At 40.6% G+C, this 144,179-nt stretch overlaps 3 protein-coding genes across 6 annotated transcripts; 2 read left to right on the forward strand and 1 right to left on the reverse strand.

Moving 5' to 3' along the window:
- The first annotated feature begins 22,592 nt into the window (after nucleotides 1–22,592).
- LOC139931824 (T-box transcription factor TBX2b-like) lies at nucleotides 22,593–30,314 on the forward strand. Its single transcript, XM_078286756.1, has 7 exons — nucleotides 22,593–22,948; nucleotides 24,074–24,341; nucleotides 24,790–24,936; nucleotides 25,264–25,340; nucleotides 25,440–25,594; nucleotides 26,679–27,232; nucleotides 29,898–30,314. Exons 1-7 carry the CDS (start codon nucleotides 22,593–22,595, stop codon nucleotides 30,312–30,314), a joined length of 1,974 nt encoding a protein of 657 aa, XP_078142882.1.
- An 11,638-nt stretch (nucleotides 30,315–41,952) lies between these two features.
- On the forward strand, nucleotides 41,953–81,999 carry acaca (acetyl-CoA carboxylase alpha). 4 transcript variants are annotated; one of them, XM_071925432.2, is made up of 56 exons: nucleotides 41,953–42,088; nucleotides 43,742–44,000; nucleotides 46,224–46,250; nucleotides 46,656–46,788; nucleotides 47,438–47,576; nucleotides 48,089–48,198; nucleotides 48,298–48,379; nucleotides 48,488–48,586; nucleotides 48,919–49,025; nucleotides 49,130–49,240; nucleotides 49,373–49,582; nucleotides 49,771–49,941; nucleotides 50,648–50,809; nucleotides 51,681–51,844; nucleotides 51,993–52,143; nucleotides 52,409–52,512; nucleotides 52,612–52,839; nucleotides 53,073–53,223; nucleotides 53,338–53,472; nucleotides 54,023–54,169; nucleotides 54,255–54,443; nucleotides 55,506–55,606; nucleotides 55,874–55,962; nucleotides 56,233–56,357; nucleotides 56,471–56,584; nucleotides 56,977–57,090; nucleotides 57,181–57,270; nucleotides 57,404–57,522; nucleotides 58,760–58,783; nucleotides 59,245–59,373; nucleotides 59,899–60,042; nucleotides 60,210–60,312; nucleotides 60,453–60,560; nucleotides 60,664–60,720; nucleotides 61,051–61,095; nucleotides 62,182–62,223; nucleotides 62,929–63,144; nucleotides 63,393–63,548; nucleotides 63,666–63,890; nucleotides 66,099–66,254; nucleotides 66,367–66,513; nucleotides 67,088–67,357; nucleotides 68,080–68,177; nucleotides 68,386–68,506; nucleotides 68,702–68,812; nucleotides 71,483–71,626; nucleotides 71,841–71,961; nucleotides 73,202–73,298; nucleotides 73,451–73,547; nucleotides 73,662–73,797; nucleotides 74,285–74,462; nucleotides 74,556–74,668; nucleotides 75,614–75,768; nucleotides 76,888–77,058; nucleotides 80,037–80,173; nucleotides 80,341–81,999. In XM_071925432.2, the coding sequence occupies exons 2-56, from the start codon at nucleotides 43,771–43,773 to the stop codon at nucleotides 80,465–80,467; spliced, it is 7,230 nt and encodes a 2,409-aa protein (XP_071781533.2). In that variant the 5' UTR covers nucleotides 41,953–42,088; nucleotides 43,742–43,770; the 3' UTR covers nucleotides 80,468–81,999. The 4 variants fall into 4 exon arrangements, with proteins under 4 accessions (XP_071781533.2, XP_078142989.1, XP_071781534.2 ...); XM_078286863.1 differs by lacking the exon at nucleotides 59,245–59,373; XM_071925433.2 differs by lacking the exon at nucleotides 46,224–46,250.
- A 17,837-nt stretch (nucleotides 82,000–99,836) lies between these two features.
- On the reverse strand, nucleotides 99,837–104,390 carry LOC139931826 (LIM/homeobox protein Lhx1-like). Its single transcript, XM_071925435.1, has 5 exons — nucleotides 104,221–104,390; nucleotides 103,001–103,221; nucleotides 102,005–102,279; nucleotides 100,885–101,038; nucleotides 99,837–100,213 (listed from the first exon to the last, which is right to left on the reverse strand). Exons 1-5 carry the CDS (start codon nucleotides 104,388–104,390, stop codon nucleotides 99,837–99,839), a joined length of 1,197 nt encoding a protein of 398 aa, XP_071781536.1.
- Nucleotides 104,391–144,179: the final 39,789 nt, after the last annotated feature.

The raw sequence follows: 144,179 nt of genomic DNA on the forward strand, positions 1-144,179 counted from the left end.
TATAGATCCACCACCATGTTTAACAGCTGTCAACAGACATTGTGGGTTGAAGTCATCCTCTGGCTTTCTCCAAATGTAACCCGTTCAGATGTAAGAAATCTTTGTTGAGACTGTGTCACAGAGATGTCGATTAAATCTGTGGTAATTCTGAAGCTGTCATGTGGTGTTTAGCAACTATCCTGTTAAGTGTCCGTCTATCTCTGTTGGTGAGTTTCTACTATTGTTCCTCTTTGCCACTGCAGTTTGCATCTGCTATTCAGGCACCAACTATTTGGACTCTTAGGTGGCTCATGTTGCTTTGAAAACTCACATGTAAAAGTGATGATTGTCAGACCTCAGACACATACTGCTAATTGGCCTTCAACTTAATGTGACTCACCTGTATACCTGCCTTTGTAATTGTCATTTAGTTATTTCAAATGTAAAGTTTTTTTTTGTTTTTATGTGTTGTTTCTGTTATTTTGTCCACCTCCTGTTTATTTCAGGATTTGGATTAGGTACGCCCAGTAAGCATGCACAGGGCTGTGAGAAATTGAGTTTGACAGGGGGCTTCAAGTGTGGGCTTCAAGGAATAGAGTTTTCTTCTACCCATACCAGTATTATGATGTATTTCCGCACAGAGAGAAAGCAGATAACACATCTTTAGCTTGTGTAACATAACATAAACCTGAGATATGAAGATATATTTGTTTGATTTATTGTTCATGCAGCCTATAGATTAGGGTGACATTGTGATATTGGGCACTAAAAGATAAGGAAGAAAAATGTGTTATCTTGAGTGGGACAGGCGCGATGAAGGGTGAAAATGGGGTAACTGCACTCTTGCCGATTCTTCAGTCTGTTTATGATAAAAGCATGTTGTTTCGGTCTGTAATGCCATATTTATTCATGTACTTTATGAATGATGCAACTGTCCTCTAATGTTACAAATTCATACGTCTCAGTTAAAATGATGAGAATCCCTTTGGAACCTCAAATATTCTTCCCTTCTTTCTTCGGCAGCCTCCCAGCCAGCCAGTCTGCTGTTCAGACATCGAGGCGAGAGAGCCAGCCAGCAGATCTCTCACATGCTTTTTATTCACAGCATCACGCATTGTATTATCCCGACCTCTGCACTCATGGTTTACGACCTGCTCATTAACTCCCTGAGTTTTAGCGGAGAAAATTATGAGATTTCACAGATTAAGCATTTTTTTTGGTAAGCGAGATGATGATAAGCCTTTTTACAGGATTACTGTAAAACTTACTGTGTTGTCTCCGTTTGTTGTAATTCCTGGAGGTGTTAACGGTGCTGTCAGTGACAGAATAACAAAACTTCAACTGCTGTTTTTAACGTGTATTCTTTAACATGTGACATTTCTCTGCATACTTGTTCTTCTGTAGGATTGTGCAGGCCAAAACAGGGATATCTAGAATGGGTGCTCTTGATGAAAGTGTTTCACCTATATTTTGTCCACTAACATTTTATGTCTCTTATGTACATTATTTACAAAGTAGCAAAAAATTCATGTAATTTAAAAATAGAATAATTAAAACAGGGAACCCTGAATGCTAGATAGTTAAAATAGCACCATCTGCCTGATTTTATTATGTTTTTTTTCTCATTATATAATGACATTCTGTAAATAAATAAATAAAAATTATTAAATAAATCACCAAACATGAAACAACAATACTAATGTGAACTTATTGCAGATTCCAAAGGTAGCCAAACATCATAGTTTAAAAATGAATCAATTTTTTCACCTCCTTGCCCCTTGAAGGCAGACATGCAGTCGGTCCTGTGATTCCATCATGTGTGTGTTGGTAGGTAACAGGGTCCTGAGTAGGTGGCAGGGTCCTGAGCAAATCAGATTAGATGACATGCTTGTGTGCTAATCATAACTCCCTACACACTGCTGCACTGCAGTCAAACAAAGGGTCATTATAAGAGTGCCAAGTTGGAATGCCTGCATAATTAACACAGTATTTAGGACTTGTCGCATTAGGGGAGACGAAAAGGGCATTTGGGTGGCACCTCTGTGTCTCGGCATTGTTTATCAAATAAGCTGACTACTATGCAGGGAATTTTCCCTTTTCTTGCAGTACAAAACAAACAAAAAAACCCACAGAGGATGACACACTTTCTATGTGTGTGGATTGAAAAAAAGGATCATTATGCTCCTTTGACCCTTTTTTAAATCCTCTTGTGCTTTTTACACATCTCTTAGGTAACTGTCTGCATGGTGTGAGTGCTGTCAAGTCGTCTGTCCAGTGTTTGAATGTAGAGGTGTGCACAGCCTGAGCATGCCTGTGTACAGTATTCCTATAGTGAATATGGTTGTTTCGATAACTCAGTTACATCTGTATGTTAGCTGACTAATGTATGTCAGCCATATTCCCCACACAGGCCTTCAAAGTGAAGGTTGTTTGCCTCATTTGAAGTGAGAAATCAGTCCCTGATGGCCAAAGAGTACCAAATCAGGACAATACCAAGAGCAGCGCTCCATAGACATTTGTCTATATACTGAGCACACTTTTGTACAACTATAACTGCCTCTTGGCACCCTCCTCTACATATCACTTTATCTCATTTAATTCATCCTGTTGCATCCTGAACTCTCCTTGTGTCACACCTGGAATATTTGTGGTTGGCTCAACAGATGAACCCATGTGTCACTTTGCTTCAAGTTACATGAACATTTACTTGCCAGAGCTTAGACCATTTTAAGTGTTTTGGTTAACAGTCAATTGAACAGCTCTTGTTGAGTATGTATATATTACATGAGCAAGGGTGGAAGTAACTAATTCTTCTCAGTACTGCCACACTGGATTTGTTTTCGCCTTGCTTCTCACTTGTGCATGGGGCTGTGTGCTACTTCCTGCAGCCCTATTGTTTCTTCCTTGTACTGAAGGTCTAAAAGTTTAAAGGTCTTACTCTGAGAAATCATCAAATTAGTTTATTTGCTGTGATTTTTGCAGTAAGCATTGCTGCACAGATTCGGACAGTTTCTCCTTTTGTATTTGTAGGAGTGAAGATGTGCCTCCCACTACCTTGAGCTATAAAACACAATATACTGATAATTGGACTGGTTAAAAGGCAATACATGAATTGTGTTTTATTAATAGACACCCACAAGCACACACAATCCACCAACACCTGTGGGTAATTTAGATTTAAGATTAATGTAATAGGTTAATTGCACTAGTACTGTGGATGGGATTATTCTCATTAAGCCATTCCACTGGCTGAGAATCAATCTTGTTAAAAATGCCAATAAAACCTGTTGTATAATGTTATCAGTTTTGTTGTGAAATAAGCCAGTGAAATACTTTTTTTTCTTATATCAATAGTTATCAATAGTTTAGTATTTGTGTTGTCTTGTGTTTACCTTTCATCTCTCCTAATACAGTTCAAAGCTGCATCTTAATCATGGTCCAGTTTGTCCAGAGTCTTCAGTTTGTGTCTGCATGATTATCCCACATTTGCAAAAACCGTTCGTATTACCAGATTACCAGCTGTTCAGAGCGACTTGGGATCAGCTTCTACTGGCATGCATTGCCTATACATGAAGATGTCAAAATTGACCTTACATGATCTGCATTTGGAGTATTTTTGAAGGGATGATGATATTGTTTTCTGTATACATGGACATAGTTAATATTGCCATGTAGATGGTGACTACAGATCCCGCATGGCAGCTAAGGTTGACTGTTTGCTGCTCTTCAGCAAGACACTTGAAGAATGCAGTGTGTATGGCTTCATATGGCATAGCTCTCTTCTGTCTTCCCAGGTTTGTTCCCTGTGCCAGGAACAAACTGTTTGAGCAAAGAAGTTTTGTCAGCTGATCGCTAAATCCATTTAAATCTGAGCCAGGTGTCAACGTGCTCCAGTGCCCCTGTGCCATAATGCCAATTTAATGCCCTCAGCACATAATGGGTGGACAGGCTTTGGCTGAACTGTAAGAAATGGATTAGTCCAGTGAGCAGTGGGTACTAGCCTATTTAATACAGGATAAGAGTACTTTATGACACGCTAGCATCCCATGCTCAATTGGATTACCATTTCAGAGGTGAAGTGGACTAGTTAGCTAAAGTGCCATTCTCTGAAATTCCCCTCAGTCATTTCTTGTCAGTTCTTAATATAATGATTTAGATCTCCTATCCCATCACACAGTCAGACTTCAAGTCTGCATACATTGTTTTGGAATGAAGTCTGAGTTATTGATTCGAGGGCTGGTGCTTTATGTTGTTTGGCAGTAAATATTGATGGAGACTCCTAAATGACCTTGGCATGGAGACAGTGTCTAGACACACTCTCAGACCCTCATATGAAGAGACAACATCAGCTACCGGGGTCCTTAATCTAGGGCTTGTCTATCATTATCTGACACGACACAGACCAATTCTCCAATGTAGGAGGTCTTGCATGTGCAAACATGATCAGTCCTACACAGCTGTTAACTGCACTTGACCAGCAGATTGGACACTGGGAATTGTTGTACAAACTCCATTAAGTTAATGGACCATTAGAGCTATTATGGTGCATTAATATGTCAACATTGTGTTTGTGGAGTGGTGAAGTTAGAGAAGCAGAACCAGTTAGCAACAAGTCTCAGTTGCAGCCAAATTGATGTGCTTCCTCTACTCATACAATCACACATCACATCAGTATGTGTTGTGTGGTCAGAAAATCTGTTTGGCCACATAATATCATTTGATTGAGTAAATGCCAGATATTTAAAGGCATACTAAGTAGGACTTTGGCTTTCACCCGTTGGCAAGTATTAAGGAGAGGATGGGGATGAAGAGCGATGCAGAGTTGGCCTGTTTTCTGTTGGACAGGTAGGTGCCGGTTAGCTTAGCTATCGGCTATCATTTTTTGATGAGCTTATGCTATTTCAAGGGGGAAAATCCTTCTCAGTTTTGCTTGTAATGACTATCTGTTCAGAATAAGATGCTGTACTAGACTGCAATATTGCTTATTTAGAGTGCTGTTCTATGAGTCTGCTGTGTTGGACAGTTTTAGATCATTGTTGTTACAATCTCTTGACTCTTACAGATAGAGTGAGAAGTGTGACCCAAGATTGGATGTTCTCATTTTGGAGCTGGATTTAGAGGTTGTTGAGGTTAAGATTCTTAACTGTCTTTAAGTCCTGTGGGTGTTTCCTGGTAAAATCTATTTCACCTCCAAAGACTTTAGGGATGGGTTTAAGGCAGATTTACGTGTCTAGATACAAGGACACTTGGCAATCTACCAGCATCTGGGAGAGCATGTGACTGAACAATATATTGAGGTACTAATTCAGCATGTAGGTGTAAATACAGCTTTCTTTGCAGGCTTTCTACATATTCTCATTGTTTTGGTAGAAGTTTCATGAAAATGTACATACATTTTGTAATCCAATATTAACAAAAGACTACAAACAAGCAGTTCAGCTAATGACATGTTTTATATATGGCATTTTCACTCAATTTTTAATACATGGTCATTTACAGAGAAGAACGAAAACTGTAATTAAGGCTAGGATTATGGTTGGCTACAGATTTACCTTGCTTGGTTGGGCAACAAAAACCTAACAAGTATACAGTTAGAAAAGACACAAAAACAACTTTGGTAAACGTTAGGAAAAAATTTGGGTCATGGTTAGACATGGGTTGTTAGAAAACAACTTTGTTCTAAATACACTTTTGGTTGTTGAACATTTTTTTAATTTATTTTATTTCTTAGCTTTCAATGAGTTAATTTCAATTTTCTTTCTTTCTCTGAAAACCAGGGCTCACTGCTATAAATTACTGTGTAATCAGGATGTCTTGTAAAACATTTGGTCTATTCATAAATACCATTAATGTTTACCTCTGACGGATCAATAGGCCAAAACCAGAAACATGCTAAAGAACAATTGAGTTTTGTTTATTTCATTTACTAGTCATAACACTAGCCAACACTAGGTTTGGGGAAAATGTATAAAATGCATGTATGCAAGAGCGTGACCATAACTGAGATTAGGGCAGAGATGTCAGCTGTCTGACCTCAAGAGCTGCCACGGAGAAGTGGGTGACACAATCATTAATCATCTCAAGGTGACCTGTTGAGAAGTATGTTGTGTGAGTGGAATACTGTTTTGTCACCCTCTCTAACCATGGCAGAAGATTGTGTGTAATCCTCTGCTAATTTGTCCCCATCTACCCTACTAATCTGGATACATGCCAGATTATGTATTTTCAGGGGTGTGCAGGCCCTCAGTCCCTTCAGACTGACACCTCACCTCCTGTGCCACATGTAAGCTTACTCTGATCAAACCCCTAGAAGCCTGGATTATAACGCCATAGAGGGTCATCGCTGTGAGCCAGATCAGCCAGAGGTGAGAAGTGTGTTAGTTTACCGGACACCTAGAGCGTGAGGATACACTGCGTGTGTGTCTGTGTGTGTGTGTGTTTGTATTAGTTGGGGATGCAGGTAGAGGTGTTCTTAATTACATGGGAATTTCTTTCTTTAGTGTAGAGGTGGCTGAGAGATTGGCCAGGTTGACACTGGTGACTTGTTGGCAGTGTTTATGGTGTCTTAATCTGTTGCCAGTGGCAGTGACCTGTTATAACGAGAACCTCCCTGTGGTCCCATGTGTAATTGGGCAAATTTCTGCCACTGGGAGGAGTTCACAGAGAGGCAAAAGGTTTGATTTATGACTACAGGAGTGGTTTTGTATGACTGCTGCTGGTGAAGTTTCCCTGGTTGTTGTGGTCCCAAATGCTTAGCCTACTTTCTGTTCTAAGAGCAAAGCACTGAAACATTCTTCAGTCGAGACCATAGGCTTACTTTGTCAATAATTGCACACCCTATGCACTTGGACAGAAAAAGTCGCACACATCACATATGCAAATATTCAAATGTTCAAAACGAACCATAAAATTACAATTAGAGATATGGCATATGGAGTCATTGCCAAGAAACAGACTCTTCCACATCTTGGTGCTCTCTGGAATAGCCAGGTCCTGCCGTTCCCTCATAATTTCCTCAAGATTCCCTCACAGCCATTCCTCACTTTTCAATCAAACTGAGTCAATAGACATTTTCTCTGGAGGTCTCAGACATTCTGTGAAAATATGGTACAAGAATGCCCATTAGAGCAAACTAGGCCCTTGTGGGACTCGGTGGTATTGATTCTTTCACTGTTTTGTCCATCCAACCGTATTCTTATCATCGCCTGAAGTACCTGACTCATTTCGACACGTGTGGCGTAAAAAAATAAAAATGCCCAATCCCCCACTTTCACTGCAAGACTGCTTGGACAGTAACCCATGCTGGGTTTTCTCTAAATATACCATGGACATTCATGTCACTTCAACAGCAATTGTTCCTAATAAACAAGCAAAGACAGACTTTTCCAATTACCTGCATGTAACACTGGAAATCCTCAATACCATACCTTAGCATTTTTATAGGTGGTTATGGTAATTTCATAATTGGGCGTGTGACTTGTGCACTTTCATGCTAACACACACAAACACACACACACACATACACACACACACACACAAACCATTGGTCTTGTCATTGAATATTATCTATCAGTGTGCTGAGATCTTGTGTGAAGCTCACACACACTAGCACACAGTGGCACCAGACCGCAGTCCCCTCCAGTCACACCCTGTCACCGACTCATGTTTTTTTGGCTACTCAGCAAAAGGCTGTGTCAATGTCAATAGTCCAAATAGCCTTTACAGGTTAGTTGGGGTTGTGTGTCTGTGTGTGTGTGTGTGTGTGTGTGTGTGTGTGTGTTTGGCTCCGTGATGTGCACGCGTGTACAGCTGGACACTGCTTTCGTTTCCAGCGGTGTTTGTGTGAGTGTGTGTATGTGTGATAGAGTGTTAGCGTTAAAAGCAGCGGACACGCTGGCAGTGACAGAGGAGGTGTTGGACAGTTCCCAGAGCTGCAGCATGTCCTCCTGCCTTCACTCTCACCTTAATCCAAACTGAAAAGAGGACACATCCGACCGATACGAAATCAGTGACTTGTGAGCTGCCTCCATCGCCGGCAGGGAATTAGGAATGAGATGAGTCAACTGTTTCTTCTCACTTCTCCCTTCTGTTTGGTTGCATCTGTGAGTGTGTCAGTGTGTGTGTGTGTGTGTGTGTGTGTGTGTGTGTGTGTGTGCGTGTGAGTGTGTGTGCAAGTACCCAGATATGGTATGAAAACAACAACAACGGAAACAACAAATAAACAACAAAAGTAACAGGGAAGAGCAGACACACAGAGTTGATTCCTTATCACATCCTCTAGAAGGGGCTTTTAAGAATTACAATACAATATACTATTATATAATATTACTGTTATACTATATATCATACTCATATTAATATGAATACACAATTATTAGGCTACTGTCATGTAAGTACATAATAAACATACATAATACATAATACAAACATTAATCATATCACCACAATCCTCAGCTTTAATATGCAGGCATTTGAGCCATTGTATCAGCTAACTATGATGTGCAAAAGCATGTGACCGTTGCAGCTGCACCTGGTTTGGAGTGTGCTTCTAAGGGTCACTTTTTATCATGCCATAAAGGAAGCATTATATAGCTGACATGATCTAAAAAGGCACAATAACACCTACTGTGCCTTCTTAAATAATGAATACAACTCAATTTGTCTAAATGGGACATTTATGGTTAATATCCCATGTCACACGTTATCATTTACACCATGAAATTTGAATTGGATGATGGTCAGCCCTTAAGTCCACTTGATCCCGACCCCTGCCCTCATAAAAGAGTGATTGATTGTGTGACAACAACAGCGACCAAGTGCTAAAAGAGGGAGTGAGTCCTTCCACATCTCACTTCAGCCACACTGCATGTAGGACAGGAGAGTCAAACTCAATCAGCACGGGGGACGCATTGAAAAATCCAGGTCATGTCACAGGCCAGATACATATATAATGCTCAAAGTACATTCATGCACAGGTTACAGTTTAACAAGCATAACACTAGCTTTTTATCTTTTTTTAATTTGTGCCTGCAAATGAATGAGTCCAAGATACAAAAGCGAAAAAAGAAAAAAGGACAAATGAAAGTTGAGACAGTTAAATAATGAGCAGCACCTCATAGTAACAAAGTAAGCATGGGAATTAAACTATTGCTATTAACTGCACAAATGTCTGGATATTGTCTCTCCATCTGTCTCTTCTCCTTGCATGCATGAAGGTAAATAGCTGAGCCCTTGCAGACATGCACAGTCACAAAATAAGATTAAACATCATGAGCCTGATGCCGTGGAACTTACCTCACAAACACAGTGTGTATCCAGGTGCCTGGGTAATATACAGAAATCCTGTATGAAAATTACAATAAAGATCTTGACAGTTAACATGTTGAGTCAGAGTTTGTTTCTCTGAAGGTTACATGTGCTGCAAGATCAGATTAACAGTGAACTTTGGATGGGGTCTAGACTCAAGCTGAACATGTTTAAGATGTGCTGGTGTGTTACATTCTACAAAGTACAGTAACTAGTCACTTTACTGGACCAGAGTAGGAAAAGACTTGTTCAGCTCTCTACTGCTTATCACATAGTAGTAATGTACAGTTGTGTGAACTTCTGTGGCGTGAACATAGGGAGGTCAGGGGACTGGAGGGGAAGTCATCGTCAGCTGCTTCAGACAGTTTGAACCAGATCAAAGGGGGACAGTCTGATTTATTTTGCTAGGGTCATATAATTTCACACTCAGCAGGATAATATGGCTAATTTAGCCAAGAACAGGCTAAGAGACTGTGATTAATCTCATTTCAGACAGTTGGGATCTACAGTCATCATCAGATCATCCTATAGTGTAAAAGCATTTAAGGACTTAAACCGCTTACCTCCCAATCCAGTTTAGGCCAACAGCAGGATTCTCATCTCATTTTCACCTTTCATCTACTAAAGAGGATTTATGATTTATGAACAATTGAAGATTTATGAACAAAATATACTGTATATATATACTGTATATAACATATGATAAAAGGTGATAACAGTGTTGTGTAGGCTTGTGCGGCATCAAATCATCTCCACTAGCCTACATAGTTAGCTTCAAACTCGGTTTTGCCTTGTTGGTGGAGAGACATAAACACAAAGCAACTTAATTCCGCTCCAGTGTTCACAAACAAGTTGAATGCTATGATGCAGTCATTTGATATGAGAAACATGGTCCATGACCTTTCACCTATGGTGAGAAACCTCTGACAGCATGACAACACATTCAATTAGGCCCTTCATTTAATGAGAAATGTTATTCATTTTCATAGTCAGGTTAGCTTAGGTTTTTTGAAATGTCAGTAACCACTACCAAAACTGAGGGCTGATAAATGAAACCAAAATAAAGCTAAATACTAATACTAATAATAATAATACTAGTGACACCATCAACTCCATAGCTGCCTGCTCTACTAATTCATCATTACTAAATGAGCCAATAACCAACTACATAACAGTTATTTAAATGTTTTTGTGTTTGAGTGATTTGAGTGATGCTGTAGGCTTTAAAACCCACTTGAAATTAAAATCTACAAACAAATTATTGGCCTTATTGAGTGCTGGAATCATCTCTGCCCATGCAGCAGCATACATACATTAGTAACTCAGCATAACTCAGCATTGCTTTGTTTATTTCCATGAATTACAAGTGTGTTTGGAATCGATGAGGCCTGCTGACAGGCAGGTGGACCGCCATCTTGTTTCCAGTTGGGAGGTTGGGGCTTAAGCTGGGCTTTAGACAGAGGAATTATATTCCCTGAGTGTGAGCTCCAGCAGGAGACTGATATGAACATGCATTTAGTACAGGGACTACATTCATGTCAGCGGCATATCAGTTAGTCAATCCAGTTGTAACCCAGTGACCATAGTGACTCTACCACTTCATAGTAATTTGCATCTTGTATGCCCTTCCTCGTTGGAATCAGGTAAATCAACAGGGGACAGGAAAACACCACTGGCTTACCTTGCTGCCGGTGCTGATTTAAATATTACATCAGAGCAGACGTTTCTTTGCTCATACTTTCTGGTATCATTGCTTGTTGTAGAAACGGAGACTGTAACATCATAGCTTTTTTCTGTAAAGGGAGTTAGAGCGCCGGCTACATCTGAGTGTCATGTAATATTGAAAATGTCTGCGCTCCCTCTCCCTCCCAAGTCCCATCCACTACTGTAAGATGCCCTCAGGCATGGAAGCAGGCTTATCTGGTTGTGAAAGCTCCCTTCTGCTCTCAGGAAAAACACACAGAGCAGCAGTGTGGAAAGTGCCATGCACAGTAGACACTTAAGGCGCTCTTTCTGCCATTAAGAGTTTAAACAGAATTGAGAGATTATCTCTTTCCCCTTTGGTTGCTATATGGCTTTTAGGGGAGGCAGAATGGAGAAGAGCTAAAAGGCAGCTCTGTTGTGTGTGAGAGTGTAGGAGTAAAAAGCCCTCTGCTGGCTGCCATTGATGGGATTACTGACACCCCTGGATCCCTGGGAATGCACAGGAGTGGCAGGCTGAGAGAGAAGAAGAGTAAATGATTTAACAGCAAATCTAATGCAACGAGGCAGTTGGAGAGCTGCAGCATCCCACAGGACAACGCCTAAGCCCTTGTAACTAATAATGCCCTCTGTCAGCCATGACCTGTTTTTTTCTCAGCGTTCATTTATTTTGTCCCAAAGCCCCACTGACTATTCTGGTTTTTGTTTCATGGCTCTATCTTGAACTGTTGTGTTGCCATGGGTAGCAGATCCAGAGTTTGAGCCAATATTTAAATATTTAAGGTTTAAAACTGTCAGGTATCCATCCAATGACTGTATTTGTAACAGGGGCTGTCAAATCAGGACATTATGGTCCTGTGCACAAGTGCTAGCAGCCTTCCAAGTACCGAGAGGCACACAAAGTCATCATAACAGATGCTAGCTATATTGTCAGTCCTTGTATCAAAAGCTCAGTAAATCAATTTGAAAAAGAACACGTCTTCCCGTAAATCCAATAAATCAAAACAAACAAAGTCAGTGGTGGCGTGACAGTGGCTCAACAGCGGGTGCAAATTTGGATTGAGTAATGAATTTCCAGCTAAATAGGAAGTATGTCTGCAATGCTGATGAGTCATATGTTTAACTTGTTTAAGAGGCAACAATATTTCTTCTTTCCCTTAAGTGAACAAAAGATCTTTTGATTTTTTTCTTCAAAGGTCAATGCTAGTTTTGTAGCCAATGCCACTTTGCGCTGGGAGTTCACGAGGCTCTAAGATGGTTAGGATTGACTGGCCTCTCTTACAGCGTGTCTATTAGGCCCTGATTTAATTTCAGCCTATTTATTTGCAGTCCTGCAGCAGGAGCAGCGACTTGGCCCTCTCTTTATAATTGGTTGTGTCTCTGCCTCTGTGTCATTAGATTAGGTCTGACTCCCAGGCCCAGCTTGGAGTCTGTGATTGAAACACCATTGTAAATGGCTTAATGTAACCCAAAATTCATTACTACAACATTAGGTACATTTCTCAGACGAACAATCCCTCTCTCACACAGATTAGTTGAACTTTCCATAAATGGAGAGACTGGGGAACAAGTGGAAAAGATAGAGCAAAGAATAAAAAAATATCACTAGAAAAGTCTCCCATGGCTGTTTGAGGTTTTGATGATCTGATAGCAACTATATTCTGTCTAATCTAATCTGAAACCTCAACACTAACTGGCTTGGAGTTGATTGCAAGGCATCTCGCCAGCTTCAGGATTCCTCTAACTGTATTTTCCAAACCAAAGGGGAGACGTCTGCTCGCGTCCTGGCGTCAAACTAACTGTCCGGGGCTGGCTGACACTGAGGGCAGGTGACTAAGATTCAGCTATATTAGATTCACACAGAGCTACTCCGCCAACTCATTGAATTCTCTGTAACAAAACAATGTGAATTGGATTACTCTTGACAAAGTGCTAGCTGAGCACAAATTCCTTCTGAAAAGTCCAGAGAAGTGGAGACAGGCACTAGCCATTCACACTAAATTCCACACAACCATTAGCACTGTACGAGCCATTTCTCCCTCTCTCTCCCTCTCTCTCTCTCTCTCTCCCTCTCTCTCTCTCTCCCTCTCTCTCAGATGCAAATGCTTCCTAGTCTCTATTTTCCAGACTCCCCTGTGAACTCACCTGAACCAATTAGGGGCTACCATGGTGTTCATGGTCAGTGTTTCTGGGATCACATTATTCACCTTCTATCCAAATTGGACCATTTTACATATGTATAAACTATTAGAAAATTACTAGTTTATTGAAGGTATCAGTCATTTAATGTTGCACCACTAATATGACTCCCCATTAAAAGTGACATATACTCCTTGATCCAACAATTTTCACCAAAATGTTTGTCTACTCCATTGTCTGTTGGGATATCTGCTTATGGTAACAGAGTGATGCTGTATTAATAAAAGAAAAACAAATAGTAGAGAAGACTCTAAAATAAGCACAGGAGATGACCTTAGCACATTGGTGTGTACAGAACTGTGAAAATTGAATGCGTGTGAAAGGAAAAACCATCCATGATTTTTTCCCCCACAGCGCTAACCCATTCATTCCAGGATCGCTCTCCCTTGCCAAGCTAAGAGCTTCAGTATAATGCACAGAGAGCATGTAAGACAATAAAGAATAACGTCCATATGAAGATCTGACACTTCCCTTAGCCCTCGCTCTACACATCAATCCTGGATGTCATTGTATCATTTATCCCCCACTTCCATTCTGCCATTGAGCTCAAACGCACGGCCAAAGTGGTGCTTGTATGGGTGGAGGTCGAGCGAGAGTAATAACCTCCCACCAGTCCGCTTCTGTGTGAATGACTTTAGACAGTGCTCATAATAGCATGCTTCAAGCAGACTGGTGGCTTTCAGTACAGCACAAAGGGTAAGTGTGTGTGTGTGTGTGTGTGTGTGTGTGTGGTGTATCTGTGTGTGTCCTGGCTAAATGTTGACCCCTCAATCTGCTTGTGGATGTCAGACTTTCTGACAGTAAGAAGGCAGTTTGCGTGGTTGGGACCGTACCTGTCAGACTCCCCCCCCTCCCCTCCCCTCCCCTCCCCTCTGCTCTGCTTCCTTTACACCAGCAATTGAACATCCAGTTAACTCTGAAGTAAGCTGCCTGCTCATCTGCCCTTGGAGATTTCAATTGTAAACCACGCTGAGTCATTCAAGTTCCTGGGAACTCCCTCATACGAGAGTGCTTAATCAAGTAAGCCTGACTGTCTGAGATCCTTGGCCTCAGCATCTCTATTTGTCCATCCAACTCATCAAAATTTGGAAACATTTGTGAAGAGTTCATTTTTAAAATGCTATATATCCGTTCTTGAAAAAAACAAATCGATACCATGGGGTTCATCATTCGGTATCTCTCTTAATTTCATCAGCCAATGACCTACTACCCTTTAAAAAGTACCATAAGTTCTTTTAGTTTTGTGAGAGTGCATTTTTTTTCAAATAGTGCATATTTCATTTTAGAGCTAAACTCTTCACAAATAAAACATGCTGAAGGTATTCAGAACTGTATGCCCTGCACTGCCTCTTTGCACTGTATGTGAGGTCCTGCAGTCCTTGTATCATTTGTGTCAGTATGCATCACTGCATGAAAAGATGTAGACTAGGACACTCTAGAAGTTGTCACTATGTTTTTGCACCCATGCTACCAAGACAAATTCTTCAATATTTATTGTACTTTGCAACTAAAGTGATTCTGATTCTGCCAACACTATCTGGAAGTAGGTCAAAAATACAGTCAAACAATATTCCACCACCAAAGTTGTGTTTACATGCCCAAATAGTTGCTTCTCAGTGCAGTTTGACATGTCTCACAGGTTAGGCAGCTTTTTCGTCCGAAGGAGCTCAACATTTCATCTGAACACATTGTTGACTACTGACTCATGTAAGCTGAACAGCATGTGCTACTATCTGTGTCGACATACACACGTTTAACCAAGTGCAAATGAGTTTGCTGTGCTCATCCTTTTAAGAACAGAAATAATGGATATTATTGTACAACTATATAAATAATAAATAATAAGAAACATATATGTATGCTGATCTAGACTGCAATTGCTTTGACTGGGCACTATTGATATAGTATTATGGCAGAAGTATTTGCTGTGTTTTATTGGGGTTGAATAGCCTTGAATAGCCATATAGTCGAAATACTGCGGTATAAAAGCCCTTCAGACTGGTTATACACCCCTTTTAGCTTATAGCTCCTCAGGTAATCAGTGATAGCTATGCCCCTTTAGAAATTCTATTTTGGTGTTTCAATCAAGCATGTAGGACAAAAACAGCAGGCGCAATCCCCCCCTCCACACTGTGCACGCCAATGCAACACTGCATCACTTGCCCCAAACAAAATCATTTGCTATCATGTGTAAGCACTGTGTTTATATCTCACCCTAAATTAAGAAGAGACAACATAGGATTAGTGTCAGTAAAGCGCCAAATCTGCTCTTACCGGAATAAACTGAAAAGTATTTCAAATTGTTTCATTTGTTTTATTTGCAGAAAATATAGACAAAATATTTAATACAGCATTTAGTCAAATACAATGAAATGAGATGCTGGGAAATTCTTTCCCCTGTAGAATGAATGAAATAATCCATAAGCATGAAACACTGTTATGTATGTACAGTATATTCCTACTTAGTGTGTATGGCAAAGAAAAACATTTTGAATCTTGCATAGAAGTGCAATGGTGTGGAAACAGAAGTGGAACAAAACACATGTGGGTGTTCTAAGCTGCAGAAGAAAGCTTTTAGGTCTTTAGTGGAGTTCATCATCTTAAGCCCTTTATAATAATGAGCCACATTCGCATTCCACTCGGCTGGAGCTCGGAAAGTGCACCGGGGTCTGAGCTTCGGCTGGGAAAGTGATATCATTATGAATCACTCCAGATAAGCATGAGCAGACCTTTGCATGTAACAGCACATGTATCTGTAGCTATATGTGCACATGTTTCATATGTTGTAATGAGAAATAAAAGGAGCCAGGGGGGCCTGTGAATTAGAGGAAAGATATAGCCTACTTGTGATTAAATACGCAGAAATATGAGTCTTCTTTGTGGTAACGCAGCTCCCTGCATTCAGAGCTGTCCTAATCCCAGCATCCAGATCTTTCTCAGTCAGGATAAACAGATCCATGTGTTCTATCTGTTATGTTACTGGCATGATGTCATGATTAAAACAAGATCCTGCAGAGCCGAGGCTACGCTTGGACCCCGCCGCTCAGCCGCAAGTCCCCACTTAAGTTATCTCTCTCTCTTCTTGTTCCCGTTTGTCACTGAAGAGAGCTCCCCGGCCTTCACATGTGATATCTGCTTTACAGGCTTGCCCTCTGGATGACTCGCCGGGAGCCCTCGGTGACCTTACATTCTTCTGAATTTGTCCCAGGTGTGGACTGTGACCAGAGAGGTGAAATCCACGCACCATCACTCAGATTGATTGCCTCCTCCTTCCTGTGCTGGCGCTCCTCTCATGTGCCGTCGGCTGCGGAGCGCACCGGAGAAATACGGCGGTGTATCATCGACCATCCCTCTCCGTGGCAGTGAGTGAGGGAAAGCAGGCCTACAACCACTGTCCCTCCCCTTCTTCACCCCCCAACTCAACGCACAAGTGTTGTTGATGGTTGTGTCGGACAGGAAAACGCCACTTAGGGTTAGTTCTATCTTGAGAAAATGGACAAACAACCTCATGCATGCCACTGAGTGTTTTTTAGAGAGGAGTGGAGAATTGCTATTGTCCAACCCCTCCTCTCTCTGCCGTGCTTCTCTGTACCCGTCTCATGGCTTTGATTACAAGTTATTACCCTTTGCTATCGGGGGAGCCATTCATCTTGTGTGGGACCACTGAGATCACTTCCTATCCTGAGCCCTTTCCTGCCTTGTAACTGTCAGGCAGCACTCCAGTTCACCCTGCACTCACTGTAGTCCGGCCCTTGGTGCAGCATGGGGGAAAACAGCAGACCTTCTTTAGTTCTAATCTATCCAGGGAAGAAAAGACAAAAATGTAAAAGTTTATCTCTTATTAGGCCCTGATTTCAAACCCTGTACAGATATATGCTCGATTTCAAGTGAAAGTATATAGATTCCTAGACTTGATATGATATTTAATGTCATGCTACCGGGAAATATGAATAAAATATAAACTTCTCTTAACTTCTGTTGTAACTCTTCACCTGAACTCTAGTTTGTAACACATTATAATAACTCCTTCATAACTCCTATACAGCTAGCTTATGAGCTGACAATAACAAGTAATTATCAGCTAACCAACCAGCAGGATAATAAGTGAGGAGCAGCTGGTCAGATGAATGTAGACTAAGCACAAGTCCAGAGTGCAGGATAAAAAACACATGGAAAGGTGGGTTAATACAAAGGGGCAGTGCCTTTAACAAACAGCATACAAAGTCTGAGAAAAACCTATACAGTACATATTCTCAATGTTAATTCAAAGGCTTGTTTTTCAATGAAAATCAGCCATTGCCAGGAGGAGTTTTATTTTCCAAATTCTGTTCAATAAATTGAGACACTCCTCCACAGCTATGCCACACATTTAAGTAGACAAGGATTGAATTAGCATACATTAAAATTTCAAATTTAAAAAAAGAAAAGTTTGTTAAAGTGTGTTATCCCATGGTTTCAACTGGGTTATATTGTCTGGAGAGCAAGATTTTTATTTCATAATAGCTAGTGCTTCATCTTTTGACCAAAGTAAATCTATCTATCTATCTATCTATCTATCTATCTATCTATCTATCTATCTATCTATCTATCTATCTATCTATCTATCTATATTGTTGACTGATCAAGTTAAAGAATAAAATTATGTTATTGCATAATCCAGAGATGAACACTTCTTCACTTGTTCCCTATGACTCTGTGTGTGTGTGTGTGTGTGTGTGTGTGTGTGTGTGTGTGTGTGTGTGTTTGTGTGTATGTGTGCGTGTGTATGTGTGCGTGTGTGTGTGTGTGTGTGTGTGTGTGTGTGTGTGTGTGTGTGTGTGTGTGTGTGTGTGTGTGTCTACGTGTTTGAGCTACATTACTAGATACCATATTAACTAGTTACCATATTAATTTGTTCTACAAAAATAAGCTCTCAGAAATTCCACTGATAACAGAAATGAAAATAAAACTAAAAAATACTTATGTTTGAATAAAATGAGTCCAAACCATCTAGTGGGCCTATTCAAGTTGATTTTATTATCAAACTTAATTAATTTGCGGTCAAACCTCTAATTTTTAGGACTGATTTAGGTAATAACAGCTTGAATTTGGGTATTGAAGCTGTTATTACATTATAAGGACCGGAGACTTTGAGGGTGGGTAGGACCTAATTTACGGAAAATTTACATTTAATGAAGAAGATTTGCAGCCTGTATCCAGCAACTGCTGCTGTGAGGAGAAATGTCAGAAAACCAGGCGGTTCCTGCACAAACTAACTTCTCCCACAGATTATGTGCAACAGTTTGCAATAATGTGACTTCAAAGCGTCAGTAAGCAATCTGTCACTGAAGAAACAGTAATCCGATTAGATTACATAGAGAAGAAGAAGAAAAGAAAATTGAAAAAAAAAGATGTTCGTTGGATTAGTCAGAATGGACAAGAGGCATTGTGACTGCGAGATTATCAGCACAAACATGATTTTACATAGAGACAGGCTAATGGTTTTGTTTAATCATAATTGCAAGTCACCATGAGGCTATGCTGAAATTATGCCAACGGTATGCAGCCTACAATGGAAATCATTGCAAAATCATTAGAACCCAAATTTTGGATCCAAAATTAATCCAAACATTAAAAAAGCTGTATTTTATTTTACTGAGTTATAGTTGCCCAGTGGAGCTGAGTACAAACTCAGAAATTGGTTCCAGAAAAGGACACATGTTGAGAGTATAGCTTCAGGCCCGCCAACAAGGAACTGATCTCGGTGCAATAGTTCAAAACAATTATTAACAAACAAATTAACAAATTATATTAACTATTTTTTTTCTTCTATTGTCTTACCATTTTAGAATTTCCATTAGCCTATTTAATAATTTAGATTGGTATGTCTCCATAGGTCTTGCCTGTGTGTGTGTGTGTGTGTGTGTGTGTGTGTGTGTGTGTGTGTGTGTGTGTATGATAGGTTACTTCTGTGTCCATTATAAAACATCATCATACATCATAGACATTCTATATTACCTCAAGCCTCTTATTTCCATTCATTTTCTTGCTGAAAACTCATTTTCCACACCTCGATAAACAACGAACAACGTCCACATCACAGGTTAACATTTAGGAAGAGATTCTTTGATTGAAGAAATTCCCTGCTTCAGCTCTGACCAGGAACAAAAAACACCCGATTTCTATCAAAAAAATGCATATACTCAAACTGCCAATAGAAGTCTTGTTTTTATGCTCGATCTATTAATTTTGAGTGCAAGTTTCTTCGTCATCGTGTTAAATGTGATTGGGGATTTAGCCAGGGACATAAGACATGAGAGCCACATGCCTACATCTTTGTTCAAAGTTTTAAAAAGGGTAATTTAATCAACCATATTTTCTGTATAGACCTATTGCTTATATTAATATTTAATTACAACAATTGCAGGCATCTGAGGAATAGGTTTGGCATACACACTGAACGTACTAAACAGCCTTTAGGACCACCTGCTCTTCCAGGAAATGCGGCCCCTCACTGATCAACTCACTAATTAAATCAAGCGCAATTATGGAGAGAAGATAGAGTCGAGGAGATTTAAAGGGATTTTAAGCCTTGACAGTTGAGACACACTGAGCAGAAGGCGAGCAAAAAGTTTTACTCTCCAAGTTGTGATGATGATGATGATGATGATGATGATGATGATGATGATGACGATTTTCATTTAAGCAACCTTTTCTGCTTTTCTGCAATATTTCAAATGATCAAAATCATATTTATTTTGAATCATTTATATAACATCTGAAGATAGGCTAGTTTAATGAATGAAAAATGGGTTTTCCAGACAACACAGGTAATCACTTCATAAAATAATATCGGCCTATATCTGCTCTTTTTAGCCCGAGACACTTTCAGTCAAACGAGCACAGCTGGACAACATCAGGTTTTTGAACTTTTACCATGCAGAGTATCAAAGCATCAAGCCATGGCATTAATATTTATGTTAACAATTTGCAAACCTCTGTCACCACTCGCCTTTTACCCTCCACATTCCTTTTGTTCATACAGTTATTAGTAAATCCACCACTCATCATTTAGCGAGAAAATGAAATCCTTCGTTAAGGACGCAGACCTATTATATGATTTTAACAGATTCATTATTGAAAGGCAAACAATAGGCTGACATCATTTCTATATAGACGCCTTTCTGTTAAATAAGGTACAGTATTTTAGATTTTGCTGTTTTTTATGTTGACACACTGGTTTTTGGTGTAAAACTAAAAGTAATTTGTATAATACAGCAATGTGAGTGCCATCATATCATATACAAGCATTAATTTGGGTATATGTTTGGTAGCCTAAAATAGGCTAGTAATTTGGTATTACTACCTGTTGAATCTCACACGAGACATTTTAACTCTTCAACTGGGTTTCATCCTGTGCAATGATACAATAAGGATGTCAGTTAACATGAAACACGGCAAAAAAAAATAAATAAATAAATAAAGATATTTAATCTCACATTCAGTCTCAAAATCTTATTTTTCTTTTCTCATTGAAAATTCTGCCAATGTTGTGAGATAATCACTTGTTTCCAATAGTTTAACTTGCTTCAGGATTTTGTGTCAATACTTGAAACAAGACAGTATGAGACAGATCAGTCCACTGCTCTTGATTCAAGAAAACTCTTGAGACAAGTTGATGCTCATTGGCAATAAATTAAATTCTCTCACCCCACTGGTAGATTTTCCGTTGTTTTAAGAAAATATGATTTTAAGACTCAATACATTAAATGACTTATTTTTGCAGTGTAGCCTAATGATGCGGCCTACAACCGATTCAGCTGGATGTCAACACTGATGGTGAGTGCACAGCGATAGATTAGAGGTGAATTAATGAAACTACTCACTGCAGGTCTCTGATCATGATGCGTCATTTTTAAAGTGGTCTATAAGTAACAATCCTTATGACTTTTAACGCAGACTGAAAAACTTGAAAAATCAACTGACAAGAAAAACTAAACAAAATCAGTCCAACTCATCGTCATAATATTTACTCAGTTAAAGTCTCACCATCGTCGAAGTCCTGTGTTTGCGGATCAGGTTTGAATTGACTGCAGTTTCATCTTGCAGCTACAGGCCTATGCCTCTCCAGACAAGCGCTGTTTTCATTTAGATCCTTTAGATTGAAACAAATCATTCAGGTTTCTCCTGGTTCACAGGATAAAGGAGAAATAGCAGCCTGCAGGCTGCAGTGAGAGAGAGAGGAGTGCAGCAGGCGACTTGAGGATTTGGGGGGTAAATATGAAGTGACAGCAGAGAGCTCTTAGGCCCTTTGTGGGACGCCAGCAGACTGGCGCCAAGTCCTCCTTAATTAACAGACCTAGTCCACTTAATCAAGGCCCTGTGGTTTCTTCAAAAGGTAGGCAGACTAATGTAGGCTAAAATGACATAATGGAGTCGAGATGAGATGAGATTGCCCCGGTGCAGCAGCAGCAGAATCAAAGTCAAAAATAAGTGGTTACTTTTGATATCGCCCTCTGTAAATACCAGACTGAAGTTGAATCATGCTTATAAGTCAGGAGATAACGATTTCCAGAAGACAGGGTTCAAACGCAGTCCGGCAGCGGTCGTCAATAACAATAATGTTGACTGTCATTAGGAGAGAAAAAAAAAACATAGGCTAATCATTGGTTTTAAGTTTTAAGTTTACAGACAGAACAATTTCGCCTGTGAAAAAAAATAAAGAAAAAATACAGTGAGTAGGTCATGTCATCACTCTCTCACTCACTATATTAATAATAGGCCTAATAGGAATAGCGCGTAATAGGAATAGGAATAATAAACAAACAACCAAATAAATAAATAAAATGACTAATAAATAGGCTACGTAATACTTAATTCTGTTGACACGTTTTTTTTTTCTTTCTTCAGCTATAGTGTCACTGCCACCTCCACCCATCTCCTTCAGATCTTGTCGAAGCCACGCCCATAGCGCTCTGCAATTGGTAGGCTGCAGGAACACTAGAGTGGACGGTCGGAGAAATTTGGCTCATTAGTGTAGCTACCATGCGCTAGGACGGAGGGACATGGTTAAAGACAGGACCGCTTTGGATCTCTTTCCGCACTGTAAAGTTGTTTTGTAGTTTCTGAGTATTTCCAATATAGACTATCAGCTGAGAAGAGTGAGAGGAGCGTGTTGGCACATGTTCCCAAAGTGCGCTGCCATCTCCTCGGTGGATGTAACGGCAGTGCGCGGAGACACCGAGGACCATCCCTCCCTGCCTCCGCCTGGACATTTTCAGTCCCTCTTGTGATCTCTTGGGTATGCCACAAAACTCATCCGCTCCTCTAAAGGTTGCTGCAGTTTGGATGTACGCCTGTGCGCCTGCAAGCAGGTGGCCACGGGGGTGCGTGGGAGTTCATATCGACTTGTGGGAGCGGATGCACTGATGAGAGATCCAGTCGACACGGCGGCTGCCATGGCTTATCACCATCCTTTCCAAGCTCACCGACCGGCCGCGTTCCCCATGTCAGCCTTCATCGCCACCGCTCATCCGCCGTTTTTCCCCGCGCTGACGTTTCCCGAGATCGCGTCCCTCTCCAAGCCTCCGCCGGAGCGGGCTGCCTCCGAGGCGGCGGACGCTCTGGCACACCGGCATCACCCGGCCCATCACCACCGCTCCCTGAAGAGCCTGCAGCCGGAGGAAGGGCACGAGGACGACCCGAAAGTCACTCTGGAAGCGCAGAATTTATGGGATGAATTTCACAAAATGGGAACTGAGATGGTCATCACGAAATCAGGAAGGTAAACAAATAAAGTACAATGGACTTCTTGGTTGCTCGAAAATAGCCTATAGTCTGACAGGCTATTTGTATAAGTGTGCCTGTGGTACTAAATGACGAGTTTATAGTGACGTTATTTTTCTTTTTCTTTTTTTACTGTTTTATTATTTTATTTTTTTAAATCTGCTAAGTATAATGTTCCCTAGTGACTTATAGTTTTGTCGTGACACTTGTATACCGTCCTAAATGGCAATATGAGCAAGCTAATGATACTGTGTAAAGTGCTGTGATATTATTTGTCTCTGAAAATAAATATTCACATATCTGATCAATATGTTGTCGTATAGGCTACTGCTATAGGCTATTGAATCGTAATTTTCAAAGGGCAACATTTATCTCCGATGTCTATTTACACTGTCAGTTCACAAGCTGCACTATACAAAGATGAGATAGGTGCAATATGATTGAACGAATGAATATTATCTAAAATCCAAATTAAAAAATAAAATAAATAAGTAGGCTTACAAAATGTTCACTGTCCTCATTAAGTAGTTTTCAAATGTCAAAGCTTTTAAGTCAGTAAGGCATCTGGATTTTTGGTTATCTTCTCTTCAAAAGAAGCCTAGTGATTCCCAAAATGGAGGTCGAAATGGAGTTAAATTTCATCATAATTTAATTTACTAGAAGTTAGCTCAGTGACAGATAACAGAATATGAGAGTGACTATAAATGATCAGATATTCTGATCAGAGGTTTAACTCCCCCAACTGGTATCCCCCTAATCATATCAAACGATAAAATGCTCTCAGATGGGGATCCATGAGACAAAACCTTACCAAACAGAGGTCCATCATGTCTGTGGGTTTCTTGTCATGGCGCATAAATGGGTCTAGGCCATATCTTAAATACAAAAAACAGAAGGGAAGGAGCGCTGCTTAGGGAGCTCAGTGTGTAGTTTCCAGCAGATAAGTTGTCCAAGGCACTCTTTCTCATCGCAAAAAAAATAAAATAAAATGCCTTTATTTCACATGGCAAAAACAGATTAAAAACACTGCACCTCTAGTCTAGGCTATATCTCATTTTGTCTGTGCATTAAACCACTGTCCTACTATTTGAAGCAGTCTGATGGTTGTTTTACTCTGTTACAGGAGGATGTTTCCCCCGTTCAAAGTTCGCGTGGATGGGCTGGATGAAAAGGCAAAGTACATCCTGCTGATGGATATTGTCGCTGCCGACGACTGTCGCTACAAGTTCCACAACTCCCACTGGATGGTGGCTGGAAAAGCAGATCCGGAGATGCCAAAGCGCATGTACATCCACCCGGACAGCCCGTCCAAAGGAGAGCAGTGGATGACCAAGCCCGTCGCTTTTCATAAACTCAAACTGACCAATAATATTTCGGATAAGCATGGATTTGTAAGTAGCAAGTTGAGCTGTTAAGGGTTTTGTCTTCTAAGTTGGCTGAGCTAGGCCTTCATGTTTCTTCCCCAAAGACAAGCCTAACGAAAAATCACTGTGTTATTATTTCAGTATCTATAATACTGGCTTATAATGTGTTTATGTTTCGTTTAACTTTATTTGTTATTGAACTCACAATTCAAATGTATTGCAAAGACAGCTATTGATATGATGATATTATGGGGTAGATCAAAGTAGGCTTGTCAGGTTGCTTTGAATCCAATTGTATTCAAGCGTTTATGTCATAACATTATGTAGCTTACCTAGTCATATCATCATAGCATTGAATAGCCTATTATCCTATAGGCCTACTTATTAGCCCACTTTGCAGTCCTAGGACACAATGAGAAATATGCACTTGCTGAAAAACAAATAGGTTGCATTGTCTATTTCCTTGATTTTCCAGACAATTTTGAATTCCATGCATAAATACCAACCCAGATTTCATATTGTGAGAGCCAACGACATAATGAAGCTTCCTTACAGCACCTTCCGGACTTATGTTTTCCCGGAGACGGAGTTCATCGCAGTCACTGCATATCAGAATGAGAGGGTAAGCAATCTCTCTCTCTCTCTCTCTCTCTCTCTCTCTCTCTCTCGCACCTAATCTAGTTGCGTGACTGCATGGAAATGCACGGAATGTAACTGAAAGGTGGATTTTACATCTTGAGCAAAAGAGAAAAACTTCTGAAAGTGAAATGACACCAGCTGACAGTCTAACATCTGTCTGATTTTACAAGCCACAAAGGGGCTTCACTTTGTATCCTACAGCTCAGGCTATTGGATATCGATTTCACCACTGTACTGATAACTCTAATAAAGTGAGGGCCTATAGATCTTTTTTTAGAATGACTGACTTGCATCTTTTTTCCTCCTCAAGATCACGCAGCTAAAAATCGACAATAATCCATTTGCCAAAGGATTCAGAGACACGGGAAATGGGAGACGAGAAAAGAGGTATGAGATGTGGTCCATTTGTTTTGCCATTAGAATACACTTAATGGAAATACCGGTAGGCCTGTAGATATGTCCTAGTAATCAAAGGCCGGTCTGCAGGAAACAGTTAACCCTTCCCTCGTTGCGCATGAGTGAGAGCCAGAGCAAAGTGGACCGGGACTGCGCAGAATCCGATGACTCCTGGTGTGAACAACCCAGTACCAGTGATCCGGTGCAGTCTCCGCTGGGACTGGTGTCCAACCCGGCCGGGCAAGGTGGGCTATGTTTTTCTATTTGATCTCATTCATTTTCTAATTGTTGTTCATACACGTCATACATGTTCATTTATGCTTTGCAAACCACGTATTAATCATTTAGCAGTAAACAAAACATAATTTTCAACTTTATATAATATAACTTTATCTAACTTTATGTAATGCTTATTTAAAAAATAACAAATAGCAAATAACAAATTACTAACAAACTGTTAAACAAAGGCAATCAAAAATCATTGATTTCATTTAACAGCTATGATACAATATATTTAACTTTAAGTAATTAGTATTTAAGTAATTAACTGATTTATTAACATGTCACTAAGTAATGATTAAATAATGCACATACTATCATTTACTATTAATTCTCAATGTGGGAAAATTAAGTTGGTAGTTAACCATAAAATTAGAATTAATATATAGCCTATAATGATCAACTTACCATTTATCAGTAATGGTTATTATAGTGTTCCCAGGTTTTCTTTTTTCAAGTCCTCTTTTCCAACATTATGCTGCAGAATTTAACAATGTTATTTGTGTTTTCTATAGTGTTAACTCATGTTAATGGGCCAAGGTGTTCTGTGGGTATGAGAAGTTCATCATAGGTCTGTTTTAGGTACATTTTTATATTGTAGCCTACACATGAAATGGTTAAGCAACAGGACATGTATTTTAAGAGTGTGGAAAAAACAATTTAAAATGTCATGAGCCAGCAGCTTGAGTAGTGGAGGGAAGTGGTTTGGAAGTGGATGTGAGATCAAATTTATGACTCGATTTGAGAAAACAAAAACAGCTTGTTTGTACTGAACTTTTAATTTTCTGGACCCTGGGGGTTACTCACAATGTCTTGGGTTCGACTTTGGCTCATGACATTTGTTGAATGTAATGTCTCTCTCGTCTATCATTCATATCTCTCCACATACTAATATAGTACTAATGAGGCAGAAATGTCAAATTAATCTTTAAAAAACTTGATTCTCTAAGTGCTCTAGGCTAAAGTGGACCTCAAGAGTAAAGACCTGCACTTTTCCACTGTTAATATCAAATTTCAGACATTTAATGAAAATAATGTTTTGTCCCTCAGATGAGATCAACTTTGGAAGTGATCAGGATGTTGATCCACAAGATGAGCAGTCCACTGGAGCCAGCTGTTCCAGGCCTGAACATGCATCTCCTTTGAGCCCAAAGAGCGAGGAAAGACCGGGGAACAGTTCTGGTCTCACTAAGCGAAATGACAGTCAGGACTCAACAAACGAAAACCCAGCGTTCAGTGTATCCGATAATACACACTCCAGGGAGACGGATTCTCCAAAGAGGGATGTAGATATTGGTGACTTGAGTGAAATCAACGATGGGTTTTCTCCTCTGAGCCCGTCTTCCCTCAGCGCCGGTCACCTTCACACCTTGGCTTTGTCAAACTTGCAGAGTCAGCAGTTTTTTAAGCTTGGACAGCCCTTGTTGTTTCACCCCGGACAGTTTTCAGTGAACCCAGAGGCTTTTTCCACTATGGGTATGGGGCATCTGTTTTCCTCTTTGCCTGGGGTGAATGGCCTTGAGAGTGGAGGCGTATCTTCTCAAAGCATCAGCTGCCCGACTCCCTTCATGTTCCACCTGTCACAGCAGATGTTGGCATCTCAGGTAGGCTACAGCAGGAGGACCTTTAACATATCCGTACTTCCAGTCCTAGCATAAGGACTACATGTCGACTCATTACACGTTACACGTTTAATATATATGGAGTGGGGCTATCAGCTTCCAGCCCAAGCCATAGGGTCTTCTTCTTAATGAGATCTAAATACTTCAAATTCAAGTCTATGTATGTACAAAATGTATGAAAAGCAATTTGTTTATATATCTGAGTAGACTAGAGGGTACCATAACAAATGAGGTATTAACACTAGTGATGGAACCTACATTTACATTACATTTAATACATGTAATAATCCATGACTTTTCCATATAAATAAATGTCCGTTTTGTTACTTTCTATTGCCAATTTCAATACAATAGTGATTAAACCTCTACCCAGTTCATGAAAGCTTTTACATTTGCTGCCCTAAACACCCACTATTGGGTAGGTCTTTCCCAGGAAAAATCCTCTGGCACACAGTATGTGTTTCATGTTACAGCAGTTTGTTTGGAATAAAAAGAAGAACTCAATAGTTAGCATGAGCAGCGATAGCCACCATGGCTGAACAGACAAAGAGAAGATCAGCGCATAGAGAAACTCAAACTTCAACAACAGAAAAGCCAAGGAAAAAGATGTCACAGTACTGGTATAGTGACTGATTGCCAAGTGATCTCTGGGAAGTGTAATGACCGAAGAGTAGAGTAAAATAAAATTCCTCAATCTGCAAAATGACCATAGCCTGGAGGTACGGGGAGCAGACATGGGTATCCAGTAGAGGGAGTGTATAGAGTGACATGGGAGAGTTTGGAGAAGACGTGGCGGGCTGCAGGATGCTGGGTGACATGTAGGGGCAGAGGGGAGTGTTTTGGGAGGCTGACTTGAAGGGAGTTGCAGTATAGTCCAGATGGGAAATGACTAAAGCTTGAATAAGGAGCTGGGCTGTGTCCCTGGTGAGGAAGGCTCTGAATCGACAGATGTTGCAGTGTGCTCGTCTGCAGGATCAGGTTGTGGCTGCAGTGGGAGCCTCGCACGACAGTCATCTGTGCAGAGCCACACCGAGGTTCTTGGCAGTCTGGGCAGGAGTCACCGTGGTCTTGTCATTAGTGATGGAGCGGGCTTGCAGGATTTCAGCTCCTTGGTTCTGTGTACTTAAAGGAGCCATTCAGTTGGTTCCCAAACATTTCTTCATGGAGTTGCATCTCCACTTTCCCTCAATTACTCCAAAGACTGAAAATTTGCCTTTTGATTGCTTATTATTTGATCTTTCACTTCGATCTTTCGCTATCTTTGAATTTAGAATATATAATGCAAGCTCAAAATTAGCTGTCATGAAACTTTGATGCATTGAGAGCATATGTCTTCTTTGCTTATTAGTCTTACAAGTCTCGTCTTGTGTCTAGGAGTTTTCAGACTGTCAGGTTTAACATGCTACTGTTGTTACTTGAGAAGGTTAGATGAATTACTCCTAGATCTTCAACTTTGCCGTTGGGACTGCCCATGTCAGCCATCTTCATTTTCTGCCATTTTGTATTTTATGCAGAACAGTCCAATAAGCTATTTCAATTTTTGTCCTATTTGCGCCAAAATCAAAATGTCCAGCTGCAAATAGTTTGATAAATTGACAATGTGAAATGTTCAAGATAGTTTGAACAATCTCCATCAAACTCAAGATGATGTTTGTAAAGTCATGATGAAATTGATTCATGGGGAGCTATAGGCTGCAGTATCACAATACTTCTCCCTTTATTTTCTCCTGAAGAAAGCGTTCGGAGGTGACTCAATAGGTAAAGCATCTGTCTCTCAAGCTGAAGATTGTGGATTGAAATCCAGGACTGTCTTTTTCAAAGTCATAAACTGCCAAGAGTAATAGCCGTATTTTCCACTAGAATGTTTAACCATCGTGAATAACTTGAAAATGATTTACGTCACACGTTACCAGGCCAGGCCAGAATTCCCACACCATAGGTCACACTGTCATAAAATCTCCTTACTTTTTTTTATCCTGTCTGCCTACCAATACAAGTCAATTGTTCAAAGCCTAGTTAGTACAGTTTATCCACCAAACTTCATGCATGCACTAAATGTATTCAGTTTGTCCACCGGTGTCCTGTTTGGAATTAAATAGGTTGTCAATGGAAATAATTTCTTGAATCTGTATTCAGATTGTGTGCCATTAGACTTTGACTACTTTTTACATTTTTATTTAAAGATGTTAAATTCATATTTTTAGATGCTGAACCAAATATCACAAATGCCAACTACATTTTATCTTCAGCTTCTGTTTCTTCTACTTGCTCTATGCGCTTGACACCAATCATACAATCACAGCAATATTATCCATCTGAATCTGCTGAAGTCATTTGTCAAGTCAAGTCACATTCTTTCCATCCTGGTTTGTGACCCATACATGGGGTTCACCTGCTCTTGGTGTAAAAATGTATTCTGTTTTTTTTTTTTTTTTCTATCATCACAATCACTGCTTACGGCTATATTTCTAAATGCTGTATAGCTTCATTCAGCTTCAACCTGCAGTGCAAATTTCACCTTAGCATATTCCAAAAACTAAAATCTTCTTTTAATTTTGCAAGGCAGTAGATGACTTAGAAATTGGAGATCAGACAATCCATTGTGTATTATTGGGGGAAATTAATAATTTTCTTTTTTTTCATACAGGGAATTTCAATGTCACCCTTTGGAGGACTGTTCTCATATCCGTATCACTACATGGCAGCACCAGCTGCAGTGGCCCCGGCTCTGCCCACCTGCTCTGCAACCTCTACGCTGGCCACAAACCATTGTTTCAGCAGCTCTCGTCCTTGGTTGCGATTCAGCCCTTATCAGATCCCCACCTCTGTTGCCTCAAGCCAAAACCTGCTCACCACCAGATTGCCTGGCAGTTTAAATGCAGGATCTGACTTGTCCAAATCAGGCAGCAGAGAGTCGAGTCCGGTGTCCGAGAGCCGCAGCTGCAAGGCTGGAGCCAAACAGAAGACTGTTTCACCCAAAACCATTGTTAAGGATTCCACTAATGAACTGCAAAGTATACAGAAACTGGTTGGAGGACTTGAGAAACCATGTCCCCCACAATAGACTCTCCTAGATGATATTATTCTGTCCTGATGCAGTGGATATGGGGTGATGGGTGTGGATAAAATGAAAAATAGGGTGCACAGACAAGTTCATAAAGGTGCACACATTTTAGGTGCAAGTCACCTAAAATGAATATATTCTCTTGTCGTAAAATGTATGAAGTTGCAATTAATGTCCTCATTATATTATCCTTGGTTAAAGCTAGAAATGCTGTCAATGAGGTAAGAGCTACATCTATGTAGATGAATGAAGTTTGAAAGTTTTTAAAAGGGACAAACTGCAAGATGCTCATCTGAATTCTTTTGGGATACATGTTGTGCAACACTCGAAAAGCTATTTTGTATGTTCTATAGATGAATTACAATATGCTTTAAATATGAATAATACACAGCTTTTTACTAATTTATTCTGTGCAATCATGTAAATATTTAGTTCTTTTTTCTTTTTTCTTTTTACATGAAAAAAATACATGACTAGTACAAAAGCCTTCAAAGCCTTTTGAGACTGAATAAGTTTCAAATATTTGTAATTTGGTCACTGTTTAACCTGCCAGCAACATATGAAGGATATGGATTGCATACCACCTGTAAACAATTGCACATTCTGTTGATTAAACAATGCAGCAATGTGGAGTTGGAGGGAAAACTCAGGATTTTTTTTTCACCAGCACTAAAGAAAAATTCCTTTTACGATGAAGTGATTTGGCAGGTTTTCTGCCAGTTTATTCAGGTAAATTGATTAGCTTTTGTTGCGTTCCTCACAATTTGAATAAAGATGCTGTTCACATTTAGTGTGGTTGTTTTAATATGTTTTAATATGCAGCTCTTGAATTGGACAAATAGTATTTCTGTCAGAACCAAATTGCTCAACTCCATTTCCCATGCATGCAGGAGTGGGGAAGATTTTCGGTCACATTTACTCTTTTAGTCAAATGTTGTCAGGGAGTGCAGTATTCCTAGCATAATAATATGACAACAAATTGATAATATAAAACAGATTGACCTATTACTGAATTTGATCAGTGATTGCTTGGTGTTCACAATGCGTAAATGAAGCACACTGCTGAGCAGACTCAAAAGAGAACTAGACGCTTGAGGAGTTCAACTATGTGAATGCACTGATTCATAGGCTTTGGGCTCCAAGTTCACACCAGCAGGCTAATCTTTGGGATTTGGCAGTGCACAGACTGTCTATATATGCTACAACACCCCACATTAAAAGAAGCAGAGGAAAGAATTCCCTCTGTTCTCTGTTATTGCACTGTAAACTCATATTATGTCAAGAATGAGAGACTGCCTACATGTAAATTAAACTTTGTTGGTCTGTATTTACCATGGATGGAATGTGTCTGAACATAGACAGCAAGTTTAAATATGAGCCCATGTGTCTGGAGGCTGAGAGCTGTCCCTGCCCATCCCTGCCATGTGCAATGAGCATCATAGAGGAAGACCAGCAGGGCAGGTGGAGGGGTCAACCTCAGGTCAGACTCCACAGAGTGGTGACTTGGCAGGAGGGATATAATGAAAGACAAAGGGGAGGTGGTGACCTCAAGTGCCCATGATGTGTGTCTGGTCCACTGCTTAAGATCTGGGGATAATGTTCTCATTACGCCTAGAAGGGCAGCGTCCAAATAGCTAAGCCAAATCTTTTCTCTCCAGTGAGCAGTGAGAGATCTGGATCTTCAGTTTTGATATGTTGTTCCTTGCATTTTGGATTCCTTTGTATGATGATGTGACAGATCAAACGTGCGATGGCTGGATGAAAACACTATCCTTTGGTGGAAGTTAATTTAACTAAATCAAGCACTTCTGTTTCTTTGTTTGTTTCCTTGATTGTTTGTATCTGACATAATATACTGAATTCTGTTTTGTCCAGGTCCGCTGTGTAGCTATTCTTTTAGATCTGTCCTTGCTTCTTGGTGTTGGCAGCTACTGCAGAAGCACTGTGTGAGGAGGCCTCGCTGCCCTTCTGCCCCCATTACTCACCCTTGTCATCTTTCAGCTACTCCAAAGGAGTTGACAATCAAGTGCGTAGTAGGGCAGCGAGCGCTATGAAGCTAATGAGCTTGATCCTGATGTGATGGTTTCGGACAGCAATCTTAGGATACCTCTTGGCACTGCTGCCCCCTCTCTTCTGGGAACCTAATGACCATGTAAACAGCAGGAGAATTAATAAAAGTGATGCTATTTTTTATGCTACATTCTTCAGTTTCAGTAAATTGTGATATGGAGATTGCAGCCTCATTGTATTGTTTGTGTAACTGCTATATGTCTCAGTCATAACAGCTAGTTCAACAATCTTTACCTCTTTTTCCATTTGCCGTTTGCAAAGCTTTTGGGACATTCAGCATATCGACATAAAGGACTGGATCGACAATATGAAACCAATTGTCTGGACTGGCATTAATTAATACTGAAGAACTCCAGCAGCACTGGTTAGGACCTCATACACCACCATTCCCCAAACAAGACTGAAATTCATGCTGGATTGGACAATTTTTCACATGTATTTATCCAGGAAATGTTTGCCAAGTATGCATGACCCTTTCAGCTCTTTTTCAGCAACACCCTACTAGACAGTTACACATGCTTACACATGGGAGCAGCCAAGTGCAAACAGTCATCCTCCATCAGCCATGGAGGTGAGTGCGTTACTCATTCACTTCCCCCGCATAAATATTTCCAGCTGTTCTGGGGATTCAATTCATTGTTCACCGCTGCACAACTACAACAGAATTATGGCACCTAGGGGCATGGGGTGGGTCATTGTCGGCCACGGTGATACACAAATGAGCAGCATCTCAGTAAATGAGATTAGAGTGTAACCTCAGCGATGCAAGCATAATGAAGAAGACGCTACAGCCCTCAGGTAGTGCAGTTTAGAAAAGAAAACTGAGGGAGAGGGGGAGCAACGGAAAGACACATTGGAGGTTGAGGTATGCTATGAACAGTTTTGTGTCAAACATTTTTGAACTGGAAAAATGTATGGCAACATATCTGCATGGACCAAACACTACTCCTCAGGTATGCTTCTTTGCTGTGCCCTAAGGTGAAGGTAAAAGGGAGCCCAGGGAATTTTACTGTAGAGACTTATGGGGGAGACATTCAGCATTCATCCTGTTTCTGTTAAGCATCAAAATGGGCCTGGCTGTCCAAGTACTTTGCTGGGGTCAATGACCTGCATATATCCTTTGTAGCTCCACCAAAATAAGCTAAAGTTGGTGCTGTACAACAACTTCTGCTGCCATGCCCTTGGCCAGAGCAATGGTGGCTGAGCAATAAAGGTGAACGACAAAGTCTGCAGTCTTGTGCACTTCATCCAGTATGCATGAGTGCAGCCCACTGCTTGCTAGAGCACTGCCCAATTCCCAAAGCATCTCTGCTCGCAACGCTGTGGCTACACTTGAGTTGCTAGTCCGTCTGCCCAGTACATCTTCTCAAGCAGCAGTGTTAAAAAACACTGTTTTGAGACACATAAATTACATACTGACTCAATATATTCATTCGATATAAAATGTAATTGAAATATTTTTTTATATTGAGTGCTTATATTGAATGGGTTGTTTTTCAGATGTTCAGAAGTCTTAGCAACAGCTCCATAAATAATAAATACGTTTTCATCCTGTGGTTATCTGGCTCTGTGAATCTGTTTCATTGCACTAATTGCCATTGCGTATATGGTGTATGTCCTCTCCTCACATTACAGGTTTCACACAGAATTCCTTAATATGTAGATGTATAAAGGCCTAATGAAGAAGAGCTGAGAACATCACATCTGAATCAGCAGGCATTCAGTAAACCTATATGGAAGAAAACACAGGGAAATATTGTCTATTTTAGCTGCCCTTTATCAGAGTTTTGGTACCGTTTACTATCTGTAAACAGACAGCTGATAGGTTCACACATATAAGAACTGACATTTTGTTAATGACAAGGAGAGAAATGATCTTCTGAACGGTTACATAGGACAGGGAATGAAACCCTGCTCCAGACTTCAGGGCATAGCAGGTAGTGGTTCATTATGACAGGAGGTCATGCCACTTCGGATATAGGAACCACTCTTTAATTAATTTTCCAAAAGCCTATACTCATGCTAACCAATGTGGACAGTTACACATGCTGAATGAGATTATGGACACAGAGACTGCTATATTAATGTCATCTTGTTTCACAATATAGTTATTGTTTGACAGAGGATGAAATTCACCATGGCGCATTTTCATTGTGAATACAGTAGGGTGAATTATGTTTTTTGCCTGGAGTGGAGGTGGTCGACATTCAGTTGTCACAAAGCAAGTCACAAAAGGCCAATAGTTTTCCTGATGATATCTTATGTGTCTGCCTGACACCAGCAGGGATGTTGCACAGAGTGTGGGGGGAAAGAGCTGTCAAAGGGAAAGGCCAGTAGCCTGAGGGCTTGGTGTCATTTTGAGCCAATCACAATTCAACATTCAATCTAATCTGACAGGATGCATATGTTAAAAAGCAAATTTTTTGCCACTGGCAAGTTCCTGTAAAATATGCAAAACCACAGGCTGCTATGGGGTTTAAGGAGGGATGTGCAAAAGTCTATTTTTCGAGTAGCCTAACCATTCAGTGTCACCTCCCGGAGGAAACTTGACGATGCCGATAGAACAAAGACAATAATGCGTTTACTAATAATTGTAAATAGGCAAAAAAATAAGTAAGAGACTCGTTTTTTATATATTGGCATCAGTTTCCTCTGACAAAGGGGATTCAGAGGGGATGCAGGTCACCACCTAAGGGATTCAAGTCTGAATGGCTGAAAGTATAGATATGGAATTGTAAAGGAGCAAATCCCTGTGGAGTTCTTGGATCATGTAACATCACATCAATGCAAGTGACCTCAACCTTCTCACCCTCAGTTTGACTTGATACCATTACTGTGAAAGGTTGCCATCGTCTTCTATCTGGGGACAGGTTACATTGAGCTTGATGCACACATCACTGAGTATAACCATATAGGACATATGGACCAAGGGGGTTGACATTGGTCAAGCAGGCCCACATGTCCATTTGCGGTCCTCTCAAGCATGCTATAGTCTATGTTATCTTCTCACCTCCTCTCCTGGGCGCTCTGAGGGCCAATGAACAAGCTATATAATTCAAATCTATCGTGCATAACAAGCCCCCTGGTCCCATAACCAGCTGAGTGGAATGGAAGAAAAGCAAAGCCTTTCCTCCAGAGGACAGAGACCTGCAACTGTGGACATCTCAGGACATTGAGGTGAACACCTGGAGACAGTTAATCATCTGCACATCCCCACTTTGGCAGAGCCATTGAGGAGAGGCATTGAAACACTATGTGTCAGCACTATCATCAAAGTTACCTTCAGCCCCACAAGACAGTAATCCCGGCCCAGTAACACACAGTGTCTATCGTATGTTTGTAGTGAACTATCCAATGAGTTCAGTTTGATGGCTGTCAGGTGCTGATGTATCCCCAAGTCCAGTTGAGTATGACTGATACTGAATAAAAACACCAAGTCCCAATAAAATGAAATTTTTTCAAAGTTTTTTCAAAGAAAGAAGGAGGACAATCAGGTGCAGATTTATGTAATTATGCAGTCTGTATGAAACAAGAGTCATAGTATAAAGAGAAATGTGAGGCATCTGTGATGGCAGAGATTATCACTACACACAAGCCTAGAGCGTGAATTTTGATTTTGAGATTGTTGTGTGACATAATTTACACATCCAGAAATACTGGTTTAACCTCACTTTCTACAAATTATGGAGAAAAAGTGATGTAAATGTAATTTTACACATTTATATTACATTACTGAGCTTCAATCCTCCAGTGGACTACATTATTGAATACAATTTTAAGTAGGTAGTCTAATCAGTAATCTGTAAGGAAACACATTTTGAAAGTATCCCCTCTCAATATAGACCAAAACTATTATTGTTTTCAGCCTGTGGGCAGCACTTTTCATTCCTAGTAGTTTTTATAGGAACTATAAAGAAGGGCATCATCTTTATAAATCCGCTCTCTGTTCTCTTTATTTTACCAATCATGACCAAAAAACTGCCATGGCAATTGTCTCCATAATAAAATCACTCTTTTTTTCACTGTAGCTGGTACAAAAAGTCAGGTGGTCTCCCAGGAGGAAAATTGATCTAAAAGCCCTCTCCTTGTGCTGGGCTCCACTCATGTCTCCACTGTGTGCATTTTCTCCTTGGCTGAGCGTAGCTTCACAGTGAAAGAGCATCTCCACTGGCTCAGAAATGTGGCAAAGAGGTCAACTGCAAAAGTTCTTGCAGTCAGCAGAAAACTTCTCCCCGCAGTGCTGGAAAGTTCTGGTGTTTGGGAGGGATGGAGGGAGGCCTTCGGCATTAAAAGAACCAGGAGTGAGGCCAGAAGTGCTCCTCTCCTGTCGCCAAGATCCTGCCTCAACACACATCCCTCTTCTCCAGGCCTAGGTGACTGGGGGAAAAAACAAACCTGACAGTACTGTTATCTCACACTCCACAGTCGGCAGAATACTCAATGTTAAAGAGAGTAAGTTAAAGATACCAAAGACAGACCTCTGTGTAGCTTAGCTGGATTGTGATATCAAGCAAGGAAATACATTTTCTCAGGTCTGTAATGGCGTGGCCTGGAAGTTAAGATGGGACTCATTAATGAATCATCATCATCCTTAGCATGAACTGGTGTCAACAAAACAAGGTGCATCTTGGTTAACATTTTCCTGAATGCTAGAAAACCTACTGGTGCGCTCTGACTCCTCTTTAGGAAAGTGTTGAGATAGATAGTCGTTGTCGGCATAGAGTATGAATAATTCACGTTACAGGGATATCATAAAAAAGGCTATGTTATCATAAATAAAGCACTAGAGTGTATCTGCAGGGGCTTTGTTAGAGTGGAAGAGGGAAGGTGTTTAGATACTTATGGTATGGCATGAATGCACTGCACAAACCATATTAAATGTATGCAAGACTGTATGCCTATATACATTACCTATATACATTATATGTATATATATTATATTATATGCATCTATTCTAGCATTAGACACGATTCACAAAAACATACTAAAGTGGTGGAGTGATGTATAAAATTTTATGTTAAATGCTATAACGCACAAATGGGGAAGCGTTTCAGTTTTATAAAACACTACACACTGTACATCACTTAATATAATTCATGACTATTGGGCCATAATGAGCATGTGAACATACTTAATGTTCACACCCCGTCAACTCACACACATCAACTCACACAATTTGCCATAAGTGACTGCTGAAACATCCCATATTCACTTGATTAACATTTAATTTCTCATTCATCTATTAGACTATATTCTTGATAAGGGAGTGGTAAAAGCAAATAGCAGCAAGCCCTAGCAAGCACTGACTATGTTGATCATTGTGGATCAGGCTGACTCTGAGAAAGTGCATATTATTTGGAGACATCAGAAGTGACGTCACTAATAAAAGAAAATATGACAAGTGGTGAGAAGTGATGGATGTAGAGATTCAGTAGTGTGCACTTCAGTGTTATCCTGAATTTATATTTGGAATCTAAAAAGGGATTTCCAACACTCTGATTGTTTATCAGGGTTTCAGCACCAAGGACAGCACCCATTCTTCCAGTATAAGCCTTTGGTGAGGATAATCGATGGCAGGTATTTCCCCAGTGATTGGCTCTGCATGCGGAATCCAGGCCCAAGTGTACTGCATTCCCTACTTGTAGCTGTTTTAAAGTACAAGGAACCAGAAACAGATTCAACAGGTCAGTACTCTCAACCCCACAGTGCAGTAAGCAGTTTGATGCCAGTCAGTGAGAGCGTTCTCTGATTGTTGTGCAAATGGTATATTATTGTGGATTTTATAGAAACTGTTGGATTGAAATTTATCTTGGACAGAACCCGTGGCTTGACAAGGACAGCCGTTTTAGATCACGACTTAGAAAGTGGATGTAGACATAATTTCTCAGAGTTACTTGGCCGAGTCTCAACACCGCTCCTCTGTATTTTCCTCCCCAGGTGAAGCCAGTGTCTGCCTGAATCCTCATGAAGATATGCCAACCAGGATGAAGCTTAGTTTCAGTGTACACATTTAATAAAAGTGGCTTTGTGTTAGCTATCTTATTTCTTGTACTTTGCAGAAAGCCATCCCATGATACTCATACAAATGCTGTAGAATAGACCTGTTTGTAGAGATGTGAATATCCTCATGTCATGTTTGCGTTTTGTGCAGACTTTGCATGGAAAGATAGATTTGCATAATTTTTTTGTATATGCACGTGCCTTTACATATTTTTTTTTTTTACCTTGTGCCACATATATATCCAGGTGTCTCTCATATCTCAACTGTCTGTTAACATACATTCCACTGCTGTTAGCACCAAGGGCCGCATAAATGAAATATAGAAAACCCTTTCAGAGGAATACGGACACACATGGAAATGTGAATTATGCAAGGTTTGGATATCGCACAGCAGTGAACACAAAGGGTAGAACACACCGCTGATGCTAAAGGACTGATGGATGTCAGGCCACAAACATCAAATGAATGGTTAATGTGAAGTTTCATAGCTGATGTGGGATGATGTCGTTCTGGAAAAGTTGACAACAACACAATGAAGAGCATAAAGGGAGTTCACAGCCTGACGACAGAAACTGGGTTGATGTTGGACACTGGAGGATCGAGATGTAATCACTGCTAAATATCTCTGAAAACACCTCTTTGGCACAGAAAAGTGAAAGACGCCTCAGAGAAAATGGAGACAAAAGCGAATTATTTCATTGTCTAACAATAATAATAAAACCTCCAACCATAAAATCAAGAAGGCAAATCAAGGCAAATTTCACAGTTGGTGTGGAAGGATAAGCAGACAAACCGATACAAGCTTTGAATACATAAAAAACTCATGCGGCAACATGACAAAAGGAAAGCTCAGTTGTTGGTCTAGAATGACATTTTCATCTACATATATTATTGCAGTTTACTCTCCTTGGGTTGAAACATATAACTATATGTGGCAGCCTATATGAGGTCAAAATTTACTCTACACTACTGAGATAGCAAACTAATGGCCTATGAAGCCATCTAGTGGATCAGAATGGCACTGACACTGCATTTTCTACTGTATTGTATTCACAAATCTTAACTGGTGTTAAGTAGACTTTCTGTTTAGATGGACAATATTGACATTGAAATGTTGAAGAAAACTGAACTAAATACTTCACTATTGGGCTGAATTAAACTTTTCAGTGTTATTGATGAGGTTCTGGCATCATTCTTGCATTGACATAACTTGATATCTGAGTGGAATAAAGTAGGCTATTGATGACACAATTTACTAAAATATGACAAACTGTAGCTATTAGGCCAGTGCAAATTATCTCATTGTTAATCAAAATATACTACCAAATTCCATTTTTTTTTCCTCAGGCCACCCCACACTGTAATTCTGGTAAGACTAAAAGCCTGTCGTGGTTGGATGGCAGGGTGGCCTAGTGGTTAGAGAGTCCATTCTTCAATCAGAGGACCTGAGTTCAAGACCCCCTGTCAGCAAGCATCTGCCCTGCTGAAGTGTCCTTGAGCAACACACTGAACCTCTACAATTTCCAAGGGTGATGCTCTGTAGCTGACCCTGACCTCTAAGTTATCAATAGAAGAATCAATAAAGTATCACATATTAATTATGAAAATATTTTTTAAATAGTGGTACTTTATTCTTAACCTTATTCTTATTATATAGTTACAGGATTTATGAGCTGCTGAGCAGGTCGTTTCAAGCCAGGAGGATCAGATATCCCATCAGCCTGTTGAGTAAGATGTTTTGGGCTAGATGACATGTAAGTATAAGTGTAGGTGCAATGCCAAGTGTGTAGGTGTAGATAGTAGAGGTCTGGTCTGTGCTGATAGGTCTAATTTTGCATCCTGGTGCGGCAAGTCTTGCCTGGAACTAAATGCCCTAAAAATGATAGGCTAGACTATACACTAAAATGAGTGAAAATAGCAAGCAGAGTCATTACATTGGGCCCACTATGGCAAGAGACAAGATTTCAGATTTTAGGACACTACGGTAAATGAAGACGAAAAATGATGAGTCTCTTTATGCTCAGAAATCTTCAGCTACAGGTGCATGGGCAATATGCATTCTACTCATAGCCTCATACTGCTCTAAACTTCTGCATCAGCTGCCAGAAGGTTGCCAAAGCTGTCCCAGTTGCAGGGCTTTCCAGTTAAATGGCTTAATTCCCTTACTCCCGTTACTTGCAGAGCACTTGCCCTTGCCCTGGCACAGAAGAGCAGACGTGCTTAGGCTAACTCACACATCGAATAGCGAAATTCAGAGGTCATAGCCTACTGGTCGTAAATTAAAAACTTATTTTCTGCAATATATGACTGTCATTTTATTATCACTTACCCTCGCAGCATAGCGTCGACGCCATCTTTGGCGTTACTGTGTACCATCATTTACCGGTAGTGACATATCTCTTCGTATCTAAATTGTCTCTAGTGTTGACAGCAGAGGAGCAATTGAGATGCTGATTGGTAGCGCAGCAAAATATGCGAATTAAGGATGCAGACTCTGATTTCATATTTGTGTTTTTGACAGTTTGACACACCTGATGCGATGTATAGTGTATAGCAGGGTTAGGGTTACAGCCCTGCTATTTTGCACGATGCAGTCATGATTCGTGATTCTGAGTCATGATAATATAACAAGGACGTGGTTTTATAATGCTAAAACGGTCTTGTAGTTATTTGTCATGTAGGCTATTTGTTTTCATAATTGGCCTCAAACATATGCCCCCATCGGAATAACAAAGATTTGACTTGGCTTCAAAACCTTTAGGTTTCTCCCTTAGCGCACATGTACTATCCCGTGCCGGGGCACGCAGCAGATAGGAAGAACCACCTCTTCCGGGACCCGCCCACATAAATCGTTGTAGAATCCGATTGGTCCTCTGCAGGATGGAGCGCATAGAATTAGGGTAAATAGAGAATGATAGCATATTCTAGTGAACATCGAAAGGTTTTGGCCGGTACATGCAAAATGTGTACCAAGGAACGTTAGATGATGTTGTCATGGATATGCTCCAATGATTTAGTAATCCTAGTCTCATGCACTGTAAAACACAGTGAACCTGTTCTATTTCCATGATAATATTATCATCATCTAATGGTTTCATGTTTCTATTTATTTATTTATTTTAACTATTCTACTTCTACCCCCAGTTAGGGGGAAATGGCAGTTGTTGGTAGCATAATTTACCATCATGCCAGAATTTACTGCTTTACTGATGGAAATTAAAACAATCCATGATCACTTCATTAGGCTAGTATGTTTTTGACTCAGCTCTGACTGCAGGCATTGTACATTTAGTTCAGTTTTAGTTTTTTAACTTAATTTTGTTTTCATTTTTGTTTCAGATTACGCAAATGTTTATTTATTTATTTTTTTACCACACTCGCTTTTAGTATGATTTTCAGTTTACCATACCTTGCAGCCATCTTGGGTGTACCGGTGTACCGGCAGATGAGGAAGCGCTTCTCTATCCAATCTACTTCTATGGCGGAAAGCGAGGTCAGAGGTCAACGTCCAGGAGTAACCCGTTTGCGCATCATCACATCACCCCACTCTCTGCTGTTAAAGCGTCTGTTGTAGTTGCCATGAGCTCATCATGATGTGATTTTTTTCATCATCAATGGGAAAGACATGTCTGATAGACACAATTGAGTAACCAATCTCTTGGAATCAACTTTTCAGGATTGCGTGTCGGCTCCTCTCCCACGGTGAGTCGTTACCTTGACATTTACCTCAGGTCGGCAGCTTATTAACCTGTCCAACTGACACCAGCCCGGTTCAGGAGATTCAGACCACGCTGTAACACACAGCCGGTCAGTGCAGCTAGCAGACCAGTATTACTAGCTACCATTACTTAGTAGCATTATAATTGTATTACTGTATTACTGTCAGTAAGCTAGCACCTACGTTATTAGCGCCGGTGCTTCAGCTGTGGCTGCCGTTGAGTAGACAGCTAGCTTGGCTTGGCTGGTAACGTAGTCAACTTAGCAAGCGCTTCACTGTATAATTAATTAAGCTGGCTTGAAGCCGAGGTTTCGATTAGTTAAATGCAGTTCTCGGTATCATTTTGGGATGTTCAGCTGGCTCACATTGGCGGTGTGTCTGGCTGCACTGCTCGGCTTGTTTTTCTGGTCCCGCAAGCAGCTATCGATAGGTAAGGTGTGCCTTGCCCAACATGAGTCCACTCTTTCCACTTGCAGGAGGACGGCTAGTGTAAATAAGAAACCCACCGGCTTTTGGTAAGGTTTAGAGGGGACGATGACAGGTCGATGAAATCCCTTTTTTGTCACAGTGTTAATGCAAAATGTAAGCTAATGCATCATCCTTGCTAACTAAATTTGTTATTTACGGGGGGAGTGAAGGAAAACACCACCTTTCCCCTTTGTTAAATATGAATAAAATAATAAAAAATGAATAGATGAATGGCCTACTGTGTCATACCTATGAGACCTAGTCAAGGTGCTCTCAGAGAGGTGTTATGCTAATATTGGATCCACATTGAAAGTCTCAAAGTTTCCCAAGTTCTCATGAACTCCATTTCTGTTGTAGATACGTGCTGCTGAAACATGGGATGTTAATGGAAGTTTCTATCTCATTCAATGGATGGTTCTAGGATTTCTGTTCCTGGGTCATTCATGGCATTTTTGTGAGATTTTTGCATTTAGGCTATTCTCTAATACCCACCAGTCTGCATACAATTGGTAGCAGTACTTCAGAACCACTATAGTATGTGCCATTAGTTCAGAGAGTTAGACCCACCCTCTGAGACCTGTTTCTGTATTTGTACACAATTGTCTTAATCGAGAAACACTGGCTGAAAATTGTTATTTTGCAGCAATGGTTTTTAACTGGCATGCACATACAAAGTGCACCTCCTATAGAGAGTATGCCAGCTGACAGCAGCTCTCCTGATTGGTTGTTTTATAGGGTTGAAGTATTGTGCGGTCTTGCCAAAATATTTTTGCAAATAGGCATGCAAATAGGCATGCAAATAGCGTCTTTGGCTCAAATTATTGTTAATTCAGTATGCTGCCAGGTAATACCAGATTTTGCTTCTGGTTCCATGGCTGTCAGTAAGGACACATCCAGCATCACCTGCTGCCATGTTGTCTATCCTTCTTGAATTGTGCTATAGAAGTGTTTACAGTAATGGTAATTTTCAGAACCTGTACATCATGTACTGGTACTCTTGGCATCGGTCCTGGTTTTGCAATATCTGTTGCATTATCAATATAGTTTATGCAACCCACTGATGCAATATGACAAACACCAGCTATGGCAATCGTGTCACAGTGTTCCCTGATTTTTGGACTCGGTGTCTCCTTTATAACTGTTGCTGTCACTGTCCTCTCCCTCCGCAGTATTTGCAGCCTGTTCGTGTCGTCCAGCCATGGCACAACAGGACGGTGCTGCCAAGAAGAACCCCGCTGTTGCGGCGCTGCATTCCCACTTCATTGTGGGATCAGTGTCGGAAGAGAACTCAGAGGATGAGATCCCGGGGAAACCAGACATGCAGCTGGAGGAGAAGGACACGCGCTCCCTGTCACCATCGTCCGTTAGCTCAGACAGCACCTATGAGATGGGCTTCGACCACATTGATGGCCCCTTGCACAACCTAAGGTTAGAATCTGAGCCTGTTCCGTGTGCATCGCTTCTAGTCTGACAATTTTTATTGATAATAAGGCTGCACAGTACTAATAAAATAATCTTGTTGCATTTTTTTGCTGAATTTTGTGATTGTGATATGAATTGTCATATATGTGGACACAGGTTTCTCTATATAATGTCTTGTCTGGTTCTGATATGCTGATGCTCAGTTTTAATAAAATGGAAGATTTTCTTTGACATGCACACTTATTTGCAGGCCAGAGTTTCTATACAGCACCATAATACCTTGTTTGGGAAGCTGTTTGAAACATTTTTCTAGGGATGCACCGATGCCACTTTTTCAATGCCGATACCGATTACGAGTATGAAAGTTTAAGTATCGGCCGATACTGAGTACCGATCCGATCCATTACTTTTACTGAACAGTGCAGGCTTACTTCCTTAGTTTGGGGTCAATGGACAAAATTATTGACATAAAAACCTTGTTTTTTCCACTGTTTGAGAAATACAGGCTTCTATGTGCCACAAATGCATAAAATCAAGACAGTTTGCTTTTATTTCTTACATGTTACTCATGGCTTTCGGTATCAGATTTTAGTCTTGGGTAAAATCTCCGATACCGATATTCCATTTTAGCCTGGTATCGGCACCGATACCGATACTGGTATCGGTATCGGTGCATCCCTACATTTTTCCCTTCAAGAAAACATTGCAGGCTCTTTGGGTTTTGAAATTTAGGTAGTCAATATTGAAATTTCAGTATGTTTTGGGTTAATTGTGCAGCCCTATTGAACCGCTATGAATAGGTGTTTGTTTGTCTGGTTCATGTTTCTGTCTCACCAAATTGATGCATTACATTTGCATATCAGGAACATGTCGCATTACATTTGACATAGTGGAATTGGATGAGTTTCAGTGGATATGAAGCATGTACAAATAAGATATAAATAGCCAACCTGCCACTTTGAATGATGTCTTTATAAGACTCGTCTGTAGGAGTTGGCCTGCGATCTGAAATGGCCTGGCACAGTACACTGTGTTCACTTTAATGCACTCCCCCTTGGCGGGTTGGCTCCTTTTTTACAGCACGTGTGAAAAATGTGGTCTCACCAGCTACACACTGCTACAGAGTTTCTGTGTTGCGAGTCTGGGAGGTCGGCCTGCTCTAGTCCCTTAGCCAACCGCAGCTCTCTCACTGCGCTCCCCGGCCTTCTTAGTTCACTGTCCCTTTCACAGACAAGGGGCCGCCTTGTGAATTTATTTTTTTTCTCCAAAGCCTCACAGAAGATTTGAATCTCAAGATTTGCGTGTGGGGAATCGCTTAGAGTTAATATGCATTTTTGTTTTGATGTTGTTATTCTGTGTTGGTTGCAGTCTGCATGTTGAAGTGATGCTGTGAACCATCCTTACAAGCTTCTCCCTTGGCTGGATTGGATTTAAACAACTACTATTTATAATGTTAGGTGTATGTGTGAGACCATTTTTTAAAAATGTAACCAGGTTATGTAGACAGCAATGTAGACAGTGATGTTTTGTGTATATGTATGTATGTATGTATGTATGTATGTATGTATGTATGAGAATCTCACAGATCTCAACAATAGTCTTGTCCTGTCTGGTTTTGTGTGGTCAGTTTCACAAGGAAGGGGAGGAGGGGAGTCGTGGGGGTTGACTGAAATCAGTCAGGACTACAGTGTCAAAACTGGAAATGCTGGACAGGGGTATCTGCCTCCCCTCCCCCCATCCTTTTCTTTCCCATAGTACCAGACAAACTCATTCAGCCCTGTAGCTGGATTCAAATCAGAGCTCCCACTTGTGTCTCGTTTGCCTCATGCCAGTACCCCTACTGTGATGCAATAGTGCAGTGTCAGGCCAGAGGAGCCAGCCAGCCAAACTAGCTCAGGCGCTGCCACACCCTCCGGTTGAATGTAATAACCCTCCCCCTGTACTCCCTGCTCCTCTTATGGCTCCCTTGGAGGGTGGAGCTTGACTCGGAGAGCTCTGTATGTCCTATTGGAGACTTGCTCAAGCCTGTAAACACATTTCAGGAATGAGCCCAAGCTGCTTGTTAGTTTGTTATAAGTGTTGTCGACAGGTAGACTTTCCTGGACTAAAGGTGTCCTGTCTTGTTCTACACATTATACTCTGCTTTGTCAATGGATACACAAGCAGATGATTTCTCTTAAAGATGATCGATATTGACTCTTTACTTTTGCTGTTCTAACCCTGATGCAGCACTGAGTATCATCATTCACATCATAGGTCAGTTTTCAGGTCCTTCTTCCCATTGTTTTTTTTACCTCAGCTGCAAGCTATATCATTTTAGATAAGAGACAGTAGTCAAATCCTCTGTTCCTCACACCAGTAGTTCTCTTATCAATATGTGGTGATATCGGTGTCCTTTTATCTACTGGACTGTAAATGTAAACTGTTGTGAAAGTGCAGCTGCTATTGAAAGGATCTTATGTGATGTTTTGCATGTGGCAATTTAATTTCTAAATTCTTATACCTGTAAGATACAGATTATTGCATGTTTTGTACAATTGAAAATGAAAGATTATGAATTATCTGTTTGTTATTAGCATAGTTCCATAATACCCTTTTCCTCCTGATACTGGGAGTATTCTGAAGGCCCACTATGTGCATTCTCCATGTTTATTAAAACAGGCCAAGCATGTCAGGGCTGCACCTGGTGAAGCAGGGCAGAGACCGCCGTCGAATCGACCTGCAGAGGGACTTCACTGTGGCCTCACCTGCTGAATTTGTCACCCGCTTTGGCGGCAACAAGGTCATCGAGAAGGTAATGATGATTTTTATGTAGCACTTTTCAAAAGCATGCTGTGCTAAAAGCTCATACAGTATTCATAAAACCTCAATTAATCATGTACTGAACTCGTATAAAAAAACAAATGCAAACCAGCGAATAATTACAAAACTAAATCATTTGTGTGTTTGCATTGGATAGTCATATAATTTTATGACTAGCAAAACATACTACTTTGGAATATCCCAATCCAGTGCAAGAAGTTGTCATATCTCACAGCTCAAATCGAGGTGAACATGTCTTACATTAATCAAACAAAGCAATAGATGATGAAATCCTAATATGTGTATGTATATATGTTTTAGAAATTAGGTGGAAAAAGTCATGGGTACAATATTGAGTACTTCAAAAAGGTATAACGTGCCCTTGATTGTGGTGGTGGCACTAGCTAGATAATGATTTTTCATGCTCTAGTACATTTACTAGCATGGCTCGATTTATAGTGATTTTTACTTTAAATCAAACTAGTGCCATCACCACAAAAATCAAGTTGCCCCTGTCCTATGAGTGTGACATAATTAGACCAGGTTGGAATTATTTAAATAAGTCATTAACACTTAAGTCTTTTAATTAACCTGAAAGTAAACAAATCAACAGTGGTAAATCATCTATTTTGCTCTTCCAGGTCCTCATAGCCAACAATGGCATCGCAGCGGTCAAATGCATGCGCTCCATCCGCCGCTGGGCCTATGAGATGTTCCGCAATGAAAGGGCAATCCGCTTTGTTGTCATGGTGACCCCAGAGGACCTGAAGGCCAACGCAGGTGAGCTTTGCTATGATATCTCTGCGGAGGTAAAACCCATAGTGAGTGCTCCAACTGTGTGATGCCTAATGACACAGCAAAACATCTGACACAGCTAAGCGGTAGACTTAATGAGTTGGAACAAACACACAAGGCTCCCAGGGAGGGACTGGCCAGTTCAGACTCTGCAGCTCTACTGTACAGCATCCTGACAAATTAGCTAATTGAGAAGACAATGAGCTGGTAGCCCCTTTTTTTTTAGGCATAGATGTGATTGCAGTTGAAGCTGAATCAATCAGTAGCTCTCAATCCAAAGCCCTGCTGGCTTTCATTCTAATCAGGGACTGATTTCCACCAAGGGATATAGAGTGAATGCAATTAACTAGTAACTGGTAGAAAGCTAGCAGTGCTCATGCCAGGATTGCCTCATTGACCAGGATTGAGAACCAGTGACATAGATGACTAAATGCTTTGCTGAAATCATTCACCTCACAAATGTGTACTCTAATTTTCCACGGGTCTGTCCTCCGCAGAGTACATCAAAATGGCAGATCATTACGTGCCTGTGCCAGGAGGGACCAATAACAACAACTATGCCAATGTCGAGCTCATTCTGGACATTGCTAAACGTATACCTGTACAGGTACCACAATATACTGTGTTTTCATTTTATCTATAGTTTTATCTATGGTAAATAATGACTTTGTAATTGATTACCTCTTATTATTGTAATGCTTTACAGGCAGTGTGGGCTGGGTGGGGTCATGCCTCAGAGAACCCCAAACTCCCCGAGCTGCTTCACAAGCATGGCATTGCTTTCATGGGTAAGAGATTCTTTTCTGTTTTGTTGACCTTCTAACTGATCTTCACATTATCTGGACTATGGAAAAGTTGAGTTGAGTTGTTTTTTTAATGGAGTTTTCCTTTCCCAGGTCCCCCAAGTCAGGCCATGTGGGCTCTTGGAGACAAGATTGCCTCCTCTATTGTGGCTCAGACAGCTGGCATTCCAACCCTGCCCTGGAGTGGTGCAGGTAGGTCAGATTAGGGATGGGGTCCCAAGACCTGCTCCTGCTTTGGTACTGTCTCCAAATGGCCAAAATGGGTTTTTCAAGGGTTTTCTTATTTTATTTTCTTATTCAAAAACCCATCATTGCAACCTACATTTTCCTCAGACATCAACTATATTTAGTTGGGGGGTATGAACAATATTCAGTACTCACAAAACTATTCTAATATGTCTTTACTGCTAACATCTGATGTTTCAAGTTTAATTCCTGAGGTTTCAAAGACAAAAAGTAGCCATCACCCTCATGTAATTTCATGTGAAAATACAAAGGCCCAATATGAACTGTTTGTGTCTCAGGCCTGACAGTAGAATGGACAGAGAACGACCAAAAGAAGAAAATCATCAATGTTCCTCCTGATCTGTATGAGCTGGGCTGCATCCAGGATGTAGAGGCTGGCCTGAAGGTAAATATGTCTCCTGTCAGGTTGATAGTGCGTAATTAATGTCCCGTTTGCTTTTGCATACATCTCCGTATGCTTTCTGAGAAGCAGAATGTGTTTGTTGCCAGGCTGCAGAGACGGTGGGCTACCCTGTAATGGTGAAGGCCTCAGAGGGAGGTGGAGGAAAGGGCATCCGCAAGGTCAACTGTGCAGATGATTTCCCTAACCTCTTCAGGCAGGTGAGTGGAAACCCTCAGCCTAAATCCAGTATTTAATTTATGTCACTGTGCGTGACTTAATACAATGTATAATAGTTGTTTTTGTGCATCTGTGAGGATGACTTGCATTCCCTTTTCTCCTTGGTTCTCCAGGTCCAGGCGGAGGTTCCAGGGTCGCCCATCTTCGTCATGCAGCTAGCCAAGCACGCTCGCCACTTGGAGGTGCAGATCTTGGCTGACCAGTATGGCAATGCCATCTCCTTGTTTGGCAGAGACTGTTCTGTGCAGCGACGCCACCAGAAAATCATAGAGGAGGCTCCTGCGACCATCGCCACTTCAGACGTGTTTGAGGACATGGAAAGGGTATAACCCATCTAGCATTGCTTGTTCTTACAATAGAGCTGATAATTAACCTCCTGGTGCTAGCTAAGTAAATTTGACAACTTGATTAATTTAATTTAGGGCTTTTTCATTGTTGATGTCATCTTCTCTTCCCAGAAGGGTTGTTTGAACCTTGATATGCATAATGACAGCGTGTTTTCCCTCCTCAGTGTGCAGTGAAGCTGGCTAAGATGGTGGGCTATGTCAGTGCTGGCACAGTGGAGTACCTCTACAGCCAAGACAGCAGCTTCTACTTCCTCGAGCTTAACCCTCGTCTGCAGGTGGAACACCCCTGCACTGAGATGGTGGCTGATGTCAACCTGCCTGCCGCCCAGCTGCAGGTCAGTCTCGCACGCAGCTGCACCACTAGAGAGAGCATGTGTTTACATCACACACCATGTACTTGAGTCCTGTGTCTGTCCAGTAGCAGACAAAGTTAGCACGCTTCACCGCTCAGCACTAGACTGGCCCCCTGTCTCCATGGCAACCAACTGCGAAAGAAGGAGCCGATATGCAGAAACATTGTAGTAGGCTCTGGTGTTTGTAGCAGCAGTTTGTCACGTGGTCTGTTCTGCAGTATTTAGGATTGTGTGTATATAGGTCAGTGGCACTCAAGCTGAAGGGCAGTGTCGCTGGGGAAGCCACACAGCCAAGCTCATTGGGTGTTCGTGTGGGAGGGATACACTCTGTCCGCTAGACAGGAAGTCAGCCACCCGCTATCATTTCCAACGCAACAACAGCACTCCCTATCTGCATAATGCTCTGTTTATCAGTAGCCCAGAAAACTGATAATATGAAATCTACTGGTGTTCACAACACTCAAATAAGCGTGGTTGGGGAAAAGTATGTGGTTCATTCAAAGAAAATAAATCCACAATACACATTAATCCCATGGAGGAAGGAATTTTATGTAATTTGATACAAGCAAAGGCTATTCATTATGTCAGTAGTTTAAGAGTGATCAGTGTCCGTCAGCCTGTTCTCCTATATTTTACGTAAGTTTAAGAGCATGAGCTCGATCTTACTAAATCCACTATCTGCTGTCAGATTGCTATGGGTATCCCTCTTCACCGGATCAAAGACATCAGGATGCTGTATGGGGTCCAGCCCTGGGGAGACTCTCCCATCGACTTTGAGGGTCTGTCGACGGCCCCCTCCCCACGGGGCCATGTCATCGCAGCCCGCATCACCAGTGAAAACCCTGATGAGGTATGCTCCACTCTCTCCTGGTACACAACGCAAAGTATTTACAGTTACATGGAGACTAATGTTCTTTTCTCTAGTGGCATACTCTACTTGTGTTGTGGTTCTGTTCCTTGTGTTTTGTCTGTGTTTTTATGTTGTCATGGTGGCGTCTGGCTGTCTGTGTGTAGACACATTCTTGTGAGCACAATACCTCAAGAACAATGCATGATAGAAACTTAATACTTACATCACATGCTCCCCCTGTAGAGTAGGTCTGAATAGATATTGGAGCACCTTGCTGCATAAATTTACATATTAAAGAGTAACTAAATCCCTAACCCAAATTTGTGGTGAAGCCTGACACCTAATGGTGAAAAGTATGGTACTGAACTGGCAATCTGCTATTGGCTGGTCTTTGGTGCCAGGTGAACAACAACGAGAACAACAGGTGATGACATCGCCTGGCACCAAAGACCAGCCGATAGCAGGTTGGCTTAGGGTTTAGTTAGTTTAATGAGGAAAACTGATTTTTCTTGAAACTACTATTATTCCTTAATTTTTTTAAGCTACAGAGTCCATATTTACATCATCCATGTAGACAAGTATTTTGACATAAAAATATTTGCTAATTAGTGCATGAATTACCTTAATTGTTGAACCCATTAGCATAACTGGTTATGTTTAATATATCATGGTGTTTATGGTGGGACATTAGGCAGCTTAAGTGCCTTTGTTTTGGTTGTTTTTTTTATCTATCTTGTTTACCACTTTGTAACTCTATTATTATTATGTTAGAAATTTTACACTTGTCTAAATATCAAATTAGCTGTTTCCCCAGGATTCAGATTGTGGGAAGTGCTCAAACGAAATGTTTGTATGCATGTGCTTGTTTCAGGGTTTCAAGCCAAGCTCGGGGACGGTGCAGGAGCTGAATTTCCGCAGCAATAAGAACGTGTGGGGATACTTCAGTGTTGCGGCGGCTGGAGGCCTGCATGAGTTTGCAGACTCACAGTTTGGACACTGTTTCTCCTGGGGAGAGAATCGTGAAGAAGCAATCTCGTGAGTACACATCTTGAAATCACTATGAGCTTTGTACTGTCGACAAGGTCAAAATCTTTATGAAAAAATCAAAACATTTTTAAGGTTAATGTTTACTTATAAGGTCATTTTACAGTCAATACATCTGGTTATGTCTTTGTCTCTGTAGCAACATGGTTGTGGCTCTGAAGGAGCTGTCAATCAGAGGAGACTTCAGGACCACGGTGGAATACCTCATCAAGCTGCTGGAGACGGAAAGCTTCCAGCACAACAGCATTGACACAGGCTGGCTGGACAGGCTTATCTCAGAGAAGATGCAGGTATGCAGAGATGTTCCTGCTGTGGCCATCAGATGCTCCCCTAGAAAGTTATAATGGGACAAGACTTCTATGCGTTGTGTTGAGATGATCATAACACACTTCTGAATTTTGCCATTCTGCGTTATTAAAAAGAACAGCTTGTTCATCTTCCCACAAAGCTTACACACACTTTTAAACTAGTTATTACATTAATTTTACAATTAAATGGGTTTCTGCTCTCAATCAATAAACAAGGACCATTACAAAAATTGTATGTTGTGTGCAGGCGGAGCGTCCAGACACCATGCTGGGAATTGTGAGCGGGGCTCTTCATGTGGCAGATGTCAATCTGAGGAACAGTGTGTCCAACTTCCTGCACTCTCTGGAAAGGTAAAAATATGGTGTTTCACAGTAATCCATTTCATGCAATTCCTGTACAGGATACAACATACTTGCCTACAACATATATACTGTCTACCTTGTCTCCAGGGGCCAGGTGCTGCCGGCACACACACTCCTCAACACTGTGGATGTGGAACTGATCTACGAAGGTACTAAGTACGTCTTGACGGTGACGCGCCAGTCTCCCAACTCCTACGTGGTTATCATGAACAGCTCCTCAGCCGAGGTGGACGTCCATCGGCTCAGTGATGGAGGCCTTCTGCTCTCCTATGACGGCAGCAGCTACACCACCTACATGAAGGAGGAGGTGGACAGGTAAGGCAGAAAACATGAGACACACACAACACAAGATTAAGAATGAGATAAACTTCACTGATCCAAAAGGGGAATTTTGGCCATTGCAGTACCAGAGAATAGGATATTTACCGATGTTCAATATTGACAGAGTTAAAGATTTACAAATGTTTGAAGTTTACAGTTTGTCAAAATTAGTTGATGGTTCTGGCTCTGAAACTTTATTAAGACTAAGAATTTTTTTTCCCCTGCAGGTACCGCATCACGATTGGGAACAAGACTTGTGTTTTTGAAAAGGAGAATGATCCTTCGCTGCTACGTTCTCCGTCGGCCGGAAAAATCATCCAGTACACAGTAGAGGACGGTGGGCATGTGTTTGCTGGCCAGTGCTACGCTGAGATAGAGGTGTGTTTAGGCTCATGTGTATGACACACACATGAAAAATGCATTCAGTTCAGGTTCACTTTGTTTTCATGTGATGGGTTGTATAGATGTGAACTGTATGCTTCTGTACTCCAGGTGATGAAGATGGTGATGACTCTGACAGCTGTGGAGTCTGGTTGTATTCACTATGTGAAGAGGACTGGAGCTGCGCTGGAGCCTGGCTGTGTTATTGCCAAGCTGCAACTGGATGATCCTAGCAGAGTGCAACAGGTATGTCTCACTAACACACTACGCCTGTATATGAAACACTGAAGTATGTACAACGGCTTAGTATTTAGACTGAAATCCTTTTTCATTTCAACCCCCCATTCAGGCCACCAAGTCTATTCCAGGTTTTTCCTAGAACATCCTTATTCAGATACACCAACCAAATCCATGTTACTTTAGTTACACCAGACCACTTCTGTCCTATGATCACTTCCGTTACGTCACTTCCTTGTTTACATTGAGCTTGTAAAAATGGCGGGTGAACTACATTATTTCAATCTGATGCTATTTTTATATTTTTCCAGTATTTTATGCAATTGCTCTATGTGCCACTGTTATTTCATTGACTGCAGCTATTCAGTGATTCCTTTCTGTGAGACCTATTCAGAGTGACACAATTCCAGGAAATTATTGTGCCAATGCCTAGGAAGATAACTGTGCCGTACCCTGGACCGATATTTCAGGGTTCAAAAGGCAATTCCTGTAAAAACCCAGGATTTCATTGGGGTACAAGTTGCCAAAATGTATGCATGCTTGTGTGTTTGTCTTGTAGGCAGAGCTGCACACGGGGGCCCTGCCCACCATCCAGGCAGTAGCATTACGAGGAGAGAAGTTACATAGAGTTTTCCACAACACACTGGACCACCTGGTTCACATCATGAACGGTTACTGTCTTCCTGAGCCTTTCTTCAGCGGCAAGGTAAGAATTCATACACAGGTTCAAACACCAGCTCTACTAACTCTAAGCAGTTTCTAATATGCTTGTTGTATTTGTACTCTTCCAGTTGAAGGAGTGGGTGGAGAGGCTGATGAAGACCATGCGAGATCCCTCCTTGCCCCTGTTGGAGCTGCAAGACATCATGACCAGTGTGTCCGGTCGCATTCCCCCTGCTGTGGAGAAGGCTATCAAGAAGGAGATGGCTCAGTATGCCAGTAATATCACCTCTGTGCTCTGCCAGTTCCCCAGCCAGCAGGTAGTCCCCTGCTCCCACACACACCACACCTAACCACACCTATTATATAGAATTATCATAAACCGTGTCAAGTAAAACTTGTTGTGCACACCACAGTTTCTGTGCTTTGCTATTCTTCTCTGCTTTGCTATTCTTGTGTGCTCTAAAATGTTCAGGATGTCCTGTGGGAATATAAAAGAACAGATCATCTGTGAAATAATATTGTAAGCCTATTGAAATAATTCTGTAAAGTGTGATCTTACAATGTCTTTCAAAAGATATTTTGGCATTAGTTTGGCAGTACGATTTCTCAACTGCAATGTCCTGTTTTAGTGTCATAGGTCTTACAGTGGCTGGAAAAATCCTCCTCCCCCTTGACTTTTAGTACAATTTGTTGTGCAAACAGATTATTTCAAAGGACATCCAAGTGACTGCGTGTTTGTCTGAGTTAAAGGATAAGCAGAAATCAGGCAGCCAGTCTCAGGCTACAGAAAACATCTGTGTGTGTGTGTGTGTGTGTGTGTGTGTGTGTGTGTGTGTGTGTGTGTGTGTGTGTGTGTGTGTGTGTGTGTGTGTGTGTGTGTGTGTGCATTTGTATGTACACATACAACAGCCAGTTTACAGTGAGTTTCTAATATTTAGTCTTACATTTTAGTTAATAAATGCAAATTTAGTTAGATAATGAGAGCAGATGTCTCTCCTCAGAAGTTGCAAGATTCTTTTTAACATCACACAGGATCTGATGTAGCTATCACTTCACTATCATAAATTTATATGATTTGATATTCATGCATATCTGATGAATAGCCATGAGTAACCAGTAAACAAAGAGTAGTAGTCGTACAGTATAATCACACGACTCTAACGATATGCAGCTCTATTTCTAATTCTAATTTAAAATGTTAGGATCATCTTGGATATCCACTAGAATATTCCACCTAATCCTGAGAGTACCTGTACACTAGTTTGGATATAACAGGAACAGATTAATAGATGGGTCTTTACTGCCATGGGGCTTAAATGCTTTACTGCCATTGGGATTAAATGCTTAAATCGTGAACAGTTTATCTCCCTTGTTTCCAGATTGCGAACATCCTGGACAGCCATGCTGCTACTCTTAACAGGAAGTCAGAGAGAGAGGTCTTCTTTATGAACACACAGAGCATTGTCCAGCTGGTGCAGAAGTGAGTATATCCCAACATAAAGCCAAGATACATCCTATAACCCAAAATGAGTGTGCAGACCTGGTGCTCAGTGTGTTTTAAGTTAGGGGACAGGAATCTCATTGGCCTGCAGAACACTTCATTCTCACATCTTTTCCTCATCAGTACATCCCCCGGTTCACAGATTTACAAATCTACTCTCTGTCCATATGTGTTTTTAATAAGATAACCGCACACCACACTACACATTTTCTTTTCCCCAGAGCTGACTGTTATTGTCTCTGACAGGTATCGCAGTGGCATCCGTGGTCACATGAAGGCCGTGGTGATGGACCTGCTTAGACAGTACCTGAAAGTAGAGATCCAGTTCCAGAACGGTGAGGAACAACAGCTACACACTGTTTTCTTTGCTTTAAGAGTTTACTGTGGTGACATGTTGTTATATGTAAGGGGGATATTTAGTGTATTGGCTTTAGCTTTGCTGTCTTCAAGGGGTCTCTCTGAAGAGTTGCAGTTACTCTGTTTCTCCACTTGAGGGAACTGTTTCACAATAAACATCTCAGCATCTTTGAGGCTGCAGTTGACTTCAGATATTTACTAAAGCTCTTATCTTATACTAATGACCTTATTTGCTTGCTTGTTTACAGGACACTATGACAAGTGTGTGTTCGCACTGCGTGAGGAAAACAAAGGCGACATGGCCAATGTGCTCAACTACATCTTCTCTCACGCCCAAGTCACCAAGAAGAACCTACTGGTTACTATGCTGATTGTAGGTGTCCTCCTTACTGGATTACTAACCATGCCTTAACCGTGTGAAGGATCCCTTTGTAACTGATAAAGACAGATTTACAAGTTTGGTATGTTATCATTATGTGCGTCTAGGACCAGCTGTGTGGCCGTGATCCCACACTGACAGATGAGCTGATGGCCATCCTGACTGAACTCACCCAGCTCAGCAAGACCACCAATGCCAAGGTGGCACTGCGTGCCCGACAGGTCAGATGTTAACCCTTAATTTTTGTCGACAGATTTGTTTTGCATTCTGTAAAGATTCATGGTGCTATATCACATCTTATCCATCTTACAATATTCAATATTAACTATAAATGTACATTAAATGAAAATAATGTATTAGTTGGCTGAAAGCAAATGGAAGACTTCAGCTTGAAAGGTGAAAAACTTGAATTTTTAAAAACAGCTAAATCCACATGATGCAGGATTTTTATATATAAGTGGTCACAGTTCAAAAGTCTATTTCAATTCAAAGAGAATAATAAGGAAATCGTGGGAATAGCATGATTGTGCTTGCTTTCACCTAGCCCACTAATTATGACTGAATGAAAACAGTTGAGAGTAAAGGACTTTCCACATTGGTCGTCTTTACCCAGGTGTTGATAGCTTCCCACCTCCCGTCTTATGAGCTCCGACACAACCAGGTGGAGTCCATCTTCCTCTCTGCCATTGACATGTACGGACACCAGTTCTGCATCGAGAACCTGCAGGTAGGGATTGAGAGACGGGACTAGCAGCTGTGGCTTTATCTAATGCTCTGAGGAAGTATTCAAGGTGGTTAATTGTCCCCCTCTTTGTAGAAACTGATCCTTTCAGAGACGTCCATCTTTGATGTTCTGCCCAACTTCTTCTACCACAGTAATCAGGTGGTCAGGATGGCGGCCCTGGAGGTGAGAGGAATACAGATCTCAGTGCTGAAAGGCACTTTGTTTTCACTGCATTTCAATGAATGTCAAAAAGGAAATGGTCCACATACTGTATCTAACTTGTATTTTCTGTGTCCTTTCTCCCTCATAACCTCAGGTGTATGTTCGCAGAGCGTACATTGCCTATGAGCTCAACAGTGTTCAGCATCGGCAGCTGAAGGACAACACTTGTATCGTAGAGTTCCAGTTTATGCTTCCCACCTCGCACCCCAACAGGTATCACACGCCCCAACACACACCAACACTCACTCGCTGTGCATCACCTTCCCTGCTTCTACCCCTTTTGTGGCTCTGTAGAGATGTGGTTTGTGTACACAAAGCATACGTCTGTATTGACTCGCTTTGACACAGTTTGTTGCCATATCAGAATGATCTATTATTAGATGAAAATGTAAAGTGCTGATCTGAAATCAGTTTATTCAAAGTCACTGCCAAGGTGACTTAAGTTATTGTAAAGCATGTACTATCTCCAGTTCTTCCATGGTGCCATGGTTCTTTTACACCCTTTCCCACCTTCCCAGCTATGCTGCATTGTACATTGTTTTACTCCATGTAAATGCTCCTCATGTGCAAAAGAAGGTATTTTACAAGACCAAAAATACTTTTCCTGGTTTGTCAAAAGTGTGTGAGTGCCATGGGTAACAAGGCCTCCAGCCTCAAGACTCCCATGTGAGTTGCTCTCCCTTGTTAGTCCTGGAAAAAAGTAGCTGCCTCTATGCCAGATAAAACTCAGAATACAGAGCGAAACTACAGACAAACTCAGAGTTTGTCTTGTACATGCTCAGCATTTGAGAAAGCGGCTTGTGACAGACCCTGTCGTTTCTGTTGTCCTTATGTTCTGCATCCTGCTAATGTGATGTATTCGGTGTGTGTATGTAGTGAGTGTATGTGTATATGTTTTGATGCTTCCTGGTGCTTTGCAGTGCCTGTTTGTTTCTTTGCTGACTATGTTGGATTGAGTTTGTTCATGCGATTAGTTATAGAAATCCTTTGAATGCCATCGTACGCTCATTTTATTGCATGCATATGATTTCATATATCTGAATTAACCTCCATGTTTGGCTCTTCATAATCCACAATTACTGTATGAACTAAAGACGGCATGAGAGTGTGAAATGATCCTCTTCCTCTGCTCGGACTATTCCTCAGTGCAAGGAGGGCTTAGGATGTCATGTTGCATGTTGTGGAGGGAGCAGTCAGGAAGTGAAATGTGTGTTCAATGATCAGAAAGAGATGATAATTTCCTTATTGGTTACTTATTTTTAATTTATTTATTTTTACATTCAGTTAATTAATTTGGATATTGCTCAATACAACTGAGATCTGAATTATTCAGCAAAATCATTGCGGTTTCAAAATTATAAAGTGCGCACACACATTACTACACCTTGACTGTCTTCCTTTCCTGATGCCTGCCACTAACCACTTAGTAATCAATGTTGTTTGATTGCAGAGGGAACATCCCCACTCTAAACAGGTATAGTAAACATTCTTCTTATTGCAACCAATACTGAAATGTAGACTAGCTAGCTGCATGGTCAAACAAATAATTCTCCACAATTTGAATTAATCTTATGGTTGAGTCAACAAGTTGTTTGACTATACAACGGTTTTGGGCTTTGAATGTTACCGAAATGAATCTGATTTAGTAACCGGAGTGTTGTCTGTAGTTTTACTGACAACAGCATGGCCTTTGGCATTTAGCCTCTGTCATTTTTGAGTGTGTGTGTGTGTGTGTGTGTGTGTGTGTGTGTGTGTGTGTCTTTGTGTAAGTGTTGTACACATGCCTAACCATTGTATGTATGTGCTTCAACATTGTGGAGTGTTGGATAATATCCAGTGAATTAAATTCACGTTATATACTGTAAGAAAATTAAAATTACATTTTGGGAAATGTTTTCCTACTGTATGCACTGAAACCTGTGACTGTCCTACCAGGAAAATGTCTGCTCCACTGGACAATAAATTACGAGAATCTAAGACCCAGGACCTTAAAGCACAGGATAGTAAATCTAAGGATGCTAATACAGAGAAGAATAATGCCTCAAATTTGGAATCTGTGGACAGGTTTGACACATAAAACCTCTCTAGTACTTTCAGTGGGAGTAATTTCTGGGATAACTCTCTTCCAATTAAAGGACTAACACCCAACAGTGGACCCGGTGAATAGTTAAAGCTGCTGGGGGAACTGGTGTCTTGCTGGTGGCTTTCTGTTTTTCATTATACCTGATGTGTGGGCTCAGTATTTCCAGTGTTTCAATTTGACTAACAAGCGGTCTGTCACGGATCCATTACATACACCTTTTGTAATCTTTTGTTTTCACTGAACTCGGATCTAAAAGTGGAATTTTTTTAACGATATACTTGATATATTCTGACCCTCATTCACAATACATGATTTTCTATGCTGTAGAGGCCCCTACATGTGTGTTCTAAGTCAGGAAATGGCACCAAGTGAATGGGGCGTCAGAATGCTTTATATCCCAGCATCTCTAAACTGACACTGTAGAGGGCTGCGGGATCAAAACAGCTGTGAGGGTCTAGTTTTATGGTAGACTCCCATTGTAACTGCTGTCTTTGTCGACACCCCAGGATGTCGTTCTCGTCCAACCTAAACCACTACGGCATGGTGCACGTGGCCAGCGTGAGCGATGTTCTGCTCGACACCTCCTTTACTCCACCTTGTCAGCGTATGGGAGCCATGGTCTCTTTCCGCTCCTTCCAAGAGTTCACCAGGTCAGTCCTTTTTTAAAAAATTGTCATAAACTTGGATATATTTGTTAGGTTGGTTAATTGTTTTGATAGCCCCACGCCTACAAATGGTTGCAATTTACAACTGCGATTAAATTGTGTAAATATTGCACGTGTAATGCAAGCCTAACTATGATTTGCCACCTCTACAGGAACATTACGGACGTGTTGAGCTGCTTCTCTGACTCTCCTCCCCCAAGCCCCACCTTCCCAGAGGGAGGTAATCCTGTCCTGTACGGAGAAGAGGACAACAAGGTGAAAATAGGAACAGAGACTTGTATTCAGATATTTAATGCAAACTACACTCTCTAAAAGTAATAATTATACACAGGATTGTCATTTACCCGTATGGCTGTGTTCCTTGGAATGACGTGTGGGTTTGTTTTGTCACCCAGAGTATCCTGGATGAGCCTATCCATATCCTGAACGTGGCTATAAAGACTGACAGTGACATCGATGATGATGGTCTGGCAGCCTTGTTTCGGGAGTTCACTCAGTCAAAGGTTAGAGTGGTCCACAACATAGCGTCCATTTCTCTTACTTAGATTTTGAGAGGACTCAGACAGATATTCTCATCCTGACATTTTTGTTTCTTTTCAATCCCAGAAATCCCTGCTGTTTGAACATGGCATCCGCAGGCTGACTTTCCTAGTGGCTCAGAAGGTGAGGATCCCGTTTCATGTTTTCCAAGTTAACGACCTGTTTCGTCACTAGCTGCTGCCCTGCCTGTTACCAGTTATCTTAATCTGAGTAACATGTATCAAAGATTTCTCAAATTATATACCAAAGCTCTGTTTTTTGTGTAATTGTGTTTGGTAATTTGTTTTGTATGGAATGGCATTATTGTGGTAATTTCCATAATTTAAGATAATTTACATCTCAAATCTGGCTGTTTTTTCCTTTTTCAAACCTTTATTCCCTGCGCTCCTCATCCTATCTTTCTCTCTATATCCCTTTCTGTATGTCTTGCTTTTGCTGTGTTTTTGATGACAGGATTTCAGGAAGCAGGTCAACTGTGAGGTGGACCAAAGGTTTCATGTAAGTAGAGGAAGACTATGGGAATGAGGACAGATGGCTTGTTTTTCTGTTTGTCATCTTGCAGTACCATGAGTGCGTGTATTTTTAGCATGGCTAGCCCCAGTAGGTATCAAACCCCTAATCCTGGCATTGTTGAGCTGTACAGGACCACGTTTATCTACCCAGGTTTGACCCATTATCAAAAGTGCACCCACTAGCTTTCAGATGAGGATGATAATGACAGGATTAGATTTGGGGAAATATCCAGTTCTGTCCCCTTTGCCATCATGTTGACAATAGGCCTTTGATTTTCTTTTGACAGGACAACAGCGTCTGATGAGAGCTAATCACCCTCATTGGTGTCACCGTCATTATGCGGCCCTTGTTACATAGACAGGTTTTCAGTAGCTCTGGAATTGGCCCGCTCACATTGTAAACCATTCCGCATGCTCACACTAAAATACGTTTCTCAGTTCACTATAGAGTGGAGTGTGAATACGATGCACAATCAAAGCATCAAATCATGGCTGTGGAGGTTTGCAGTGTGTGTGTACAATTGCCATTCTCTTGTTATCATGTAGGCTTTGAGTTGATGAGCGCATCTACAATCGGTCTGGCATTGTTTTGGCAAGTGGGACACTTCATCTGATAACATCAAACAAGACTACCAGGCTGTATTCAGAGAATCAAATGTCTCTGTGAAAAGGAGAAATGTTTTATTCATTAGTGTGGCGAGTGGTGCTATATATATTGCCTGTTACCATTATTATGTGCGCACGCTGTTTGAGTGAATACACCGTGATTCCCTGATAGATAAACTACAGCAGTAAAGGAGCACAGGGGCCACTGAATATACAACGAGGTCCTGATGATCGCAGCATCATGCTCCATACTTACTGGTGCAGCAATTCAACCAGAGCCCATCACAGCTCATTTTCATCTGCAGTGATTAGGGTTCAAGAATACAATCTGTGTGTGTCCAGCTGACTTGGTATTTTTAACCCTGAACTGGTATGTTCACAACAAAAGGTGTTTGTTGTGGAGCAGTTATTGATTTCTCTCTCTGTCTTTGTTCTTTCTGTCTCTGTCTCTTTACCTTTCACACAGAGAGAATTCCCCAAGTTCTTCACATTCCGTGCCCGAGACAAAGTGAGTTTCTACATGCCATGTAACGCCTGTCGATCCTTACTCTTACTTTCAGATATTACTGAATGGTGAACTCTGTGTTGGTCCATGTAGAAATGAACAGGTCTATTGAAAGATAAAGAAATGCCTCTCTGAGGTATATACAGTGTATACAGAGTATTGTGACAGTATTGAAGATCACCCAAAGACCACATCTCAAGTTGTAACTCAAGATTGGAGCAAGCATTCTTTTGGCTGTGAGACCATTCAAAACCATGGTATGGTTATACGAAACAACTTTGTCTTCCCCCTGGCGGTACTGAAAATCACTCTATCACGATCAGTGATGGCTCTTCCTCTCCGTTACCCCTGATAGTTTCACTACAATGGCACCACCAAAACTCATTAAAGTAATGAACTATTTAATTATGTCTCCCATTTAAGAGAAATGACACCCATTAGCAACCTTCTGAGATTGAGATTGCCTTTGATTTCATTTACTTAATACAGTGTATGGCTCACAGGCATCTTTCTGCTCTTATATCAACTCAATGCTCCTGAAATTGCCAATCTACACTCCTTTAGCTTCTGTTAATGGATGAGATGATGGCAGGAGAGCCTAACTTGTAAAAGTCTAATGTCTTTTAGGAAAGTTTTTTGTGCCACCTCATTGTAGATGTTGCGATGTTGTGTTGCTTGTGTGTGACTGTGTCCTGCCTGTGTCCCTAGTTTGAGGAGGACAGGATCTACCGGCACTTGGAGCCTGCACTGGCCTTCCAGTTGGAGCTCAACCGCATGCGCAATTTTGCTCTGACTGCCATCCCCTGCGCCAACCACAAGATGCACCTGTACCTTGGCGCTGCCCGTGTGGAGGTGGGCACGGAGGTTACCGACTACCGGTTCTTTGTGCGAGCCATTATCCGCCACTCTGATCTGGTTACTAAGGTGAGAACAGGGTGCTTAAAGGTGTGATTGTGAGAGGGGTAGTGAGCATTATTTTTGTCTTGAGTTGTTTTCAGGGGGAGTCACCTTTTTAATTAGCTACTGACATCTGAATTCTCCTGCACAGTTCTTTGTGCCTTTTCCTTTTGAGTACATTTTTTTGCAGTTTTATGTACAAATGAAGCAAATAAATCATAAGTAGTACACCTTCCCCCTACTGACCATTTGTTTTGTCCCTGTCCCTTCACTAGGAGGCCTCCTTTGAGTACCTTCACAATGAGGCAGAGCGTCTGCTGCTGGAAGCCATGGATGAGCTGGAGGTGGCCTTCAACAACACCACCGTACGAACCGACTGTAATCACATCTTCCTCAATTTTGTCCCCACAGTCATCATGGACCCATCAAAGGTTTGTGAAATAATTACACACACTTCTTTGATACACTGTTGCACAACTGTTCATAGTATTAGTGAATGAGTTGAACATGTGCTTGTCTTCATTAATCTCTCTCCACACACTGTTCAGATTGAGGAGTCGGTGCGCTCGATGGTGATGCGTTATGGCAGCCGCCTGTGGAAGCTGCGTGTGCTGCAGGCCGAACTGAAAATTAACATCCGCCTGACACCCACGGGAAAGCAGATCCCCATCCGCCTCTTCCTTACCAATGAGTCGGGCTACTACCTGGACATCAGCCTTTACAAGGAGGTCACCGATTCCCGGACGGGACAGGTGGGGCCCAAAGACCGACAGGTGGGGCACTCACACATCTTTCATCACATCCTCTTACCACCCAGTCACAGGCGGGGGGCTGCAGCTTCACCCTGGAAACCTCAGCTCCTAGAATGCAATTCACCAGGCACTCTTGTAGTGAAACAACAGAGCCTGCCATTTTTTTTAAAACAGAATATAAGTATAATGTATTGAGTTGGAGCTGAGGTCCTGTATGTTGTCTGCATTGCCTCTAGTCTGGTGGACAAGTCTGTTAGTAATAATAATTTCTTCATACAGCTGATCAGGTAAGTTCATCCATGTTCCATCCCATTCGATTGTAAGTGAATGTTGAATCACTCTAATGGGCTTTGGTAGAATCCATATGTAGAAATGAAGAAAGAATAGCTCTGAAAAGATTGCCCATTACAGTTGGTTGTTAGAGAAATAACGACATGACACATTTCACTTTTTTTTTTTTTCTCTCTTTCTTTTTTGCTGGCCAGTTGCTTTATTAGTTCCTTGATACTGAATGTGAGAGAATTTAGTAATTTAGTTTCTATTTGAAGCTTCTAGACGTGATCGAGCGAGGACCGGCTGCATTGCCTTCAGCCGTATTCATTAACACTTAGCTACAATGGTCATCAGACACTTATTCATGCCCTGTACTCGTGAGGCAAATGTCTTTCAGTGGCTACATATGTTGACTGAATTTTCCTTTTTTTTATCCAAAAGGTCTTCTCTTATGTTAGTATAATGAGAGATTCCATTACTTCATGCTTAAGAGATGCTCCTCTTCAATTTTTAGGTTTGTTCAAAGAGGTTGAAAATGGAAATGGGTATCCAAGAACATTATGACAGTTCATGAAGACCTAGATATCGAGATTGGTTTGTCTGTGAGGGAGGCAAAGTATAGGCCAGGTAGAGGGCAGGTAGAGCTTGGCAAAGGGCAATTGATTGGGGGGAAACTGATAATCGTGTAGGAAATAGTAAGCACTACCCTAAGGCCAGACTTCGTGTTGTGGTCAAAGGATTGACCAATGGATTGTGTATTCTTGTGGAGCTCACCTTCACGTGGGATGATGCGGTAGATGAGTCATATGAAAGGAAAATGCTAAAGCGATACTGTGCCTCATGGAGGTTTGATGCCAAGAGTTTGTAGCAAAGTCAACTTTAACACCACTAGACAAATTAGACATTCCCTGGCAGAGCTTAAAGCAGGCAGTAAAGGCTATGTCCGAGGCAGCGGTGGGAGCCAGTGAGTGGCTGTGGTGGGGAGGAAGCCCACTGACAGGGGCGCAAAGTCACTAAGGTAGGTACACTTGAGTGAAATAGGGTAGGAACTGTTTGTTTGACTGTAGCATGCTCGGTTGTTGATTGTTCATTTGTGGTGTGTTCGCTGGTATATTGATTTATTAGCATGTTGATACATTGAATTGTTAGCATTTGTTTGAAGCATGCTTGCTGATATATTGTTAGTTAGTAGTATGTTTGCTGTGGCTGCAAAAGGATACCAGCTGGGTTCAAATATGGAAATCTAGCTCATGACTAAAACAGGAGTGATATATCATATATAGCTATGATAGCCAGAGAGGGTAGTCATACATCGTTCTCAGCTCTTAGTGTAATTGTCTTGCATAATTAAGCTTACTGTTTGCTGATATAGTTTGATTTCTGAACTGCTGAGCGGGCTGTGTCAAGTCACCAGGGTCAGCCGTTCCTTTACCCTTTGATTGTTGGCACAATTTGTTTTCTGAAGTGCTGAGTGGGCTGCTTCCAGCCAGATGGGTCAGCCATCTCATTGGATAACATTTGGACCTAGGGATAAGCCTAATTGTAGGCACAGAGTAGTGTGGATGACTACAGCTATGTTTGGTGTTGTGTGGAGAAGGCATACTCACAACCTGCAACATTTAGATTAAGTGGTTAGTAAATGGTGCTGCTTGTCTGATGGTGTATGAAGGCACAGCTTGATGTCCTCTACAGTACATTTGTAGATTAATACATCATTCTTTTAACATCTGAATTGGGCTTCTGTATGGATGCTCGTCCTGGATTAATGCACAAGGAATTGTTACATCACATCTTGTCTATTGGTTTATGTTGTAGCAGTGGAAATCACTGATGCCCCGGGGCACCCTATGTCATAAATCATCATTCTCACTATTTTCACAGTCATACTTTATGTAATTTAAATGGCAAGGCTGTTAAATCTATGAAGTGACACTCTCTCTGTCCCTCCTTGTCCAGATCATGTTCCAGGCATATGGAGACAAGCAGGGTCCGCTGCATGGCATGCTCATCAACACCCCCTATGTCACCAAGGACCTGCTGCAGTCCAAACGCTTCCAGGCTCAGTCCCTGGGCACCACCTACGTCTATGATTTCCCAGAAATGTTCAGACAGGTACACCAACTAATAACTTAGATCTCGACTATAGCGAATGCTTGTAAATGCTGATCGGCCAATTTAAGTTGATTCATTAATGTTGTTCTGACTTTTGTCTCTCTCGTTCCAGGCTCTGAGGAAGCTGTGGCACTCTACCCATGCCTATGCCCACTTGCCCAAATGCCCTCTGCCCTCTGAGCTGCTCACCTTCACAGAGCTGGTGCTGGACCCCCAAGGTCAGCTGGTGCAGATGAACCGACTGCCAGGGGGCAACGAGGTGAGGATATATATATATATATATATTTTTTTTTTATAGCTCACAGCTGAAGTGATTTTCTGAGAAACTTTTTCTGTTTTCAACAAAGCTCTTGTTTGGTGCAATCTGTAATATGATTTGTGGATTAGACCTTTAGAACATATTGTGAATATAACCAAAAAGATGACTTGATACGTGAATGTCATCTTTCACGTCCTCTCATAATGTGCAATTTCCCTTCCCCTCTGTAGGTGGCTCTGTGTTTCTTTGGCTGTATTGTTGAATGCTTTTGACACCTCACTACAAAGTCTTGAATACTTCATGCATCATTGAAAGTGCACTGAGAAATACAGCCCATGCCTTGTAGTTCTACATATACAAAATCCAAATAAAATGCTGGTGTCTGAATCCAGCTCATGACCCATGTAGCATCTCATCTTCCATCTCTCTCCCAACTACACCATATGAGCAAGCAGAAATGCCTGCAAAATCATAAAAAATTTAAACCAATTTTTTTCCCAGAGAATGCAATTCAATATTTATGGAAATTCATCAGTATCCATCATTTTAAAGCGTCTCTCTCCCGTCTATCCAGATTGGTATGGTGGCTTGGCGGATGACCCTGCGGACTCCGGAGTATCCAGTGGGACGTGAGATCATTGTAATCAGTAACGACATCACACACAAGATAGGCTCGTTTGGGCCTCAGGAGGACGTGTTGTTCCTGCAAGCGTCAGAGATGGCACGAGAGAGCGGCATCCCTCGAATATACATCGCAGCCAACAGCGGTGCCCGCATTGGCCTGGCAGAGGAAATCAGACACATGTTCCACGTGGCCTGGCAGGATCCTGTGGACCCCTATAAGGTCAGCCGGCAGTGTTCCAAACTACCAACGCTGTATTTGAAGACTTCCTTTCCAAAATGTTATATATCCAGTGTTGATCAGAAGAGGAATGCTACATGGGCTTCATACGCATTCAGTGGAGGTGCTCATTGGACATGTGTGGAGTCCATATATAAAGGAAAAAAGAAGAAAAAAATCCAAGGCACTCTCCTCTGTATAAAGATAAAAAGCCTTTACTAAGCTTGGCTATTTCATGTTAAAATGTAAGAAAATGCACCAACGCGTTGTGATACATCCATTTTAGAAAGCTTTTGCTACCTAAAATTCATCAAGTCAGTATTTCAAAAAGACAAATGTCCTCAGAAATATTACAATTATTTATACAATTATTTTGTAAGCAAATGTCTGATTATTCGGAATTTTGATTGCAGCCCCATCATGTCCTTCACTTTTATACCAGCAATCATTTCCTCAGAGATCCCCCATGTGGCTAAGTGTTTATTTATTCATGTTTATTTATTAATGTTCATTTATTTATTTTAGTAGTATCTAGTTTCTCTATCTAGTTTCAGAATGAAACTCGTCATCTCATAACTAAGCCTGCCTTGACACGATAGCCTCTCAAAACATTTGTTACCTTTTGCATACAATCCTGATAGTATGTAGTATTCCCAGCACCTTATGCATCAGTATCACAGTCTATTCTAAACTAAACTGTCTTTTTTTTTTTTTTTCCCTCGCAGGGTTTCAAGTACCTCTACCTTACACCTCAGGATTACAAGAAGGTTTCAGCCCTGAACTCTGTGCACTGCGAACACGTGGAGGATGAGGGAGAGTCTAGGTGCGTCTATTTTTTTTACTAAATATTAATACACTCACCTCATTGGTTTTGAGATGAGGAGGTGAATCTACAAGCTGCTGTAGCATCAGTGGAATGTGCATGACTATACGGTATAAAGCCCGTAAGATTTAAAGCAGCGGCGACAGTGAAAGGTGAAGTGATTGGAGGGTCCAGTCCGACTTGAGTGAATGTATGCGTTGTCATGCAGGTACAAGATCACTGACATCATAGGGAAGGATGAAGGGCTGGGTGTGGAGAATCTGAAAGGGTCTGGGATGATTGCTGGAGAGTCCTCTCTGGCTTACGATGAGGTCATCACCATGAACCTGGTAAGGCTGAAGCTGCCACTCTTACATACACAAAACACATGCACACATTTACTCACATGCATCACTTATGTGATCTTTCTGCAATCATGTTTTGTTCTATACTTAGAGTTGGCTGTGTAATTGCTTGAAAACTGTGCTTACATTTGGTTTCTTTACATCTCTTTGGATCCTTAACAAGATGGTCTTGTCCCATAGGTCACATGTCGAGCCATAGGGATTGGGGCCTATCTGGTGAGGCTAGGACAGCGAACCATTCAGGTGGACAACTCTCACATTATCCTTACTGGAGCTGGAGCTCTCAACAAGGTAGAATTATTTACACTGATAATATTAATGTATTTTTTGGTAGCGTAGAATCCATTTATTTTGCAAATAGTACAGTATAAAGACAATTTTCTTCTCCCTTCATTGTTCTGTGTTTTTAAAATTGGAGGCATGATGTTGTTGTTGTGTGCTTCTGCACTGTGCTCCTTCTTCTGTAACCCTAAATTAATTGTCTCTTAATTCAGGCAATTAATACATCTGCATTTTAATGTGGAATTCACTCCATTAGTTGGTCATCCCATTCTTTTTGTGGCAAATAATGGGAGGAAGGACTAAAAGATCTGGGAAGGAACTGTGTGTGCATGTGTAATAATTTTGCAACTGGGAAAATCTGTTTCCCAATTTGACCAAAAGTAAAGAAAAGCAGCAGACTCTGAACTAGCAAACACCAGGGCACAATGATGTCTAAATCAAACAAAAGAAATTAGAATAGTGTACTATGGTTTCACTATATGCTTGTTCCAGCTCAGTGATCAGACCATCTTCTGCCTTGTTCTGTCTACTAGGATTCCCTTTCGATCCCGGCCACAGGCCTGCCTGCCACTCATAGTGGAATAATTGAAAGCGAACCATGAAGTTGTTATTTGCATAGAAATAGAGTGACATCCCGGAGGCTGCAGCGCGGGACACCCATATCATTTGTTTTTAATCAAAATGAAAAGTTTTGCTGAGGCAGATTGTTTTTTTGTGTGTGTATGTGCATGTGTGTGTGCCTCCCTGCACGCTTCACTGGCTCCTCTTGTCTTGCTTGTCTCCCTCTCTCCTTGTCAGTGCATTAAGACGACTCCATTTCAAATTACATGACAAATCGCAACAGGACAAAACATGCAAATGGCCCAATGATGACATACCCATTTGCAGCATTTTGCTGGAGGCACCATGGTTTTTTAAATCGCCCTGCTATTTGGGTCTATTCATGAGAATAGGCACATGGTAATGGTTACTGACAGGTGTCCACAGTGTGTAGGTGATGGCTCATATTCAAGATGTATTGCATGTACCCACTGTTTACTATCAATTGTGAGTTTGTCTATTTTGAAATGTCACTGGGTTCATGAGTAACACAGGAGAGAAATAGGCTGGATATAATTTTTTCCTGCTCACCCGTCATGTGGTTTCTTGGCTATTAACTGAAACTTAATGGAGAGCAGGAGGCTGGCACCCAGAGATCATCATTTCATTAGCTGCTGGAAATCTCTCATATTTTTATGGGGACTGGATAGTAACTACTAGCACAAATACCCCAGTGAGCTGTTACATCCAGTTGGCCCCCTCTTTTTCCTCCTCCCTGTCCTCTCCCTCTGTCCCTCCTCCTATATCCCTTTCTCCTCTCTCTGCTGCAGAATCTTAATGAAGCCGGCAATGGCCGGAGGCACAGGGGTTTTGTGTATGTCAAGGTGACTGCAATGTTTCTTGGGGCCGCAGGCTGTCCTGACAGCTTTAGGAGAGTGCCCTAGATTTGTAGCCAGATACATAACCATTAATGGTAATAAAGAAAGTAAATGATGGCTGAAGAGGTGAGAGCTAAGAGTAAGGATTGAGCTCCTCTCTGATTTTTATGGAACCATGTCAGGGCCCTGCCACCTGTTCTTGGCTGCTTAAGAAAAGAGGGTGGGCTGGGAGTGATATTTTATGGGTTCAGGTTGGCACAGGAGCTGTTTCGATGCCAAAAGTAGCTCTGTGGCCTCAGTGCCATCCTTAAATAGCCTCTCCCACACCTGGGGATGCATAATAAACCAATACAAGCAGTCTTTCAAAATAAATGCAACAAAACAACAGGATGTGAGGCAGTATAAAGCCAGATCTTCAGTTGATAGCGTGCGAGTGAATAGAGCGTGTGGGATGAGAAAGGGCAGGTGTTAATTCACTCCGTCTGTTACAAATAACCCCGGGGAGAGTGGCAGGTGCTGCCAGCCCCCTGTGACCGCTGTTATAGAGAGATCCCTGGCTGCTGATCAACAGTATTGACGGGGCAGTGGGGCCATGTAACGGCAGGGTCCCCGCTGTCCCCCGGCATATCTGTGTCTGTGTGTGGGATCTTATTGATCCGCAGCTCCCCAGACCAGAGGCCTGGTGACAACACCCTCCACTCTCAGCCAAGGTGGCACGATATAAAGGCCGGATTAGCTCTGCTGCCTGCAGTAGAATGCAGGATTATCTAGAGAGGAGACTTGTAAAGCCTTGAATATCCCCACACTATAAGCCATAGTCACATTAGGGCTGGGCGATACTGACAAAATCAAATATCACAATATTTTAGACCGAATACCTCGATATCGATAATGTGACGATATTTTGGGGATGAGTATTCTTGCTTTCAAGATATTTACACACAAGAACATTTTTGTAAATTAGTAATGATCATTAGTAAACAGTAATATGTCATAATAAAGCCAATCATTGTTCATTTTACTCAGCCGGAACAGGCTAATAAGTTCAGAAAATTGTATCACTTTACTGTAACGCAGCCTTTAAGACCAGGAAGAAGGAACATTTAAGTTATTTCACAATATTACGACGATATCTAGTCACAATATCAATATTATCAGTCACATTTAGGATAATTTGTGGTTCGAACAAAGCAAATTTCACTATTTATTTTTTTTTTATTCCAAGTGGAAAATCCATACTTTCATCTTGTTCCCACCACAGGTGCTGGGTAGAGAAGTGTACACGTCAAATAACCAACTCGGTGGGATCCAGATCATGCACAACAACGGTGTGACCCACAGCACTGTGTGTGACGACTTTGAGGGAGTCTTCACTCTGTTGCAGTGGCTTTCCTACATGCCCATGGTAAAGTTTTAAATGCGTTTTAATAGAAAAATACACCATGCATTAGGTTGATGTGTGTGTGTGTGTGTGTGTGTGTGTGTGTGTGTGTGTGTGTGTGTGTGTGTGTGTGTGTGTATATATATCTTCTTTACAATTTCTCCTAATGTTTAGAGCTATTTTTTGTCGTAAAAAAAAAAAATAGTTTGTAATAGTGTGTAATGTTTCCTCCCTTCAGTGTAAATCTAGTCCAGTGCCCATTCTCAATGCCAAGGATCCCATAGACCGGTCAGTGGAGTTTGTTCCCACCAAGGCTCCCTATGACCCTCGCTGGATGTTAGCTGGACGTCCTAGCCAGAGTGAGTACCTATTCTCAGTAGCTGGAGAAATCTGTTTGAACCAAGCCTATGCCATAATATGCAACTTGCTAGAAGCCTAACTGTAGGTACAGGCTTGTGTATGGTGATGACAGGGGGGGTGGTCCTGTGATGCCGGAACTGACTTTTACAACTTCTAGAGGTGTTGTAGGCCTCATTCAATAAAACCTGATGATGTTGAGTGGGTGTTACCCACTCGATAAGCCCAAGTGGGTGATGTCCACTCGATAACCCCAATGACATGCGTGCTTTCCCCCTTTCTCCTCTCATATCCAAGTGAGGTCTCTACATAGATGCTCTCCCAAAATAGAGCAAGGGATAGCTACATCAGATCCTGATGCAAAACGTTCATTCAACAATAAACCACTGTATAGTAAATAACCCTATAATCCACCATCCTTGCTGTAAGTATAATTACTATTTATGTGGTTTCACCCATGCTCACTTGTACTAATCTTTTTCATCTAAATAAATGCTATATCAGCAGTTGTAAAGAGCCAAACCCCTCAAATTTCATTTTTGCCTGTATTTTTTTGTTTTGTTTTTTTGTTCTGAGATAAGTATAAGGTGTTATCATTTCAGGCAGATATCCCCAGGGTCAAGGGTTAAGCTAATTCATGACTAGAGAGAGGCCATTAGAAAAGGAGGGTCCTTATTCAGAAATTGAGAGCGACATAGCCAAGCCTAACATCACGCCTCCAAAGCCAGGATCAAGATAGCACTAAAATGGATGCTGTGTGTTTTACACAGCAGGTCAGGACCGAGCAGGTTCCATATCAATGTAATTACAACTTGGGACAGCAAATAGATTGGGGACCGTGCTGGAAGCCAGTCAATGTCTTTGGTAGTGATGAGTGGTGAGGCTTAATTGAATGGTAACCTCATAGGCTGAGCATGTTTCTCTCAGTCTGCAGGCAGCAAAAGAGCTGAGCAAGCCTCCTTATACAGTCATCCATCATGGCCTCTGCCAAGATCACAGATTCCGGGTGAAAAATACACAACCTCTGACTGCATGGAGAACACAGCAGTGGATTATTAAGAATGCTATGGAAGGGGAGAATGTATTTACGGGGGGAAAAAATGACTTTGATTCGGTTTCTAATTTTGTGACGTGAATAATTTGTGAACTTCACAGAATTAACTCCATTTCTCTTTTCATTTCACTTCCCATTTCTTTCTATACTCTATATGTTCCCCTACTCTCCCTGCTTTCTATATATAGCACCTAAAGGCTCATGGCAGAGTGGTTTCTTTGACCATGGCTCCTTTATGGAGATCATGCAGCCATGGGCCCAGAGTGTGGTGGTGGGCAGAGCCAGGTAAGTGTCCAAACCGCACACCAAACCCATCATCATCTATCTCAACTGACATATTGTCAGAAAGGAATCTTTTTACACTAAAGGTACAGGTATGAGCTTTCTAAAATGTAGCCATGTAATAGATGTTGCCACTGACTGACGTCTCTCCACAGGCTCGGTGGGATACCTACCGGAGTGGTTGCTGTGGAAACTAGATCAGTGGAGCTGTCAATCCCAGCCGATCCAGCCAATTTGGACTCAGAGGCTAAGGTAATGGTTTCTCTGTACATATATGCAAGCTTGGACAGGCACACACACATTTAGACATTTTACACACACCCAAGTAGTGATGCTGGGTAGTGATTCCCTGCATTGTATTTTTAGATCATCCAACAAGCAGGTCAGGTGTGGTTCCCAGATTCTGCCTTCAAAACAGCCCAGGCCATCAAGGACCTGAACCGAGAGGGCCTACCTCTCATTGTGTTTGCCAACTGGAGGGGCTTTTCTGGAGGAATGAAAGGTACCTCTAACCTCTGAATCCATGGTAATCAGTAGTGATGGGACGATACATCAAAATTCAATATATCGCAATACAAAAATGTTACAATACGTACCGTGGGGCAGAAAAATGAATCGCGATATTGGCTACATTATATTCTGCTGTAATAATCACAAATGAGACGGCTTGCTCATCACAGTTTCACAAGCTCTCATCCAAATTATATTATTTGCACTTTGTAATGACATTTTGAAATTGCTATTTACATTCTAGCAAGCCAATGCCATTGCTAAAAAGCTTTGTGGCTCAGAAATATACATAATTCTGCACAGTCAGACTTTGTCTCATTGAACTTTTACTTATTACATCATATCACAGTTGTATTGAATCGTGAATCCCATATCGCGTATCGAATCGTATCATGAGATAAGAATATCGTCCCATCCCTAGTAATCAGTCATCTGGAATTGCATTTATTCAGTCCCTAATATGAAATTCCTTTTCTCAGACATGTATGACCAGGTGTTGAAGTTTGGTGCCTACATTGTGGACGGGTTGAGGGAGTACAAGCAGCCGGTGCTGGTCTATATCCCTCCCCAGGCTGAGCTGAGGGGAGGCTCCTGGGTGGTCATAGATCCCACCATCAACCCCCGCCACATGGAGATGTACGCCGACAAGGACAGCCGGTGAGTCGCGCTAACCAAGGCCCAATTTAGTAGAGTCTTAAACAAGCCACCCTCATTCACTTACATCTTTATTTTACCCCCTCCTCTTTCCAGAGGTGGAGTGTTGGAGCCTGAAGGAACAGTGGAGATCAAGTTTAGGAGGAAGGACCTGGTGAAGACCATGAGGAGAGTGGACCCCGTCTATACGGGCCTAGCCGAAAGACTGGGTGAGTCCTCCAGCTTTCAGTTCCCATTCCATTTCTAGATGGGTGTCTCTGTCCTCTCAGCCTCGTTCTCATATAGTGTCTCTGTTCCTCCCGTCCTCTCTTAGTTAGAAGGAGCAATGTATCAGGTGGGAGCATGTGCGCTGTCACTCTTGTTCTTTATCTGGGGTTGATTGTATCATCCTCGCTGCGCTCCCCCGGGAGATGTGTCAATCACAGCCCGCTCAGATCAATCACCAGCTCTCCTGTCTCTCCTGCACAGCCTATTGATTTTCCTCTGGGCTCAAAGGGGCTGTGGTCCAATGCTGTGTGGGCTTGTTGGGGCTTTGGGCAAACTGGAGGAATGGAGCATTACTGGGGAGGGGTGGAGGGCTTACAGATTGGAATTGACAGAAATCAGTCTATGCTGACAGCAGCCAGGGGTTTGGGAGAGCACGAGACCAAAATGCCGTTACCAGGAACTAATTCAGAGTTGCACACTCATGTAGAACCCGATTTGATGGTAATGGGACTATGAGGAAAGGCCAATCAAACGTAGGAGTGTTATTGTGTGAGGATAGATTGAGAGAACTTCTAGCAGCCTTTATGGCATTCAAAGCTGAAGAATTAAAAACTCACTCGCATTAGCATCACCTGCCAATTCTTTCCCATGTACTCTTGGGAAGAGTATGTTTTTAGAGCAGTGATGTCCAATCGTGTGCTATGGAGAGCCAAAAGTATGCAGGTTTTCATTCCAAGCGAACACTACAGCAGCTGATTCCACTTATTAGTTCCTCCTCAGTGAAATCAGCTGGTGTAGTGTTTGGTTGGAATGAAAATCTGCATGCACACGGCTCTCGATGGCAAATGATTGGACACCACTGCTTTTATGGTACAACCCTTTTTTTTTTCTTTTTTTTTTTTCTTTTTTTAACCCTCCTGTCCATTGCTGTTCACTGTTTCCAACAGGAACCCCAGAGCTGAGCCCCACTGACCGCAAGGAGCTGGAGACAAAGCTGAAGGAGCGCGAGGAGTTTCTCCTGCCAATCTACCACCAGGTGGCTGTGCAGTTCGCAGACCTCCACGACACCCCAGGCCGCATGCAGGAGAAGGGCGTTATCACGGTGAGCACAGTGTCATGCAAAATCCTTCTTGACGCAGTCATGATAAAAACAGATGGTAATCGGAACACACCGCAGAGGCATTGTGGTGAAATGGCCTTTCTCGGATGTGTGTACATTTCAAAGTGTGATGTTCTTTGATGCTATCTCTCTTGTACATGCAGTGCTATGAATGTGCAGTATGTGAATAACCTGCGAAGCCCAGAGGGCAGTATCAGTCTAGCTGCTGCTGCACCTGCCTAGTGAATAATGTTCCAGTCTCACCAGGCTATGAGACATGTCCTCATAATTATCTTCTGATGACCCTGGTCAATCACCTTAGCAAGCACAGAACAGCCTAAGGCAGGCCCCGTCTCATCTGTGCCATCCCAGGCCTATCTTTCACATAAAAGCACACACAAACACATACATACATACACACACACACACACTCGCTTACTCACATGACCAAAAGGCTGTTTCATAGATGGAAGGTAGCCAGGGTATTTTCATAGTAGGGAAGTGTAACTGTAAAGAGATGACAGCCGTTCTGTTCTACGTGTTCAACCATCAGGTACATCAGCAGAGGAATCTGTGATTAATGCTGGTGCAGCTCTGTATAATTTATTTCCTCAGATCTTCAGTCTACTGCATATGCTACATTTTAATTTACTTATACATCTGTATAATTATTTTTTTTTTACAAGTGTTACACTTGTATCACAAAATGTTTGACAAAAATGAAATGATTCCCACATATGATACCTAGGCTCATAAACCTGAACTAGCCCTTTAAATTGAGGTCATTCACATTTAAGAGTACTATTTCATATCCTCTCAATCTTTTTATTAATCAAAATATATTGTTATGGCCCGGGATTGCTTAATCAATGTTGCTTAATCAAAGTGTAAAAAATAAAGAACTGTTTTTCAAAACAGAAAATTGTGTCTCTAGTCTGTGATGTCAACTGTGCAAAATGCATAGCATGGACCTGCTTCATTGACAGTTAATGGAGAATCGTAATTTGTGGGCAATGTTTGTCTGAAATTTTACATCCAGTAAACTTTCTAATATGGTCCAGCGCTACCTGCTCGTAATAATTAGCGTTAATTAATCCGTTCATTTTCTTTTGTCTTTCTCAGGATATCCTGGATTGGCAAACATCGCGTCAGTTCTTCTACTGGCGTCTGCGGCGCCTGCTGCTGGAGGACACGGTGAAGAGGAAGATCCAAGTGGCCAACAGCGAGCTGACTGACGGCCAGATCCAGGCTATGCTGCGCCGCTGGTTCGTGGAGGCCGAGGGGGCTGTGAAGGTGAAACCCGCTGCTCTCTTTTCAGGCTCCATTCTAACAGCAGTAGTCACTGGCTCTGAATGAATACTGTAGAAAACTATAGTTAGTATCTCAAAGAATGTGCTATATTTTGAACTAAGGTATTAACAGTTAAGAAAATAAAAGCACCCCACAGATCAATTCAGTCTGTACTTGTATCACATAAAATCTCTTATCCTCTCAAGTGAAAGCACTTGCCAACAAGCAAATATATCGGTATTTTTCTAAATTTTGACAAAAATGAGCATGGGACTGGAAACTGCTATTGTTCAGAAAAGCTATTGCAAAATCTCAAAAGTTTAATATATAACACAAGGCCTCACACCTACAAAGTGAATAAGCATACTGATTCACGATTGACAACTGGTCGCCTACATTCAGCCACTCTTTATTTAGATATAAATATTTTGTCATGTGTAGTAATAAGCAACAGGACCCAAAACAAATGAATGCATGATTTTTGGTTCCTTGTACACCTCCAGTATGGATTATTCATGAGTTGACTTGCATCTTTTCTGAAAGGAGACAGGCCATTTGATTTCTTCAAGTAACATTGCCCTCCTAACTTGCCTGCTGTTTCCTAAACCATATTTTCTTTCTAGTTTTACTCTGAACTCTAAGAGTCTCTCAGACAACAAAGTTCCACCTCTATGATACTTCCAGCATTCTGCCACCTCAAAGCAGGTAGAAACGATCCATGTTACCAGGCCTTTGAGTCTCTGAAGACAAATTGTTTTCAGTACAACTATAATAACATGATTTATAATGATTTGTCGGACAGTATCCAATCTTTATTCAGCACCTTAATGGTGAGAATCATTCCACAATCATTACATGAATTTAGAACACTTTTGGATAGTTTTGCCTACGCAATTATGTATTCAACTAATGTTCAACTATAATTTGTCACTGTTATCAGTCACAAAATGTATTACATAGCATACACATAAAGACCCATGTTGGTGACTTTTTTAATTCAGTTTGTACTGTTGGCAATTCACCTTTTTAAAGTGCTATAAATTCACAAAAAAAATCTTTGCCTTCATTTTCACAAAAAAAAATAAAAAAAAAAGGTTTCATGCACCCACAGTTTTATTACATCTAGCGCCTGTCTTAGTAACTGTGGGTGCAGCATTTCTGTTCACAACAGAGCTTTGATTGACAGGTTGACAGCCAAGATCAGACACTGGAGGTGACCAGGCATGTAAATTGTAAACAGGCTGTTTGGGACAGACACTAGCATAAGAGAGAGCAGCCATATCCGTATGAATGCTAACATTACCTGTGAATAAAAAGCAGTAGCTGCTTGCAGATTGTTAATTATTTAAGTTGACTGAAGGAATGGCATCAGGTGTCAACCTAGAAAACTAACCTTAACCCACAGAGTGACTAAATTGAGCTTATTGATACTTACCAATAAAATAGCCAAGCTCACCACAAATTTGACACCCTGGTATTACACAATGACGACTATCTGCCATGTGTGATGAGTGATTTAGACAGTACGCAAAATAATTAGCTTCTCAAGAGAGAAGTAACAACACCAGTGAGTAGGAGTGTGGTGCATTTGCAAAGACTAGGAATTAGGCTTAATTACTAATTTATGTTTCAGTCCCAGCCAATTATTATGTACTTATCTCTGTAGTATATCCAGTCTTCTATCGTGAATGATAACTGTGTTTTCTGTATATGATACCAATATTGGGTAGCTAAAATATTTAACTCTAAATGAGTTGACTTTTTCTTCAGAGTAGTGTGTAGAGTGTTCAAACACAAACACCTTCTGGCCTCCTGGTAATGATTACAGAGGGTGATTTTTGTCCCGAAGAAAAGTCCGTCTCCCATCCCTCGACCACAAGGCATGCCAGATAAAGAAGTAGTAAGCATTCCTATTAAATCATCTTGATTAAATAGAGATGAATTGATATGGTAGTTAATGAAAATAAACATCCCTCAGAGATAAGTGCTGTCCATTGCAGCCCAGACTTGGGGCCCAGAGGACGAGCCGCAGGGTGACAGGAGCCAGCGCAGCATTTGAGGTCTCTTAAGAAGTGGCCCTCTTGTTAGCTAATATATTATCCCAATCAGGACTGGCTGTCTTAAGCCACAATTAATCACAGCCCTGGCACGTGCAGATAGGAGAGCAACACGCTGTTTCTTAATTAAAAGCAAACAGATTAAAAATGATTAATAAGGGCATTAAATGTTCTTGTGGACCTCAAGCAGGAGTGTTCATAAAAAGGCATGAGACCATTAACCCACACCCGCCCCCAAATCTTTGCTAAGCCCCCCAAGCCTGGCTTTGTTTGGGATCAGAGATGCCAGCACTCATGAATACTAATTTTCCTATCGGGTCCAGTCAACAAGACATCTAGCCCCCACTTTGTGGCTGTCAATCTCTTTTTGCTCCTGATGAGAGAAATTGTGATTTTTATTTATTTATTTATTTATTTGTGTATTCATTTTATTTCATCCATTTTTTTGATTTATATTTCATTCTTTTAGTTTTTAATCCATTGCAATGTCACTTTTATTCATTTTTCATCTGAAGTTTCACAGAATTTATGAGTAATATCAAAGAGATTTATATTTTTCTTGGGTGGTGAAATTAATAAATGATGAGGTTGCACAGACATTGAAAGGTGTCCGGTCCTGACACCAGTCCTCCCTTTCCAATGCTGCAAAATTTGACCAGGTTGAAATCAAGCGGTATGTCCTGAAAGCAACTGTGGAGCTGCTGTGGGAGACTGTGATAATTTGATCACAAGATTTTCATCAAATGATTTTCTATTTTCAGTTTCCAATGACATTTGTCCATATGCACGAGGTCATAAGAAATATTACACATTGTTTTCTGTGTCAAGGACTTTGTCGGTCTGAATTCTTTTATTTAATATATTAAATCTCACTCAAAATGATTCATCCTCTCTTCTGCACCCCCCCCTCCCTACGTTACGCAGGCCTATCTGTGGGATAGCAATGAGGAGGTGGTGGAGTGGTTGGAGAGGCAACTAGCTGAAGAAGAGGGTGCAAGGTCCGTCATCGACGAGAACATCAAGTACATCCGCAGAGACCACATCCTCAAGCAGATTCGCAGGTGACACTTCTCGGCAGTAGCGGATGATTATATTGCTGGACCAATTTTCACCTGTCATTACCCCCGTCCACTCACCCAACACCCTCCGATGTGCAATCCAGTTTTCAAAATATGATTATGGTATTATTTTCTCAAGTTTCCCTTTGTTTCCCCCTCTCTCTTCCTAGTCTTGTCCAAGCCAATCCAGAGGTTGCCATGGATTCCATCGTTCACATGACCCAGCACATCTCGCCCACACAGCGAGCGGAGGTGGTGCGTATCCTGTCCACCATGGAGACCCCGGCCTCCTCCTAGAGGGAGCCTGCCCTCTCTTCCCTGCCTGGCTCAAGACCAGCTCATCCCACAACCACAACCAGGAGCCCGGCCCATAGCCAGAGCGGCTCCTGACCGGGACCCGGGCTGGAAACTGAGGCTGGAGGAGCCAACATGACGGCCCTTGGCGGCTGCCAGGTTACTGATGAAGCGTTGGCAATGATTCTCACTGGGGGAAGAGTTCGGCGGACTGATGTCAATTATAGCATTTTGTAAATGTCTTACATGTACGGTAGTGCTGAGATTAGTTTGTGTTTAGTGTATTCAAGTGCAATTGAAAAATGACTAAAGAAATATCTAGTAGCTAACATGTCGTAGTGTGTTGAGGGTTTACACAGTTGGCCCGAGTGGAGGTCCTCCTGCTTCCATGATAATCAGTGGCCTCCATCCTGTTGAACTGGAATTTTCACAGAAATAAATTCAGAATCTTGTTGTCATGCACCTTGGTTTTTGAGGTACGCTCATTAAGATTTGCAGGTGTTTTGATGGCAAACTCGACAATGACAACATATTGCTGGAAGTGTTGGCAAGAAAAGGGGTTTTACACTCCTTAGTAGGGAGCACTTAATTACTGATCAAACACAGGGAACACGGTGGGGCACTGTAGCAGCGGACAGGAGCGCCCAGCAGGGAGCAGGGACAAGGTCCTTTTAGACCCTGACTGTTTCACAGTTACCCTGGAGTGAGCAATGGGCAGCTAGCCACACAACAAAACCACAGCCGACAGAAAACCAGCTGTCCCTTCTGTTCTCACTCACACAGTACACACATGCTGCTTTGAATGCACTTTACTGCTTACTGTTCCCTCACATTGCATCCGGCAACTTGCCAACTGTTGTGGGTTACTCACAAAAACAATCATTGAAAGTTCAGTTTGTTTTTTTATTAGTCTTTTTTCTTTTTGCTTTACTTTTCTTTTCTTTTTTTTTAACCAAGAAAATATTTTTGAATTTACTACAATTAAGTGACTAAATTATTAAATGTCTGTTTTGACAAAGAACAAAAGGTACTGTTCACTGGACTTACACATGTGATGTCAGGTATGATTTCTGATTTTAACTGTAATCCAGGCTTTGCTGTTATGTTTAAATTTTATGTGAACTTGAACTTAATGTATATGAAACATTACTTATTTTTAATATTGACTTTCCAAGGAAAAACTGTGTGAATTGTGTGTTGATTCTCCACTCAAGTTTGTTATCGATGAACAGGGACACATTCTGGCTACTGTATGGTAAAACGGTGTAAAAACGTAGAGTATGTAATAATATAACAAAATACCACCATGTGTAATTCAGTCATAGGTCATCGTGTCGTATACACTGCTGCAAAGGCAAACATTAGCAATGTGAAATGGCTTCATGGTCAGTGCTGCGCCTTTTATGTGCCTGTGTTGACATGTGGTCCAGTTACTTTATAAGTGGCTGGTTGTTTCCTGTATGAGGATGGAGAGCAAATTTACAGTGATGAGCTCTAATTGTGTTTGCAAATTTAATAAAGTCTACCTAACTCGGTTTACAGCTTTTTGTCTTTGTGCAAAGTTTTTAGAATCACTGTATTCATTTTTTTTTATTGCAGATTATAGCAAAAAGTAAAACGGTGAATGCAACAAAACTCAAGTTTCCAAGAAACTGCACTAATTTAATTTCTCAATTATTTGCTTTTTACATATTGATGATCCTCAAGACAGATAATCACATCATTGGGAGCCTCATTAATTTTACCAGTCGGTACAAAGTGTAATACTCTGGAGAGACATTTTCTGATTACTCTAAAATGATAGTCTCCTCATTCCTCAACCCACAGATGATTAAAGTGGCATTTTTTTTCCAGGCGTTTAAACTTCAACAGTCTTAAGGAGGATGAAGCTGATCAAACAAATAGTGAGGGATCCATCTCATCCCTTTGTTTTTTTTTTCCTTTCTTTTTTTGTCTTGTTCTTTCATATCATCCCCTTGGCTCCGTCAACTCTATTACCATCCTACCAACAAATATGTAAGACAAATTGAGTTGCATGCACCCAATACCCACCACAATTATAGGAGGCCCAATAAGAAAATGAGTCATTTGGTGGTATAATTGGAAATGCGCCTTGCTTGGTCTCTCTGGTCTCCCAAAGGGTTTTGCTCATTTGTGGAGGCATGCTAGGCTGGCTAATTCTTCTTTTAATCACTGACAAACTGCAGAATCAGGTCCTTCCTCAACCACTGGAGTGCAGGGAAGGGGATTGTATGGAGAAAGTTGCAGGAATCTGCTTAATGCTGAGTTTGGCCACAATTGTTGTTCTTTCCCTAGTTTATAATGCAGGGCAGTAGGGTTGAATTACAATAAAATACATTTAATTACATCAACATTCGAGGCAGGTTTTATTCCCCTTTTGTTGGGCAGCAGAAATAGTCACTTTTATTATTATTATAATAAAGGAACCAGGCTGAAAACATTTTATGTATCAAAAGCTCTGTTCTTCAGGGTTGCAAGCCAAAAGAAAATTTCCCTATGGACATCAAAATATCACATCCTCATTATACAAAACGTTTAAAATATGTGTCTGAGTGTACGACAATCTTGAAACGTACCAAGATGCTGAAACGGTGCAGTCTACCTGGACTATCAGAGACACAAAAGCAGGTTATGCAGTGTGCACTTTGCTGTCCTGATCCAGCCTGCTGCTTAGCTCCACTAGGCAAAGACCTGAAAAGACACAAAATGGATATAAATAAAAGAGAAAAGAAGTCACAGACTGAGATTTTGTTCTCTAGTATTTTTCAAGCCTTTTTTTAATTATCGAAATGAGAGATTTTGTTCAGATGACCAAGCCCCAGTGACTGCTGCTTACAGACAGAACACTGACAAAGAGGGAAGGCGGAAACAGCAAGAGAATTATGGGGGAAAAGAGAAAATCAGTGTCTGCGATGAGATTGAAAGAGAGGCATTAAGATAGAGCAGAGAGGAGACTCAATCATGCATCTGAGGGAGCCATAATTCCACATTCACGCGTCTCAACGACTTGACAGCACTTGAGAGACAATGCCTGTGACCCAGTTGCAGGATTCCAATTAGCGGGGTGTATGCAACAGTTGAGATGAAAAGAGAACAGGGTCTTTACAGAGCCCCAGGGCTGTCTGATTACTGCCTGAAAACAAGAGGCTTTTGCCCGTGACAAAGAGTCGACGGACACAGAGGGAGCGCCAGGCCCCAGCTGTTCCCCGTCTCTCCAGTCGGAGGAGTCTGAAGAGCTCGACTCGGCTCCAAAATGCTGCCTGGCTTTAACGTTTCAACCGAATTGCAAAGTGCCAAGCAGCCCGAGTCAGACTAACACGCATTTTGAATGTGTCTTTATTTGACTGAGTGTCTTTTAACCTTTGTTTCACCTGGGAAGGTTGACTGAACATGTGTGCCCTTTGTCATCAACACCGTGGCTCACATTCACACAGCTGAACACGTTCACACCTGGAGCCTGCCCCGTGCCACCACAGCTTTCTACTGTTGAAGGTTGGAGGTTGAAGTGTCTTGCTCAAGGGCAGCTTGGTGGTGGGTGGGTGGGAATTGAAAGTGTTCCTCGTTCATTTTCCTTGCTCAGATTTTCCCTGCTGTTCTGAGATTGAAACAGACACAAGCCCGCCTCTCTAACATAAATAATAAGCCTATTGTTTTACATGAGCACATCTGTGGCCTTGTAACATGCATACTCTTCCAAAATATTTCCAACATCCAGTAAAACAAAATGGATAAATGTTGTATATGATCAAATGCATCTTTTAGACACCTGTCTGTGCGAGCCTGTGAAGCAGACACTAGATGGCAGTATGCGGTATCCTCAGCAGTAACAATTCACTAAATCAGTTATCTTTCAGGAAGTCAAGGATGTCAAGTTGACTTACACTGGACAAGCTCTACAGTCGTCTGAAGGGTCGGTAAACAGAGAGAAGATCAGGCTAATTTCACTGATGACTGGCAGTGGATTTCTATCAGACCATCAACCTACTTATGGTAATACTTATGGTAAAGCAACACACCCAGTGCTTACAAGTCACTACTTTATTTTAGAAGCTGTCTAATATTATATGGTGAAGCCAGTGGGGTCAGATATTAAAGCAGTTCAGGACCCTTGAACTTATTACTCACTACAGCTTGGTCAACCAGTACATGAGTCCCAGTCTAGCTGGGTTTAGAGGCCCAATCTGTACTTGCAGGAACTAAAACACTATTGCACTATTGGCTTGCACTATTGCACTATTGGCTTTGTTTATATGGTGATTTATGATAGTGCTTTTGAGTGCTTTTGATACATAAATGTGTATTTGTGTCTGTGTATTGAGGCTTTAGAATATTTGTAATGTTTGTCACTAGTGTAAAACAGACATGTATCATGATGGGCAAAAGCAATTTCCATCTACAAGTCAAACTCTTCAAGAACTATTTGAATACACCCAGAATTCAAATAAATGGTGTATTGTGTCTTTAATGCGGGGAGGGCGGCCTGCAGACAGGCTGTGTGACTGTCAGGGGGCAGGAGGCAGCCTGTCAGCCAGCTGCATGAGCAGCTTAATCTCCAATCCCCATTTGAAACGTGCCACAAGGGTCAAAGATTACAACGCACTGTGATCATCACCACATAATGCATACATACTCATTCTGCCAGAGCTTGGTAAACATTGGCTGAGGAATACTGAACACCAGGGTGACAGGGAAGAAGGCTAATTCACCAGCAAGCCCGCTGCAGACAGAGGAGGGAGAGAGTATCAGGACAAGACACAAGAAGGAAATTAGAGACCACCAGCAGCCAAATCCTTGCTTCTTAAACTACTATAAATGACCTAAAAAATCAGTTGCCTAATCAAAATACTGGGTTAACTCTTGTCTTTTTTTGCAGTTGTTATGGTTTTGACAAAACAAACAGGTCAGCCAGTAGAAACCCCTCATCAAATGCTGACAGTCTGTTGTTTTGCCTCATCTTCATCTTTCAAGAGGAAATCAATACCACACTGTAGATGAACAAACAGCAACTCGCTAGCTATTTGTCCTAATGCTCATGCACTTCACTGTATATTTGTCACTGACATCAATCTAAGAGAGCCAGCCACAGCTTAGCCATACGGGCAATAATATGCATGCTAAAAGCTCCTTATGGATGTGCATTGCAGACCAGGTGAGGTTGCTCCCTATACCAGGCAGCTCCTTCCCCCCCCCCCCCCCCCCCCCCCCCCCTTTCCTGACATTAACATTCATAGAGGCACTGGAGTGTGGCGAGCCGTGTACATCAAGCCAACGATGAGATGCGGCAAGGGGGGGGGGGGGGGGGGGGGGGGGGGGGGGGGGGAGGGAAGGAGGGAGGGTGTTGAATAGGGCTGATGGGGGAAGGGGGGGTGAAGGTTGCCCAGTGTGGGATTGTGGGAAAGGTCAGCAGCCATTGCGCTGCGTCTGTGGCCCATACATCACCATTATTACTGTAGGTCATTGATTGGTATGGAAATTAGGAGCAGCGACGGCTCCACACAGTGGGCAAGGCCAGGCCGGCGAGGAGTCATTACCCCGTTTACAGCGTCTGTTATCGCTCAGTAAATATTCACTCTGAAGTTGTTCCAGAAAGTATTCAAGAAAGTATTCTAGAGAGGATTTTGCACACTATTTCACGACAAAAATATTTTATAACATTTATTTTGGAGTTTTTGTCTGAGAGCTATGCAACACATATACTGTATGTATAGAAATTCTAGAAATCATAATTAGTTTGTAATTATATGGTTCTATCAGACTTTTTTTTCCCATCAAAACTGAGTTACCCGCATATTCATGATCTTTGAATGTTATTTTATGCTTGTGTGGTGATATACTGTATATATAGATATATATATATATCTATATATATCTATATATATATATTTTTTTTTTTAAAGAACCTTTTAGGGTTAAATATTTAAGAAGATAGAAAGTATATAACAGTTTTGCCAGCTGGTATGTCAAATCTGTTATGCTCAATATCTCAGAACTGCACTTTACCCAGATAGAACCTTAGAATTCCAAACTCACGAAATATATGGGACAGTATTGAACAAAAATACAAAATACAAAATGTTTGTTTTATTCACCAATATTAGATCCCATGAATACATCTTGATGGGATTTGATGGTGTCATGGACACCATTACTTTTATGGATCATATTGGAGGCCCTGTTCCGATAGGTTCATCATCACCTCCTAACACCCGATATGAAAACAGGGCTGTGCGCCTTTCAGTGAGTGTTGCCAGTTTGACATTTAAGAGTTTAACAGTTAGGGTCAAAATACATACATGTATTATATGGGAGTATTATATGGGGGTAGCAGGTGTCATGTACTATTACGGTGCAACGTTTCACGTCTTTACCGTGTAGCATCTCATGAGACAATAAGGACCACCAGGAGAAAAATAACAATCAATGGATGGCTTCACACACACACACGCACACACACACACACACACACCTACACTTATGACTTATGGTATGCACAGAGTTGCTGACTAGAAGAGTTTAGCTGAATGCAAACATCAGTCCAGCAGTGGCCCACTTTGAGAGGTGAGCCACATTAAAATGCATGCATTACAGGCATATCACTGGAGCGTGGAGAGCCAACTCCCTATGGAAATGTCCGTTTACTGCTTCTCACAGGCCTGTGGGATGGTAGGATTTGTAGCCAGTGTCCTCTGGCTCTGAAGGACAAAGGCGACCAACCAGGGAAATCATTGTGCTTCACAAGACACAGCACAGCGTCATCTAACAGTCTTAGTGTCCAACGTTTAAATAAGACTAATAAACACATAAGATATACTTCAAACATGTTGCGTGATGACAGAAACACTGAAGTTGTTCTGCTTTACATGGATGTTATGCAAAAGTATCGTGCAGAAAGGTATTTGTGCTTACCTGGTAATATAAATAATCATTATCGTTATCATCAAAGGCGTCCTCTGCCTCATCTAAGTCTTAAAGATGTGTGCAGGTTTTCAAGAAGCTGCATGTCCCAGCTCCATGGGGGGGGAGAGGAGGAAGCGAAAACAGGAAGGAAAAGGGGAAGAGGTGGAAAAGAGAGGAAGAGAGAGAAGGCTTACTGATTCTGCCAATGAGGTGAGATAACTCCACTTGTTTCCAATGCAGCTTCACTTTTGTTTCAGGAATTTTCTAGAAATGAGTATCAGTATCTTGAAACAAGTCAGAATAAGGCAGATCACTGCACTATAGCAAGAAAATAAAAATTTATTCTACAAAATTCTTGAAACAAGTTGATCTGCACTGGAAACAAGTGAACTTATCTAACACCATTTGCAGATTTTTTCACTTGTTTTAAGAAAATAACGATTTTAAGACTCAATAATAGACTAAATGATGTGTTAAGATGGAGATTTTTTGCAGTGCAGATAAAGACTTGTGAGGAGGAGAGAGAGGTAGACTGGCTGTAATCTAAGACTGCTGAAACAACTGCTCTTTTGTAATGTATTAACCAAACTGCGAGTGCTGTGGCTTTGGATCATTTCGGCTGCACAACTGCCTCCATTTCAGGTTAATATACTTCAAATGAAGCCATTGCCTGGTTAGATTCAATTAAGATACTGGAGCAATTGTATCTCATTCAGTTAGTGCGGTAACAGCTAACTGCCCACAGCTGATACAAACTGTAAGGAATCTGACACTGAAGAAGGCTCCCATGTTGACAACCTTCACCAGCAAGACTAGAAATACTCTTTTCTTTGCTGAAAACATTCCTGGATAGAAAACTAGTAGCATTTGTACTTGGTCTTGGTCAGGTCTGAGTGAATCACAGCAGTCTTTGGCTATCACCAGCTTCTTCGCCTTCGCTTCTTCGGCCAGAATCATTTTACCGTACTTAAAGTCACACTGAAACAGCATTTTGAAAGCATCTAGCTGCCGTAATTTGACGTCTTTCTGGTGGAAACAGGATGTTGGAGCGGGACATAATGTGGGGAGGGATCATTCAAAGGTGACCGCGGTGTAAACCAGTACGATATCCGTTTGGGAGAGAAAAAGCTGTTTTATTTGATGGGAGGGGTGGAGGGGCAGCATTGTTCAAAAATCTGTGATGGTATTATTGGTTGGAATTTTTATGTACTCCTCCTGGTACACAATGAAGTACACACAACTAAAGGTACACCATTTTCCTGGAAGTAAAAGTAATGGAATTTTTAAAAGTACAAGAAAATATATTATATATTTTTGGCCATTGGTTGTTAAATAGTTGTATATCATGACATTGAAAATTAGCTAACAAGGTGAAAAAGTCATTTTTAATTTAATTGTGACTTTAACATCTCAACTCGTTACTGAGAGGCTGAAGGACAGAAGAGATAGATGTGATTAGACTCCATTTGTGCATGACAAAATCAAATTAATGCAAATCAAGTTCAAGTTGGTAGTAGCTGGTAGCCTACTTTAATCAGCCCATACTCTATACTCACCAAATTTCAGTATATTCATAGTATTCCCATGATGTCACATGCATTTCCTACCAATATGGTGCTTTACAATACACACAGCTCATTGGCTGTGTTTGTCATTTGATTTTAATCACCTGTTAATTGATTACAATCACCTGTTATTTTCCTACCGATGGCCGTGTGGTGATGTAACAGAATACTATGAATAGTATATTCAGTATATAGGGCTTTAGGTAAGAGCCAAATCAGGCTGGACTGACTGACCAAAGTACTCAAACAGTTGGTACTAACTATCCTTTGAGTTGAGGTGCTTTTTCAGAGAGAAGCACCACCATTTCTTTCTCTCAGAATCACTCTATAAACGCTATAAAAGATGTGACCAAATTCTATGTGAAAAATGTGCAAACAGGGGGCAAATACTTTTTCAAGACACTATAGTTATGCCTTTCTCACACCAGTAACCTCACCTCAATTACTGAGTCTGTTTTTATGACTGGCTGCCAAACCAGGCTACACCAAGCACTGTGCCTACTTACAGATCACATCTGTATTTGTCTCAAAGCATGTAGTAGGCCTATCATTAACAGTTCCAGAAATGCATCCACTAGCTCAGTTGCCCCATCTTTGATTACAGTGGATCTGGGAATGTGTTGTAACCTTCTAAAATCTATTGGCATGTCGTTAGACTTACAATACAAAAACTTCCCTATGTCTTTGTTTTATATGGAATCGATTAATGCAATGCAACTGTACCAGCACCCAAAAACATTGATCTTATTCAAAATTCAAAACATATTCACACAAAGTAGAAAACATGATGACTTCATTCTGATCTTCATCTCTCTTCACTGGCTCCAAAAATTAAAGCAAATTGATTACAAAATCCTAATTCTTGCTTAAACCATTAAATGGTGTTTCCCTACAGTACTGTTTAACTTACTCCCTATGGCCCACTCAAACTGTCTGCTCACAGGATGCGGGGCTGTTGGCCATCCCCCCTAAATTAAATCATCTTCTCCAACAGGACCCGCTCCCCTTGGAGCCAGCTTCCTAACCTAAGGCAGGGAATTGGACACTGTCCGTATTTAAGTCCAGACTGAAGACCCACTTATTCAGCACAGTATACAATCCATCATACTTCCCACCTTACCAGCCATTTCTTTTCCTTCCGTCCCTGCCCTGCTTGAGGGCCGTCTGAGATCCCTTTGTGAGGTCTTGTTAGGTTTGTCCTGGTGTTGCCCTGGAGTTCTCTTGCATCAACACATATGCACAGGTGTATGCACACAGAAAAACACACACACACACACCCACACACCCAGGGCCTGGTCTCCTGAAATTTTGTGAAAAGAGCACAATGTCTTAATATGCGAATACATGGTCTGTGCACGAAAAGTGAAAGAAATATGTAGTAGTGGTGGATGTGCGTATACATCTGCCTCCAACTCTGACAACGCCGTGTTTAAGTCCTAACTCAACTAACCCTAACCCTAACTAACCCTAACCCCAACCCTTTCAACTTTTAGTGAAAGTTTTTCTTATTTAACCATGACCAAAACCTTCCCATAACCTTAATCTAATTGTTTTAGTTGCCTAACCTTTACTAAAGTTTTAGTTGCCTAAACCCAACCCTAACCCTAACAAAAGTTGTTTTACTTGCCTAAACATAATCGTTAAAGTGCTAATCAGCAAGATTCTTTTTTTTTTTTTCATTTTGGCAACACCATTGGTGATAAGCAATCATTGCTTTGGTGTTTTGCACTATACATTTAGGCACTATCCCAGCATACTGTAATAATAGATACACTCAAAGTAGACTGAGGTTTCTTATATTTTTTCATGAACTGGCTATAGGTTGAATCACTGTTGGTACCAATCAGTGATAGAGAGTAGCAAAACATACATTTATGTACATAAAAATATAGTTAACCATTTTACATGCAATAGTCACATGCACCATTTCACATGCAATTGCAAGTGCAAGTGCAAATTTGTGGTGGAGGAACATAATCTTCACATAATTTGTCAGTTTGTACAGAGTTCAAGCTCACAAAATTTCATGACACACACACACACACAATTTTTTTTTACTTGTTTTCAATTGTTTTTGGTGTCCTTTTGTTTGCTCTGTAAAGCTCTTTGTTTTGTAAAAAACAATTCATGAATTATTTTGGTTTGCTTTGATCTGATTTGATGTCATGCTTTACTAGTGATGTTGCTTACAATCATATTATCAGGACTTTTATCATTGGAAAATATGGCAATTGTTTGGCAGTTTAAAATGCAGGTGTGGAATGTAATTGTCATTTCAAGATTATATTTTTTTTATGTCCTGGAAACTAAATCAATCAATAATACCAAGATTAGACAAGGCAGATCCTAGAATAACTGAAGTTATGGTAGAAGAAGAACATCTAGTATAATTTAGTGTCCAAAAAACATATCAGCAAGTAATTTCACCCAAGCACTGGCTGATTAAAATCTTTACAAGCAGATCCGCCTTGGCTTTTGGCTCACTTACAACTTGTCAATATCTATTAAAACATGCTGAAATATTCTCAAGACTCTGCCTTACAAATCATCCACTGCAGGAAAAGAAAGTAGGTGGGGAACGCTTATGATTCTGTCCTCTTCAACTTTAATCAAAAGTACACTGACGTGCTGCAGCCCCCTCCCTCCCTTTCATAATAATGGGCCGCTAAAAATTCAGGAGGCAGGCTCCACATCAATCACTCGCCAGATTTGAGTCCAATGCAATAAATATGTAAATGAGGAGAAGCCAATGTCTCGTAGCTTTGAGATCAGCGCAAGGAGAAAAAAAGGGAAAAACTGTATTAATTGCCCATGGCCAGAGGAATCCTATTACTGTGGGCATTGATTATAAAATTGTATGTGTGAATGATTTTCATGCAGAAAGTGGACTACCAAGCCTTGAGCAAAAAGTGAAGAAAGAGTCAAATTAGAGAAGTGGGCCAGATTGTTCAAGAGACAAAAAGACAAACCAGCAATGACAAAAAAGGCCAAATCTAAGTTCAAATAAGATTCTATTTAGACAATGAAGAAGATTTCCATCTCAGAATACAATAAAATGGTATAACATTACTGCAATCATGATCACTTGCAATGTTTAAAGTCCCTACGTGTAGAATATTTACCATATATCATTTTTCAAATTAATTTTGCTAGCAGACAAGTATAATGGCTGTTGAAAAATCTGGCCATCATGGTGAAAATCAGTGTTCTTGGTGCTCTGGTGTATTCTGTGTCCCCGGATACGATTTTCCACGATTTGTGCAAGACTAATTTATGACACAAAGGAACACAACAAACACTGGAGGACTGCCTTACTCTAGGCTACTTGTTAGGCGAACTAATACAGAGTCCAGATGCTGTGCAGTCCCACAGCGCTTAGCAAGGTGTGCAGCATCAACTGCTGCTGTACAGTTCTGGAATAATCAGGATAACCACATCATCGACCCAATGTATTGTCAACAAGAACAGATCCACTACTGTACAGCTACGCTCTGGCAGGTTAGCTGTCTTTCAGTATCATAACATGTAGCCTGTTAGCCAAAATGTTTCATTAGCATTGGGCAAACTTAATTAATTCCATACATTACGCAAAACTGCTTTGCTAGCTCAATCTGGTTGTAACTAAAATATTTGCCAGCAAAAAATAATTTGTTCTCACGCATAGATTAGCTACTGCAGTTGCAAACACACATTGCAAGACAGTAATACAAGGTGAGAGAACACCGTTTTGCTAGCATTGGACAAATTTAATAAATTCCATATCTGCTATGCAAAACTGCTTTGCTAGCTCAATCTAGTTGTAACTAAAAGGCAATTCGTGACACCAAGTGGGAGAAATCAGAGCCCACAAAAAAGTCCCTTTTATCCTATTTGTAATTACCAGTAGGAGCTTGTATTTACATTAAATCCCATATGACGTGAACGCGGCATATCTTCTACGCTTTCAGCAAAAAAGGAGCTGAGCTGCCTGCATTGTATGTTCACATTCCACAACGAGTATGGCCACATCAAGGGCATTGGTTTAGGGGACATTTGAAGGGGGTTTACTCAGCTTGTGATGTTCGACTGTCTGGATGTGCCGCCCTCCAGTGTGGCACATGCCATCTTATTTGTGCTTCTGTGCTTCTAGGGGTGTAACCTGTATTCTCTTTTTTCAACTGGCAGGCGTGCCAGTATGCTGTCCATAGTATGTGCTACACCAAGGGCTGGTTGCTCAGACATGAATAAAGCCTAGTCCTAGACTAAAAATTTTACACCTCCACTGAATATTAAATCTTAGCCTACTAGGGTTAATCCATGTCCAAGCAACCATCCACAAGTGTATTGACTGAAAATGGTTATTAAAATAACTGCTGTTCCCTGAATGCAAGGCACAAGACTCTTTGATACTTACTTACTACCTTTTGATACTTACTACTTACTTAGGTAAGAAGCAGTCTAGAACAGACCCATGTATTATGCCGTGATGCATTGGAACGTCTTGTTGGCTTTACGATGCACTTGAATATGAGCTCAGCTTTGGGTCCTGTGGTACGTAACCCCCATAGCTATGTATTGAAACTTGTTTCTCTCTTTCAGGGTTTATATTCATACCTGTTCACTGTATGTATTCCCGTATCCCCAATATACATCGTCTAAGCACACATGGAGTCAACCAAAGCTTCTGATTGACCCGATTGAGATGATCCATCTCTATGCTTAGATACGAGTGACTATACCCATTGTGCATGTCACCACCTAATGGCAATGCAGCGATTTTGGTTTTCCAACTTCAAATGCACTTCAAATTGAACAAGGACGGAATTCTATGAATCTGCCCTTGATGGCCAGTTGCTTACAAGGGTCAATGGGGCCTGTTGTGTAGATTTTGGATTATCTGTTTTAGTTCCTATTTTTTTTCTCGTTTCAATCCTGTGGTAAATTTTTTTAGATCTATAGCATGTCCATAGGGATATGTGAAGAAACAAATTCTTAATTACGCAGTCTTAATATGGCAATTCAAGAGTTGCAAAATTTCACCAAAAAAAAATAAAAATCTAAACAGCTTAAAGATACATGAAGCACATCTTAGTGTTCACATCATAAATGTACAACACTTCCCTGAAATACTCTTTTCAAGAACCGGTAAAATATATAGGTTTGACAGAAAACATAGCAGTTGACAACTGTTCAGTTAACAGGTATCAGAATAAATGATGTCCCTGCATTTTTTATTCAAAGTATATAATTGGAGAGGGAAAAAAAAAGATTTGCTGCATTGGCTCTAATGTAACATTTCTGGATACATACTGTATTTTGGAAACAGTGAAAGTAACAAGCTGTAAAACAAAGCTGTATACATCCCACTGCTTACTGCACAAATAACCTTTAATGCACAAATAATCAGCATGTGGTTTATCCAACAGTCTAATTCCATAATCAGTGTCAGCTAGATTTAAATTGATTTCCTGGCCTTGTGTTTGACTTGCAAATCTCTCCCTTAATCAAGGCATTTTGTTTGGATAAACAGGGATTAGTTTGATTAACAGCATAACATTATCTCCCTCTAACAGAAAAGGAGACATTTAAAGATTGTAGGCTTTAGATTTAGGCTTCAGTTACACAAATTTACACGGTATGGACAAAATAGAAAATATTACATATTTACATTTATTTACATATATTTATATGTTGTATAATATAACTATAATATTTGCCTCCACATTATATATATATAGTTCTTTTACCTCTAGATTGACACCCTGTTCTTCAAAATCATTAACATTATATCAGTAAAACTGACCCCATGCATGGTAATACATTTAAAGACCTGTCACCATCCTAACACTGCCATGACCGCTCCACACTTGATGTAATTTACTTCTTGCCATGCCCTTGTTAACTTTGCTATGTGGGCAAGACTAAGTGACGGCAGAGGGTTTACATAGCTGAAAATAAATCAACTCCTCGCCAGAATGATCAACAGTCCCCAGCAGTGAAACACCTCACAGAACTGGGTCACGATGTGTCTTCATTAAAATTTAATGTATTTGAACAGATTTACAGAGCCTGCAGAGGATCTGGCATCAAAAACTTACTGCTGAGGTGAGACTGCGTCCACATCCTGGGTGGGTGGGGTCTCACCTGTGGGGGCTCAGTTGATACTAATCTAACCTATCCTGAAAATCTGAGCCTTGACACCAATGACCTGAAAACTGACACAACATTCTGCCATTATTGTCTAAATTACTAGTGAAGGCTCTAACCCACAGCTTCCCACTTTACTGAGATATTAAAAATTGAATTTCCTCTAAGTTTGTTGTAACCACTTTCCGTCAACCTGCCTCGTCTACTTCTACTTCAGTTACTGATTTCCCAGAATGCCTTTCGATAACCCCCAGAGAACTTGCCTGGACTTGTTGCACCCAGCCATTAGTGTGTAGGCGGAGAGAAAAAGCTAGAGTCGTACCCTTACTCAAAACTCAACATGTCTTGTGGCTGCATTGCATTCTGGTCTATTGAGGCTGCTGTCGATGGAGAAATTGGTATGTCTTCCTCTTCTACAATGGATTTTTCTGTATATGATTGTTGAACGTCGGTGCAAATTGGTGAGTCTAGAAAGAAGCCCTTTCTTTTCAATTCTGACACCAAAACCTGACGTTTACCGTTTTACTACTATCAAACTCAATTGTAGCTGCACTGGAAATATTGATATTGTCTACGTTTGGCCACTTATCCACAGGAGTAAGAAAAATACACCACCAAATAACAAAATGGACCCAGGAATACAAGGTACATCGCCAATTGCTGTTTCTTTTTAACACAGTTCAACTGTTTTAAGGTGGATATTTCCTTTAAAGACTTGGGTTTTTTGGTGGATTGTGACTTACAAATATGACAAAGGTCAAAAACTCTATCTGCTTTCCTGATACTGAAATGTTGATGTTGAGAAGTTGAGCCTTCATCACATCAAGGCTTGATTTTATTACATATGTCAAACACTACAAGGTACTTCTCCTTAGGTGACATGCTACATCCCTACCAGCCTGTTTGTGCTTTAAGATCACAGAATACGGGTCTAGTAGTCATGCCAGGATTCAAAAAACCTCAGATGACACTAAAGCCTTCTACAGGACACTGCTCTTGTGGAATAGCCTGCCCAGTCTCTATTTTCAAAACTAACCTTTAAACTAATCTCTTCAGTATAGCATGCACACACAACAGTCTCCACAAACGAAATGTCCTGCCTGTCTCCTTCCCGTCCTGCTGGGGCCTTGGTCCTCCACACCGTCTCCCAGTGTCTCCCTCCCTGTTGGTCCTCTGCTCCACCACCCATTGGCTCCGCAGTCATCGGTGACCCTGCCAGCTCCTCGTCTCTCCTGCCCCCCCCCCCCCCCCCCCCCCCCCCGCCGACAGCTCTACTGTTCTGCTCCTTAAATCTCCTGCTTCACCGCTCACTGGCTCGATATTCATCGTTTGTCCTGTTCCCCCTTTGTGCCGCTCTCACCTTCCCCTGGCTCTGCAACACTCACTCTGTCATCACCCTCATCTCTCCCACTAACAGAGATGCCTCAACTTAATGCTTTCAGTCAGTCAGCTGCTGAAGTTTCATCCTCATTATTTGCAGACCTCAGTTTGTCCCTGCAGCCACTGCTGCCCAAATTATCCGGTAAATAATATGGACATTGTTCAATTATAGAGCATTCACAAATGGATTATGTAGCTACGCTCCATACACATGCTCACACACACACACACACTCGCACACACTCACACACACACTCACGCACACACACACACACACACACTCACGCACACACACATGCATGGACATACTTCTCCGTTACACTGTTATTTGTCTGAATGTTGCTTGTGCTTATATTAGTTCTATTTTGTTTGCTCAATTGCGGTTACATGATCATTATTGCTTTACCCTCTTTGCTTGATTTATTTATTTTTTCTAAATGTTTAAAGAACATTGCTGTGATTGGGATAAATTAGGATAAATCATGGATAAAAGTGACCAAGGCAAGAAAAGTTTAGCTGTGACCACACCAGGTAGAAATTTTAGCCTATAGGCTTCTGTGTTGTTGTGTGCGCTTTCTTGACAATCACAATGCTAATGAGCCAACATCAACATCAACCCCAATCTAGACAGCTCACTAGCTTTTGCAAAGTGATCAAAAAAAGAATGCTGACCAATTCCTTGTGGATTTGAAAGTTTATTGATTGCTAGCTAGATGTCTTGTCTTGATTAGCCAGCGATGCCAGTAACTGCACCAGCTAGTTCTGTTGACTGTGCAGCAGACAGAGCACCTGGCTACAGACGCTCCCTAACTTCACACCCTTGACAAATAGTTTCATTAGAGCTTGATAATCCCCTTGTGAAGAAGTTTGCAAGTATTTTACAGCATTAGAATTTTGGACAAAGGGCTATCATTTAGCAATTGGGTTTTAGAGAGCAATTTGGCATATGATCTAACCTCTGAAATAGCATGACAATTGCTTTTGAAATGGTAGAGATATTAAGGTCTGAAATTTGCTGTATTCTGTGACAGCCAACCAAAGCGAACTAATTCCAACAGTATCATGCTGATATAATAGTCACATGTAGTCAAAGTCTTGATCAATGCAATGAGTCTGTGTCCTATGGTGGCCACCTTATTCAAAGTGGCTTGGACACACATGAGTACAGGACATGTTGTCAGAGTCAAATGTGCTTAGATAAAAAGAAAAAAACTGAAAAACATGTCATGTCCTTAACGTACATTCAGTATGTTAAGGAAAAATTATTATTCAGGAAATGATAGCTGGTGTCAATCTGGTCAGGTCCACAGCAGATATTAACATTTGCCTCTTGATAATCTAAGGAACAGAGAAAAAAATCTTTGCAAATAATTTTTTATATAATTAATTATTTACACTAAGCTATTGTAATGAAATAAAGGTTTCGACCTTTGACCTGTTTCTAATAAAATCATCAATTTAAATACAGCACAAAACATTGGTTTTCTTATATAACGGAAAATTAAATGTTGAAATGTTTTATTAAAAAGATCTTCAACTTTACCACATTTGTATGACTGAACTCTTTTAGTTTCAGTTATATCCTGTGTGACAATTCATCAATGCCATGTGGCAACTTGCCTCAGTCTCCCCCATCTACTGAATAATAACTGGTGTCTTTTACATAGTTAAGCCGCAAGTAAATTTCAAATACAGCCAAGTAACAGTTGGATTATTTACTTGTAACCAAACTAAAGAATAAAGTACCTATTATTTTTTTTAATAACTAAGTAAACACATTTGAACATATTGCCACTGGTCTCCACATTTCATTGGCTGCAGAAGCAGGAAAACAGCTGAGGGTGTTTATAAATGCTACAGTATATTGTCCACATATGTATTGCATTGGAAATAATTAATATTTTGTTTTCTTAATTTAAAGGATCCCCTAATGTAATAATTTAGGTCTGTTGTGTCAAAAGCTTAGCAAAATCACTGTGTGTTAATCACATATTTAAACAGCAAGAAATGGATTTTCCAAAGTAATTTGCAAATAATCATGTTTTTCTTCAAGTGTTTTATTATACAGTGAATGGTCTTGTACATTGGTGGTCACATAAGCTTTATCATAACAATCAAATATCTCATGAAATTTGACATTTCAAAGACACAGCAGCTGCTGGCAGTATATGTGACCATCAATGTTTCATAATTTGACATTTTATACATAAAGACAAAAACATTTTGGATCTTGGCTGTTCAGTTCGCTGATCTGCAAATAATTGCTTTCACTATAGACATCCTCAGAGAATCAAGAGTAGAACTGAACTTCTCATAGTACTGTACGTCCCATAACTGAAGGTGCAGAGCACTTGCAGTGTTTGTGCTGTTTATTTGGCAACTGTTTATTTGTATTTTCTATCTTTTTTAAGTGAACACATAATACAAACTAGCACAGTGAGGAACCACATAAATAGAATAGATACAAAAGTTTGGTTTGTTTGCATTAAATGGTCTGTCCATCTGAATCAAGAGGTTTCAAACAATGCTGATATTCAAACCCCTGAATACTGTAACTTGACGTAAACAGTTGACTGCTCTGTACAATTGTCCATTATTTGTATAAGGTTGAATTCATCGTAAAGTCAAATTATTTTCTATCATATATTAGATTTTCAACTTTTTAAAGTTATCCTTTTGAAGGCAAACCTGTGCTGGCTATCAAATAATTATACCGCAAGAAGAAAACAAAACGAAATGTCCCACAAATAAACAACAATACTTCCGGGGCCCTGAGAGAGGCTTTTGGTCAACTGTATTGATCTGCTGAACATCACAATCATAATCTGTTCTTAAAAGATAACATCTCCCAATACACATGAACACATGGATAATAATGGGCCTATCAATATGTGTAAAATGTTAAAGGGCGCTAAAATGCTGAGCAACATGCATCTCACATCAACATTTTTGAAAGAACCAGTGATGTTGAAGTTGTGGCAGAAATTGTTTTTCATTGTGTGTATGAAAAAAAATGCTTTCTGCAGCCTACACATTTGTTTTGTTTGTTTATTGCTTGATCAATGAGGCCCATCGTTTTGAAAGAATTAATGAGTCAAATTGACAAGTAATTTTAAACCAATGTATTGACTGGTTAATAAATAAACAATTAAGCAAACAGATAGATAGATAGATAGATAGATAGATAGATAGATAGATAGATAGATAGATAGATAAACACAACATTAGCAACTAAATAATTAAATAATTAAATAAATAAATAAATAAATAAATAAGTAAATTAATAAATAAATAAATAATTTTACACTTTAAAAAACAAAAAAAGGATTGATTTGCCTTCAAAATCATCCTGTGCCATGTAGTGTAGTTCAGTGCTGGCCAGACTACCAGACAGTGCCTTCGCTCATTTCTGAAGAGGGTTGTGACAGCTGGTTGGTGTATCCGTTGTCACTGAGCGACAGCGTGGTGAAGGGAGTGCTGGGCCCACACATCTCACTGGAGATGCTGTGCATTGAGCCCGGTCCATTGGGTTCTGGACTAGGTGAGTCCGCCGGATGGTGAGACACAATGTCAGAGAAACACTGCACCTCTCCAGGACAGTGGTGCCCCGGGTGGTGATGGTCTATGACTCCTAACGGGGTGCCAGCAGGGACGGAGGAGGGCACAAAGCCCAGGTCTGCTGGGGTCTGAGCCTGGGATGACGGAGGACCCTGGAAGTACTCATAGTTTCCTCCAGAGCCGTAGTATTCACTGGGATAATCTGCATTTATAAACAACAACATCTGGATTAGTGCATGGAGCAGGCTTGGATTAATTATGACAGAAAGTTAAGAAAACATGAATAGAGATAGATAGATAGATAGATAGATAGATAGATAGATAGATAGATAGATAGAAAGAACAAAAGAAAGAAAGAAAGAAAGAAAGAAAATGACAAAACAGTCATGCTGATGTGTAGTGTCATATTTTTTAAATCAAGTCAAGTAGCCCTTGATCACAAATGCATGTCTCAACATGTCACAAACCTATCTAACTAATCAACGATCAATCACAAAACCAAATTATGCTTACATTTTTCTTTCTTTTAATGCATTATTCAGTGTCATGCTGGTGCATGATTGATACTGTATATTCTCTAGTGATCATGGTGGAAAAGTTTATCTAGAATCAATTTCCTATCAGTTTTAATGAATTCAATGGTTTAGTGTAATGAGCACACCAACCCTAAGCAACTTGATTAGCCTACATTATATTGACGTTCAAATATTCATTAGCCTACTTGAGATGTTTCTTTGAAGAGGTTTTGTTTATATCCACAGCAAATTAAATACAGTTTAGGTCTGCCATCAATAGCTGCGGTGTTAATAGGCATGAATGACAAGAAAGTGATGTAACCTATTATATCCTCATCAATATCCAAACATAGCCCACCTCCATAATAAGAGAAGTGGCCGAGCTCCCCTGGTTCCAGTCTGTCAAGCGCTCTCATCCTTCTCGGGCTGCGGAAAAACGCGTGTCTCCGCGCGCCCAGCGCGCTCAGCTGCTTCATCCGCCTCTCTTTAGACCTCCGGTTTTGGAACCAAACCTTTAGCACAAAGTGAGACAGAGCATGCATGGGTCAGTTTTGATTACACAAGCGACCTACTCTATATGAAAAAAGCAGTCAAGTTTCATAGGGAAACTATTCAAATATCACAGCACAACTGTGATATTCCGATAATTCCCCTATGACAGGAATATTTCGGAGATTAAAAGATACCATAAAGTAGGTTACGATAATGTCACTCCAAACTCGATAAGAACTACCACAGACACACTAAGTCCCTATAAGAATATTATAGAAATATTATAGTGATTGTTTTGTTAGGGGCGGCTTGCTTGTTATGTAGCCAAACACAATCAGACAGACTGCGTGGATGTATGCCACAAAAATGGAAGTGGTTGATAATATTGATAATAAGGAAATTAGAGTAGCCTAATAATTGTGATGTGGTTAAATTTGAATGTAGCCTAAGTGAAACTCGAAAATGATGATGAAGGTATGGCAAGCCTAAATGAGTCCAACTTTGATTTTAAAGGTTTTTATCATAAATTCGCCAGAAATTTATTTTGAAGCCATGTCTAAATATATATAGCTATTTATATATATATAGGCTACGGGTTTAGACGTTTTGGTATCAAACCCATTATTACATGCAAGCACTTGCCATAGGCTGCATTAAGGTTTAACGAATTGACGCCCCTGGACTTTGTTCTCCGACATAGGCTATATGTGTATCGTTTCCAAAAATGCTTAAGCTGTTTGAATACTGTGGACTGACTTTCTGTAGGGGGTCGTCGTCCAAATTTTGCAGGGGAAGAGGAAAGAAGCAGGTCAGCCGAGATAGTGTCCGATAATGGATGTCTGGCCGCTAGCTGTCTGATAATGAACGTCTTTCCGTTAGATGAATGGGGTTTATAGTTTATTTATGGGCAAATGATCAGATAGAGGGACTGGGGGTTTAGTGAATGGATGTCCCCGGTGTCGATGCAGATTTATGGGGTTTTTTACCTGGATCACTCTCATGTTGAGGCCGGTCTCCTGAGCCAGCTGCTCTCTGATGTGTCTGGTGGGTTTTGGAGTGGCCGCGAAAGCCGCTTTCAGGGTCTCCAGCTGCTTGGCTTTGATCGTGGTCCGAGGCCCGCGTCTCTTCCCGGCCACGCTCTGCTCGTCGTTCTCGTTGTTGCACGCCTCCTTATCGGACAAATGGCCCGTTTCTGAGTCTTTGCCGTCGTCCTGCGGGTCCTGGGAGTCTGGAGACAAACTTGGGTCGCTGCATGTCGTGACTGTCATATGAGAGCGAAACATATATTTGCACATTAACCTTCAAATATTTGCAGGTTCTGGGGATCTAAATCATATTCAAAACCCTTACGAAAAAATACAGTTAGGATATATATGTTTTTTTTTAGATAGATATAAATATCACAGCAAAACCATATAGGCTAATTCCATGTAGGAATATTATAGGGATATTATTGTGATACAATGGGAGATAAAAGCACGATAAGGTCACTATAAACTCAATATTGAGTTCCACACACACATTAAAAGTCCTTATGGGAATACTATAGAAATATTATAGTGATTAACTATTATAGTAGACTATTTACTCAAAATAAAATAGGCTAACTTAATGCTACAATTACTACTACAACTACTAGGCCTACTTAAAACTAGCCTACCACTAATACAAATAATAATAAACATATAATAATAATAATAATAATAATAATAATAATAATAATGGTTATAATAATGTATTTTTGATCTCTAAACTCTCATAAATTCTCGATAAAAGAAAATAAATAATGGCGTCCTGTCAAATTATTCTTCAATGAGGAGGTCGTCAATATTATTTAGGCTATTATTATCATTTTGACAGTCTCAGATTGTTAGTATTAAGCTACTATTATATGCATTTTATTTTTTTTATTTTTACATCAGCCTACAGAAATGCAGTCCTGTATTGTTCCATGTGTGACGGTTTGGTTAATGTTGAATCACCTGAGAGGAGGATCGTGTCCTTCCCGTTGTTGTTCTGGTAGTCCTCTTTACAAACAAACTTGAATTCGTCCAGGATGTACAGTTCCTCTCCGGTGGACAGCTGTTTGTTACACATCACACAGGTGAAACAGTTCAGGTGAAACACTTTGCTCTTGGCTCTCCGGACCAGATCATTGGGTGAAATTCCCTGGGCGCAGCCTCCACACTTTGTCCCAAATCTCCTGTGGAAAAGGGAAGGAGTAGTCAGAGGGAAGAAGTGATCTACAATCACATACTGCCTTCGATGATGGTTTGTTAATATTTAGACTTTCGTTTATATTGGCGAGTTTGTGATGGGCTTATAATAATATAGCCTACAATAGAAATACATTGATTGGGAATTTATAGCCTATAATGAGTGAGAAACTGCTGTAAACTGTGAAGCAATTCAATTTGCATGGTTAACATCAAACTGAGATTTTATTCAATCATTGCTTTAATTATGACCATACCTTTACGAAAAATAGCTACAGTAGACCAAATCCTATTATAAAGTGTATGAGGATACTATACATATATCAGAGCAAAACTATAAACCATTATGTCAAATCTTATTGAAATAATAGTGATGGCATAATAGATTAAAAAATATATAAAAATCACTATAATCTCACTATTGAATACCACAAACACAATATAAACTCCTCTAGCCTGCATTATATTATTCGTTAGGGTTAGGCCTATAGTCATTTTTAAAGTGCCTACTGAAGAGGCGTATTTGAATATTCAGAGAAACCTGTATTCTGTTCTGTGAAAGTGTCAAAGGCTTTCAAACTGATTTATTATTTAAATCCACTTATCACATTTTCACTCCAGTCTCGGCAAACAAACGGTCTATTCCCTCAAACATCCAGGCTCCAGCAGCCCCACAGTGTAAACAAAGGATGGTTTTAGTTGAATCCATCACAGAACATGATGGGATAGTTTTAATATAAACCCCATAAGCTTTTGGTGGATCAACATTCATAATTTGAACATTCCTATTTAGATTTTTCGTGTAGTTCTTGGGGAGATTGACATACATATTAGGTTTTATATCCCATATATACTTCACCTAGTTTTTTTTTAATCTCAAATAAAGATTTAAATTAGGCTAACAAGTGTATTTTTGTCATTGTTTCTTACTTCACAGACATAAAACGAAGCCTGAACCTTAAACACTTCGATTTTTGGGTGCTTACCTAAAGAAGTCATTCTTACAATACAGTTTCCCTTCTCGTGAAAAACATTTCTCTGTCAAATTGCATTTGCATTCGCAGCACTGAACACACTTGATGTGCCATGGTCTGTCCAAAACTTTGAGCAAAAACCTATCGACAATAGGCCTTTCGCAGCCAGCACAGTGAACCATTGTTTGCCGTATTTCCAGCCCAGTGTGTTGGATATATTTCTGTTTGTCTGAGCAAGATGTTTTCGTCTCCGATGTCGTCTCGATCACCTCAGTGATGACTTGCTGAGTGTTCATATAAGATCCGGGAAATCCAATGTATCCAAATGAATCTCAAGAATTATATCATCATCCGTGAGATTAAATGTTGCTCTTCTGTTCCACAGGACAACCATCCATATTTGGCAAATAGCCCCGAACGATAGCCTAACTGTTGAACAAATCTGAAAGACAGCATTTCTGAAGCAAAATTACAGACTGGAGAGCAGCGACGTCCCATCAAGACGATCCGTGATGTGCGATTTTATGGGTAAACACAGAAAACCAAAATACCCATTAGTGGGTATATTGTATCAGCTCACTGCCGTGCAATATATCCTGAGTGTTGTCTAACGCGGAAAAAAATAATGTAAAATACTGTCAATGTGCTCAGCCTTGGCATTTGTGTCCCATTTTCCCTGTGATGAACTCTCAGTCTAAGCGCCAGCAGTGTAATGAGCGCACCTCTTAAAGCTTATTGCCTATTCAGAAACCCGTGACGTCAGCTCCAGCAAAAACCTATGAGCAGCCTCTCCATTCACCTCCACCACTGGAACCACGGACACTTACTTAAGCAATAAGTTAGCTTATTGCTTTTATAAAACGTCGACAACTCATCGTGGTAATAAAAAAAAAAAGAACGCATCAAGAAATGGTTTTATTTTTTGTCAATAGCTACTTGCGCGAGGCACTATTAATCTTGAACAGTGGCTAAATCTCTATACAGCGTGGTTGCTAGGCAACACATGAGAACCTGTATGAGCGGTGATTTTCTGTTAGCGCATTCACATTTAGCTAATTTAACTGTTATCCGGTCACAGGTGTGTGTTGATTGGGAATTTTATAACGGCTTCGAACGTGACTCAGCCAATCAGAGCTGAGAACGGGAACTATCTGCTTTCATAGAGCAAAATTTAGCCTACATCATTGCTTGATTTCGAGGAAAACGGTTGCATGAAAAGCACTGGACATGTAGCAACAATAATGTAGATTTGAAGCCATACATATTTTGGCATTAAATGCTATGTTTGTCAGCCAACAGTGAAGAAAGAAATCACAGACAAAAAAGTGTAGAATTCTTCCAGGACCCATTTTAAATAATGTATAGTAAAAGTGCAGACTCGTGTTATTGAGGTGTTTGGAGGCCTTGGACTTCAATTAGCATTAAGTAGGCTAGACCTGATAAACAGCCACAAATCCCAACCTAACAACATCTCTCCAAATTTTCAGTGTTCAGTTTATTTGTCATCGACTAGACTTCAAGTCTAATTTGAGTACAGATGCAAAAGAGTAGAGTGTCCCCAAACTAGATCAACAGTTTTTTTTTTCAAAACTTTTTTTTCTCTAAACTTTTCATTCAAATCAACTTTGTGTTTGTCTATGTTTGAGATGGGCCTGATGCAAAGAGAAACATCAATACTGTGGGAACTTGGTACAGCAAAGAGAGATTTAAGGACCATGGAATCCAATGTGGCTAAAAGGCCTCTTGTTAGTAAAGCAATTATTTACTTTAATATGATGGAAGATCATTGGAGAAGGCTGAATAATCAAAGGCAGCATCTAGCAGGAGTAACATCAAATGGTTTCTGTCAAGATCAAACAAATAATTATTTAATTTCTTGTCTGACACACCACCCTCCACCCCCACACTACTATAGACCTTTGGCAGATAATTATTTTCAGAAAGTGACAATAAGAAACCTAGCCTATATGTAAAAGCAACACTGAAAGAGAATTAGCCTTTGACTTACTTTGCACCTTGGACTGGGTTGGCCCACTGTGCATTGGGATGGTGAAGTTGCAAGGCTAAGATTGACTACTTTAGACTGAGAATACAAATTAAATTATATTTCAGTAAACCCATTGATTTAGATTTCATTTTGAAAATGATATTAAAATAAAAGGCCTGTAAAATAAATAAAAAAGTCTTTATAATATTATCGAATCTACCAATGTTCTGTATAATAATAATAATAATAATAATAATAATAATAACAATAATAATAACAATAACAATAATAATAATAATAATAAAAACAACAATAATAGCCTAATATATAAGAATATAAAATACTTTTTTTCTCCTCCTTTTTTCGCCCTCTGGTTGCGGCAGAATCAGACAGTTTGCGCCCCAAGTTGCGGAACAAATAAGAGTTAAGTGTTTTGCTCATGGAGACTTCGGCAGCTATGGCCACACTGAGAATCTATGATATCATATGAATTAATAGTATTTTTTCCCTTTGAAAGCCTTTGGGGTAGGCCGGGTTGTGTGTGGGAATAAAACTGAATCGGTGACAGATGACAAATTATCAGCAGGCCTATTTGATTCCCTGCAATATGGAAAGAGGATGGCTAAGCGTCTCTCTGAACACAAGCTTTTCACATAGATTAATGTTATACCTCAACATTATTCTTCATTTCGGGTGAAAGGACAAGGATCACTAATGGTTATAATATCTAGTGATAGGCTGTCCCCTAAAGATGTTATCGCACTGTGTTGGTGCGCTGGGGACGGAGATAGCGCAGCTTCTATACAGGCTCCCAGCTCTGTTAGGCCCTGATAGCTGATACCGGGGGAAATCTGCACAGCCGACAGTATGAAATTAAACGTGAATGAAGCAGTTGCAGTATCTTTCATAGACCTGGAAATTTTCAGTTACCCAGATTTTTTTATTTGTTTATTTTTTTATTGTATGTTTTTCGTAAGGCCAAATGCATGGTTTACATCAGCAAAATAGTCCAATAAGCACAAAAACAAAAAAACAAAAAACCTGCATATTGACATTTTTTGTTTCGACGGCTGAGTCTTATACGGTAAAGAAACAGCTGATTTGAGTTTGAGTGCGTGGTGGTGGGGGTTACCCACGTCTCTCCACAATGACTTTAATGTGTGCATGACTTGAGAGAGACAATACCGCATAACATGGACTCCATTTTATAGTCCATAGGAAATGGTTTTCACCTCTGCCTAACTGTTTTTATAGGTAAGGTAAGAAAAGCAGAGTGAAGCAGATGAAAATATTGAAAAACTTAGCGGCTATTATGCGCATGGGGTGCACAAGTCGGCGCATGCCAACGCAGAATCAATCAATCAATCAATCAATCAATCAATCAATCAATCAATGGAATATATAGAATATATCATGTAGAATAAGGCCCAACTCACGCCTTGTTTTCATAAAAGAAGTGCTATCTAAAGGTGGCATATGGGTCATTGATTCAGTACTGTGTGAACATTTTCTTAAATCTCTTAAATTTGTTATTGAAAAAATGCATATCAGAGTCATGTTGGATTCATAAAACATCCATACTGTGCGGAATTCTGTTGGAGTGGGCTCATTTACAACATGGGATTTACAACACAGCCTGGTTCTCCATGCTGACTAGGCTAGTGTTATGTAATTTTCCCCAAGAATTGTTGGAGGCAGTGACAGCAAAGGGTACAAGCTGGGTTTGCTCTCCATCTGTGCTTTATAAGTACCTGTTGCACTGAACAAAGGCCTCTCATTTGGATGCTTATCATAATATAAGGCAAACAATTATCATTGTCTTGAAATTGCTCTACCAGTAGGCGATATGCAGTGTAGTGTGATGAAATGAGTGAATGAGCAAACATTTCCATAGGGACATCCAATAATGTGATGTGAAAGCTAAGATTGCTATCAAATGATCAGTCTGAGGGACATGTTTATGCACTAAAAATCACACCCGAAGAGGACTGTTGTTTCATCAACATAAACACAAAAGGGACAAATTCACATAGGGCTGGCCTTGATTGACAAACCTAGCCTAGCTTACATTGTGGGCCGCTTGCAGGCCCATATGGGTTGTTGGTTGTACGCTGGATGCTGCCTGGAAGTGGTTGTCCTTTTAGCATAACAGATAAAATGTAGGTGGTGTCTGGTGTTGCAATTTGCTCAACTCATTTCATTATTCAGTTACATATGGCCAGAGGCACCTAATTCGGATGTGACTAAAGGTTAATACTCATAATATGACCTTTAAAGCCCCAATCATAGGTTTCCTCTGTATGCACAACAGATAGAAAAGTGTTTTGCAACCTTTTCCATCCCATCATTACCAATAATAACAATACATATTCTTTTCACTGCAATTTTTTCAGTTCACCAAAATTATTCTAAATGACAATTTATTTTATCCTATTCAAGATTTTCTCTTGTACTGTATAATGAAGCTCTGCCTAAAAATATCATCAAATGTCAAATGTATTGTCACCACTAGATTATGCAACTTTTAGTCTACAGTGGACAGCATGAAAAGCACAGCATGCTCTTTCAGCACCAAGGACAGCACCACATTGCTGTGAATGAGTACAAAACTGTACAATAAGCACAAAACAAGAAGAGGACAGTAATGTTGGAGAATAATTTGGCTCAATCTGTGATCAGTCTGTGACTGTGTGTGAACTTACAATACATGCATATTTTGCTGACTGACTTGAGAAATCTCAGAGCTATACTGTCAGAGTCATCATGAATTGTCGAGCAATACCAAGGTTTGGGTAGACGATCACATTGGTACTGCAAATATATTGAAGAAATTGCAGGTCTGTGGTTTCTTGCCCTCACTTCATGTGTAAGATCTTCAGCATCCACATTTTGAAATGTTCCCTGCACTTCTCTTTAAGTGTTCATTACCTCTCTACCACAGATGAAGCAAGAAGGCCCAGACAGTCCTCCATCTCTTTGAAACTCTTGCCTCTTGCCTTCAATGGCTCTGTTCACCAATAGAAGGAAAATGTCTTTCATGAACCTCTCTTTGGATGCCGAGGAGGGATTCACCTGATTTTTTAATTCAAGCAATGGGAAAAGATTGTGCGTATCCCCATCTCCTCAGCTATGACTTAGGCATCTTTTTGAATTCATATAAGGTCTTTCTTTCTGTATTCCTGGAGGAATTTCAGGACACATTCCATTTATTCCCACCTATGGGCTCCGGAGAAGCTTACTAACATAAATCTCTGTATAAATTCTGTTATAACAGATGATAATGCAGGAATAGCCATGACACAATTTCTCGTTACAGGCCTTTGGCTGGAGAAAAAATTGGATCAACCTTTCTTTGTGGCATGATCTACTTGTGTTATTAGTGAATTACTGATGTTAGGGAATTGGTAACACAAGACTTTGATGAGGCGCTCCCATTGTGGATGGCCTTGAGTGTCATCTAGGGAACATTACTTTGAAAAGCTTCGCTCTCTGTAGTGATGAGGATGGTGCAAAAGTGTTGTAGCGCTCTAAACAAGCTTGAAGACTTTGTTGAGGCATTGGCAGCATCTACAATGGCTGTGGCTAGAATGAGCAGTGCTGTTGCAAATACCTAACACTAATCAGACTAAATTTCTATTGTTAGAATGAAGTGGGGTGAATGTGTGATAACAGAAAACTACGATTCTCTCTGCAAGGCGACACAGTATAACAACAAATCTCTGCATAAAAATAAATTTTCAGAGAAGCGGGCTAACAACAGAAGGAAGGTCACCACTTTTGGGGAAACTAGCTGGGGAAATCTGGGCAGGAGAAGCGAATGAGTAACACTTTACACTACCACTGAATTGACCAACAGTAGAAGTAGGTGTGAATGTCTGTAATGGAATGAGTGTGAAGCAGGATGTTGCTGAGCACATGTATTCAACAAATCTTCCCTGTGTGAATAGTTAAAGTAAGTTATTGACGTACAATCACATAAATCTCCACGTGTGTCTCTGACTTGTCTTTGAGTATGTGAGGTCACTCCTACAGTCTGAAGCTGCAGCTAGAGACTAACTTGCCAACGAAGTTGAAGAAAAACACTGAATCAACTGACTGTGAATATGCTAACCATGACCTACATATATTTTAGCCATTTTTAAAACCATGAAGTATCCCTCTTTGGTAAAGCACTGTTTTGATTGGGCATGGTCACGGTGCTGCATTAAGTCAATGTGCCCTAACTGAACAGGGCCCAACAAGGTCTTCACACAGACTCTGAACCTGCTGTTCAGTAGTAATAAGCTTTGGCTACTGAGCTGGATTGTGTCAGTGAAGGGTAACTGTTTCGTGACCAAAACTGGAGTGTTGGACATAGCGGCATGGTTCCACTTATCATTCCCCTCATTTGTAAAATTTGATGAAGGGAGTTGTTCATCTACCTGCTAGACTACTGCACAAGGGCCGGAGGGCTAATACTAGAATAAGAAATGTAGACTGAAATGTAGGAGACACACTAAGTTGATTTTACACTTGTGCAGAGAGACCAATGCTGCTCAGTCCAAGAATATCAAGCATATCTCTGTCCAAGAAGATAAAGAATAACTTTGTCAAGCAAAGATTGACATTGAGAAAATGTCTTCAGTCCCATGACTTGGTTTTCTGTTCCAGGAATACCCTTTTATTTATAATCATTCTCTCAAAATCAGAAATCATTTTTTTAAAGTCAGTTATCTTCAGGAAGCATGCACCTTGGCCTGCCTGTAATTTATGGTGAAGTGGTGCCCTTTTTCTGATTTTTGCCCCAGGCCCTGAGAGGATCTGTACTGTGTCCACACACACACACACACACACACACACACACACACACACACACACACACACACACACACACACACCTCTACATTTTCTGTGGTCATTTTGCAGATTTATCTTTTCACTGTGTGCAACATTGGTCTGTTTTTACTGGAATTTTGTCATATAATGTGTGTAATGTAATGTAAGTATACATGCATTACTGTACATTACATTTTGTAATCAATATGACTGTTCTTTTGCTAGCTGTCACAAATGCTGACTCCTTTGACTTTGTCTTTGCACTTACATAAAATGTTGAAATTGCCAATAAAAGTGATGTTTACAGCACTGTGGAAGGCCATTACCCATGTGTATAATGGTAGCAGCCTGCTAAACCTCTGAAAAAGTCAAAGATGAGGTGACCTGGGTGGCAACATGCTCAACCAAACAAACCTACATAGGTGCAGGACCACGTATCACCTGTATGTAGGTTTACCACACTGTAAGGAGCTCCTGCAATAGTTTTCTTAAGGCGCCAAGTGATGTTTTCAGCATAGACCCCTCCTCTTCAGACTAGATTAATAATAATAATTATCATTGAAGTGAATAATTATAATTGTCTAACATCTATTCTGCTCCTCAAACCTGATTTGTCACCTCATATTAAACATAATACTAGGTATCAATAGAAAGTCGAGAGGGGAGAATAATTAACTTTGTGGTGTATTGAGTGTGAGTTGTGTGGATGAGAGTCTCCATCTGGGTTTGTGTTTCTCCATGAGAGGTGTTGATTAGAAGCCTGGCCCAGTGAGCTGGCCCCCAGCACCACTCCAACACACAAGAGGTCTCAGCAGCACTGGAATCTGGCAGGGTGCGCACTGTTTGTTTTGGACTGAAAAAGCATGTCATTAGTGTGTGTTAATTGCAGCTAATTGGCCCTAACGAGATGAACAGGCCACCCACTGGGACCATTCATACAAATAATTTGTAGAAAACAAAATTAATTACTAGATGCTAATTAAAGTCAATTAAAGCTGATTAAGCAATGGTGGAATGGAAAAGTTATAGACAGCAAAATACCTGGCAGCACACAATATGAAATGACAAATATATATGGAAGCCCAGAGAGCTCCCTAATACTGTGAAACAGGATGATCCATACCTATTCAAATCCCGCATGCTTAATGCAGCTTAACAGAGCGCTCCTGTGGCTTTTAACAAACTGTGTCAATGCATCCACCATTCAATCAGAGTCTCTCCTAAGGGAAAGCAATGATAACTGCCTGAAGAATCCACTGATATCAGGATGCTCAGAATTAAACCACGGTTTCAAAGAAAAATATACAAAGAGCTTTTAAACCTGTTAGACCACAATGGTAAATGTTTCACGCAAACTCGATGGGACAAAAATACTTTCAGTTTATTTATTGCTTTTGAACTGCAGTTCCTCCAACATTATGTTGAGTTGTGTCTGTGGCAAAGCACATGTTGGCTAAACCAAAAAGTGTCTAAAAAAATACTGCATGTGTCTGTAAAAATGTCTTTATTTGGAAGCAAAAACAAAATTCCTAATTGCATTTGTTAGTTTAAGACAGGTAATCCCTCCAATTTTAAGGGGAAATTATTTGGATTGGTACACTTACCATTGCCCTGCAAGACCTACATCATCGTTTCTCATGCAAAGCATTTTTATAAATGCGTCTGCTAATATTCTCAATATGTTGCTAGCTCTTGTGTCGCAAATACATTTATTTCACAATGAATGAACTGTGATTGAAATTTTCTGTATTTACTTTAAACTGCTGATCAACTGCATCATTTTCTGGGTAGCCAGTGCCAGTATGGCCACCATTTCATGATTAATTGTAAGTGAGAATATTTTTCCATTGTTGGTTTGGTCAAAAAATGTGATGCAAATAATGGCTTCAATTGTACAACACAGCCCTCACCATAGTGTGATTGATGTTCTGATGCTAAAACATGTTAGCCTGGTGGCCAAAAAAGGTTAAGCTGAGGTCTCCTTTCCTTCTTTCAAATTTTTGAACAACTCTGCCCATGTTTTCCATGACCTGCTCAATAAATTCCCCTGTGACTAATATAACACAAAGGTATCAGATGTAAAGGGTTAGCTAAGGGAAAAATCATGGAGGGAAAAATCATGGGTTGAGATTCACAAGCTCCCCCAGAGTGGTCATGGGTGTGTCTCTTGTGAATTATTGCAGAACATATGTATGTAGTGCACTGCTATCCAGTAACTTTTCATACTTGTAGTGATTAGTATGTTGACATGTAGGGCAAAGAACACCGGTTATAATGGTGCCACTGTAAACAGTGTTAAGCAAAGTTTAATATCCATTCCTGGCACAAAAACACACCACCTGCACCTCTTGTCCTCTGAGCAAACTGCCCTTAAGGCCGTGGCGAAATGACACACTTCAGCAATTTTTCAGAGCAGGGAAGTGGGACAGCTTGACAACGCTCAGTGGCATGACATGTGAAGCACTCAGCATAAACACAGCACCCAATTATAGTCTTTGAAAGGGCTGTGCTGCATACATGCAGGTAGCATAAACAATGCAATGGAAATACAGAGGTGAACAACGTTCCTCTGTATTTATACTAAATACGTCATATGGGATTGCTGTGCTTCCCTTTTAGCAAGTGCAGAACTCCTTCCATCCGGTTGAATTATTTACACTCTTGGCAGTGTTAAAGGGATATGGTGACATTTGTATAGCCACATAACACAATGCGAGTTTGCTAGCACTACTCCACATCAGCCTTCTCCAAAAGAACTAAAGTGGCCTAGGAGATAATGAGGACCCACAGTGCAATTGTTTGGCTTCAGAACACTTGGATTATCCTACACCAGCTGTTTGGAGTCATTTTATGCCTTTTTTGTAACTGTAAAAGAACCAGGCCCCGGCCACTTAAGTTAATTTGGAGAAGGTTGCTACGGAGCAGTGCTAGAAAACTCGCTGTGTGTTATGTGGACATACAAACCAAATTTAAATTTTTGGGTGAACTATTCCTTCAAGAGCTCTGACAATACCAGCAATGGGTGAATGTGGTGGGCTGAGTCCAAGTTTAGTGGGTTTTTTTCTCCACCCTACCAGCCTGGTAGCTCCACAAAACCACATTGCTAGAGCAGAGGCTGGTGGGAGAACCCATTGATGCCAAGGCCAACAGCCACAAAGAGGAAAGTCTTAACTGTAATCCATATTGACCACTTCTACCCTCAACTGCCAATTTATATCATGGATTTGTCTCATTCAATGATGTGCCTTCACCAAGCTAACCCCTGTAAATTGATATCATTGATAGTTTTCACTGCCACCGTCATCATTGCAGCGGTGCCACAACTGACACAGAGGGAGAGGGGATAATTCCCACAAACAACAAATATCCTAAGGCCGCCCAGAGAGAGTAGACTACATTAGGTTAATGTAGAACTCCCCAGTGTATAATCAAACAGCGATTGTGGATGGAAGGAAATCAATCCTGCTGATCACAGACATTTTCTAGTGGAATACATAACAGGATGAGAAACCGTTCTGGATTAATTAGCTGCACCGAGATGTCGAGATGGTAATTTCATACACAGTACTTTATTATAGTAAGTTGGCAAAATGATAGCATGTAAAGTGCAGCTATTAGTGATAGAGACAGTAAAGACCATCATGAGAAGAGGTTCAAGCAGTGTCACATTGTTTGCATGAGTGAGGAGGAGTGTGAAGAGGAGACTGTTAGGCAGAGCGAGAGAGGAACCTATACCCCACAAAGGGGGAGAGAGTGATCAGCCTGGGGGCCGTTCGGTGAGAGGGCCCAGGGGACGGAGTGCCTGGAGCCCGGGTGATGATGGTGATTGATGCAGGCACAATTCAGACACCCCAGACGCTCCAGCAAATTAAAAGGCTATTTTGTAAAGTTGTAAAGGAGCAGAATGGCAGAGGGGGATGACGAGCACCCCCACCCACCCCCCACCCCCTCCTCTCTCTGTCACACCATCAGCTTCTGTTTGGTTTCCTTGGTGTCATCAATCCCTTAGGGAAGGGAGCTGTTACAAGCCTTTCACGCTCTCTCATACTGGCTACACCTCTGATGCCGCCTGTGTGTGTATATGGATGTGTGCATGCATGCATGTGTGCAAGTGTGTGGAAGGGGGTAAATATGTGCCCAAACACCAGCAAGACATTGTAAGCCTATTTATGAATCAGTACTAGCTAAATGAGAGTCAACAAGCAAATATTGATGATTGGCAAATTGCATATTATGCATATTCTCCAAGTTCCATAGAGTGCACACTGACTGAGCTGACATGAGAAAAGAGAGTCTTTCCTCCCTCTCCCTTGCATTAGTTCCTTATCTGTACATGATTTACAAATCATTTATCCTCAATTTGAATTTAATTGACCTGGCTGACCTGAGGATGCACCCGTTGCTGGGTGTGTGTCCCAGCCGGGAGCGATGTGTGTGGGGAGAGCAGATAGAGAGACAGGCTGTGTCAGGCCTGGGAGGGCAGCCTTCAGGGAGGACACTCACATGCCAGAGGTCAAACCAGTGTCAAGTGGGGAGTGAGGCCAGCTGAGCTGCCTTGGCCCGCGCATTGTGCTCATCAATGCAGCTGCTGCCAGTTACCCGGAGTGTGTGAAGGAGAGGCAGGGTGGGCCGGGGGCAGGGGCGGGCTGGGCGGATAGAAAGGAGTGTGCATGTGTGTAACTTTGGGGGAGGAGGAGGAGGAGGGGGCAGGGGGTGGGGGTTTGGTTTGTTGAAGCTTGGGGGCATATGGTGCCTGGCCGAGGGAAGGGGCTCCTGTCCACGCAACACATGCCCAGTCTCTCACAAGCAGGTCACCTGCCTCACATCTCCAGACTGCTCAGTAAACACTTGATAATCTGTGGTCAACTGTTTCTTTTCTTATTTTTTTTTTTTATTTTTTTTAATTCATTCAGAATTAAAGTTCTAAATGTACAGGAAAGTTTTATAGTTTTATTAGAATTCATAGCATAGAGTTGCATAATGCTTTTGAGACATTCTGAAACTTGCACAAATTCATAGAAATATAATAATAAAAAATGGGTTAATAAAATAAAAATGTTTATCCTCAACACAAAGGACATATTTGAAAAACTACAATATTTGGATCCTGTTGTTTGCCATCTTGTTATTAGCATCCCATATGTGGCTGTTGTGATCTCAGGGGAGATATGGCTCCGGCTGGAGTGCAAGGGCTTGATTCTGAGGCCTAGCATGTAGCCACGGGTGAGGCATAATCAGCCCTACTGCAGTAGGGTCACGACTCTTGGTGGAATGATTTGACTGGCCTGTAGCAGCTTATCACCTGCTCCCACACTGCCCAGCCCGTCCGATGAATACAGACAGGGCGGGGAGACCACTGTATGAATCGATCTGCGCTCGCACAGATATGTCCTGCTCAAAGGTCACCAAAGCTGGTAATATGTACACTGGCAAGTCAATAAGAAAATATTAGCCAAACTGCTTAACAGAGATGGAGAGGGGAGCAAAGGGGAGCACACACATGCTGTTTACATGCATACACATACGCATGCATGAAACGATGTGCACACACACACACACACACACACACACACACACACACACACACACACCCCAGTCTGATTCCCTTGGTGCATCTGTCAGTCTCTGATCTCTGACTTGTATGCGAGGAGGGGTGTCGTAGATGCTACATTAGAATAAGAGCGGACTGCGGGAGTGCCGCAGACAGACTGTGTCCTGATGCTGCCGCCCACCCTTGTCTTTTCAGCTGGGCCTTCTCATACTCACCCTTTCATTCCGTCAGCTCTGTGGGACTGGGCTCGTCCCAATGCACCAAACAGATGGGCGCCTCACAAAGGGCCCTGCTTCTTGGCAAGCTGGTGTCCTACATGGCTGATTACACCTAAATACCAAACCCAGAATTGATACAGTGGCTCATTGGGACTTTGTGCAATGGGCACAGGGCAAGCAGAACAACAAAAAAGACAAAAAAAACAAAACAGAGGTACTGTAGTTTGAAAGCTATTTCCTTTGTTGTTGTTATGGCACAGCACACGGAGGCAGAAAATAATAGGTAACAATTTAGATACTGCCACCTTAGATAATTCAGGGTTTTAGGAGCCACTGGAAAAATATCTAATATCACATACCTTTTGAGATGCATACACAAGCAATGTTCATATTATATTACATTCACTAAAAGATTAAAGGCCCATTCACATCGATAACTAAAGATAACTATAACTATAAAAAGATTTAAATCGTTCTCAGTAAATAAAATGTCTATATTCCCACTACAACGATAACTATAAAAACATCCAAAACAATAACTATAATTATATTTTTTGTTTGATCTCAGAACAATCTTTTGGATGCAGAGACAATGATAAAATATTTTCAAGCAATCAAATTACAGTTCTGAGAAAGAAGGGGGCGGAGAATTAGGTGCAGTGATGCTTTGTTTGCTGAGAAACTGATCACAGATATGATTCTAGTGTGAATGCTTGAGCAACAATGTGTTACTATAGTTTAAAGTTAAATTTATAGTTGTTGTTCTAGATGCAAATAGGCCTGTGTTGAGAGGAAACTCACTCATCAATATCTTGTGTCTTCCTCCCAGCTCTGTTACATGTCACAGAAGTTAATAGACTGCTGTAATCTATATGTGGAAATATATCACCTTTCTTTGATGTGCTAAGAACACCTACAGTAGAAGTAGAAGTAGCTTCACACATTCACACCATCTTCCACCCCAGCAGACTGGTGATCAGTCAATATAATGACTGTATCTACAGAGCTGTGGGCGCAGAGCATGCATTGGCTGATAGAGGATATTGACAGGGAGCTCAGTACAAGTAAAATAAAGCAGGTAGATGTGGACTTGTCGGAAGAAAGTGACAGAGAGACACACTGACAGACAATAATTCAAAAGCAAAAATAATTCAACAATTACAGCAATGAAAATATATTACAGACAGGGATCGAGTGGAGGGTAAACCCACCTGAACTCCATTTATCCAACTTTTTAATCTGATATATACAGTATCTTTATGCGTAAGTATCATGTATTGATGATGATGTATTGCATGAAAATATGATGTTTTCTATACATAAATAAATACAATTCTGAAGCTGTCCTTATAGTGAACACCAACTGGAGTTCATTCTTTGCCCACAATTTTATTTACCACCACATTACGGATGACGGTGTGATATTTAGTCATGACACAGCATTGCATTGTAAAGTGTGAATTTCAGTCATCCATATCTTCACCATTTCACAACCTTATCTAAATACATTTTCACAGGTCAGCTGGTTTACCAAAACCCACTTTCGATATATACAACTTCTTTAGAGGATATGGATAGAATGAAATCATATAAAAATTACCAGAATTTTTGGCCCTAGTTTTCCATCAGGTGTACTGCACCCATCATACTGAATTGACTTGAGGGAATCATCAATCATTGAGTGAACCTGTTATACCTTTCAAACAGATGCGACATTCAGAAAAAATGTCAGCATAATAAACTGACCCTATTGAAATTAATAAACTAATGGCTAAAATAATATTGATAGATACAGTATGTTCTAGGAATGTCTTGGACTGTCAAAACTGCAGCTGCTGTCAACTAAGCACCAAACACATGACTGAATAAGGCTTAACACCAAGGGCCATTACTTAAGAACATCTTAAATCTTAATTAGTGACCTGAGCTTTCAGTGACTTTATCAGTTAAACCAAAAATCTGGAAGGTTTTGTTACTGGACAGTTTAGATAATGTAAACGTTAATGTATTGGCTTTTCCCGCCTATTTATTGATGCACTGGGGGAGAAAACACTCCAATTTACAAAATACACAAAACACAGCGTTTCATTTTCTAATAGCGGTTATTAGGAAATAGGAACAGTGATTATACTCAATTACTTGTCATGTTATAGGAAATACTGAAAACAACATGTGATTTCTACATTTTCAGTCATTAAGAGTTCATCAGCTTGTATTTCAACCAACATACAATTCAAAAGCCCAATGATATCCACCACCATTCTTTTTTTCCCCCATTGCTTAACATCATTGTTCTTCACTGGTAGTGGCTGTAACTTTAAATCTATAAAAAAGCAGTTTGATCAGTCCATAGACAGTGCAGCACCCAGGTGATTCACTCCATTTGGAGAAGGCAGATTTCACAGAGCAATCCTCTAATTTTCCCTTCAGTGTGTTTGATGTCTGAATGTCTCAATGTAATTTTCTGTACTTCTCTATAGTTAACACAAGGCAGTGAAGGATTAATGGGGCAATAAAGTGACACCAAAAATATGAAAATAACAGATTTTTCCACAAAAATGTTAAAATAGTTATATTTCCTGCCATTTCAGAATAGGGTTTTTTTTTTTTTGCTGAACTTACGTCTCATCTACATTAAATCGTCACAATAATTTCCTCAATTTTTTTTTTTCCTGTTTGCATTTGTCTCACCACTTAAGCCATACAAAAACTTGCTGGCTGCTGCAACTTTGAGCTGGGTAGTAATAGCTAAATTCAACAGGGGAATCCATTAGCCTACTGTTACACAATGTTGATATTTTATTTGAAAGTACCAGGAACTACCTGATCAAGCCAGATGCAATGTTGCTGCAGGGGCTGCATTCTAAACTTTCCACACTACTCTATGGACTTTGTCGGAAAATTAGATTTGACACCCAAAAAATACCACACCTTCTAGTCAATGATGGATTCTACCAATTCAAATAATATTCAAAGTAGATTAGCTGGTTTTGAATACACCTGTTGGTTTATTAGGATGAGCCAGTAACCTGTTATAATGCAGTTATTTGTTGTTAAATACAACATGTATTGCACATACAACTATAGTGCATGAGCACAAATATGTATCTACACACTAATATCTTTCCCCCCATGGGCTTTCAGTCATGTCCCCTTCTCGATTCTTCTGTTTTCCTCCCCATAATCGCTGATAGGAGTGTTGTCAGTCTGTATGTGTGTGTGTGTGTGTGTGTGTGTGTGTGTGTGTGTGCGTGTGTGCATGTGTGCAAGTACACATGTCCATTCACATCTGAGCCTGCGTGTGTGCAAATAAGATAGAGAGGAAGAGAAAGAGGGGAGTGAGTACATGCCTGTAGCCAGCCTATCCACATTTTTCATCAACATAAAAAAACAAGCTGGGCTTCTTATCAGCAGCTGTGTCCTTTCCTTCCTCCCAGACTGCCCTCCCATCCCTGTCTGGCCTCCCAGATATGCTAATCGCTATGTAAGAATATCCTGTTGGATAATTACCATACATTACCCTGTGCTCATCTCCGGATTAATTCTTCATGTGCATAATCGCATTTGGGCTTCTTTTCTAGCCCAATGTTAAAGGTGAAACGTGGGTAAATACAATTTATCACTGATCGAATATCATAGTGTAGCATGGAATGTGTTAGCAGCTCTTAGCTCCGGGATATTGTCTGCAGAAAGAGATGGCTGAATGAAGAGGATTATCTCTCCAGCCATAAGCTGTCCAGACTGCTGGATCTTAGAGAGTGGTAATGCCACCTCCAAAGGCTGTTTTAAAATGGGAGAACACCCCAGCATTATCCTATTGATTCTGATGATTTTAAATGTGTTTGTTTATGTTTTCACACTGATCTCTTACAATGGAACTGTCAATGCAAAATGCTTAATTACAGTACGTTCATAGAAAAATTTCAATTTTTTTTCATCATGGGGTTAACATCGAATTTGGTTCTTTAAGGTACCATAAAGGTTTATTTCTGTGGCACACTTTTACAAATCGATGTGTATGAATTGTGTATCAAGCACCTTCAGTTTCGTACTGAAAGAACCGGTCAAATGCTTGGATAGGGAATATAGGTTCAGTACATGCTTTCATAGAGTGGGGAGGCTAGCTACTATAGGTGGAGGACAGGGACAACAGGAGAGATGGGGAAGAGGAGGAGGAGAAATACAACTCTAGCAATATTGTTTTCAATGCCACTCCACCTAAAGGAATGCCTCAGCCAGGACAGCCTACAGAGATTTTTCCCTATGACAACCTAGAGTCGCCTATTTTTGCCTTCTTCACATCTTTCTCCAAAACAACCCACTATTAGCTGTAAATGACATTTCAATCAGTATGACACCCTCTTACCAGCTGCCCTCCCAGTGTCATTTTACCACCCATTGAATGCTATGAAATAACTGTGTGAATGCTATAAGAAAGCTGCATGCCAATCATGAATCTACAGTAATGCACATTCTAATTTTCAGCAACTCTAATACAGTATAGAGTATTTGTATGTTTTCTAATAAAGTAAGATGGAAAACCTTTTGTGCTGTCATTGCTTAGATTTGAATGTAAATCTAATTCATTAGGATACTCTAAATGTAGTAAAAGTGAAACTATATTCAGTATTGAAAAAATGTTAAAGGAGACTACCCTTCAATTTAAGAATTCCTGTTATTAAAGTTGTTAGAGTCATCAAAATATGCCAAATATAAGAATGTTTTCTTAATCACATATACTGTATGTAGTTTATTCATGAAATAAAAATGTTTTCTCCAATTTTAAAATGCGAACTTAACACGTAGCTGACTGGTAGACCGATCGATGCCTTACAGACACTTAGTGCTATAACTGGAACCGGTCCTGTCTTGATAGCTCCGCCCCTATTTTTTATATCTCATTTGAATATATTGAGTGGGCCATCTGTAAGCCATTTATCTACATCAAAAAGCCGTTAGAATTGCCATCTCCTCCCCCTGGCCCCGCCGCCAGCCCAGTCGGCACGTACAAATCAACACATGCATGCATGCATATGTATGCAAGCATACACACATGCATACGCACACACACACACATTACTTATACAAACAACTTGCCAAGCATGCCTCAAAAGTCTTCATGTTTATCTTAACATCGGTTTATTTTCACATCCATCCTCCCTCCAAAGAAGACATTTCTTTTTTTCTTTTTTACCAATTTTACCACTTCCTTTTCATCAGTGTTCTCTCCAATCATTCACTTCTGCGGCTAGATTTGTAGATGTCTGCCTGACATCCACAACTAGCCTTATCCAGAGCCATGGGATGTTGTTTTTGTATCATCCGCATGTCAGGCTGACAACTGATGCCTGCGTCTCTCTCTGCAGACCTTTCAACAATGACCTGCTGGGGCGGTTGCACACATGACCCTTCCGAACCAACCATAAAAGCACTATTACAAGAGTAATGACCAAATTTAACAGTTTGCCTCAGCACACCTGGGTTCCAGACAGGGACCGTATTTTTCCTCAGACAGTCCCACATCTCTGTGGTGCGCAGCCAACCAGAACCTAACTGGCAGGGTCAATATCCCTGGAGAGGGAGAGGAGTGTTTTAAAGACGTAGTGTATTTTGCGGGTTCTCATTTGTGCCTGCATGTAGGCCCAGAGGGCACCGAGAAGAGGACGACTCGCACAGCTCTCTCTGTTAATCCTTACAACTCAGGAATAAGACAATACCCACCAGTATGAAAGCAGATACAATAGGAGTTTCATCAGTAGTCGGTGAGGTAAGGTGGATACTTCCCTCACACTGAAGGCTCAGTACATTTTCACATTTTAAATGACTGTAGACTCAAAAGGATAAAGATGTTTTGTTGGGGCGCTACAGTTTAGCAAATGAGCTCCAGGGAACCAGAGCTTCTTGGATCTTGTGAAACAGTTTCATACTGTAATTTGCTGTTAACATGCAGAACAGTAAGAGTGGGAGAGGTTGATATTAAAGCCTCTCTATCCCAGTCAAAAGGGCTGGATAATGGTCTGCTGATGTCAGTGAGCAGCAGTTGCTTTGATAGGCAGCAGGGCCTGAGGCAGAGCCAGAAGTCCTCCTTCAGCCCCTACAATGCTAATGTGCTAATCTGTTTTCTCCAGCATGCCCTTGGGCTTTCCACAGCATTATGGCCACAAAATAGTCTTTACCTCAAATTAGTTAATTGGTCACACTAGGAAGGGGCAGGCTAACATAGAACTTGTTCATTCACACAAAAAACCACCCATGCCTAGATGTGGAAAATTTGGCATAATATTCTTAAACTTAACACCTTTTTTGTGTGTCCATTTTTAAATGTTATGCTGTGGATCTTTGAGTCTTTTAACACTTTGTCAACTGTCACAATTTGAGGAAAACAGGTGTACTGAGACAATACAAAAACATAAATACTTTCTGGACCACGTTTCTGTCAATTGCTATGCCAGAAATCAACCGAGATAACAAAATGTAACTGGATTTCCGGATATCAACCGGACACACCTTGTAAATATAATCTGATATGCATAATGTTGTATTATTCATATCGCATTTGTTCCTCCTTTGTACTGCCAGAGAGCCAGAGTCAGCGGGGCGGCGGGTGGTGAGAGTCGGGGGAATGCACAGAGAAAGTGCTAATGGATTGACACAGTAGAACAGCTGATCACAGCTCCGAGTGTCTGCCAACCTCCGCCTCATGCTCAGGGCTCGCTGCATGCCTTGTGACTAAGACATATGCTCATAACAAAACACATCTCAAACACAGATCTGGCACCCTCATTGCTCTCTATTCAAGCCCCCTGCAGTCCTCTCACTTGCCCCCTCCATCCCCACCCCCACCCCCCGTCCCTTCACAGACACACCTTGACCCGTCAATACATCACCTAGCAAGGAGATGGCAGAGGGCAACGACTGGGATCTGACACCGCTGCCCAGCCTGGGACAGCCTGGCACGGCACAATATATATAGCGCTGTGACAAAATTCATCCCTTTTAACAGTTCAGGGACAGGGAGCCAGCATATCATTTTCATTTGCTTGGCCAAAACAACAGTTTATATTTTCAGTAAAAATTTGGAATATTATTTGATATTCAACAGAAAGAGGAAATGAGGGGATCATGAAATGTTTTAATTTAAAAATCTATCCACCCTATCTATTGTCTTTCTCCAGAGCAACATTCTCTCTACTTATACCTATTCATTATTATATCTTGAGGAGATATTAAGATCTAAACCTCTCTATTTATGTATTCATAAATGTGCTTGAGTGCCATACTACTCTTTAAATTACAAAAATAAATTCAGATGAACTATTGTATAGCTTGAGTTGTAGGTCTGGAGATCCATCGCAATAGATTTTTGGACATAAGTATACTACTTTCAGATAAATAGGTAAATTATCATTACATGATACTAATCAAATAGCATCTAGTGGTGGTTTGTAGTTAATGAAATCTTCATCAATTTTAGGCGCTCTTAATTCAATTATTCCCATCTATTACAGGCCTTGTGGCCGGTGGGATTTGGTGACATGTACTGGACTTGATGGCTGAAATGTAGCATAGTAAGATCACCATACTGTACTTTGTGAGAGCTGTATGATTCAGTAAGCCACTGAACACCATGGGTAAACAGAGGAGCATGGGAGAAATACATGAGCTCAAGCATCTCCCACTGATGGCCAATCCCTGTCTCTGATACACTGTATCAAGGATATCAAACAGTGCTTTACACTACCACCAGTGCACCACTGTTATATTGCAATGCCAACTGTTTGTCCACACAGCCTCATCAATGCAGATGTAACATTTGTCATGTCAATAAAGCTATTTGCAGGCCATTGATCAGCTGCAGCCCCCTGGTTCCCACAGGGGGCTGATGAGAATTAGAGAGAGAGATCAGCAGAAAGAGTGAGAATCACGATTCCTCCCACCCCGACACCAGATAGTATCAGTTCAGTTCTTTGCACTGGCCTTGCTGCAGCGCAACACCTATTGCTTCCTCTCCCTGGAGATACTGAGAGATAAAAGAAGCCATGACACCCCACTCCCCATCAGGAGTAGCCAGAGATCAGCATCAAAACCCTGGGGAGGAGAAAGGGCTGCTGTAGAGAAGACAGAATCTGTGGAGATCACATGGATGACTCCGGTTTATTTTTTTTATGTTCTAGAGACTCTTGCTCTTAGTTTCCACTATAATGCGCTGTATCTCAGATACCCTATGTACTGTAATAAACAATAGAAACAAAATGGCCACCGCTTTTGGCATTTTCCCAAGATTATTACCTGGGACTGTGTCTGCCTCTGGTCTTGCTTTAAGCATTAGCCAAGTGATCAAGCAGATCACTGCGTTCCTGCTTACCCAGAATGCTCTTGGCAGTTTCTCACTCTGGGAGAAAAGGAAGACATATCTGTCTGTTGAACAAAGCTTTCCTGTTTTTGAAAAAGGAAGAAAAATCAATGGCTCTCTCCAGTCTGTGGAGACACAATCAATTTTGTGTGGGTCTTATCCTCTCAATGGAGATGAGGGGGACAATAATGGAATATGGTCATTTCAGGGTCACAGCAGACTTTGGGCGATGGCCTTTGGTTGAGGTGTTTGTGTTGGACTCATCCTGAGCGTTCGGCTGCCTATTGATTTCTTTCACCCTCTGTGACTCCAAGAACTGTTGGGCTCTTTCACACAGACAGGAGGCTAATCACGACCGCATGGCTGCTCAACTTACTGTCTCTACGTGGCTGCGGGACTCGGAGGAGTAAATACGTTTGACCTCCCGTACTCTTGTCCTTCTTTTGATGAGGTTACACTATACCCAGTGCCAAACAATGTTCCAAAGCAGCAGTAGCGTTATTGTATAACACACATTGTACTTTTCCCTATAAGTCACGCTGGTTAGTCACACTGATGGCTTTCCCTCAAATATTATGAATGAAAAGATGAAATGAAATATGCTCTTTTTTACTGTGATTTGTTCCACCCAATGGGAAGGAAGTCATTAATATGCTGTAATTACTAAAGAAGTTTAGCAGCAGGCCAGGATGAGATTAGTTCATCTCTGCCAACTAATCTGAAACATGTATACTCTCAAAATTACTGGGAAGTAGAGTCATTATACTTCAAACTTGTAAGAGTAGTGCCATCACCCTATTTGTGTTTTTCCAAAGATACCAGAAGTGTACAACAGAATTTTGAAGTAGCTTAATGTCCACTCCATTTTCTAAGATCATCAATATGAATTTAGAAATAACTATAGAGGACTGCCCTACAACTGATAATTAAACTATTTCTAGACTTCTATTTTCTAGACTTATCCAAACACTGTGAATCATGACAGTTTGTATTTGTCAATAGATGAATGAAAGGCAGTGATAACATGAGGTGTCTTGCAGGAATCCATTCTTATAGCCCTTGCTGTTCCTGATCTACGTCGATGGCCGAGCTGCTGCATCGTCGTCGGTGCTTCCTGTTCTTTCTGTTGATGATACAAAATGTATCTTTTCAGAAACAAATTTCTTTCCGGTCATAGCTAAAGCAAGAACTGGTTTAGGAAAATCCCCAAATGCTTCCAAGTAAACAAGCTATCTTTTAATATCAAAAGATCTAACTTCATCATTTTCTCAGCAAAAAAACAAACATACCCCAAAACAGGTCCCCATGTTTCCCATGGAAATAATGAAATTAGCCAAGTTCCATTAAACAGATTCCTTGGAGTCATGACAAATTAAACACTTAAGCATGAAAAACTATATTCACCATCTTTGGAATAAAGTGACAAAGTCTCTTGGTGTCATCAGTAAATTCAAAGGCTTGGTAAATTAGACATGCATTTTTCTCTGTATTATAGTTTATAGTTTACTCATACTTCACATGCTACAATATTGCTGTTAAGTGACTGTTAAGTCGAGCATTACAGTTGGATGGGAGTCGCTAAAAGAGAAGAATGAGAAAATAGAGGGTAAACTTTAATTACCTTCCTTGGCAGTCCATCTGTTATTTAATTAACAAGACAACGGATACATGCTCTGTCATCATAAATGTATATGAATAACAAAATGGCAGTAAATGGGGTGATATTTTTAACTTTTCAGAAATGTTATTTTAAATGTTCTAGGCCTGTGTCAACCAAATATAGTTAATTGGGGATTTCTTGAATAATTTGAAGAATACAGTATATTCTCACATGAAGAACAGCCTCATTAATAGAGGCTGTTTGTATGACAGTACCAGACCCCCCCTTGGCCTGAAAGATTCCTATATCAAGAGTATACAGCATGAATAATTTGTTTTTAAGCTGAAGTTGCAAGAAAACATAAACACTGAATATATCAAACAGCCCAATTAATAGACTAATGAAATTCTTTTCAGGGATGACGAATTTAGCAGTTGATAAAAAATTGACTTGATGCATTACAAGTTTATCTTGTGTCCTACCCAGTGACTGGCATAGCCGTGAAAAATGATTTAGGATGGAAAAAAATAGAGCAGTGTTAAAGGGTATGTAAACATAGCTGAATAACTGACAAACGCATATAAGAAAGATCCTGGTGTGTAACATCGGGACAATACCAGTCAGCACTGGCAGTTTGTTGCTCCACATAAAAATAACATTATTAATTAGGGCACTGTAAAGGTAAAATGAACCATGATTATCTACCCATTTCTTTAAAATCATAGCAAGAACACACTCTCCCAGTTGGTGGTTGCATGATGTATGATTTCGATTTTATTTTCCTATTAATCCCCTAAAAGAAACAGTGGTGTTTCTTAATTCCATTTCTCACCCAGAGGATTAGGCTGCCTTTATTCTGCTGCATCTGTTGTTTACCATCCTGTGATTTGATACACCTCTGCCTGCACACAATCAAACACTGAATAGACTGTTATTACCCATCATTCAATTTCTCCATATATTTTTTAACCCCAGATAATCCATGATTGGCATAGCATCATCCTCTGAAGCGTAAACATGTGAGCAGAGCCTGTCTAATCTTACAAAAATGATTGTCTTTGTATAGATTAGTCTGTATTCTTCATGGAAATCACACCTTTGTTGCGTTGCATTCAATAAGTCCATGTATTGTCTTTGGTGTGCTTTTATTGATGTCGGCCACAGTCTGATTTCCCTGGGTGACGTGAGCACATTGACAGACAACATACCATCTCACACAGGGTTTAGCTTCAGACAGGTTGCTGTCTCATGACCCTCACCTCCACATCAGACACCATCGGCTACACTGAGATATGTGGCAATGGGACCAGGACCCGATGTGATAAATGTTTGCTCCACAGCTGAAAAGTCATTTGAAGGGAAAATCAATTTTCTACTCGTGACAGACGCGTTATCTCTCCGGTAGTGACTGAGTACTGACACACATCAGCCACTTATCACTTTCATGTTCTCTGCATTTAAGACTTTATTTAATGATGGTGACGATTCGGCACTCTTTGGTCAAAACAGCAGTCCGCCCTCTTACACCAAAAAATCATCAAATCACATAATAACTTGACTCAAATGATTTGAAGCGAGCGGCCTAGCCTGGGGCTCCTGGTCCTCCACATCCATTAGTGCGCTTTTCAGAAGGTCAATTTCTTACCCTTTAAATCAGCAACCAGGGCGAGAAATGAACAGCTGACTTTGAATTTAGAGTGTTCTTTAATACAGTATGTCCAATCACTGTCATAATTCTACTCTGCACTTACATTTAAGGATTTATCGAGGGCTGTAAATGAAGAGTGAAGTGAAAAGGTTTACATACCTCTTACACAAGTTTATACAAGTCGTTGTTACGTATGTTACGTATTATATGTATTATAGCAGTAACACTCCAAATGTTCAATGTATGATTGGTCCAAGACCTATAAAGGCGCAAGTTGTTGTCTCAAAGATTATCAGAAGAGAATGAATCAACCTGTAAAGGATGTAGAGGGCCGAATGGATGCAGGTTTTCATTCCAATGAAAGTCTGCAGCAGGTGATTTAACTAACTGGTTCCTCCTCTCCTGTTCAAGGTGCTAATCAATGAAATCACCAGGTGCAGTCTTTGGTTGGAATGAAAACCTGCATACTGTCGGCCCTCCATACCACACAGCTGAATACTCCTGATGTAGAGCATCATGGAGCTGAGAGGGAAGTGGGGACATAATATAGAAAAAGGGAAAATGAGAACTGGGACCATCTGTCAGTACTTGTGATGAATGGAAATGGACCTCTCAGCTCCATCTTCGGCACTCCAGTATTCTCCACCACCTTGGATGACATTTCTCTGATGAGTCATGTTTTGTAAATTTGCGGCAAATTACTCCGTCAGACACTGCCGGCACCTGTCTGTCAGACAAAAGGCAAGCCTGATGTCTCACAGACAGGTGAGTGACAAGGACGAGCGAGGGGAGGGAACCAAACAGAAGCAGCGGTGTGAAAGAAAAGAAGGGAGAAAAAAAAAAGAGAGTAAAGGATAAAAAAAAAAAAGCCAGGAGCTCCTTTGGCCATGAATTCCCCAGGGTGAAGCAGTATCAGTCAATCTGGGGCTAATTCATGTCAGAGTGTGTATCCTATCTCCTTGAGAGGCCAGCAGGAGGTTGATAAAATTGAAGTGGAAATGAAGTTGGTTGCACAAGAGGATAGATGTAACAGCAGTGAGGAGAAAAGGACTGTGTCGCTGATGCTCTCTGACTTTCACTGGTATTTTTCTGACCTTGGAGCATGTCCTTGCCCTCTTTCTAACCTCCTATATTTCTTGAAGAGCCAAAGTTTACTTGGGTGTGAACAGTTTTACATGTATTACTCATTAGTACACAAAAACAAATGAATGCAGTTGTTTGCACATTCCAAATGCCGTCTTCCAGCTCCATCTCCTTTTTACATGGAAAGATACGAAATTTGCCTCTATTCTCCACCACAAGCCTCCTCTCTTTTATTCCTTCCATAAAAGGAAAATAAACAAGAATACAAAAAAAACAGTAAAGAGGTAAAAAAAAAAAAAAAGTTAAAACAGAAACAAAACATAAGATAAGAGAACAACATTACAGACAGCAATACAGAGTAAAGTGTGTCTCTCAGTGAGATTTTCTCCTCCAACAGGGAACCTGGAGGCAAGTGGTAAAAGATGTGAAATGAGTGTGAACATAATCCACAGCTTGAAAGAACTGAAACAACTTAGACTGGAGGTAATTATACTTCACTGCAAGTTCATCTTAAACATGCAAAGATACCTTTGAGGAATACATCCAAAAAGCAGATCAAGCATATTGCCGGTGTATAAAAGCTGCATCCAGAATCAAAGGACAAAACAAGTGATTACTATGAATGTGGCTAAACAAGGAAGACAAAGGGAGTTAAACATTTAGAGTATTTGGTAGAAGCCAAAGGGACATAGACCAAAGCAAGGAGAGAAAATGAGTGATAGGACTGAGTTTCCATCATACATCTGTCAATAGCTGAAAAAATAGAATCAAGTGGCTGTCCAGAGAAAAATATGTCTTACGTTTTGAAAAATGATTTTGTCCTTGAAATGATAATGTTCCAGGGTGATTTGCACACCTGACTCATGTAAGAAAACATTAACTATTACTGATGTTGGACTTCTAGTTGAAAACGACCCAAAAGCAAGCTGGATTTAAGATATAACAAAACTAGTCATCTGCATAAAGTTATACATGGTGTTTTGTCTTTTCTTTATTTGCAGTGTGATACAGTTTAGGGCAACAATGTTTATTTCGATAATTTATAAAGAATGCAAACAATGCATATGAGAGAGAGAGAGAGAGAGAGAGAGAGAGAGAGAGAGAGAGAGAGAGAGAGAGAGAGAATATGAGTGAGTGAGGCAGTGAATGGGTGAGGGGAATTGAGAGACTGAGATTTGAGCAATAATAAGCATTCAACGATAATTGAATGCTTATGAATGACAGAGTCTTTGATTGTGATTCAGAGTGTGCTGACTCAAGTCATACACATAAGTTCCTTTAAAGTTCTTTGCAGGGAGCTATGCGGGGGAAACTATTTGTATCTAGACTTGGGATGTGTGGATGCCTCACTTTTATTTTGGGTAACTGAAATCTGAAATATTGAAATCAGCCTTTTGCAGTACCTGCACCCTGAGATTTTTCATCAGATGGTTTTATGGGAATGGTGTTTTCAGTGCAGCTCACACATCCCTTTTCTAACAGCACTTGCCTTTAAGTCCAAAACATGGTCTTGTTACATTCATTTTTTTTAATTTATTTATGCCAAATGCCATGTGAAAAGTCAACAAGTCTACTCATAGGCATGTTAGCTCATTTTCAGTATGGCTGGACCATTGGACAATGAATGACATAAGATAATATATTATGGTAATATACTGTATAACTGTAGTCTATAGCCTATCTTTAATCTAGGGTGTACATCATTTAAAAATGCTAACTAAGTCAAGTGAATCAAAGTGGCATTTGCTGAGATTTTAATAATGAATCAACTAAATTAAATTCATAGGTTGAATGGAGTTATTCTACCTCCTCTCAAGAGCAGATATCGAATATTCAAAAAGACCTGAAGTTGCCGGTCTGAATCAGAAATATTTCGGGACATGCCTGTATTATGGGGAAATCCCATGTGTGCAGCTGCCTGAGAGGCATTAAGTTTTGGTATTAAATCTACGCTGCATTGATGCTTAACTCTGTATGACCGCCTTTATGACTATGTGGGCTTTTTCTCCCTTTAGTCACTCACAGAAAAGCCATAAAGGTGCTTTTATCAGCAAGGTCAAGCAGCTCCCAGCTCTCATTATGTGAGAGCCACTAACAGTTGAATTTGACAGCAGCAATGCAACCCAAATAGCAGAGGCAAGAGTGACCTGGTACATCATCTCAACATGCTAGTCCTTCCACTTGTATTTCATATTGGATGTGATATCCTCTCCAATCTGTTTTTCAACCCTGGACAATGTTTCACCACATTACTGCCCTTTGACAAGCTACAGCTTTTCCCCTCTGTAGTCTGAGCTTCTGTTAATAGAAGTAAAAAAAAAATCAATAGTTTTGGTCAACAGAGAAGCAGTGTGAATGTGTTTGCTCTAAAATTTGAGGATATAGAAAGTGCTACATTTTATTTCTGCAATGCAACCATATTTTCTAATCATAAAAAATCAAACAATTTCTTCCTCAAGTCAAATTGATTTTATAGCCAAAATGCCTGTACTGCGTCTGTCATGTGCATGATTAAAATTGCAAATTCACACATATCAGTATAGAGGCAATGGGTGCAAGGCTTCAAAATCATGTGCACAATCTGCTTATTGCATGCCCTTTTGCTCTCCCTCTAAAGATTGTATTGATGGCACGTAGGGGAATAGGCAGGATGATAATGATATGATGATACATTTTTCCAACTAGCGCAGCTTGTTGCTAGATTTCTGTCTTCCATATGGGTGTTTTGAACAAGAAGGTTCCTGCGCTTTTCGACTGTGACTGCCTGTTTACTCACTATGCAGTAGGTAAAATCTGGAGTAAAATCTAAATGGCTGATATAAAGAGGTGATTTTTGTGGTTACCAACTGGTAAAATGGCAATGACTACACATCTTAGAGAACTAAAATATGCCCAATACTGGGAAACTCTTTAGGATACCCCCTTTAAAGTTAAATGTGTAATATTTCTGCTTTTATGCTATTTCTGCTCATAGTAGTAAATATCAGCAGAGGTTCCCGAATGGTAGTGAGTGAAACACAGTAAAACAGCAAAAACACAGGAGCGGGCCATCCTATCATCCCAAGATCCATTCAAAAATCTGGCAATTTGTTTTTGCCTTACTTAAAACACACATCGTGAAATAGAATTTGAGGCTTTATTACTAACCGTTAGGGTGGTCTGGTAAATTCGGCATGTATATAATCCTCCAAACAGCTCGAATTTTAATAGACTGGCCGGGGAAGCAGTGTTACTTCACACACAAAATAGCGACTCTATCCTCCGCACCAGAGGATTTTTCCTGTGAAATACCTACCCAACACTGGGGGAACAGCAAATGTTGCAAATGTAAGAGCTTTCATAAACTGGGAATAGGTTGAGTCACTATTGTGTTATATCAGTTGATGCTAGCGAGTTGCAAAACAGAAACATATTTATGTGAAAATGTCACGTAGTATCACTTTAAGGTTTCATCTTATGTTAACTGTGTCCTCTGAAATGTATTAGCCTCTACTTCCTCTATTTTCCATGAGGAACATTCAAACCGTACATGAAAAAGTGGAAAGTGGGAGCGGAGGTGTGTGGGGCAACAGAGGGGGGTTGTTGATGTCAGTGGCAGGTGAGAGAGCACAGCAGATGGCGAGGTTTGGGGCTCTGTAGAGTGCATAATGTGCCCTCAGGCCAGGGGAGGCAATGTCTAAATTAATATGATTTGTCCACCTTTGATATTTAAGAGGATTATACCTTGTGTTCAAACACGAGGGTGTGAATAGACTGGGATGAAAAGTGACACTGAGCAGAATAGAATTAGCGGCTCCTGAAGGACTTCTTCATTCATTGTTAACTCCTTGCAGTTCATAAAGCCTAATCCTTATTAGGATGTAAGTAAGGCAGGTCTGAGTGAGCTGGTCGTGGCTACGGGGACATGTGCCCCCATTGTGTGGCTGATGGTTAATCATGCTGTCATGGCGGGAGGAGGGGAAAGCAAGAGGGAAGGGAAAGAGGGATCAAGGAAGTGCATAAAGGCCCCCTGCTCTTTATGGGTGTTACCCAGTCTGGATTGAACTCCTGCGCTCTGGGCTGGCTCTGTGGCATTAAGCATGAAGTGCAGAGCCATTGTTGTCCTGCCACTCAGCATATGCACGTATATGCACACGCACATGTCCGCGCGCGCAAAAACCTGCAAAGTACATCCAAGCTTATTAGGAGGAGATGACTTCAGCCCAATAAGTGGAGAGTTATGGTCTGCCTTATATTTTCCTTTGAGCATTCTGTAGAATTTGAATAGCATTCATTCATTCATTAATGACACTTTTTAATCATATTTACTTTGATGGACATTTTTTTTCTGGGTTTGTCCAGACTGTATGCTGCCACTTTTCTCTCCATCACTCACTACTATTTGCTTCCAACCAAGAACCAATAAAAGAGGTACAAGACATTGACATGATCAACAGCTATGAGGCAGCTGCTTGTGTATTTTCTGCAATTGGGGCAGCAATGAAGATGGCATCAAAAACATCAGTTCCCATGCCACAAAGGAAAGGAGGAGATAGTGGAGGAAAGGATAAATCATTCTGGGACAAAGTACCCTTTTAATGACATGTAACAAGTGCTTGAGTTCAACCCTGTTGGCTGATTTCAGGCCCCTGTACTCTATACAGTGCACAATGCTGCCCCTAGTGGTTCAAATAATGCAGTGGAAATCAGGTCCTCTTTATGTAAATTAAACTGGAAGATTATTCCCCTAAATTCAGAAATGGATTAGCTTTTTTTTAGCTCATTAAGGGCCAGTCCATAAGGAGTGCAATAAATAGTACAGTAAAAGAAATACATAAAAGGAATATTATCAAAAGGAATATTATCAAAAATGAAATTAAAATAAAAGTTAATAAGACTAAAAGGATGACGTCTCCCAAAGCAAAAATGATACACAAATTTATAGAACAGCTACACAATAATGTTAAAGGTAAACTAAAGGTACAAAGTAGCAAACAGATATTTTGTGTGCTACTTTGGAGAAGCCACGCGAGAAGGGACCTCACTGTGTCATCATGTGAAGTTTAAGTAAAGAGCAATAGAAGAATAGAAGAAGCGATAGAAGCGAGTTAATTAATTGGCCGGTGTCCTCAATCTTCGCGTTAATCTTTGTTGTTGAATCATTTATCATTTGAGGCTATGGAGGCTGCCAGGCTCATTTAGATCTGAATAAATGTTGGCCAGTGCAACATCACTCACATGCAAGTTCTGTGAATATTTCTCCATGAAAGTATTCTCAATATCATGTATCCACAACATGTGCAGTAGCATAATGTACAGTTACATCTACATCTCTTGTGACATTTTTCTATTTATTGCATGCCTCAAGGATAACAGAAACTCGTCTAACCTGTATGGGAAACATAAACCAACTACAATGTACTCCAATGTGCCAAACATTTAATTTGACTGCACCTGTACAGAGCATAAAATACTGCATCACATTATCTCATGTATCACACTACAATACACATGCATGCTCAGTACCATGTATCAATAATTATCTAACACAGCATCACTGACATTTATATAGCTAGAGCTAGTTTGAGCTCTCTACATCCTACTGTGTATTCTCCTCTCAGATAAGGAGGTTGAGTAACAGGAATGTTATTCATGTTATCCATATTCCTGTGTCTGCATACTGTATGCCCCACCACCACCACCACCAACACCATAACTTGCTTCCATCTAATGCCACAGTGCGCTTGTCTGGCCCCAACACGCTCACAGAGACATTGTGGCAATCCTATCATGTAAATTAAGTCGGGCTCGTTTTCAGTGCCTTGGGAGATCACTGGTTTATCAGAAAACACGTCTGCCAGGGCGGCCCAGCATTGTCCATTTACACCAGTGCACAGAAAGCATGCGGGAGTCCTATTCACAGCTCAAAGGTCAACATCAATGCACTATGCAGACAGTGGCTGCATACAAAAAAGGCAAGGCTGTAGCTACCTATTGTTGTCATGCTTCGAGGGTTTACTTTCTCATTTTTAATAACAACAAAGGGACGTCATTTTAGAACTATAGTCCTACTCTATATGCTTATGGAAATTGTTAACAGCCATCAGGAACTTCTTCCTCATATCCTCTTGTTCACATGTGACATTTCTCAACCACAACACCACCAACAAAATCAAGTCAATAGGGTTGGAAGATATATACAGTGTGTGTAGCACTGCCATGGTAACCAAATAAATTCTGAACAAGTCAAATACTCTATGATTTGTGGAATGGAATCCAGTTCTGCAGAATCCTAAAAAAATATACAAAGCAGTGCATGGCATTGACAGCAGCTTACCCTCTTGGTTATTCTAACGCCTGCAGTGCTTACCATCAAAATGTAATTAAATTATGAACTGATACACATCAGGCTCGTCACGCTTGTTTGTTTATCCATTATTAGAGGCAGAGCGCTTCCATCCTGTGAATACGAAGCAGGGCTGACTCCAGCGCCTCCACCACCTCCAGTGCTCCTGCACAGTACTTGAATATTTCTACGCTGTTTCATGTTACCAACTGCTGCTGAGACGAGCCACACAAGGGTACCAAAAGACTGAGACTGTTGTTTTAACCCTTTTTTTTATGAAAGGGTCTGGGGGGAAATGCCAAACATAACTCAGTTAAATATTACTACTCATGAACAGAATATGAATAATTTCTAAAAGATTTATGCAAAATTCTGAAGGCTTCTTAAACCATTTTCATTTATTATGGAATATGTTATGGAAAACATATTATAGTTATAGTACAGCAGCTATGTTTGGCTGAAAGTGCATTCACTGAAAAATCAAGTACTCATTTCTAAATCTAACAGACATTTCCTCAGGTTGAAATAGATGGAAACAGCAAACTCTGACTCTTTCTACACAAGCAACTGATAATTTAACCCTAAAAGTGGCTGCATAAATGACCTAGTTCAAATGTGCTGGCAACACTCACTTCCATTTTTTTGTTGTTGGCTTTTGTTCACCTGGTTGTCTGCTGCTTTTGTTGGGGGTGAAACAGCACTTGCCCTGCTCTTTGTTTGCACTTCCTAAATTGGAGACACATTATGCTTTAAGGGAGAAATCTAGTGCCAAGTCCAGGGACAATTTAACCACCACCTTCCTTCAACAACTAATATAAGTTATAATGCAAGTGATGTTGCTGCTCCCATTTAATATATGGCTAAATCAATAAATGGCATAATTGTAGTTGTTAGAGGAAATTATGACATTTGTGGTGCAACATTGTTCTGTAAACTGCCATTAGAGGAGAAGAGGCTTTCTGCGCACAGTGACATAGCATAAAGAGAGCAGGTGGAGAGGCAACAGGCTTTAGCCGCAGCAATCTGCCATAATAACCCTTCCATTTAGTTACAACTCCCATTCTCCTCTATGATTGAAGTACTTTGACATTTCCAGCAGTTTGCTCGTCCACTTATCTTTATCTATATAAGGTACATGCTATATGTTTAAACTGTGTTTTACAGTATTGTCATTTTTTTCTTTGAACGCAGCAGACTCTAGCCACTCATTCATCTTTACTTCAAAATGCATTCACAGTAGTTAAGTGCATTTCCCCTGTACACCAGAGGTCACAACTCCTATTTACAAAGTTCATTCATGAGGTGATTTGTGAAAATTTATCATGAAATAAGCTAGGTAGGTAAATGTTTCTGTCTCTCTCTCCCCATAAATCCCTTGCTGTCAAATGCAATGCATTTAATACTTTTTTGTCAGTAAGGTGGATGCCATTCATCCTCCCACAGCCACCTATAAGTTAAGACATTGAGAGACGTACTGCAATAGTTTTGAGTTTTATGGATTTTGAAAAGCATTTTATAAAGGAAAGCTGTGGAGGTTGATTTAGTCAACTAAGTGGACATGCTGTACACTGTACACACACATACTGTACAATATCAAAGGGATGCATCTCATGGTCATTGAATTTCTCCTTAATTAACAGTAAGAGCCCTTCATTTAAAGAGTGTCCCATTTTAATGTTCACTCCTCTCAAAGATGCCACAATTAGAACAATTACACAAGGAAAGTGGCACTCTGTCCTGAGTGAGGAAAAGACTCTAATGTGACTCTCTGGCGAATTACTGACTCCACTTCACACTCCAGCCATAATGAGACTGGAGTGGATGGCTTCCTCAGGTCACGAGCTGAGGCAAGACTTCTGACACTCTGGTATACATTAGGCTGTTGATGCACTCTGATATGATGATGATCCACTCTACAGTATATTGCCTTTTCATAGTCAGTGTCTGTCAGTGAAACACTTATTCATAATTTTCACATCAAATTAATGTAAGACACTATTTCAAAGTGACACTGGTGGAATGTTACTACTACAAAAAATATGCTCAAGGCTGTTTTTGTGAGATGGAAATCTGCTGATTTATTATGAATACAATTAGATAATCTACTGAATGTAATATCAAATGGAAATTGAACCATATCTCAATTTAGGAGACATTTATGTTGAATCACACAATATCATGACCATCCAGCAGCTATCGGTTACTAGTTCAGAAACTGAAATAGAAACTGGTATCCATAAAAGCCTTGAACGCCCCCTCAGGCAATGTTTTTATGATACATCTGCTCTCTCTCCACCTGTAATGACACCTTTGGTGCTGGTTTTCTCTTTGTTTGCAAAATTATGCTTCTCAAGCTGTAACCAAATCTGACAGTAAATAATCCATCAATGTCAGGTAAATGATACCTACTGCTAACTTTTAGCCATTTATTCACTTAATTTCACTTACTGGATGCAATGTTAATTTCTATGTCCTGTAGCTTTAATGTAATGCCATACTTTAAAAAGCAAACATCTACATTTGTTTTATTGTATATGTTGATAATATGGTGAGGGCTGGTCCTAGTCCTTATAGGCAGCCTCACCTATTTTTGGGATAATTTGCAATGCTCATGCTTTTGTGTGCTTTCATAAGCTATTTGAATGGTGTGGCGACATATGTTGTGTCTAATTTGTGCAGAGAGGCTATTATGTGCTATCCTTCTTTCCGTTTTAGTTTAATACCTTGAATCATTGTGTAATTACTGTGTGTATCTGTGTGGTAGGTCATTGTATCATTATGGCTTGGAGCCAGTGTCATTGCCTGCAATTACACACTAAACAGTACAGACATTAATTTGAAAAGAAAGTTCAGTAGCAAGACCATCAAATCTGAAGTGTTATCCAGCCTAAATCCACAGTCAGAATTATCCACATTCAGGTTAAACCTGTAGATGCAGCTGGTGCGTACATCAATGGGAAGAATAGCATAGAAGATGCAAATGCTCTTGCAGTCAAAGAGCAGTGATCTACCTTTTGTCATTTGTCATTTTGTTCTTGATTAATTTTAAAAGTTGCATTTGGTGGGTCATGAGTGTGCTATATGTAGCTGTTATGAAGTTCTTGTTTTATCATACTGACTGCATTATAAACGAGTTCAAATAAAGTGCCAATGAAAAATTAATTAAAAGAGACTGAACTGAATACACAAAATAACTACTAATACAACATTACCAGATAAAAAGGCTTCTTATTTTTATATAAGCCTCTGTATTATGTGTAAACAGTTAAATTAACACCAGATTGACTTAACCCATGACTCACTCTTTCATGGAGCCAGCAGGGAGCTTCATTTAGTCTGTAGCATTCACTGGAGTATGTTTACTGATCAATAAATACATTCAGGTGCATGACAAATTCAACAGTTATGCTTGTCTCCCTCACTCCTGAATGCAGGGAGTGTAAGAAGTAAAAGACGTGCAGCCTGGCCAGTATCAATATTCCATCATCACTCTTCTTTGGCCTTAAACATGCACTCATAACTCATCTGCTTCCTTTGTGGCCTTTGTTACAGACACAGATGTGCTGATTCACAATGTATAAAAGCAGCACCTGCCTGGTTTATGACTTTTCTCCCCCTGGCTTTGTGTGACGGAGATACAGGAATTGGGGCAAGAGGGGATAAACTGTCATCTTTGTGTTTTGTTTTTGTTTTTTTTTGTTCCACACAATGTATTGCTCAGAAAACATGACCAATAAGTGAGTTGTTCTGAGAGTACATTATATATAAGACTATAAAAGGACAGTGAAAACAGATGATAAACAACAGCCTGACATATCCCCTATCTGTCCTTATGCTTTGCTACAGTATGTCTCTTTTACTGTTCATGGACATACTGAATCACAAACCTCTTGCACTGACTTCCCCAACTGGTAATCAAAACATTCTTGCCCTGTATACCCTGACTTTTCATTAATCAATAAGTCTTTTCATTACATATTACCTCTGTCAACCTCACAGCAAATTCCAGGTACTGAGATAAAAAGCATTGATTTCATTTCTCTGCGACCCTTTCCACTGCTCCCTTCAGTGACCCAATCAGGTAAATTATTTTCGCCCATTAGCATTTAAATATGAGACAAATGTCAGCTGACACAATTTAGCACCCAAATACTTTAGCAACATGGTTATGGGAAATGGAGTAGCTCAGCAGGAGGAGCGTGTGACAGCTGGCAGTGAAACACGGGTTAACACATATACAGTAGATGAGTCTGTCATTAACGTGAACCCAGCTTAATCATAAAAGAAGTAACATGAGAGTTCAAGCATCTAATGTAGCTGTGACCATTAAGGTACATTACAATTTACAGCTGAGTTCCTCCTGTAGTTTCAATGTCTACACTTTAAGAATCTGATTAAATATTCAGTTCAGCTTTCAGTCAATACACAGGTTGTCAGTGATTAGCTTGAGAGGTTAAACACCAAACAAATATTTTTTGTCGTTGTTTTATAGCTACTTTATTGATTGACTAATGACAGATTAATATGGGCTACTGTACTCTGAAGGCTGGTCATCGCTCATTAGAGGATAAGCTGCTATGGACAGAGAAACAGTATTTGCTGTTCTCCACTAAATGATTTCAACAATTCCTCTCCACAGACTAGCCACTGACCCATCTGTAATGGCTATGATGTAAGTGTCAGGTGGTTTAGCTCTGCTATATGCTAAGGGGGGAAGTAGGTTATAATTTAATTGTCTATTTTAAATGACGTTAGGAAAACATATTGCATGCTATTAAAATGCATTCTGGACTCTAAATCCTTGCTGTCGGGATCATAAACAGTAAGAATTTGACTGGCTTTTAACTGTCTGTGTTGCTTGGTCTTTTTTCTGCCACAACACTCACACTGCAATCAAGATGATGTGCTGCCCGCAATATAGAACTAGTCCCACAATAGGGACCTGGTTGCCCAAAGGACATCCACTTTCAAATCCTCTCCTCTTATGAAAATATTCATAGTAAGATATCTAATAACTCTGCTAAAGAGCTAATTAGCGAGCAAAAGAGGGCCTTCTCCTAATTAGGTTATCTTGGAGAGAGCTGTGATAATCAGGGGAGTGTGGAGATCTGGGCTGTAAAACCAAAGGCCAGGGAGGTAAGATGTGCAAGGGTTCTTGGGAGATGCTCACACTCTATCATTACTGCAATAGAGTCTATTACCAAAAGCGTGGCACACTGCAATTACCCCTCCAATCATTTATTTAGGCTCTGCTTATCTGTATGGGCTTCATGTATTAGACCCCTCAGAGTTAAGCCTGGGCATCATTAACTAGACCTGTCAGCAGAGAGCAGCTCCGGCTCCATTTCTGTTACATTCGTTCTGGGTTCACGAAGAACCAGTCTGCCTCATCTTCAGGGCAACCCGTCTTTTTCTCTGGTCATTTCTAGTTTATCACCACTTCAATTTAAATTAGTTTTTATTTTTGCTATAAATAGTAATACCAATGCTACCATGAACCAATAACCTTTGACAAAATGTTCTGAGACAGAGAGATAACCCCCAGTGACAACAGGACATAAGATTAAACAAAAGTAAAAGAAAATCATAGTGATGTATAAATTACTTGAATGTAACGTGTGACTTGAGAGCAGTAGATGATTGGATATTTAACTAAAATGTCAAATGCCCCCTTTTCATGACTTGTTACTTTACATGGTTTGTCATTCACATTGAAGTGAATGGGGAAGCCAAAAAAAAGATGTAATCTGAAGGATTACATGCAAATCAGTCAGAGAATCAAACTTGAAATTCAACACTATGACAGGAAAAACTACAAGAACCAAAGTTGCAAGTTACTTTTCTTGTTGTAAAGATCAGCTGTTTCAGGACAGTCAATCTGTGTCAGTATGTTAATTTATATATATATTTTCTTTACATTATATTAGTATCAATCATACAACGTGCCTGTGCAGTATACTGTATGCCCCAGTAACTGGTAAGAGAGTTTGAGGTCAGAGGATTGCAGCAAGGCAGAAAAATTAGCCTGGGAGAGGAAATGACTTTTTACGGCTAACACAAAAATAACACACGGTAATTAAAGAAGGGAGAGAGAATCAATAATGAGAGTTAATTAATATTTAGGCATGGCTTTAGAAATGGATATTGCTTGGAGGAATTTTGCTTTTTGCCTAATAAGCTGACACATTTCATTTCACAAATGACATTGGAATTGTATGTACACAGTGAAAACTGATGTTAGGGTTGAATCAGTATTCACACATGTAGCTGCTATAGAGCTCCTCTTCAGGCATTAAGAATGTGCCATTAACGTATATAATCGTATACCTTTTCTATATTCTATATATCTATATCTGTTCCAAAATTAGATATCCACTATTTGAAACATTTGACATGGTATCGCTTACTATGGTATATAATTGAGGTTATAGATTCATCAGTACATTTTCTTTTGTTTATACAAAATAGAAACAAAAGAGTGCAGTGACAATATAGATTTTTGGAGTATTTATGTATTTTTAATGAAACCCTTTTGCGTTAAATAAAGAGTCACATTTTTTCAATGGAAAGTTCCTTCAGTTTTTCTCATGTGTCTTCAGCCACAGTCGTAACATAACATGATGAATTACAATACAATCTGAAAATGCATTTGCTGCTGAGCGATTAATCAAGACATTTGTAAAATATAGTCCTGTAGTGCCTTCTGGTTAACATATTAAAGGACACATTAAAGTTTAATGTTTAATTATAAAAAGATGTGAAATTAAATATTTACACCTTTTAATGATTCAGGTACTGATTTGGATTCTTATTTGTACTGCTTATGTTGTTTTCACAGCTGGCTTTGATAAACAAAGGTCATGTTTGATAATTACAGCTTTTTAATACCTATGTGAAACTGTAACTCTTCCTCAGTAATATTACTCAAGATCCTGAATCAGAGAAGGGAAGAGCCTCAAGGTAATTAAACCACGTAAGCTGTGTAAATGTGGAATAACCTGACAACTTAGCTTTCAGCTCATATTGGCCACTAGACAGCAGCACAGCGATGTGGATGCTAGTGGTTTGAATGCAGAGCTCTTGACAAATGAACTTGATCCAACAATGGAGTTATTAATGTTTAATGGCCTGTTCAGCTCAGTCAAAGTTAAACTGATCTCTCTCCCTCCTTCTACTGTCCATCTTATGCTCCTCCTCACCGGCTGTAAGGCATCTCCTCTCTTCTAGTCCAATGCCTCATGAGATGATTTTGCCATAGGTTGACTTATCGGATGAGAAAATACATATGTCTAACAAGTATATGATCATGTTTTTAATCCTTGTGATAAATGTCTTTCTTTTGTAAAATAATTAACATTTGCAGTCTCTAGGCTTTTTAATAATTCAAATCAACATTTGGTGTCAAAGTTCACTGTTCTGGGTGTTTACACCTGCAGCAGCCATTGCTTTGTGTTTTTTGAGGTTGTGAGCCAAAAAAGTTGGAAACTCTTGCTCAAGTTCATCCTTTTTTCCTCCCTATATTCACCAATGCTTATGATTCTCTCCACTGGCTCTCCATCAAACACAAATGAACAGGATAATGGCAGTGCACATGCTCTGCAACCTCAATAGTGTTTATTCCCCTTTGTTTCTCATGCGTCAAAATTAAACTGTGTAAAAGCAAACTTTATCTAGTATCCCACGAATTTCAAATCAGTGATGTTTGATAACGATTTTGCGTCAGTGCGCCGAGCCGAGATGGGGGGGTGGCGATGAGGCAGAATGGGGAGCGGCTGAAATCGATAGGAACAGCACATTCTTCCCCTCCGTGGCAGAGAGGGGATCTATTATGGAGAAATCATGATTTATGTCAACGGTAGAAGGGATGTCAGGTTGAGCAAGGGATGGAGGTACGCGCCAATAATGATAAATGCCCCCCATTCACATGCCCACCCAGCCCCCAGCAGTCCACTCCTCTGCGGCCGGAGGAGAAGCCCTTCAGCACTTCTCCATTGTGTGCTTCTCCTCCGGTCTCATCGTTCCACGCTTTCTTTCTTTTTTATCATCTCTTCTTCCCTCATCAAATATAGTCCCTTCTCCTCCTCTGTTGTGTTGCCCATCTGTTGTTGTCCATTCCATGTGATCTGTCTATGTAGAGACTGGTGCTACTGCCCATGATGGATTCCAATGATCCAGCGCTTTGGGGCACAAGGAACGAGGCAGTCACCTTTAAGCTGGGGCTGAGCAATCTGTCTCTGTCAGCCATCCCCCATACGTGCAACATGGGCCAGACAGTGAACAAGAGGGAGAGAGGGGGGAGTGAGGAAGAGGAATAGCCAAGATAGTGGAAGGGAGAAGATCAAATATACCAGATGGAGATAAAAAATAAAGTATTGAGAAGGAAGGAGCACA

The sequence above is a fragment of the Centroberyx gerrardi genome, chromosome 11, assembly GCF_048128805.1.
Source record: "Centroberyx gerrardi isolate f3 chromosome 11, fCenGer3.hap1.cur.20231027, whole genome shotgun sequence".
Lineage (NCBI taxonomy): Eukaryota > Metazoa > Chordata > Actinopteri > Beryciformes > Berycidae > Centroberyx > Centroberyx gerrardi.

Bases quoted from the DNA above. Each gene is read 5' to 3' on its own strand.
- LOC139931826 (XM_071925435.1), bottom strand. From the start codon at position 104,390: ATGGTTCACTGTGCTGGCTGCGAAAGGCCTATTGTCGATAGGTTTTTG. The intron at 103,222-104,220 runs GTAAGCACCCAA...CCTTTTCCACAG, and splicing joins TGTAAGAATGACTTCTTTAG to GAGATTTGGGACAAAGTGTG. The intron at 102,280-103,000 runs GTGATTCAACAT...CTCATATGACAG, and splicing joins GGACACGATCCTCCTCTCAG to TCACGACATGCAGCGACCCA.
- acaca (XM_071925432.2), top strand. From the start codon at position 43,771: ATGGCACAACAGGACGGTGCTGCCAAGAAGAACCCCGCTGTTGCGGCG. The intron at 50,810-51,680 runs GTATGCTCCACT...TGCTTGTTTCAG, and splicing joins CCAGTGAAAACCCTGATGAG to GGTTTCAAGCCAAGCTCGGG. The intron at 58,784-59,244 runs GTATAGTAAACA...CTGTCCTACCAG, and splicing joins AACATCCCCACTCTAAACAG to GAAAATGTCTGCTCCACTGG.
- LOC139931824 (XM_078286756.1), top strand. From the start codon at position 22,593: ATGAGAGATCCAGTCGACACGGCGGCTGCCATGGCTTATCACCATCCT. The intron at 24,342-24,789 runs GTAAGTAGCAAG...TTGATTTTCCAG, and splicing joins TTTCGGATAAGCATGGATTT to ACAATTTTGAATTCCATGCA. The intron at 24,937-25,263 runs GTAAGCAATCTC...TTCCTCCTCAAG, and splicing joins CTGCATATCAGAATGAGAGG to ATCACGCAGCTAAAAATCGA.